The sequence below is a fragment of the Notolepis coatsorum genome, assembly GCF_963971535.1.
Source record: "Notolepis coatsorum genome assembly, chromosome: 5".
Lineage (NCBI taxonomy): Eukaryota > Metazoa > Chordata > Actinopteri > Aulopiformes > Paralepididae > Notolepis > Notolepis coatsorum.
This window is the reverse complement of record NC_140169.1, coordinates 152,597,339-152,741,517: the sequence shown is the minus strand read 5'-3', so window position 1 is coordinate 152,741,517 and position 144,179 is coordinate 152,597,339. Positions and strand designations below refer to the sequence as shown.

General features: G+C 44.3%; 2 protein-coding genes across 3 annotated transcripts; both read left to right on the top strand.

Annotated features, from left to right (window-relative positions):
• Positions 1-8,451: 8,451 nt before the first annotated feature.
• On the top strand, positions 8,452-18,898 carry atp5mc3a (ATP synthase membrane subunit c locus 3a). Of its 2 annotated transcripts, none has more exons than XM_084315406.1 (5): positions 8,452-8,492; positions 8,709-8,818; positions 9,711-9,782; positions 15,322-15,512; positions 18,300-18,898. In XM_084315406.1, the coding sequence occupies exons 2-5, from the start codon at positions 8,780-8,782 to the stop codon at positions 18,412-18,414; spliced, it is 417 nt and encodes a 138-aa protein (XP_084171532.1). In that variant the 5' UTR covers positions 8,452-8,492; positions 8,709-8,779; the 3' UTR covers positions 18,415-18,898. The 2 variants fall into 2 exon arrangements, with proteins under 2 accessions (XP_084171532.1, XP_084171531.1); XM_084315405.1 differs by having other exon boundaries at positions 8,469-8,585.
• A 4,059-nt stretch (positions 18,899-22,957) lies between these two features.
• atf2 (activating transcription factor 2) lies at positions 22,958-122,961 on the top strand (the record flags this gene model as incomplete). Its single annotated transcript, XM_084315418.1, has 11 exons — positions 22,958-23,005; positions 34,896-34,992; positions 36,211-36,329; positions 38,188-38,319; positions 45,507-45,685; positions 61,661-61,775; positions 79,474-79,554; positions 102,185-102,421; positions 103,132-103,329; positions 112,656-112,764; positions 122,726-122,961. 11 exons carry the CDS (start codon positions 22,958-22,960, stop codon positions 122,959-122,961), a joined length of 1,551 nt encoding a protein of 516 aa, XP_084171544.1.
• Positions 122,962-144,179: the final 21,218 nt, after the last annotated feature.

The window sequence follows — 144,179 nt, the reverse complement described above, 5'->3', positions numbered from 1 at the left end:
TCATCATACAGCACAAGTACAGTACAACGAAAATATGTTTGGCATCCAACCAGAGTGCAACAGTAAAGTACAATAGTAATATACAATGTGCAGGTGATTAAACTGGGTATGAGAATATACATTTGTACTAGTGAGTAATAGTGATAATCATATGTATGTAGTAGTCCATTTACCATTCACCATATGTACAGAGTTGTAGTATGAATATGTACAGTGATACAGGTATAAAGACACTATGGTAGTAGGTCGTACTGGCCATCAGCGTAACTAGTAAGAGTTGTACTGTACATGTACTATTGTACATGCTATCGTACAGAGTTATATGGGTAGATTATAGTATGAGGTAGGTAGTTGTGATTATGACTAAAGTGTAGGGCAGTTGTAGACAGTGATGTAGGTAGGTATAAATTGAGTATAGGCAACAGAGTTCAAAGTTCATACAGTATGGGTAACAGAGCCTATAGGCAACGTAATCCTGGTCATAGGCAATGGAGTCAGAGTTCTCCCTGTAGAGGGAGAGCTTCTCTGTACTTCGCTGACATCTGAGTTGCGTGTGTGATGTCATTAATATTAATATGTAGGTCAAACCTTTCCATGCCAAAGCTAGATATGTAAAAGGTGAAAGACTCACACTCACACGACACAGCCATGCTGATTTGGCTAAATGACATCCAGCCGTTTTCTTTGGAAACAACTTTTAGTCAGGGAAGTGTCATGGTTTCTCCATAGAGCCCCGTTGTACTGCTTTTAGGCAGCAGCTTGCGCAGGTCCGGGGCAACTTAGTCACGTGACCCAGTTGGTATTGCTGATATATATAGGCAATAGAATGAACTCTGGTCTTTGGTCATTTGAGGGCAACCATAATGCTGATGTGGCCCTCTGTGAAAATGAGTTTGACACCCCTGCCCTATGGTAACACCACGGTCACTGGATGAATAATGAATAAAAAACGAAAAAAGGAAAAACGATCAAATAACGTATATATACGTGGTTGGCGTTCAACGATTGCCGGACAAACGCGTATATAATCGTTGTTGGCAGAGAATCAGTTAAGTCACGCACTGACTACAAAGTATTACTACTCACTTTCAAGGCCCTCCATAACCTAGCCCCTCCTTATCTCACAGAACTTCTCCAGTCCTACACTCCCCCTCGGTCACTCAGATCCTCCTCTTCCTTCCAACTTGTCACTCCCCCTTCCTGTCTGACTACCGTGGGATCCAGAGCCTTCTCCCGCTGTGCCGTTTACTGTGTGTAATTGTATTTGTTTTTAACCCTGTGCGGCGACCTTGGGTGCTCAGAAAGGCGCCTTTAAATAAAATGCATTATTATTATTATTAGAAGTCGTTCAAATGTAGCTAATTTGCATGTGCTTGAAAACAGTTAATTAAGATTTATTTCATCTTGAGTTATTATGGGATGAGTAACATCCCAGTGGCCCAGTGGTTAGGAAAGTGGGACTGCGATCAAAAGGTTGCTGGTTCAATCGCTGGACCAGCCGGGAAATCTGGACAGGAAGAAGTGAATGAATAACACTCTCATCTCTCTCTCTCTTGAGCAAGGCACTGGAACCACAACAGCTCCAGCGTTAGAAGGCTGTGGTTTTGTGTGTTTCTGCGCGGCTCCCAGGTGTGAGTGAATGTGAAGTAGGGATGCACGGCAATTATGACGTCATCCCGATAAACCCGATAACGTTATTGATAGCTCCGATAACATATAATACATTTTTTGGTTAAAAGAAATCCGGTGTGGGTGGATTTGGATGAAGGGCGCTTGTTTTTATTATAGCCTCCTCCCGTTTTGCCAGTACTGTGGTAAAACTGATAGCGTGTGGTTTAGGAACAGGGAGTTTTTCACAAATCCAGCGCTCCCTTTCTTGGCTGTGACGTAGTCACGTTACATTCGGAGACAGACAGTCGATCTGCCAATTACGTCCCACCGCTTGCACCCACCTCTTCTTCTTACCACCAATCAGAAGCTCTCGTTCGTTTATTTACCTCCGGATTGTCAGCCATTACTCTACTCGGAGCTGACGTTATCTCCCCGCCAGCCACATTGACAAGTACCAGCGCTTATACATTACTGGCAAATGTCTTGTTGCACTTGTGGCAACGAGCGTTGTCAGCATCGACTTTAGTAAAATAGACCCAGACTTTTGAACGTTTCGTTCTGTCCGCCATTATGAGAGCAGAGCTGTCTGTACTCGGCAGCGCAGCACCCGTGTGTGTGTTTGTGTGTGAGTGAGTGTGTGTGTGTGTGTGTGTGGGAGGGGAAGAGAGGAGAGAGCACAGCACAGCCCGCTCCGCGCAGGCAGAGACAGAGGCAGGAGAGATATAGACAACGGCCAACAAGATTAGTTTGCGACGTTTAAATTCCTCAAAAAAAACTCCATAATTTCTCGAGTACCGATAGCAGTACTGATGACGTCGGTTGGATGATAAATAAGTGCAAAACAGGACAGAACAGTGAGACAACAATAAGACAGTAAAGTGCAGTGGTAGGGGACATGGAAACAGTGCAGCACAGTTCAAGTCCAGAGGTCCAGCCCTAGCAGCTCGCCATAGAGGGGGGGAGGGGGGGGAGCAGGGGGACACCTGACTCATTTACCAGGCGAGTTGCTGAGGGGAAGAAGCTGAGTCTATGGCGGGACTTTAATGTCTTGGGCAGCCGTAGCCGCCTGCCGTGGGGGAGCATGATGAAGAGGCCGTGACCCGGGTGGGCGGGGTCTGCCATGATCTTCCTCGCCCTCCTCAAGGCCCTGGTGGAATGTAGGGACTCGAGGGAGGGAAGGGGGCAGCCGATCACCCTCTCCGCCGAGCGTATCACCCGCTGCAGCTTGGCCTTGTCCCTGACCGTGGCTGCAGGGAACCAGGTGATGATGGAGAGGGTGAGAATGGACTGGATGATGGCAGTGTAGAACTGGAGACAGCCTGAACTTCCTCAGCTGACGTAGGAAGAGCATCCTCTTCCGGGCCTTTTTATTGAGAGCGATGGTGTTCAGCTCCCATTTCAGGTCCCGGGAGAGTGTCATGCCGAGGAAGCGGCAGGACTCCACAGAGGCCACCGGGGTGCCTCCCAGAATGATCGGGGTGGGGGGGCTGTTTTCCACCTGAAGTCCACTACCATCTCCACTGTTTTCTGGGCGTTGAGGTCCAGGTTGTTGCAGCTGCACCAGCTCAGCAGCCTCTCGATCTCCCTCCTGTAGGCGGACTCGTCCCCCCTGGATATGAGACCCACGAGGGTGGTGTCGTCCGCAAACTTCAGGAGTTTGACCGAGGGGTGCAGAGAGACGCAGCTGTTGGTGTACAGGGAGAATAGTAGTGGGGACAGAACGCAGCCCTGTGGGGAGCCAGTGCTGATGGACTTGGGATCGGAGATGTTAATTCCCAACTTCACCCGCTGTGACCTGTTAGTCAGGAAGTCCGTGATCCACCTGCAGGTAGAGTCCGGCACCTGCAGCAGGGACATCTGATGCTCCAGGATGTGCGGGAGGATGGTGTTAAAGGCCGAGCTGAAGTCCACCAACAGAATCCTGGCGTAGGTCCCTGCAGTGTTCAGGTGTTCCAGGACATAATGCAGAGCCATGTTCACAGCAGAATAGATTCTCGGCTATTGTAACAATTCTGCCTCATGAACATGGGAAAGCTTTCCATTTTTGCACAAAATGAGTTCCCTTCTATCACTAACATTATTGGTTAAGCATTTTTGGTTGAAATAAAATTCGGCGTTTTCTTTTTACGATTAATTGCGAATATTTTCATGTTGAGCTATAGATTGTGGATGAATACGCACAGAAAGGTACACCATGCAAATGTTCATGCTTTATTCTTTTCTTTAAACGAGACGATTTAGAAATGGGCAATGGGCAAATACATTGCGTTTTCAAAATGGTGGACCGACCGGAAACAGCAATCACGTAACCACTACACCTCCCTATAGACCAGGAAGTAACCACTACACCTCCCGCGTCTATACTTTCCGTAGCCGCATTTCTGCAGGACGCTCTCTGATTGGCCACTGACTGACGGTCTTTGATTGGCCACTGACATGTTTGCCCAATCGCGTGACGAGCTGTGTCTTTGCCCATTTCCGCGTCGAACAGCCTGCAAACTACCTGGCGTTCTATCACCATGCTCTAAGACAAACTCTAACCTTAACCAACTTCGAAAGAGTGCCTAAGCTTAACCGTCGAAAGAACTTGCCGTCACGCTCTAAGACAAACTCTAACCTTAACCTACTTCGAAAGAGTGCCTAAGCCTAACCAGTGTAGAAACTGACGTCGGCCAATCAGAGAGCGTCCTGCAGAAATGCGGCTACGGAAAGTATAGACGCACACCTCCCTATAGACCAGGAAGTAACCACTACACCTCCCTATATACCAGGAAGTAACCACTACACCTACCTATAGACCAGGAAGTAACCACTACACCTCCCTATAGACCAGGAAGTAACCACTACGCCTCCCGCGTCTCTACTTTTCGTAGCTCCATTTCTGCAGACCCCTCTCTGATTGGTTGAGCCCATTTGAGCGAAGCCCCTCTCTGATTGGTTGAGCGAAGCCCCTCTCTGATTGGTTTAGCTCGTCACGCGGTAAAAGGCGGATGTAATGTTATCATATCAAGAAGATAAAAAGAAATGTACTACCAGATTTGCGTATAACGTTATTTCGTGTGACTTCGCGGTTTATTCATAACGTTATGCACATTTCACAACACAGCCAGCTGTCAGAAACTGTACATTGTAACGTTATATAACATTATATTATTATAACACGTTATGTTATTTCGCGGTTTATTCACATAACGTTATTTCACGTGACAAGTTCAACACAGCCCAGCTGTCAGAAACTGTTTAGATCACTGTTTAGTGTTTACACTCCCCACTTACTGTAACTGTACCATGACGCACTCCCCACTTACTGTAACTGTACCATGTTCTACATATAACCTCATCTCATGCACCTTGTTGTGTATCCTGTTTATTTTTCCTCATTATTATATTCAGAGTTAATTATATTGTTTACACTGTCTTTCTTCTATTATAACCCTGCCCATTTGATGTTCCCAAATCATATTCAGAAAGTATCACAGAGACTTCTATTGACCAAGGAATTAGTTAATAAGACACAACATTTCCGTAGCAATCCGAGGTGACATTGACCACCAGACTCTTACTCTTAAGGCATTAACTGGGTTAATTAATATAAATGTTATATTGTAACTGTCTAGTTACACATTGGTTCCGAAACATGTATGTTCCAGGCTGCAATTAAAACTTTGAATCTGAGAGAGCTCTGTTCAGCGAAGCCGGCGATGCGAGCGATTATTATTGGTTTTTAATGACAAACCAATTACATAATCCAACATATGTGTAAAGGCACACACAACATATTCCAGTTAACGGTATATTTTTTTAATGATTCGTTATGGCGTAATCAATACTTCCATGCGTATAAATTGCGTCCGCGACCTCCATGTTTTAGGGTATTCATCAGAAAACTCGGATCCGGGATTCGGCTCCCATCCGTCGGCCAAGAACTGTGGGTTTTCAGCCTCTCTCTCTGGAGCTTAACGGAGTTTCGAAGCTAGAGGAGCTTGTCGCGGCTCATGCGCATGCGCGCACTCGGCCAATCAGAGAGGGGTCTGCATAAATGGGCTCAACCAATCAGAGAGGGGTCTGCAGAAATGGGCTCAACCAATCAGAGAGGGGTCTGCAGAAATGGAGCTACGAAAAGTAGAGACGCACACCTCCCTATAGACCAGGAAGTAACCACTACACCTCCCTATAGACCAGGAAGTAACACTACACCTCCCTATATGTATATGTTCTACCAAGAATGTGTTAAAACACTGTTGCTCCCAGTGGTGGAAGACATAGTTCCTTTACTTAAAAGAACACGCCAACATTTTGGGAAATTAGCTTATTAAGAAGATAAGATACCAGTTTCCTCCCTGTGCGTTCAGCAGAAAGCTATCTGGCTGCACATTACTGTAGCATAGCTTAGCACAATGAATGGGAGCGGACAGTGACGGGTAGCCTAGGCACTGTCCAACTAAGGCTACGTTTAGACGAGCGTTTTGTGATGGAAGTCTGAACAGAAACCGCAAAAGTCGTCTTAAGATAAGATAAGATATTCCTTTATTGATCCCCTTGGGGAAATTCAGGCATCATAGCAGCATGGGGGGGAGGGGTACAGGTAGTAAAACAACACAGTATACAGGTAGTAAAAAAACAACACAGGCAGTGTAAACAATTTGATCAATATGGTCAATATAATTTACTATCTGACTAGCTTGCGGATTCACTTTTAATTTTGCGTTTAGATGAGCGTTTTGGGGTGGAATTCTCCGTGCAGACGACGCTGTAACAACTCGAGACAACGGAGCCCCGCTGTCACACGATTGGCGCATATGTCACATGACGTGCTGTGAAGACCCGCCCTACTCTGCCTCTGATTCGCAGAGTGTGGGTGGGGATTGAATGTGATTGGACCAAAGCAGAGTCACTCACAGACAGTGGGTCCAGTCATAATAGTTGTGATAGCCGCGGGACAGATTCTTGTGTATTTAAAAGTACTGCCAATGTAGCCTTCAGGTGATCGCCATGGATAGAATCAGACATGCTTTGTTTACGCTTCTAGGCTACTGGCGCATGCCTGTGATGTAAGCAGTAGGCGCGACGAGAGCCTTGACGACCCTTTCGTCATCGTTTTATGCGGTTTGACAGTTTAGACGAGAGCGCAAAGGTTTACCGTTTCTAGGAATTCCACCCTGGAAGGTGGTCTCACTTTTTTATGGTTTCACCCCGTAAAAACGCCGTTTCCGTATAAACGAAAGGCACATCTGAAAAAATATTTTTGCGGATTCACCTGCTAGCGTTTCCGTCTAAACGGGGCCTAACACCTCTCCCAAAGGCTATACCCGTCACTGTCCGCTTCCATTCATTGTGCTAAGCTAAGCTAACGTGCAGCCAGATAGCTTTCTACTGAACGCACAGGGAGGAAACTGGTATCTATCTTCTTGTCTCTTTCTGGAGAAGACCATAGGTACAGTAACCACTCCCCAACATTCTATGCAAGGCAAAGATACACAGCACATTCAAACCTACAACATTGAAAGGATCTGCTTTTATTTTTCAAATGTAATACATCTGTTGTATCAAGACACATCAAATGCCAAAACAAATGCGTACCTTTGACTCGGAATTGTCTGTTTTATTGAAATATTCAGAACAATAGTTTGTTTATACTTCAGAAGTATGCTATTTAGACTATAGGTCCCCACAATGAATGGAAGTGAATGAGGAGCCTGACACCTGCTTGTAGATGACCTTAGATAGAGGTTGATCTTTTTTTGACAAGTTCTACTAAAGTGAAATATCCCTTTAAGTATCAAAGGTAAAAGTACACATGTTTGTGTATTTCATTGCTTGGGAGCATTCAATTCTCAATCCATTGACCTTTAAAGGTTATGTTAAAGTGGTATGCAGTCCAGTTATGCTGCTGCTCTGATTACGTCCTCTCATACAATTGCAAAGTAAAACTGATGGGTTCAGATAAATATGAGTGAAAAGTACAATATTTCCTTTGAAACATAGTGGAGTAAAAGTACAACGTTATCTAAGATTTAGATATTCAAGTAAAGTACAAGTACAAACTTGAGTACATCTACTTTTGGTTGCTCCAGTGTAGGGCTGGACGCTGAAAACATAAGCAATTGCAGTATTTCTCCTTAGCATGCCTTATGTAGGCTAGTCCCTCAGCAAATGTGGTTATTGCCTATTTCAAGAACAGTCAAGCAAACCAGCCAAGCCTATCTGATATATCAGGCTAGAATGAATAACAAATGCAATATTCTTATATTATATATATATATATATATATATAAGTAGTAGATAGATAAATAGGTCATACATGTAGGTATGCATTTGGTTATGTGGGTGGGTAGGTTTGTAGGCAGGTGGGTGGGTTGTTATATATTATTATGTACGCAGTATACAGTATATGCATGTATGTACTGTGTATGTTTGTATTAACACGTATCTTTTGAATGTATTCTGGTATTTTATAATATGTATATTTTTGTATGTTTGGTTTTATAAAACAGGGGAAGTTCTCGATAAGCCTCTAGGCTTCTAACTTCTCCTTCACAATGGTTATAACTTATTATTATGTATTGTTTTTACTTTTGTTTAACTGTGTTAATAAATAAAAAAAAATAAAATAAAAAAAAATACAAATGCAATATTCAAATATGGAAAGCTTCTGGTAATTTCATACATACATGTTTCCGTTTACATTTGGCTTGCAACGACCAGAGCCGTAGGGCTCTGGCAACGACGAACGAACGAATGGCCCAACAACGATACAGTTTAATAAAGTTATTGTAAAAAAAAAAAAAATGACCTTCCATTGTCGTCACGCATCCGGGTGCCTATATACGTCACTACACGCATGCGCACTCGTTCACTGTGGTTCGACCTCTGCGCAGTCGGTGAGTGTGTAATGGCAGTTTGAATGAAACAGCCTTCCCTTCTTTACTAATCCTTATTCATCCTCATTCTAAACTGCATCTCGCACCGCACAAGTAAGGCTCGCATGCAGGACGGATGCCAATGTGCCATTAGGGTGTCTTCATTTCACGCGTGGAGCATTTTTTATATCCATTTGACCTTACTTCTGTGTTTGGTATATTCCTTCCTTCCTACAGAGAGAGAGAGACCCGGAGCTTCAATCACATTAAGACCAGAACCGGTTAAAAACTACCACCACAATTAGAAGATGTACGCCTGTGCAAAGTTCGTTTCCACGCCGGCTCTGGTGAGTTTTTATTTTAAATATCTTGACTTGTTATTTTTGCATTTGATAACTCCATATCTATATGTTGGGCCTCTGCTTGAACTTGAGAGGGTATCTGCAGACTAGGCCAGCTAGCTAGCTAGTGGCTAACTTAGCTAACCTGCTAATATAATAACAGAATGGCAGAAATGCATATCCTGTACGTTTGGCATTATTGTACAATTCAGAATTGGCACACATGACTCATAGCTTATTATATATCTGCAATAAAACCAATGCTTTGGTGCAACGTTAGCTCAGCTGTCATCTTTAGCTAACAAGTCAACTGACTAGCATTAGCTAAGGTCAACCCTGTTAGCTAGCTACTAATGCAAAGTTCACCTGTTTACATGCATATTAACTTGAAACACTTTCTATTAAACGTGTTTTGTTAGTCATCGTAAGTCTCTCTCACAAGGTTCATTATTACGAGAGCCCTCTTCTCCACCAAGGTCATGTTTCTGTTCTAGTACTAGCAGTGTAAATGGATCATGTTGTGTTACAAGGGGACTAGGTGCAAAGCTCTGCGTGGCTTAGCCTCTGCTGTCAAGTTCACGATACAATAGTAACTTTCTAAGTTGTTGTTTTTCGCTATTTTGAAGTGTCTTGAGTTACTATGGCTTTGACAGCACACACGGTCATGGGTGGATTGTGACTGAGTGTGACAGGTGGGTGGAAGGGTTGGCTCATGTTAACATTTCAATGACTGTGACTTTCAAGGTGTCTCCCACCTCTACTAACAGGGCTGCAGCAATGTAAACGACAACGGTTGAATGCTTTATCATCCTTTTGTCTCCATAGCTAATATGAGTCTTTTTTATAGGAGTAAAAATAATGGTATTTGGTCTCACTTTGCGTTTTCCCTCGGCTGCAGGTCCGTGCTGGCTCCCGGGCTCTCCTCAGACCCCTCTCCGCCTCCGTGCTGTCCAGGCCCGAGGCGACAGAGGTGAGAAGAACTTGTACTTAGGAAGTCGGAAACGCTCACGTTTTCTAAGTGCAATAAATGATGTTACAGGAATTTGTCTTTGCAACATTGGTGCAGTGTCCTACCAACAGCTGAGTTCCGTAGTACATAACATGCAAGGACAACTGGGCCTCTTAAGTGTAGGTCAAGTGACAAATGTGAGAGACTTGACTTAACGTCCCAAGATATTTTGCTTATCTTATATGAGCAAGGCTTATCCAACCAATGTCGAAAGCTGTGTAAACTTCTGCATGTTGGTCGCTGGCTGAAAAATTCAACATGTTCTTGAGTGGATCGGTGCTACAAAATTATTCCTTCAGGACTATGGTGCTTGTCAATAGGTGCTCGTCAATAGTCTCTGCACATTACCTGATTAGACTCAAGGTTTTGATATGGATTTCAATTAGGCTTTAGTGGTGCTTGTTTCTTTGGGCCAGCCCCTGCTGTTCTTAAAAGATGTCATTTTGCACTTTACTGTTAATTTGCACTTGGAAGTTTTTTTTATTTTTATTTTAATCTTCTCTTTCTCCTATTTTCTCTGATTTTCTCCCCGTCCCAATTGAGTCATTGTGCCAATTCCCCCCCTCCCCTACCTGGTTGTTGCACGCATGTTCTCCTACGAGTCGGTACAAGGGTGTCCTGATGTCGAACGCACGCTTCCTCCGAGACGTGCGCCGTCAAGTCGGTGACGCTTTTTTCACTTGGCAGCGAGGACTCATTGGTCGAGTAACGCGTGGGAGGGCACGCTATCTCCACCAAGTCCTCCCCCCGCTTAGCAAGCGCCGAGACCTGACCTGGCGTCGCTGTCCACAACGCCAGATTCCCACCCACCAGCTTTCCCACCCCTAATACTGCCAATTGTATTAGTATGAACGGCCAGCCAAGCTGGTGTCAACGCCGAGAGCTGGGCTCGAACCAGGGTTAGAAAAAGACAGACCAGTGGGAGGCATGGTCTAACAACGTTCGAGACAGGGGAGGGTAGAATTGGATAATACAAAATTGGGATGGGAGAAAAATAGAAAATGGGGAGAAAAAGTAGATGCAAAAAAAATTATAAAAAAATCAAAAAAAAAAATGTATTAACAAACTATTTATTACATGCATATTATACTGTTATACTGTGCGTGTTTTTTTTTTTTTTTACATATTTGTTCACATGTATGTGTAAGATTATAACGGTTTGTTGGTTTCCTTAAACATATACGTGAATGAACAAAAATAAATAAGTAAAAAAATCAAAATCAAATTAAATCTAATTTTTTTTTTTTTTTAATAATTTTTTCCCCTTTTCGAGTAATACATGATCAATCGAGTATAGATCACTCGAGTATAGCATGCGATCAATCTTATCTGGATTTCTTTAAAATGCCCATCCCTAGTGCATCATCATCATTAGGTGGCTTCTTCGTTCCGAAGGTTGCCTATCACTCTCCAACCCATTCTGTCCCCACTTCTTCTCTCCAACTCCGTGACTCCGCCTCTCACTCCACTCCAATCACAGACATCGTCTACCCAGCCTCTTCTTGGTCTTCCACTTCCTCTCTTTCCATCCACCTTCCCCATCACCACCTTCTTGAACATCTCCCCGCTGGATCCTCTCAGAACATGCCCGCACAACTCCATCTTTCTCTTTTTCAACCTCTCCAGCAGCTGTCCTCCTTGCATATCCGCTCTTCTCAGTACCTCCTCATTCTTGATCTTATCCTTCCATGTTATCTTCAGCATCTTCCTCAGTGTCCACATTTCAAAAGAGTCTATCATCCTCTTTGCCTCTTCATTCAGCGTCCATGCTTCTGCTCCGTATGAAAAGACTGACATAACATACGTTTCCAAAATCCTGGTCTTCGTTTTCCAACTTATGTTTCTTCTCAATAATTCTTTATGGTTCCAGAATGCGCCCTTTGCAATTCCGGTTCTTCTCTTAATGTCCATGTTAGCTCTTCCACCTTCACTGATTCAGCTTCCAAGGTACATGTACTCCTTCACTTGTTCAAGTTTTTCTCCATCCACCTGTATTTTACAAACAGTTCCTGGTGTTTTTTCAATGATCATTACTTTAGTTTTCTTTGTGTTTAGTGACATTCCATAGTTTTTGCATTCGACATTCAGCTTATTCATCATGTCCTGTAGATCTTCTTGACAGTTACAGACTATAGCAGTGTCATCCGCGTATCTTATATTGGTGATGTTCTCTTCGCCAAGTTTTACTCCTTTCCCTCCTCTCAGACCTTTTTTCATCAGTGATTCACTGTACATATTAAAGAGTACAGGGGACAAGATGCATCCTTGTCTTACGCCCTTCTCCACCGGGAAGTCTCTTGATTTCTCCTTTCCTATTCTAACATTAGCCTTCTGCCTCCAGTATAAGTTGGCAATTATTCTTCGGTCAGAAACTGGTATTTTGAATTCTTCCATACTAAGGGCTAAACATCTGTGCAAAGTGTCGGGGGGGCTTTTCTTGCCCCCCTTAACTGATTTTCGAGGGCATTTGGTCAATTTTCAAGGGCATTTTGCCCCAAGCCCCCCTTAATTTCGAACCCTGGCTCGAACCCAGCGTCTCCTGCGTTGGTGACGAGCGCAATCTCCGCTACGCCATCTGACCGCCCCTGCACTTGGAAGTTTGAAGATGGCAAACCTCTTTTCATTGTGCTGTGTAATGACGATACATTTGAATCTAATCTAAAAGATCAGTCTTTCTTGAGACTTTAAGATGCAATTCAAATTAAACTATTCAAGTTTTTCATTTTTTTCCAAATGTGACTCAAGAGAATACAATAATCACGGGGACGTAAACTCTTAAAGAATCAACCTTGGGGCGGCTAGGTGGTGTAGTGGGCAAGGCACTCGCCATCAACGCTGGAGACGCTGGGTTCGAATCCAGCGCTCTGCATTGCTATCAGCTTGGCTGGTCGTTCACACTAACACAATTGGCAGTGTTAGGGGTGGGAAAGCTGATGGGTGGGTCCTGGGCGTTGTGGACAGCGACCCCTACAGTTCGGTCGGGGCGCCTGCACAGCGAGGGTAGGATCTGGAGGGAGGTAGTGTGACCTTCCACACGTTACACTCCCGGTGAGAATCTGCGCTGGCTGCACATGCGTCTGAGGAAAGCATGCGACAGTCTCCGGCCTCCCCGACCAACAGTAGGGGGAGTGCGCAACAACCAGGAAGGGGGTTGGGAATTGGCATAACGACTAACAGTGGGATGGGAGAAAAATCGGAAAAAGGAGGGGAAAAAAAATCAACCTCAACCTTAGTTTCATGCTCTTTAGTGACGTCTTCTAAATGTTGTTGTTTCAGAATCAACCTCAGCCTTCAGTTCATGCTGTTTATTGACGTGTTCTAAATGTTGTTTCAGAGCTCTGTAGCCCTTATTGACGTGTTCTAAATGTTGTTTCAGAGCTCTGTAGCCCTTATTGACGTGTTCTAAATGTTGGTTCAGAGCTCTGTAGCCCTTATTGACGTGTTCTAAATGTTGTTTCAGAGCTCTGTAGCCCTTATTGACGTGTTCTAAATGTTGTTTCAGAGCTCTGTCGCCCTTATTGACGTGTTCTAAATGTTGTAGAGCTCTGTAGCCCTTATTGACGTGTTCTAAATGTTTCAGAGCTCTGTAGCCCTTGTTGACGTGTTCTAAATGTTGCTTCAGAGCTCTAGCCCTTATTGACGTGTTCTAAATGTTGTAGAGCTCTGTATCCCTTATTGACGTGTTCTAAATGTTGCTTCAGAGCTCTGTATCCCTTATTGACGTGTTCTAAATGTTGTTTCAGAGCTCTGTAGCCCTTATTGACATGTTCTAAATGTTTCAGAGCTCTGTCGCCCTTATTGACGTGTTCTAAATGTTGTTTCAGAGCTCTGTCGCCCTTATTGACGTGTTCTAAATGTTGTTTCAGAGCTCTGTCGCCCTTATTGACGTGTTCTAAATGTTTCAGAGCTCTGTAGCCCTTGTTGACGTGTTCTAAATGTTGCTTCAGAGCTCTAGCCCTTATTGACGTGTTCTAAATGTTGTAGAGCTCTGTATCCCTTATTGACGTGTTCTAAATGTTGCTTCAGAGCTCTGTATCCCTTATTGACGTGTTCTAAATGTTGTTTCAGAGCTCTGTAGCCCTTATTGACATGTTCTAAATGTTTCAGAGCTCTGTCGCCCTTATTGACGTGTTCTAAATGTTGTTTCAGAGCTCTGTCGCCCTTATTGACGTGTTCTAAATGTTGTTTCAGAACTCTGTCGCCCTTATTGACGTGTTCTAAATGTTGTTTCAGAGCTCTGTCGCCCTTATTGACGTGTTCTAAATGTTGTTTCAGAGCTCTGTAGCGCTTATTTACGTGTTCTAAATGTAGTAGAGCTCTGTAGCCCTTATTGACATGTTCTAAATGTTTCAGAGCTCTGTAGCCCTTATTGACGTGTTCTAAATGTAGTAGAGCTCTGTAGCCCTTATTGACATGTTCTAAATGTTTCAGAGCTCTGTAGCCCTTGTTGACGTGTTCTAAATGTTGCTTCAGAGCTCTAGCCCTTATTGACGTGTTCTAAATGTTGTAGAGCTCTGTATCCCTTATTGACGTGTTCTAAATGTTGCTTCAGAGCTCTGTAGCCCTTATTGACGTGTTCTAAATGTTGTTTCAGAGCTCTGTAGCCCTTATTGACATGTTCTAAATGTTTCAGAGCTCTGTCGCCCTTATTGACGTGTTCTAAATGTTGTTTCAGAGCTCTGTCGCCCTTATTGACGTGTTCTAAATGTTGTTTCAGAGCTCTGTCGCCCTTATTGACGTGTTCTAAATGTAGTAGAACTCTGTAGCCCTTATTGACATGTTCTAAATGTTTCAGAGCTCTGTAGCCCTTATTGACATGTTCTAAATGTTTCAGAGCTCTGTAGCCCTTGTTGACGTGTTCTAAATGTTTCTTCAGAGCTCTGTAGCCCTTATTGACGTGTTCTAAATGTTGTAGAGCTCTGTAGCCCTTATTGACGTGTTCTAAATGTTGCTTCAGAGCTCTGTAGCCCTTATTGATGTGTTCTAAATGTTGCTTCAGAGCTCTGTAGCCCTTATTGACGTGTTCTAAATGTTGTAGAGCTCTGTAGCCCTTATTGACGTGTTCTAAATGTTGTTTCAGAGCTCTGTAGCCCTTATTGACATGTTCTAAATGTTTCAGAGCTCTGTAGCCCTTATTGACGTGTTCTAAATGTTGTAGAGCTCTGTAACCCTTATTGACGTGTTCTAAATGTTTCAGAGCTCTGTAGCCCTTATTGATGTGTTCTAAATGTTGTGTCAGCTCTGTAGCCCTTATTGACGTATTCTAAATGTTGCTTCAGAGCTCTGTAGCCCATATTGACATGCTCTAAATGTTGCTTCAGAGCTCGTGTTCTAAATGTTGTTTCAGAGCTCTGTATTCTAAATGTTGTTTCAGAGCTCTGTAGCCCTTATTGACGTGTTCTAAATGTTGTTTCAGAGCTCTGTAGCCCTTATTGACGTGTTCTAAATGTTGCTTCAGAGCTCTGTAGCCCTTATTGACGTGTTCTAAATGTTGTTTCAGAGCTCTGTCGCCCTGCTCCCCCAGAGCCCCTTCTCCCAGGTGGCACTGAGGGGGTTCCAGACCAGCGCCGTCAGCCGGGACATCGACACCGCCGCCAAGTTCATTGGTGCCGGGGCCGCCACAGTGGGAGTGGCCGGGTCTGGTGCTGGAATCGGAACGGTGTTCGGCAGCCTAATCATCGGCTACGCCAGGTCGGTGTCGGTGTCTCCGTCACAAGTCGTTTAGATTAGGGATGCCCCGATCACGTTTTTTGCCACCGATACCGATCGTCGTGAGCCATATCGACCGATACCGATCCGATACCAATCGTTTTTAATTTCATTTAATAATTTAATAATTTTTTATTTTGTTTTTATATAAAATATATATATTATATAATTAGACTTGTACTTGTATTATCTGCGAGACATCGCCACCACGCAACAAGCTTTACTGTCTGTGTACTCTAGTAGCCTCCAGCTACGGCCAGGATTCTCCGGAGCTGCAGCTGGACCCTATACTCGAGTAGCCTCGAGCTACGGCCAGGATTCTCCTGCGCTGCAGCTGGACCCTATTGGTATAACGTTACTGTGCTCAGCAAGCCCTCAGCTCGAATACGCGTCGAATCAGTGTTATAAGACATTGATATCAGGAGCTATCTGTAGCTACTGCTAGCCGGATATATAACGTTAATACAGCGCCTCAGTGAACTATTTAGTTCAATGGGACATTTAGTTTTGAACAGTGAACTAACTTGCGCTAACGTGAGCTAACAGAGGTATCATACACGTCTCTACTAGACTATTGCTGGAGCATTTGTTGATATCAGGAGCTATCAGTAGTAACGGTAGCGAACGTTAGCTCAGGGAGACGCCCTCCTCCCGTCCCACTAGACTAGACCCGTGTTTACATGCGTGCGGGAGGGGCTGGAGTGAGGAGCAGACGCCACACCACCCGGTGTCTGAGACAGAACTCAGCGAGTGAGATCGGTGTTGACGATCGGCGAAAATAAAGCATTATCACCGATCACCGATCGCATATTTATACTGATTATCGGCCGATAACGATCGGTGGCCGATCGATCGGGGCATCCCTAGTTTAGATCAGTTGTGTTACTTTTATTTTTATTTTGATGAGAGTACGACACGCGCTTTTCTCTTTTGCCTTTTTTATATTTTCAGCCATTTTTGTTTTTTTTGTTGTCCTTTGCATCCGTGGACAAGTTTTATGAAGTCTCATTGAGATCTCTTTCAGTGTCATGCTATTTAAGATAAGATATTCCTTTATTGATCTCCTTGGGGTAATTCGGGCTTCATAGCAGCACAGGTATGGGCAGGGTAATGGTAGAAAGACATAAATATAGCAAATATTAGATCTGAATAAAAATTTGAAAACAATATTTACTAGCAAAGTCTTAACACATTGACTGCCAGCTATTAGCCTCATCCTGTAAACGATGGGAATCGCTCACCTTGTTTGCAGGGCTATAACTATATATATATATTATAGCTATGGATGCAACTATGGCCCATTTGACATCGAGTATCTATCGTTCAAGATGTGAAAAAGGAATATTTTTTTCCATCCATACATTCCCGTAGGGCTGGGCGATATGGCCTAAAAATTAAATCTCAGTTTATCAGATTTCAGATTTTAATCGATTTTTCTCTTAAACTAGAAACGCCTAGGAAATAATTCAAATAACCTTTGTTTTTATTTAACACAAAAAAATTATCAAACCAAGATGAATGTCAAGATGAATGTCCCTATTGGGATTGAAGTGCAAACCTAACTTTCACCAATCTTCACTTAAAACAAATTAAACATGCCTCTTGATCATCAAACAATCAATTGCCCTATTGGGATTAATAAAGTGCAAATCTAACTTTCACCAAACATCACTTTTTGTAAAATCGTCCTAGATCATTAATTCGGAAAAGCGATTAATCGCCCAGCCCTACATTCCCGTTTTATACCGTGGTGAATATAAGTGTGGTTTAGGGTAATTCCTGGGAGGCGGCTTGTAATAGGCATATTATACTAAACTATACTATATTATACTTAATCCATTGGCATTTCGCACCTATACACGCTACAATAAAAAATTCAAATGCATATGATCGGTATATTATGTTCCATCATGCATGCATGGAGGGGGGGGGGGGGGTGGGGGGGGGCGCCCGCCCGTCGTTTCTGATGAATTGATTGTCAATAACGGCATTCGTTAGTACAACAGCATACTATGAAAACAAGGCACAACCAAGCTGAAATTTACGTTAATTAAATTGCTCTTACCTGTGGCTGATGAGATTCCAAAAAGAATATTCCAATTATTTGATTGCCATCTGCTAGATCGTATGTTCATTTGGGTCATGACATAACACCCACCACAGCATAATGAATCGGGCGTCCTGAAAACTATTCAATGCGATCGGGTGAAGCTCTTTGATCCACGTTACTAGAAATGTCTGCGCGGAGGAATTTCAATGAGAGGTGGCAGTATTGGACCTTTGGTCTCGGACTCATTCCCTATGGTACCACAGCCTTCCTGGATGATTTATGAATGGAAATAGCGAATATAAGAAATAATGATCAAATAACGAGTTGGGCATCGTTTGGATTTGAACGATTCCGTTTCCGATTCTCTATTTCGATTCCTGTTCTTTTCCGATTCCTTGAGGTGCAGGTCAAAACGGGTCACAGCTTATTTTGCAGGAGATTTAATTTTTCTTTTTTTTTTTTTTTTTTTTTTTATCGTAATTTTTTTTCATGCTATTCACATTGTCAGTTGACTTGATACAGTTTTAATTTGGTTGCTGTACTGTAACTAGGGTATCAATTAACTAAGTATTTTTTTTTCTTTTTTTTTTCTGAAAAAAAAAATTAACGTTACTTCCGGTTCCAGAACCGGAATTTAGGAACCGGTTCTCGGTGCCCAACCCTAGCGGGGAATGGATTAATGTCGAGCAATAGCATAAATGTTTTTGTGTTTCCTGTAGGAACCCATCCCTGAAGCAGCAGCTCTTCTCTTACGCCATCCTGGGATTCGCCCTGTCTGAAGCCATGGGTCTCTTCTGTTTGATGGTCGCTTTCCTCATCCTGTTCGCCATGTAAAACTCCACTGTTGTAGACAAAAACACTTTAAATAATTACAGATGTGACTACATATTTTATTGTGGCTACCAAAATTGTTCCCTGTTGGGTGTCATGGAAATGTACATTTTCAAGTTTCGTCAGGCGCTAAATAAGCAAAACCATGTATTGTAAAAAAATATGTAAGAAATTACACATTAAAATGCATGTATTTGACTATTTATCAAATGGCAGTTCATTTGTTATGTGTGAAATATCATGTGACCACGGCTGCGGTCAGTCCGCTTTCCTGGATGTAATCTACTCTACAAAGCAGCTGTTTATAGACCTACTGTATCCAGTCTGATGCATTTTCGTTTTCTTAACGAGTCTCATGCAAGCTTTTTAGAAGGGTCCACATTGATGCATTCACTGGTTCAACTGCAGGTTAAGGGGCAGTACTGTAAGTCATCGGCAAGCAAAGCGCTTGCTTTTGTAAATTGCATTAAATAAACCTAGAGAACAATTTCGTGCTAAGTAGTTGTTTGTAGTCGATTCTGGATGTGTTTTGAGTGAATGGGATCGGGTTATGTGCGCAACTACAAGAGATTACAACTTGAGGGAGATGTCACTTCTGTCGCTGGAATATTTTTGAAATCTGGATTGCATGACCGTAATGTAAAGGGTTATTAAATTCCATGGCAAGGTGTGTTTTTTTTTTTTCGATATCTGAAGCAAGACTCGATGCCCTTGGGCTGTGGAGCAAAAAGGAACTAGTCTATCGACCCTTTCATCACAGCAAGAAGAAAGTTATGGAGCTACCTTCAATCAAGAATTCAAAGTAATCTTAAGTATCTTTAATGGGCTCAACATCACAACCTGCCGTTTTCACAGGATATAGAACAGCGAAATTTAATCATTTTACTGGCAATAGTTCAAACCGCAGTTTGCTTTACATTGGGCTGCAAAGGGTTACATTTTACAGTCGTTAAAAAAAACGCAGCCATCAGTCCTATGTCATGGTTTACGTCTTCCAAAGACATTTCGCTTGTCCTCTACGATTTATATGATGTGCACCCGAGAGAGTTACTGAAGTACATTTTGATATGAATTGAAAATGGGGGACCCTGATGTAAACAAGATGCTATACAAAGTACTGGTGATAATGATAACAGTATTGGGTGGCAGGATTCAATCAAACAGTACTGTATTTGTATCTGATATGTCATAAATGTATAGATGTAGCAGTACTGTATCTGTCATGTATGTTATGATGAATTAAAAATGGGGGACCCTGATGTAAACAAGACTAAAGTCTTTCTCTGGTCTGCATCCTCTTAACAATTGTGTGTATTGAGCTGTACTGTACTGTCCCCACGCAGTCTGTTAAAGTTTTCAATCAATTCAACCCCCAAATCTCAGCCAAATCACCCTAACATTGGTTTGCGTGACGTTTACGTAATAGCGCATGCTGAGCTCGCGAAATCTAGACACGGAAGTGGGACATCGCGAGATCTCGACACGGAAGTTGGCCGTTGTCACCGAGGGTAGTGGTGCCTGTGGGGTAAGTGTCCATGGAGCTGACGGCGTTTACGGACAAAGCTAATGTCAAAAACAAAATATTTGTTTAAGCTACGAGGGAGGGACGTATACATCGAAACAAGTTGACATGTTGTAAATGCTCACTCGACTCCTGTTTAGTGATATAATGGAGGTACGGCGACGGTGTCCTAGCAGTAAATGTAACAACTGTCATGTATACGTTATGATGAATTGATGAAGACGAAAGTCTTTCTCTGGTCTGCATTCCCTTAACAATTGTGTGTATTGAGCTGTACTGTATTGTACCCATTCTGCAATCTGTTAATACAATTTTCAATCAATCAATCCTAGCAGGCTCTAACCGCCTGAAACGGCTCATCGCTCCTTATTTACAAACAGCTGGCTAACTGTATCAATGCCGTTTTGCTATAATATTATGTTTGATATCAGACTAGCATCGGATATCGCTGTCGTTAGATGTGTCTTGATTATCGATACGTGCAGGGTGGCCTTTGTACGTTTATTGTATTTAGACAATCACCTGCTGTATAAAACAACTGGACGAGAATGGGCGTTCTGGTGTTATTACGACGAGTGTCAACAAACAACCACCAAAGCAACCGCCCATGTGTTTGATTGATTGATTGATTGAACACTTTATTAACAGATTGCAGAATGGGTACAATACAGTACGGCTCAATACACACAATTTGTTAAGGGGATGCAGACCAGAGAAAGACTTTCGTCTTGTTTACATGATCAGGGTCCCCCATTTTCAATTCATAGTGACATTTATGACATACACAACATACATGACATTCAAGTTTCAAGTTTCTTTAATAGTTGTCATACAGAAGTACAGAATACTTTCATACAAAATGCTTCTTACTGTTACGCTCCAGAGACTGTGCTAGACAAGATAGTATCAAATAACATAGTATAGCATGTAAATTAGAAGTAGAAAATGAGGTCACAGTGTTCAGTATAGACATATGTACAATGTTCGATGCATAATAGCCGTAACTGAGTTACCATATAATATACAATACTATGCAGTGTACTAATGTACAATACTATATAGTGCGAAGCAGAAATGGGATGAGGTACAATTTAGGTACAATTTACAGTAAGGTGTACATCATGACATTTATGGCATAGGGACATACATGAGGTACAGGTGCAGCTCAATAAATTAGAATATTGTGGAAAAGTCCATTTATTTCAGTAATTCAATAAAAAAAAGTGAAATTCTCTATGGGGTTCAGGTCAGGCAAGTTTGCTGGCCAATCAAGCACAGTAATACCACAGTCATTAAACCAGTTACTGGTACTTTTGGCACTGTGGGCAGGTGCCAAGTCTTGCTGGAAAATGAAATCAACATCTCCATAAAGCTTGTCATCAGAAGGAAGCATGAAGTGCTCTGTAACCTCCTGGTAGGCGGCTGCGTTGACTGGACGTGAGAAAACACAGTGGGCCAACCCCATCAGATGACATGGCACCCCAAATTATCACTGACTGTGGAAACTTCACACTGGACCTCAAGCAACGTGGAGGATGTGCCTCCACTCTTCCTTCAGACTCTGGGATCTTGATTTCCAAATGAAATGCAACATTTACTTTCATCTGAAAAGAGGACTTTGGACCACTGAGCAACAGTCCAGTTATTTCTCTCCTTAGCCCAGGTAAGACGCTTCTGACGACGTCTCTGGTTCAGGAGTGGCTTGACAGGAGGAATGTGACAGTTGTAGCCCATGTCCTGGACGCGTCTATTCTTTAACTAACGGATTTCCAGTTCTGCGATCTGATTGGCCACTGACGTTTCTGGTCATGTGACATGTGCGCCCAATCGCGTGACGCGCCCATTTCCGCCTCGAACAGCAGCAAACTACCTAACGCCTAGTTTATCACTGGTTAAGCTTAGGCAACTCTTTCAAAGTTGGTTAAGGTTAGAGTTTGGAATCAGGGCTGGTGTTCTATCGCCCTGCTCTAAGACAAACTAACCTTAACCAACTTCGAAAGAGTGCCTAAGCTTAACCGGTGGCAGAACTTGCCGTCACACGATTGGCGCGACCAGAAACGTCAGTGGCCAATCAGAGCGCAGAACGCGAATGCGGAACTGGAAATCCGTTAGTTAAATAATTCAGGCGTCCTGGACACGTCTGTGTGTGGTGGCTCTTGATGCTCTGACTCCAGCCTCAGTCCACTCCTTGTGAAGCTTCCCCAAATTCTTGAATGGGCTTTGCTTGACAATCCTCTCAAGGCTGCGGTTGTCCCTGTTGCTTGTGCACCTTTTCCTACCACAGTTTCTTCCTTCCACTCAACTTTCTATGGATATGCTTGGATACAGCACTCTGTGAACAGCCAGCTTCTTTAGCAATGACCTTTTGTGGCTTACCGTCCTTGTGGAGGGTGTCAATGACTCGGCAGTCGTCCCCATGATTGTGTAGCCCACTAAACCAGACTGAAACACTATTTAAAGGCTCAGGAAACCTTTGCAGGTGTTTTCAGTTAATTATCTGATTAGAGTGTGACAACGTGGGACCACAATATTGAACCATTCACAATATTCTAATTCTGTGAGATACTGAATTTGGGGTTTTCATGAGCTGTAAGCCATGATCTTCAAAATTAAAACAAATAAAGGCTTGAAATATTTCACTTTGTGTGTAATGAATCTATAATCTATAAGAGTTTCGCTTTTTAAAATTGAATTACTGAAATAAATGAACTTTTCCACAATATTCAAATTTATTGAGCTGCACCTGTATATAGTACTGTTACATTTGTGTACTGTTAAACAGAGATCCTAACAGAGAATATATACATATGATGGGGAGGAGACTGTACATTAGGAGGGGGTGGGTGGGCGGGAGAAAAAATATATACGGTGGGGAGCCTAATTTTAATTGTGATGCTAAATTTTTAAAGTTCTTCATAAGCAACACACACTATTGAGTTCTTGTGAGATTTGATTTAGCTGAAGTCCTGCTTCTTGTACTTTTATCTTCTTCATTTTAGGTTTAAACAACAGGAAATCCTTAATATGAGTGATGATAAACCGTTCCTATGTACTGCTCCTGGATGCGGTCAGGTATGCAACCTCCTACGATCCACTTTTTCTCCTTATTTTTCTATTTTTCTCCCGTCCCAATTTCGTGATTCCAATTCTCCCCTCCCCTGTCTTGAACGTTGCTAGACTATGCCTCCCACTGGTCGGCTGTAGTGAGGATAGAAGCCTTGCATCACGTGTCCCCTCCGGTACACGAGGAGGCAGCCTGTCGCATCTTTTCACCAGACAGCTCAAACTCTCAGTGGCGAGGAGTAACGCGTGGGAGGCTCACGCTGCCCCCGATACTTCCTGTTTCTGCTGTACAGGCGTCACCCAACCGACCTGTAGGAGTCGCTGTCCACAACGTCCAATCCCCACCCATCGACTTCCACCCTCTAACACTGCCAATTGTGTTAGTATGACGACCGGTAGCAACGCCGAGAGCTGGGCTCGATTCCAGCATATCCTGTGTTAGTGGCGAGCGCCTTGCCCACTGCGCCACTCAGCCGCCGAGGAGCTGCATGTTTTACCATCAACATCAATCATCGTTACAACTTACAACAAGTTGATATTAGTGCTGCCCCAGATGAAATTCACTTTGTTCAGTGATCATTCAATGACACAACTGTAAAATGCAAAAGCACCTCTTGTTGTGATTACAGTGTAACTAAGGCAGTAGGCAAGTATACATTGAATCATAGGCAACAACAGTAGTGTTCACAGTTTGTACAGTATGGGTAACAGAGCCTAGACGAGTAAAGTCGATGGGGTTCAGAGTTCATACGGTAAGGGGGGGGGGGGGGGGCTGTCACCATGGTACAGAGTTCATACGGTAAGGGGGGGGGGGCTGTCACCATGGTACAGAGTTCAGAGAGATGACAGCTGAGGGACAGAAGCTGTTCCTGAAGTCAAGTCAATTGTTCCTTTATTAATCCTCTTGGGGAAATTCATGTGTAGCAGAATATAGGTTGTAGCAGAACGTCTTAGACGGTTAGAGTAGGTAATAATAATAATGGAGCATACTAGGGGTGGGAATCACCAGAGGCCTCACGATACGATACTATCACGATACTTGAGTCACGATACGATAGTATTGCGATACTAAATATATTGCGATATGCTGAGTATTGCGATATTAATATTGCGATTTATTACCTTTTTTCAACTGCAAAGTAAAACTTTGTCAACATGTTTTATCTAATAAAATAAAGTTCAGTCTGTTCATCTCACTTCAATCATTTTTATTGCAGAACATGGTATTTTCTCAAGCAGACAGATGTCAACACTGTAATCTGTGTTGCATGTACCTGACAAACTGAACTGTTTGTATTACAGTCATATTCCAACTTAACACTTTGGGTGCCGGCCAAAAATCCGGAAAATGACTGTGGGTTGCCAGGATTCCTGGACGATTCTAGCATATCTCATGATCTTAGCGGAGCTATTTCTATATTTTATATTATAACTATGGGGAAATGGTTGGGCTCATTTGAAGACGACAAGTTGATGTACACAATGCAAAAAACCGTTTGTTTCTGCATGTCTTCGTTCGTTCACAATTACAAGTTAAAAAACGTCAACAAAAGATAAAAGTGGAGGTAAATTATTTAGAACAGAAGTTACAGGCACTTTTATGAAAGGTGTGCCGGCGGGGTGATAATAGGTACTGAACGTGTTATAAAGCAATTTAGACTGGGATGGATGGATGGATGGTTTGATTGATTGATTGTTTGACAGATTGTTTTATTGGTTTGATTGATAGAATGTTTTATTGTTTTGTTGATAGTTTGATTCATAGATTGATTTGTTTGATTGATTGATTACTTTGTTGGTCATTTGATTGATAGAATGTTTGATTGTTTTGTTGATAGTTTGCTTGATAGAATGTTTGATTGTTTTGTTGATAGTTTGCTTGATAGAATGTTTGATTGTTTTGTTGATAGTTTGATTCATAGATTGATTTGTTTGATTGATTGATTACTTTGTTGGTCATTTGATTGATAGAATGTTTGATTGTTTTGTTGATAGTTTGATTCATAGATTGATTGGTTTGATTGATTGATTACTTTGTTGGTCATTTGATTGATAGAATGTTTGATTGTTTTGTTGGTAATTTGCTTGATAGAATGTTTTATTGTTTTGTTGATAGTTTGATTCATAGATTGATTGGTTTGATTGATTGATTACTTTGTTGGTCATTTGATTGATAGAATGTTTGATTGTTTTGTTGATAGTTTGATTCATAGATTGATTTGTTTGATTGATTGATTACTTTGTTGGTCATTTGATTGATAGAATGTTTGATTGTTTTGTTGATAGTTTGCTTGATAGAATGTTTGATTGTTTTGTTGATAGTTTGATTCATAGATTGATTGGTTTGATTGATTGATTACTTTGTTGGTCATTTGATTGATAGAATGTTTGATTGTTTTGTTGATAGTTTGATTCATAGATTGATTGGTTTGATTGATTGATTACTTTGTTGGTCATTTGATTGATAGAATGTTTGATTGTTTTGTTGATAGTTTGATTCATAGATTGATTGGTTTGATTGATTGATTACTTTGTTGGTCATTTGATTGATAGAATGTTTGATTGTTTTGTTGATAGTTTGATTCATAGATTGATTTGTTTGATTGATTGATTACTTTGTTGGTCATTTGATTGATAGAATGTTTGATTGTTTTGTTGGTAATTTGCTTGATAGAATGTTTTATTGTTTTGTTGATAGTTTGATTCATAGATTGATTGGTTTGATTGATTGATTACTTTGTTGGTCATTTGATTGATAGAATGTTTGATTGTTTTGTTGATAGTTTGATTCATAGATTGATTTGTTTGATTGATTGATTACTTTGTTGGTCATTTGCTTGATAGAATGTTTGATTGTTTTGTTGATAGTTTGATTCATAGATTGATTTGTTTGATTGATTGATTACTTTGTTGGTCATTTGATTGATATGCCTGGCGCTAATGAACAAGTAAGTTTTATAACTACTGGTGTAGGTCCAGACAACATTATTATAAAATACAGAATACTTTACAATGCAAAAAACTTGAAACTTTGATGCCATGAACATTTTTATTGTAAAATATGTTCAATAAACTGGGTGACAAGTCATCAGTACCAACCATTGTTGCTGTGCATTATATGCTGGTAACATTCACAGTATAGGATTATGGTAATTTACCAAGACAATACCTTATAAAAAGTGAACACTGGAGGATAATCAACCATTGTTTCAGTGCATTTAGGAGTTTGTTGGTAACATTCACAGTATAGGATTATGGTAATTTACCAATACAATACCTTATAAAAAGTGAACACTGGAGGATAATCAACCATTGTTTCAGTGCATTTAGGAGTTTGTTGGTAACATTCACAGTATAGGATTATGGTAATTTACCAAGACAATACCTTATAAAAAGTGAACACTGTGATGATAACCAACCATTGTTTCAGTGCATTTAGGAGTTTGTTGGTAACATTTACAGTATAGGATTATGGTAATTTACCAAGACAATACCTTATAAAAAGTGAACACTGGAGGATAATCAACCATTGTTTCAGTGCATTTAGGAGTTTGTTGGTAACATTCACAGTATAGGATTATGGTAATTTACCAAGACAATACCTTATAAAAAGTGAACACTGGAGGATAATCAACCATTGTTTCAGTGCATTTAGGAGTTTGTTGGTAACATTCACAGTATAGGATTATGGTAATTTACCAATACAATACCTTATAAAAAGTGAACACTGGAGGATAATCAACCATTGTTTCAGTGCATTTAGGAGTTTGTTGGTAACATTCACAGTATAGGATTATGGTAATTTACCAAGACAATACCTTATAAAAAGTGAACACTGGCTGATGATAACCAACCATTGTGTCAGTGCATTTAGGAGTTTGTTGGTAACATTCACAGTATATGATTATGGTAATTTACCAAGACAATACCTTATAAAAAGTGAACACTGGAGGATAATCAACCATTGTTTCAGTGCATTTAGGAGTTTGTTGGTAACATTCACAGTATAGGATTATGGTAATTTACCAAGACAATACCTTATAAAAAGTGAACACTGGAGGATAATCAACCATTGTTTCAGTGCATTTAGGAGTTTGTTGGTAACATTCACAGTATAGGATTATGGTAATTTACCAAGACAATACCTTATAAAAAGTGAACACTGGAGGATAATCAACCATTGTTTCAGTGCATTTAGGAGTTTGTTGGTAACATTCACAGTATAGGATTATGGTAATTTACCAATACAATACTTTATAAAAAGTGAACACTGGAGGATAATCAACCATTGTTTCAGTGCATTTAGGAGTTTGTTGGTAACATTCACAGTATAGGATTATGGTAATTTACCAAGACAATACCTTATAAAAAGTGAACACTGGCTGATGATAACCAACCATTGTGTCAGTGCATTTAGGAGTTTGTTGGTAACATTCACAGTATAGGATTATGGTAATTTACAAAGACAATACCTTATAAAAAGTGAACACTGGAGGATAACCAACCATTGTTTCAGTGCATTTAGAAGTTTGCTGGTAACATTCACGTCACATGAACTACAGGGCATATCTTACTTGGTCTCTCGCATCGATGACTGCATTGTCCATTGATAAATGGATGAAGCGCCAGATGATCTGTGGACCAAAAAATATCCAATACATGCTTCCAAAGTATATAAATAATAGGCCAATGGACTGCATTAGAAAAGTGTGGTATGTTACCTACAGTATATACTTTTTTAAACTGGGTGACTGTCAGCAACCATTGGTTCTGTGCAAACGGTAAAAATGAGGGGGGAAAAAGATAAATAAAAAAAAACGATATACACACACAATGCAAATTATGAATGGAGTCGATACAGCTAGATCGCTAACATAACGTCTCATCTGCAAGTGGTCCAAACATGCCTATGCAATATCGACAACCGTGGCCCAAATACATGTGTTCAACGCATTTGTCTTGTACAGAAAACAGTGCAACTACCCATACACTATACTATACTATACTATACTACAATATACTATACTATACTATACTACACTATACTATACTACACTCAGCTAGCTATACTATGTACCGGTACACATGGTTCTGTCTGTATCACACAATGATGGATTATTTAGAAGTAATCTGTACTTCTGTGTGCCAGATTATTTAGAAGTAGTCTGTACTTCTGTATGACAACTAATAAAGAAACTATTTAGAGAAATCCCTCTTTGTGTGGTACAGAGCGAAGCATTTGTCACGATGCAGGGGGACTTTGCACGATGTGCAAAAATATCTGGTCTCACTCCTGATGCCACGCCTACTGCAGACACGACATTTCCTACACGGTAGCTTTTTCTTCGGGGTGGCTTTGTATGCAACCATTACATGCTTCACAAAGCCACCCACTAATCTGCTCTGCGGGTCCCCCAGTGGGGCCCTAGGGTCGACACGCCCCACCTGCTCAGCCCCTGCCTCCTCCTCATCCCCACCCCCTGCCTCCTCCCCTGCCTCCTCCCCTGCCTCCTCCCCTGCCTCCGCCTCCGCCTCCATCTCCGCTGTCACCCCAGGAATCTTCTTCTCCTTACCGTCTGTGTAGGTCCGCGCCACAGCCCTGGTGAACCGGAAGAGGTTGGAGTAATGCCCTTGTGGGTGCTTTTTTTTGTACAAGACAAACGCGTTGAAGATACATATTTGGATCAGATACATCACAAACTTTTTGGTCCACTTTCCAGTCTTACGTGTAACCGGATAGTACGATATATTCTGATCCAGCTGATCGACGCCGTTCATGAATTTATTGTACTCCAGGATTGATGATGGCTTGAGCATCTCCACCCTCAGCGCTTTGCCCTTCTTCTGCTTCTTCCACACCATCGCCTTTTCCATGGTGTCCTCGTGGAAGCTGCTGATGGTCTTCACGATTCTCTTATCGCGCCATGCCACGATCAGGACCTCCTTGTTGTTGACCGCAATGCGCTCCCCCACACCGATGTCACGTTTGGTAATGTTCTTGATGATGGCTGGCTCGCCCCGGTGCTTCCTGAGGGTACCACAGACGTCGGTCCTCAACTGTCGGAGCCTGGCGGACATACGTACCGAGTTGTAGAAGTTGTCCATGAAGAGCGTATAGCCGGCCCCAGACAGACGTCCAAGCAGACCGACGACCGTGTCCCCCAGGAGCGAGCCTTCCCGACAATATGGCTTAAATGAAAAGCAATATCCTGTGCGTGATTCGCACAGGAAGTAGGACTTGATGCCATAGCGGGTGGGCTTGTTGGGGTTGTAGACCCGGAAGGTCAGGCGGCCTCGCCATGCCATCACCCCCTCGTCAATGGCGAGCTCGCGTTCAGGCTGGTACAGCTCCTTGCACCTCGCGTTTACATGGTCGACTACAGGGCGTACTTTGCACAATTTGTCTCTAACCTCCAGGGAAGTATTGTCCGCAAAGTGGAGGAATCGCCAGATCAATTGGAACCTGTTGCGTGGCATGGTATCAGAGTAGTACGGTGTGTACATCATGTCGTCAGTGGTCCACATCTGGTCCACGCGAGGCTTCCGCAGGACACTGCTAAGGAAATGGAGTCCGAGGAACTTCTTCAGCTCCTTCAATGTGAGGGGCTTCCAAAGCAGTGCCCTGCTACTGGTTAGCGTGGGGTCCAGCCGGGCAATGGACTGCTCAGCGTAGAGGTTGGACTGGGCAACAATAGAGTTCAGAAAAGCATCTGTCAGGAACAGATCCATCCATTTCGCAGGCCGGTAAGATCTGAGTGCCTTGGCGTCCTGGAGCAACCCCGGTTGGGCTGTGAAGGGGATCCTTTGAGGCACCCAGCCCTCATGAGACCAGGCATTCTCCTCTTCCTGGCGGATCGCAGCCCTGCTCTTCGCTCCTCCACGACCTGTCAATTATACAAATATACTATAACACCCCTACTGTAGACATTCATATGCCACGTAGTTACAAACTGTGTGAGTGAATGAGTGAGTGTGTGTGGGGTTCAGATGTCAGAGCTGGACGTGGTGTGGGGGTCAGAGGTCAGAGCTGGAAGTGGTGTGCAGAGTGAGGCCAACTTACCGCTCTTAGATGTGCGTTTCCGCCCTGCAACGGGTTCCGGCATGTCCAGACTAGCATCCAGTTCTAGAATCACATGATGTAATACATTACACTAGGGCAACGCATTGTCATTGTATTTACCACCATCACCACCAGACCAGGCCCTGCAGCAGCCAGTCACCACCAGGCCCAGGCCCTGCAGCAGCCAGTCACCACCAGGCCCAGGCCCTGCAGCAGCCAGTCACCACCAGGCCCAGGCTCTAGCAGCAGCCAGTCACCACCAGGCCCAGGCTCTAGCAGCAGCCAGCTACCACCAGGCCCAGGCTCTAGCAGCAGCCAGTCACCACCATGTACAATTACCTGCAGGAGTAGAATGTGATCCTATGTCGTTGCCAGTCTCAGCATCACTATCTGCAGGGTCTGCGCCAGAATCTGAATTGGATTAAATTCATTCAGTAAGTAAGTCTCACAAAACACAATAGTAATACATTTACACATACATAAATGTAGTTAGTACATACCCAAGCATGTTGGTGTATTGGCCCCGGATTCGGTTTCGGAGTGTTCTGCTGTGTGAACACAAAATAAATCAGCGGCCATCAAAGCATGTACATGTGTGTGTGTTGTAATCAATGGAATTTTACATATGCTACACAACCATGCATTTAAATATAGGCCTCGCCATGTGCCCATGCCATTGTGTATGTGTGTGCTGTAATCAATGGAATTTGCATATAGAGGCCTCACCATGTACTGCGAAGTTCAAAGGTGTTGGAGAGGATGCATGTCTTTTGATCTTGTGTGTGTGTGTGTGTACACACACTGCACACACACACACACACATACACACACACATCAAATGGCATGGGGTGAGGCATCTACACACACACACACACACACACATCCATGTAACTAAATGTAGTGGCCTGTACATGCCTACTATATCCTATATCATTCAACTATCGATTTGAACATGCACAAAACAATATTCACATTGCAACATACCAATTACCACGTCGACCACCACCACCACGTCGTATCATGCCCAGCATGCAACTATTATCACTTACATGATAGCTACACACTTCAAAGAGCCACTTCAAAGGGCGTGCACATGCACACACACACACACGCACACAAGACAACCTAACTGTAGCACATGGTAGCGTGGCCTGTACTACATGCCTACTATATCCTATATCATTCAACTATCGATTTGAACATGCACAAAACAATATTCACATTGCAACATACCAATTACCACGTCGACCACCACCACCACGTCGTATCATGCCCAGCATGCAACTATTATCACTTACATGATAGCTACACACTTCAAAGAGCCACTTCAAAGGGCGTGCACATGCACACACACACACACACACGCACACAAGACAACCTAACTGTAGCACATGGTAGCGTGGCCTGTACTACATGCCTACTATATCCTATATCATTCAACTATCGATTTGAACATGCACAAAACAATATTCACATTGCAACATACCAATTACCACGTCGACCACCACCACCACGTCGTATCATGCCCAGCATGCAACTATTATCACTTACATGATAGCTACACACTTCAAAGAGCCACTTCAAAGGGCGTGCACATGCACACACACACACACGCACACAAGACAACCTAACTGTAGCACATGGTAGCGTGGCCTGTACTACATGCCTACTATATCCTATATCATTCAACTATCGATTTGAACATGCACAAAACAATATTCACATTGCATTAGTAAACATGACGTACCGTTGCCCCGTCGACCACCACCGTGTCCAACTCCCACGTCTGAATCGTGCGATGAATCAGACTCATACCTCCGACCCAAGCCGAGATCATCGTCAGATGATTCCGGAGCTAGAATATAATAAATGCATATCAGCGTTAGGTTTGGCAAACTAACGTTACATAGTCACAGAATAAGCGGTAGGTAAATCATCAAATACACGTTTCACACACACACAATCACATGCATATCGCCGGCGTTGGTTTGTCGAACTAACGTTACATAGTCACAGTATGTAAATCATCAAATACACGTTTCACACACACACACAATCACATGCATATCGCCGTTGGTTTGTCGAACTAACGTTACATAGTCACAGTATGTAAATCATCAAATACACGTTTCACACACACACATATATATATATATATATATAAGACCGTGTAATTACCTGGTGGTTCCCAATCGGCGCTCCCATCAGATTCGTGGGCGGTCGAATCGCTGTCCCCTGACTCGCATGAAGAAGCTATGACCACAGCGGCAGCCTTCCTCTTCCTCGAACTGCGTCGGGTAGAGCCGCTCCCGGTCCCGGGGCGAGACGCGTTACTGGGCCCAGCAACGGTCTCACGGCTCTCTCCGATCGGAGCTACCAAAGACGTTGGTGCTGTTGGTGCTGCTGCTGCTTGAACAACCGCGGGTCCAAACGCCAGCTTCGTCTGAACAAAGCGACCCGCCGCCGGATTGTCCCCTCGCTTTCCTACACTACGTCTCTTCATACTGATCTAATAATCTAAATGAAACTACTAACTGATCAAACTACTATTACTACTACTGAAATATACTACCTAGACTACACACTAATCCCTCGAATAGTACTACTACTTAGCACGACTAAGTACTTTCTAAAGCACAGCTGAAACCTTACAATTAGTCTGATACTACCACTATACTGTATAACACTATAAATATAGACTATAGGCTGATCTCAATTCAAATCTCTCTCTCAATCTCTCTCTCTCTCTCTATCGCTCTATCTATCTCTCTCTCTCTCTCTCCTCCAAAACCTCGTAGATTCTGGGATCGCGCTAACGTTTTATACCTGTGGTTACATTGGCCAGGTATGCTGGCCAATCAAATGCCAGATTCATTGTGGGGTACAATATTCCCCCTATTGTGATAGTGTTAGAAAATAGGGGGACACTGCCACCTAGTGAAATTTGAGAGGAAATGCAGTTTCCGGTTAAAATTTTCTTCCAAAAGCTCCGCGGTGAAGTTCAGACGGGGAAAATCGAAAAAAGATGTAAACAGATCAAAGACGCTGTACAGCGTCCTCGGCACCTTGAGCATGGCCGGGAAAGACGTTGTAAATCGTTTCTAGGCACCCAAAGTGTTAACTGAATGCACATGTGTGCATGTGTGTGGACTACTGTAATATTACAGGTATTGAAATGAACAATGCAACTTCCTTATACAAAAAGAATATATATAATTTTTTTTAATAAAAAATCAAATATCGATACAGTATCGCCACGCAAAGTATCGCGATACTACTACGTATCGATTTCCCCCCCACCCCACCCCTAGAGCAGTGGTTCCCAAAGTCGGGGTCGCGACCCAAAGGTGGGCCGCGAGCAGCCACGGATGGGCCGCGAGATGATTTAAAAAAAAAAAAAAAAAAAAAAAAAAAAAATTTAATTTTTAATTTTTTTATTTTAATTTTGTTTGTCAGGTCACTGAACTTAGAAGCAGGCCAGGACAGTGTTTCTAGTTGTATTCTAAAATTCTATTCTATTGTATTCTAAAATGTGACTATATGGTTTTATATTAACTTAATAAATAAACAAAAACGAAAAATCTACTTATTTCAACGAACATTTCAAACTAAATAACAGATTATGCACATAAAACGCTGAAAACAACCGAAGCAACAATAGTATTTTAATGAGGCTATTATTATTATCATTATTATTTTGCAACAAGTTAGCCCTCTCATAAATAGCACATATAAATGAATAACTAACTTGAACTAACTTAATAGGATTGAAGTGATATTTGGCTTAAAAAATCGGTCGCCTGGCAAAAAAAAAAAAAAAAAGGCCAGACGATGTGCATTGGGCCGCGGCTCTCTGACGCCTTATTTTCTGGGCCCCGGCCTGAAAAGTTTGGGAACCCCTGCCCTAGAGCATACAGAGCTATACAAAGTACTGGTGATAATAATGATAACAGTATTGGGTGGCAGGATTCAATCAAACAGAAAGTCTTTCTCTGGTCTGCATCCCCTTAACAATTGTATGTATTGAGCTGTACTGTACTGTACCCATTCTGCAATCTGTTAATAAACGTTTCAATCAATCAATCAATCAATAGTGATGATGGTAATACACATGTTCCAAACCGTAACAACACACTGCACCAGAGTCTGTGATTAAGAGTCAGACAGTCCTAACAGTTCTCAAGTTCACCAGCCGTTAGTTAGTTCTCCAGCAATTGGCAGAAGTCTGTGCCCACGGTTGTGGAGCCTGATGGCACACTGGCATGAAGGGCTGGCCGGGGAGGTTAGTGGTGTGTCGTGGGGGGGGGGGGGGGGGGGGGGGTAAGTATATGGCTGAATGTGCTCCTCATCTTGGCTAGCTCCTCATAGGGGGGGTGAGAGGAGTTGGAAGAACAGCCATCAGTATTAGGGACGCACCGATCCGACTTTTTCAGTCCCGATACCGAATACCTGGGCTTTGGGTATCGGCCGATGCCGAGTACCGATCCGATACCCATTGTTCAATTAATAAACTGTATGCCACACTGTGTGGAAGAGACTGGGATCATTCTTTTGTGCAAGGCAACATCAGGCTTGACTTAAAAACATTACTTTTCTAACTTTTCCTAACAAATGAACACATAGATATAAATGTACTCAATTATTATTTATTATTTAATTTATTATTATATATATAAAAAAAAAATATAATAATCAGATTTCTTTTTTTGATACCCGATCCAGCTATTTTAGTCATATCGGATCCGATATCAATATCGGATCGGTGCATCCCTAATCAGTATGTGTCTTTGTTGTGTACAGTATGCTTTGTAAAGAGTTATTATCATACCTTTTTCCCAGCGATTTACAAACGAAGACCACCTGGCCGTCCACAAACATAAACATGAGATGACACTGAAGTTTGGTCCGGCGAGGAGTGACAGCGTCATCGTCGCCGGTAAGTAGGGCTGCAGCACGATTCTTGCTCAAATATGAATATGAAATATGAAGAGGGAGGAGCTGGAGCCGGAATCGAACCGGGAACCTTTCAGATTGCCAGATGACCGGTCGACCTCCTGAGCCACTGTCTCCCCCGTATCTGTCATATCACATTGTAATTTGTATGGGAAATGTATACCGTCAAATACCTTTATACCGTCAAATACCTTTATACCGTCAAATACCTTTATACCCCTAGGATGCTTGATATTGGCTTTTTTACCGATACCGATATACTTATATTGTCCAACTCTTAATTTCCGATACCGATATCAACCGATACCGATATATGCAGGGTTTCCCCCCCAAAAAAACGGAATAATTTCAGGTAATTAACATTACATATCTCTTGTTGTGGAATTAACACAACATTATGCATACTTTTTGGTCGGCTACGTGGCGCAGTGGGCAAGGCACTCGCAACGAATGCTGGAGACTGGGCTCGAACAGGATGCCTCGCTTTCAGTTTAGCTGGTCGTCCACAGTAATACACATTGGCCGTATTACGGGGAGGGAAACTGAAGGGTGGGGATCGGGCGTTGTGGACAGCGACTCCTACAGGTCGGTTGGTGCGCCTGCGCAGTAGAATCAAGAAGCGACGGGGGCGGGGCCCCTCCAAAGCCCAGACCCCTGACGCTGAAAGATTGAGCTGCGCAGGTGAAAAGATGCGACGGCTGTTACCTCGAGTAACGGAGGGGACTCGTGCTATGTATGACTTAGTCCACATTGCAGTCGGCTTGTGGGAGGCAAGAAACAACGTTCGAAGACAGGGGAGGGTTGAATTGGACGATATGAAAATTGGGATGGGAGAAAAAATAGAAAATGGGAGAAAAAGTGGATCAAAAAACCAAAAAAACATTATGCATACTTTTGACAATGAATAAAATCTGAATTAGTTCTTACTTGCTTGCCTGGGTAAATAAAGGTTATAGAAATGTATTTTTTTTTTTTTTTTTTTTTTTTTTTTTGAAAACCGATACAGATATTTTCCGATATCACATTTTAATGCCAATATCGGCCGATAATATCGGTAGGCCGATAATATCGGACATCCCTAGATACCCTCAAATCCCTTTACCACATTTATTTTTTAAACAACAATTTCCCCAGACTTCTTTGGCGGGAGCCAGAGATATGACCGGCAGCAAGGTTATCAAAAGATCTTCTTCCATTTCAGACCAAACGCCCACGCCGACCCGCTTCCTGAAGAACTGTGAGGAGGTCGGCCTGTTCAACGAACTCACGAGTCCCTTTGAGCACGACTTCAAAAAGGCGTCTGAAGATGACATCAAGAAGGTCGTTCCCACCGCTTTACTCCTGGTCAGTCCATCTCTCCGCTTTCATTTCTGTTGACCCTTTCACTACCACACTACAGCAGGTTAACCCTTGGTTCTGTAGTGTGATAGTAAAGGGTTAACCGTCTGTAGTGTGATAGTGAAAGGGTCAACCTGCTGTTGAGTGGCAGTGAAAGGGTTAACCTTCCGTATTGTGACAGTGAAAGGGTTAAGCGTTTGGTAGTGCAGCAGTGAAAGGGTTAAGTTAAGTTGAACCTTTATTAACCATTTCGCTACCACACTACAGATGGTTACCCTTTCACTGTCACAATTAGGGATGGGTACCGTTCACATTTGAACCGGTACCTGTGAATCGATACCGGTACCCAACGGTACCTTTTTTCTGTACTTTAGTCTCTAAAAATTGTATCTACCTACCTCAGTTGTAAAAAAAAAATCAAAACGTAATATTTAATAAATAAATAATGTATTATTATTACTTTATTATTATTTACATCTTACTCATGTAAAGTATTTTTACAACTGATTAAACAAACAAACAATCTAGCAGCAATGAACTACTCTGCTGCTGATTGAGTATTCTAGCAGTCATTTTCGCTCCACACTCACTGTGTGCTTCTCCCCCGCTTTGGAGAAGACCCGCTCTGCGGTGTGTGTGTGTGTGTGGCTTGTTTACAGACGTCACATCCTCTACCCTTCTGTCCCGAGTTGTGCCGGCTTGCACTGTAGCCCTAGGAGCTAACGTTATGTCCCACAGTTAGCTAACGTCAGCTTAAGAACGTTAAACGGGTTACAAATATAAATATGTGAAACTATGGAAGGAGTAAGCCGACCGCTAAAAAGAGAACCCACCACGGCAGAGAGAGCACATAACAAAAGAACGTTTCGAGAGGAGTGGAAGTTTGGAGATAGACAGTAGTGTTTCAAGAGACTGGCTACAGTAATATGATGCTGGGCTGTAGTGATCAGTTGTTCCGTGTGGCGCAAGTATGTAAAAAAGAAAAACAGAAACAACACGTTTGTCATCTGTAGTAAATAAATGAAGCTGGAATCCATTCGTGACCATGAACAGAGCCAGTGTCCCATTGTGGCCCGGATTCAATCTCCTCCTCTCCTCTAAAGATGCTCGTGGCTAGGCTAACAGCCATGTCAGACAGAGCAGATGTGGAAACTGAGCTACACTTTCTAACAACCTGCCCACAACCAAGATATCAGAGACATATACTCCCCAGTCCCCAATATGAATTGCAAACACCCAAAGAGAGAGGCTCATTAGGCTTGCATTTCTTTGCATCAAAGATGCTACAATCTTCAGCTTTCAAAAAGATGCTGTGTTTGACCAAGTGTTTGTATTACCCTTCCCTGCTTTGCACGTCGCGTTACAAATGTTGCAGAGAGCGTTGTCAGCATCTATTTTCATAAAGTGTAACCACACTTGCGACCGTTTTTGACTTGCCATATTGCCCCGACTGCTTTACCTATAGTCAAATGTATTGTGCGCAACTGCGTTTGTGCGGTTTCGTTTAGCGATAAACGAAACCTTGACATCATCGGACTTAACATATATATACATTTTACGAATAATAATCATAATTTTTTTTTATTTAAATTTTTTTATACCGACAACGGTATCTCACGTGAATCGATACTCGGTAGTACCGACGTGTTTCGATAAGTACCTTTTAAAAGTACCGAATTCGGTACCCATCCCTAGTCACAATACGGAAGGTTGACCCAGTACCTTGGTCAAGGGCAACGGCAGGAAAACTAACTAATGTCTTTTGGCATGTTGGTTAGCAGGTTTTGTTCCACAACGTACAGCCTTTGATCTTTTGACGTTCACGTTTTCCGTCACATAGTTACCGCTGGACTTGTCACCTCTGGTGACACCTATTATGAGAAACAAAATGGAGGAATACGCAGTCGCAGCCATGGAGGCACAGCGGGACAGCCCGCTGCCTTACCCAGAATCCACCACGAGCGATGACAAGGTAAAGGCCTTGCTTACACACGCTACTTCCTGTAACCTAACCAATCACAGAGAGGTCACAGAGCTGTCATGTTGTAGCCAGTGGTTCCCAACCTAGTCCAGAGAACTTTAGGCAAAGTAATCATATTTGAGAGAGATCAATCATTTTATATGCGTGTCCTGGAAGGAAAAAAAAGGTTGGGAACCACTGTCAGAATGTCCTATTTTATTTTGTATTTGTCTCACATGATTCTGATTCCGCAAAAAGAAATGCTTTGTAATGTCGGTCCTGACTTTACTGAGATTCTAATGTCTTCTAAATTATTTGTCATGTTTTTCAGTGCAAATATAGACCATTTTACTGTTTGTAAACATTGACAACGTTTTTGGGCCGTGCGTGAACATTCGCTTTTGTCAGTCTCGAGGGACATTCTCCGGATGAAACCTCACGGCGTGCAATGACCTTCTTTCATCCAGGACGTCTCCCAAAAAGACTCACGTGCAGTTTGGGTTTTCCAAGAAAAGGGTCTATTAACACTTTGGTTGCCACTGGTTAACATGGTAAAACATGGTTGAATGCCAGCACCCACTTCAATGATAGCGCTGTGAACGCATAATCTATGTCTTAAATTATGGCTGTGTCTAATCTGCCCGTCGCTTATCAATGACTTGTTTGCAGTCAACATTGTCAACATTTTTAATCGGTTCATTTCCGTTTTATAGCATTTTGAAAAGCCCTTGTTTTCTTGAAAGTTTCAGGAAAATATAAAGATTCCGTGATAAACGGCATTTACTGGAATATTCTGGAATACACAAAAAACGTTGTCATTTCTCTGCCTATTTATTAATCGTTTTCAAATAAACGCTAGATTATCGATAGTATATGTGTACTTATACACGCTAGAGAACCAATCTGAAAAATCTATTCTCTTATTTCCTGATCAGCGCGCACACACACACACAGTCCACACACACACACACACACACACACACACACACACACACACACACACATGGGGCAAACGCTGATATATAGGTGAAAACAGATCAGATTACCCCAAGACTGGTCAAATAGATTCCTTACCTCATATCATTCCAATTCCTGATCACCATTCCAAATATCGATCGCGTTTATTGATTCAGCGCTGGGTACTGTACATATGTATGTACAAGCGTCCGTGGCACTCAAAGTGTTAAAGGAACACGCCAACCTTTTGGGAAATTTGCTTATTTGCCATCTACCCTGGACTGGAGTTAGACAAGCAGATACATATGGAACAATCACTGGGCGCAGTGATTTCATCACCTCAAAAGCCCCCGTTTTACAAAAAGCAACAGGGCTTTTGAGGTGATGAAATCACTGCGCCCAGGCAGCAGTGGTTCGGCAAAAAATTGTTCAGAGTAGGGGTGGACGGTATAAACGGTATACGGTATAAACGGTATGAATTTGCTCTACGGTATGGATTTTGACTATACCTTGTAACCGGTAGAGCAGCTCTAAAATAGCAATGACGTCATGTAACCACAGCGCGACTATTTCACTCGCATTTGCCCCTAAAAATAGATAGAATTAGTCATAGATAATAGATATGTGCAAACTGGAAAAAGTTATTTAGGAGGCTTCGCGCAGTGGGCGTGTCAACACACAATTGTCATTTCATAATAAACACATATCACCACGGCGCACAGCAAGTTTCAATTTCAGTTCCTGGCATTTTTAACCAGTGGAGAAAGGTAAGATATTTCCCTATCGTTTTTCTTATATGAATTATTCTACGTTAATAAAACATACCTGGTGATCAACTACAGTTTGCTGTGAACATTATGATGTGTAGTGTTCTGACGGCTGGGCAGCGCGAGCTGGATGTTGGATTTTGCGAGAAGCATTATGCAGCTGCAGAGCCGCAGAATCCACCATAACCCACCCATCTGTACCGGCACCGTGCAGTACTCCAATTCAGCCATTGGCAATTCAGCTGTTGGGTGGGGGGCGCTGTTGAGCGGTCCCCAGATAGAGCCTTAAAACAGCTGAATCTGCTGCTCTGCAGCGACATACTCTTTGCAAATAAGTCGTTGCGAGGTGGAGAGAGTCATCACGCAAACCCACGAAAATGTTGCCGGTCTCTCTCTGCCAAATTTCTCAGTTCTTCGCTTGATATAATTAATACAAATGTCCAATATAACGGAATTCGTTAGCTCATAAAAATGTGATTATAACAGACTGCTGTTTATTAACACTTTAATCGCCATGGGTTAAATTCATAATTTACCATCCCTCGCCAGCTCTATTTGTCTATGGAGAAGTTCCCCTTCTTTGCAGGGCTATAACTTTTTAAATTCTATTGCTAAATTGCCATTATTATGGCCCATTCAATGTCCTATATGTATTGTTCAGGGTGTAGCAACGTTAAACTTTTTCATTTACATATTCATACTAAAATATGGTCTAAAGTATAAGTATGTTTTTATCGTTTTCTGCAGCTTTCTTCAGAACGTGATTTATAGCCCTAAATGCATTATATTGATGATCAAATACAGTTTGGTAGGAATCTGTGCGAGATAAAAAAATTCAACTGGACGTGGTTCTAGAAGTTTCTATGCATCATCTGATGATGACCGGATGGGCGGGGGATCGTTTATAATTCCGTGGGCAGCGTTAGATGATTCATCCAGAGTGGGTCATATGTTCATCATAGCAGTTTATATGGAACACGTTAGAATAACGCTGAATATTACCGTGGCTTCCTCGCGCCGCTGGCAGATGAGCGTGGCACAGAATCTTTTCTATTATGGGATGGAGAAATGCCCGATCCATTTCCAGGTTGTATAATAGTATATACGTCCAAATCATGTTGTTTTTTCGAGTTATTTGCACCGATCGATGTTCACTGTGTCAATACGGAGTCTCGATAGCGATAGCGAGTGCCCGGACCACATATGGATGAGCACTACCGGTTCAAAGGTTAATTTCCGGTTGGCGATCTGCCGATCGGCCACCAGATGGTGCTCTTGAACCGCTAGAGAGTTGAGTGGAGCTTTGCAGTGTGTCTCAGGGCTCCGGAAAGGAAATAATGATTTCGATGACAGATTTTTGAAATATTGACATCAAAGACGAGTTACGGCGTCTTCGGCAGAATGAGCATGGCTAGGAATGACGTGTAAACTCGTCCATGGCGATCATAGTGTTAATGTCGGGCGACTGCCCACAGACACCCATTTGATTTAAAGTCGGCAGCAGCACGGAGTCTCGGGACTTATTTTATTTGGAATATAATGACTGTATGCAAAAGTAGCCTAGTTTTAAGTTAAAATATTATAAATCTACATGCCTTGAGGATGTCATTATTTATATAGCCTGCCTATCAGGCAAAAAAAATTATTCGAACGGAAACACTGATACCGTGATATATACCGTTACCGTCTATGCTTCAAATTATACCGTGATATAAATTTTAGACCATACCGTCCACCCCTAGTTCAGAGTATATATCTGCTTAGAAAACGAAAATATCTAATTATTATAAAAAACTATTCTCCACGTGGTAAATACACAGGTCACAACATGTTTACAGGAACATTTTGGTGTGTATTTCGTGACTGTTGGGAACTAGGCTACACTGGCACACCTACTTTCAGTGACTGGCGCTAAGCTAGGCTAACGGTGCGGCTGTTCCCTAAGCCTAATGCATGCACAGAGAAGAAAAGGGTATGTATCTGCCTGTCTGACTCCAGGGTAGATGGCAAATAAGCTAATTTCCCAGAAAGTTGGAGTGTTCCTTTAAGTGACTTTCTATGTTGTTGCTTAATCAGGCCTTTAACCTTGAACTGGAGAGCCTGGACTGGTCAGATGAACTCAATGGTACACTGGTTGAAGAAACATGGCTTGGTTTCAAAACCAAATTCTCAACAATACTAAACGACATGGCCCCCCTAAGAACCACCAGGGTAAAAAATCGCGCTGAGCCGTGGATGCACTCCGAAATACTGGCCGCTATGAAAACCAGAGACAAAAAATGCTCTGAGTTTCGTAAAAGTCAGTCAAAGCTTACTAAAAGCACGAGCAGTGAACTCCAAGCCCACGTGACTGAACTCAAACTAGAAAGAAACAGACTAAGAAACGACGTAAACTCCATGATCAAAACTGCAAAAAAGAATTTCATCAATGACAAAACTGAGGAAAACAAAAACAAACCACGTGAACTTTGGAAATTACTCAATAATCAACTAGGATGCAGTAAAAAACTTAAAACCAGATTCTCAAACATAAACATAAAAACGGACAACACGCTCATCACAGACAAGCTGGATGTAGCCAATTACTTAAACATTTTCTTCACAAACATAGCCACAACACTGGTAAACAAACTACCCTCCCACTCAGGGCTTTATGGGGTAGAACACATAGTAGCTTACTACAAAAACCTAGGGGTCCGCAAGGACGACTTCAAGCTGGAAATGGTAACAACAGATGAGGTACTCAATAAACTGAGCGCCCTCCAACCTAACAAGGCCACTGGCCATGACAACATCCCCTCCAAATTCCTCAGAGACTCAGCAGCCGCCATCACCCCAATCATCACACACATAATAAACCTCTCCATAAAACAGGGACACGTCCCCAAGGACTTCAAAATTGCGAGGGTGACCCCTCTGCACAAAAAGGGCAGCAAATTAGACCCAGGCAACTACCGCCCTGTTTCTATTCTCACCTCCATCTCGAAAGTCATGGAAAAAATAGTCTACGAACAGGTCGAAAAGTACCTGGCGGAAAAAAATCTAATCTACGAATTCCAATCTGGCTTCAGAACATCCCACTCCACTGACACATGCCTTCTCTATTTGAATGACCACATCAAACAAGAGGTGGACGCAGGCAAATACTGCGGCATGGTCATGCTGGACCTACAAAAGGCCTTTGACACGGTCAATCACTCCATTCTGATTGACAAGCTAAAAGCAATTGGTTTTGATAGTCTATCAGTGAGCTGGATGCAATCCTACCTTGAGGGGAGGGAACAGATGGTGGAGGTAAACGGTACCCTATCCCCCCCTCTCACAGTGAGCTGTGGTGTTCCACAAGGAAGCATACTAGGACCGCTACTGTTCCTAATTTATGCAAATGACATGTCGTCAGCTTGTGACTGCAACTTGTTCCTGTTTGCGGACGACTCAGCCCTGCTGGTCTCTGACAAGAACAAGTTACAGGTTGAAAAAACCCTCAGCTCGGAACTAGGCAGAATCTGCATATGGCTCGCTGATAACAAACTATCATTACACATGGGCAAAACAGAGTCCATTCTCTTCGGTTCAAATAACAAACTCAGCAAGACCGACGGCTTCTCAGTTACAGTGGGTGACAATATTGTCACAAGGAAAGATGAAATGACCTACCTGGGTTCCATCCTAGAGGCTAATCTCTCCTGTGACAAAATGGCATCCAATGTAATAAAAAAAGTCAACCAACGAACTCGATTCTTGTACCGGATCTCCTCTCTGGTAAACAAGAATACCCTGAAGACTCTGGCAGGAGCACTCATTCAGGGGTACTACGACTATGCTTGCACCTCATGGTACCAAAGCACCTCAAAGGCGCTAAAAACAAAATTACAAACATCTCAAAACAAACTGGTCAGACTACTGCTTGACCTTACTCCTAGAACCCACCTCACCCCTGCCCACTTTGACAACCTAGGATGGCTTAGAGTAGATGATAGAGTACAGCAACTTGCAATGGGCCTGGTCTACAAGATACACTACACGACCAAGGTACCCATGTACATGGCAAAATACTTCCCAAAGGTCAGTGAATACCACGATCACAACACCAGAGGGAGCTCCACAAATCATGTTAAACCCAGATTCGGCTCAAATAAGGGACTAAACACGTTTCGCAATTATGCCACATCAATGTGGAACGCCCTACCCAAAGCTGTAAAGGAATGTGGATCACTACCCACTTTCAAAACCTCTCTCAAGAGACACCTACGGGAGACTGCAATTCAACACTGGCCCCTGTAAATATCCTAACCCAACCCCCTCCAATGTACAGTCATTTACCTAGTATGGTTTTGTCAATAGTCCAATGTACAATTTTGTTTGTTTGTACAGAGTCTCCCCCCCCTCAATGTACAGTTTTGCTTGTTTATACAGTGTGCCCCCCCCCCCCCCCCCAACCACCTCCAATGTAAATTACCCAGTATGGTTGTCAATATCCCAGTGTACCCAACCCCCCCCACCCAACCTCCTCCAATGTACAGTTTCTACGTCAAATGTATATACTCCCTTTTCTTGACTCCTTCTGTATCACAAACAGTACTGTATTTGCAAATCTGGTATGTCATAAATGTATAGATGTAGCAGTACTGACTATCTGTATGTCATGTATGTCATATATGTCCTGATGAATTGAAAATGGGGGACCCTGGTGTAAACAAGACGAAAGTCTTTCTCTGGTCTGCATCCCCTTAACAATTGTGTGTATTGAGCTGTACTGTATTGTACCCATTCTGCAATCTGTTAATAAAGTTTTCAATCAATCAATCAATCAATCAGCTCAGTTGCCTGAAATATAACACAATACTAACACTGCTGCACAGAATGATTATTAAATCAAATATCCTGAAGGCTATTGTTTAATTTCTTTTACCACCGGTTCCATTAAATACATATTTATTTTCATTCTGTTAGCACATTGTTATCTACGGGAATAAATCAGGCAACATGTAGATTATTATTTGATCATGAAAATTTGTTTTTAAAGGGATTCTTTGAGCCTTGTTTTTCTACCAAACAATCTCCACATTGTGGGGAAAAGGTTTCTGTGTTACTGGTTCAGTTAGCGTCATTAGCATTCCTCATTCAAGGCAATGGGCACCATTAGCCACAAGCTAACAACAATATCGCTACTAATAATTATTTTCCCCCTCAAAGGGTAAGTTCAGAAGTTTGTACCCCTAGCTATATTTCCTACTTTCTAATTGAGTATAAATTAAGCATTAGCCACAAAACGAATGCAAAATCAATTACTAACACCAGTGGGAAACACCTCTGAACTTTACCCTTTAACCGAGGTGCAGACACAGAAACCTTTTCTCCGGGTAAAGAAAGATAAGACTACGATTCGAAAAAGGAAATTACAGGGGATTTATTTATTTTTATTTTTAAGAGAATTGTTTTGAATTCAGCTAAGGTGTCATATGGTGTTTTCAGGACTTATCTCTGCAGCCAAGCTCACTGTCAACCTCCACTATAGTCCGTCCAGCCTCCTTCCAAGTTCCCAAAGTACTGCTAGCCACCTCAGAGGCGGCCACTGTTGTAATTCAGCAAGCTCTCCCATCGCCAACTAGCTCTGTTATTACCCAAGTCCCGCTCACTCATAGGCCTCTAGTGTAAGTAACAACTCAAAATGTTACTTCTTCTTCTTTTTTTTTTTTTTTTTTTTTTTTACATTATAGAGCATTTCTCGTTCATATTTTCTTTTTATATTCACTGGGTTTCCTTTGTCCTTTTGTGCCGTTTGGTTTTTGGTTTCAGACTTTGCATTTGATAAGGTGTGTCATTTGTCATTAGTTTATTTTCATTCCATGGTCATTTATTTATTTATTTGTTCACAAGCTGGGTTTTTGTTTGTTTGTTTGTTTGTTAATGTGAGAGACGATAGAGTGCGCCGGTCACGTGGTACTGATCGCCGTAATCACCACGCGGTTCCGACAGAATATCGTTCAGTTTCGACGACTCAATCCTTCTCCTCCTTTACGTGGTCCAGAATACTCCAAGCAACATGGTTAAACAGGGTATCTCTGCTGGGTATTTAAAAATCTATTTAAGGCCTTAAAAGGTATTAAAAAGTCATGACAACTCGTCTGGCGAGAGCTTGTATGGAACGCAAGAATTTAAAGTGCAGCCGCCAGTTCAGTTCAGTAGTAGTAGTATATAACTAAGGACATAGTTTACCAATAAGAAGGAAACATTTGATTAGATTAGATTAAAATGTGTTGTCACTAGCAAGAACAGTACAACCAAAATAAGTTTGGCATCCAACCAAAGTAATATACAATGTACATATATATATTTGTAAATATATTTACAATGTAAATATATTTACAATGTGGCCATTCAAGTGAAATTTTCACCAGACTTTGGTATTGACTCAGGGAATCCAGACAAAAAATCTAAACATTAAAGTCCATACATAAATAAAGTTAAGTGTAATAAAGTGGAATGGCATAGGAAAAAAGTATTGAACACACTAACTGAAATGTATTCAATATTTAGTGGAGAAGCCTTTGTTTGTAATGACAGCTTCAAGGACGCTTTCTGTATGATGTAACTAATCACCCGCAGTATTCAGGTGTGATTTTGGCCCATTCCTCTACACAGATTGTCTTTAAATCTTGAAGATTGCGGAGGGGCCTCTTGTGAATCTGGATCTTCAGATGCTTCCACAAATGTTCAATTGGGTTTAAGTCAGGTGATTGACTGGGCCATTCCAACAAGTTGATTTTCTTTCTCTGAAACCAACTGTGAGTTTCCTTTGCTGTTTGCTTTGGATCGTTGTCCTGCTGGAAGGTCCACCCACGTGTCATCCTCAGCATCCTGGTGGATGGCAGCAGGTTCCTCTCAAGAATCTCTCTGTACATGGCTCCATTCATTGTTCTTTCAATGATATGAAGTCTGCCAGTACCAGGAGAGGAGAAGCAGCCCCACACCATGATACTTCTACCTCCAAACTTCACTGTTGGTATAGTGTTATTCGGGTAATGTGCAGTGCCATTTCTCCTCCAAACATGGTGTGTTGTGTGACATTTTGGTCTCATCTGACCATCTGACATTTTGGTCTCATCTGACCAGAGTACATGCTCCCAGTAGTTCACTGGCTTGTCCAAATGTTCTTTGGCAAACTTTAAACAAGCTTCAACATGTCTTTTCTTCAGTATTGGAGTCTTGCGGGCTGAGCGCGCACAGAGGCCATGGCGGTGGAGTGCATTGCCTATGGTCCTTTCTGTCACAGTTGTTGTACGTGCTGCCTCCAAGACTTTCTGAGGCTCTTTCCTAGTATCCTTCTGACTCCATGATCAGAATTTTTTTGCGAGGAGCACCTGTGCATGGCCGGTTGATGATGGAGTGATGTTGCTTCCACTTACGGATAATGCCCCCAATGGTGCTTACTGGAAGATTCTGAAGTTGTGAAATACGTCTTTTGCCAATTCTATTTTCATGATTTGCAACAATCTGTTTGTGAAGGTCTTGAGAGCTCTTTGCTTTTACCCATTATTTTATGTTTCTTGTGTGGCACCTTGGTATCAAAAAATACATTTTATAGCCCATCAATATATTCTAACCCAGTTGACATTGTTAGCACAGATAGGAGGTAGAGTCGCCTCCTAGTTTTCAGCTAGTTCCTTGCCTTTCCTTGCTGTGGTCGTGTACTGCTTTTTCTTAGTGTGTTCAATACCTTTTTCCTGTTTCATTCCACTTTATTACACATAACTTTATTTACATATGGACTTTAATGTTTAGATTTCTTGTCTGGATTTCTTGAGTTAATACCAAAGTCTGGTGCAAATTTCGCTTAAATACGCTCATTGGAAATACATTTACTGAACAAAATGTTGATGTGTTCAATACTTATTTCCCCCACTGTATATAAACTTATATGGGTTATATGCAGGTGTATAAGTGTATATAGAAGGATTACAGATATAGATATAGTATCTACAGATATGTAAAGATAATTATATGCAGGTACATTCAGAAAGATATGGGTATATATATATATGCTGTAAATATATAAATGTATACCGTAATTCCTCTAATAGTAACCGGGTCTCAAATACAAGCCGGGTCTCTATTAATGGCCGGGTGCGCTCTTGAGCTAAGCAATTATAAGCCGGCCTCCTAATACAAGCCGGGTTACTAATATACTGAGCTGCATACTGAGCTAGTTACTTGATTTCACTTTGAAAACGTTGAAATGACCAGTGACCACCTGTAATTGCACTGTTTACTATTTCATACAGTACTTGGTTTCAATAAATGAACCCAGTACATTTTACTGGGTTCAAACTGACACAAAATGTTGATTTATTCATTATGATCCGTTTGAAAATTTGAAATATAGGCCTCCCTCTTATACAGGCCTCCTCCTAATACAAGCCTGGTACCCGCTACAGTTGAAACAAATACAAGCCGGGGTTACTATTAGAGGAATTACGGTATATACAGCACTATTGTACATGCTATCATACAGATTTACATGGGTAGACTATAGTATGAGGTAGGTCGTTATGATTATTATGAATACTATGATTACAGTGTAGGGCAGTTGACTAGTCACCCAAACAACTGCCTCTTAGAACTGCTGCGGTCAGGGCGGTTAGGTGGCCGAGCGGAGATTGCGTTCGTCACCAGCCCCGGAGCTGTGAGCTCGATTCGCCTGTTCGAATCCAGCTCACAGCTCCGGGGTTGTCACCAGCTTGGCTGGCCGTCTGCACTGATACAATTGGCTGTATCAGAGGGTGGGAGAAGCTGGCGGGGTGGGTCCGGGTCGTTGTAAACAGCGACTCCTACAGTTCGGTCGGGGCGCCTGCTAAGCGCGGATTGGACGTGAGGGGGATAGTGTGGTCCTCCCACACGCTACGCCCTCTCAATGAGAATCCGCGCTGCCAGGTGAAAAGAAGCGGTGATTGGCTGGACGTGTGTCGGAGGAAGCACGTGGTAGCCTCCACTCTCCCAGATGATCTGACTGTGGGGGGTAAGTGCGCAGCTATCAGGAAGGGACTGGGAATTGGCATACGACTAACATTGGGATGGGAGAAAATCGGAGGAAAATGGAGGGGGAAAAAGAAAAAAAAAAAAAAAAAAAAAGAACTGCTGCGGTCAGGCAAGCGCTACCGGAGTCTCATGGCCAGTACAGAGAGAGTCAGAAGGAGCTTATATCCCCAGGCCATCAGGATGCTCAACGACAATGACACTATGTAACAACCCATCATCTACACACACGGCACACACATCCACATGTACACACTCACTTTAAACAAACACTTGAAGCATAGCGATAAACATAGTTTATAGCATCAAATTAGTATTTAGATAAACCACAGAAAAAAATCACGTTATAAAAATAAGGCGTTTCTAAGAAAAAACGATTTGTAATGTCCATTTATGTAGCATTTATGAACATGTGCGCCGCCATTTTGTTGCTGACGTCACGGTGTTGGTTTGGTGTATACACTGGGTTAGCTGCATAGTAAACATGGACTGTCGGGTCAGTCAAATGTTGCCTACCAAACAACGGGACCGCGGTGGTTCTTTTTGTATTGCTCCTGGCTGTTCAAACTAATTTTACCGTGTGAAAGAGAGAGGAAAGTTGGTTAATTTCCACAAGCTACCAGTGAAAAAAACAGTGTTGTTGGCACGTTGGCTCAGGCTGGCTGTACTCAGGCGGCGCGATCAGCCTGTTGGACAGGGAATGAAGATCTCCAGCGAACACTTCATTGCCTCAGATTATGTTGTTGTTGTTGTTGTTGTTGTTGTTGTTGTTGTTGTTGTTGTTGTTGTTGTTGTCCAGAAGACCACTAATCAGCTTCCCTCAAGTTTCAAGTTTTCAAGTTTCTTTAATAGTTGTCATACAGAAGTACAGAATACTTTTATACAAAATGCTTCTTACTGTTTCGCTCCAGAGACTGTGCAAGACAAGATAAGTATGAAATAAAATAACATAGTATAGCATGTAAATTAGAAGTAAAAAATGAGGTCACAGTGTTCAGTATAGACATATGTACAATGTTCGATGCATAATAGACGTAACTGAGTTACCATATAACAATATACTATGCAGTGTACTAATATACAATACTATATAGTGCAAAGCAGAAATGGGATGAGGTACAATTTAGGTACAATTTACAGTAGGTGTACGAGTTGTAGTGCAAATCCTTTACCAATAAATATAAAGTGTAAAGTGTGTTTAGGTGTTCTAAAGTGTGTAAAGTGGGTGCTGCAGTGAGTTGTTTGTTTAAAGTGAGTGTGTGCGTGTGGATGTGTGTGCTGTGCAGCGTTTCCGTTAGCCGGTAATTACCGGTATTTGACCGGCAAAATCTGTTGAAGTCCGACATATTTAATCTCTCCGGTCTTAATGTCCGGTGAAAATAATTCCCTGAGTCTAAGCACAATTTGATTATTTGAATTGTATTAAAATAGGCTAAAATTAAATAGCCTATGCGATGAACGAAACAATCATTACATTTGTTTCATCGTTGCTTCTAATAATGACAACGACGTTGTCAGCGAGAGCTTAGTGCTGGGTGTGCGAACTTTTGTGAAGCTGCAGAGCCGGAGCAGCAGCAGCAGCACAATAAGATAAGATAAGATAAGATATTCCTTTATTGATCCCCTTGGGGAAATTCAGGCATCATAGCAGCATGGGGGGGAGGGGGGGAGGGGTACAGGTAGTAAAACAACACAGTATACAGGTAGTAAAAGACAACACAGGCAGTGTAAACAATTTGATCAATATGGTCAATATAATTTACTATCTGACTAAATGCAGTACTCCAGCAGTACTCCAATTCAGCCATTTTGAATTCAATGTTGGGTGGGGGGCGCTGCTGTGCGGTCCCCAGAAAAGAGCCAATAACGGGTCCTACTAATCACCCCAAAGTACCAGAAAATACCAGAAAATACCAGAAAATACCAGAAACTACCCCAAAATACCCCAAAGTATACCCCAAAATACCAGAAACTACCCCAAAATACCCCAAAGTATACCCCAAAATACCAGAAACTACCCCAAAATACCAGAAAATACCAGAAAATACCAGAAAATACCAGAAACTACCCCAAAATACCCCAAAGTATACCCCAAAATACCAGAAACTACCCCAAAATACCAGAAAATACCAGAAACTACCCCAAAATACCCCAAAGTATACCCCAAAATACCAGAAACTACCCCAAAATACCCCAAAATACCAGAAAATACCAGAAAATACCAGAAAATACCAGAAACTACCCCAAAATACCCCAAAGTATACCCCAAAATACCAGAAACTACCCCAAAATACCAGAAACTACCAGAAACTACCCCAAAATACCAGAAAATACCAGAAACTACCAGAAACTACCCCAAAATACCCCAAAGTATACCCCAAAATACCAGAAACGACCCCAAAATACCAGAAAATACCAGAAAATACCAGAAACTACCCCAAAATACCCTAAAATACCCCAAAGTATACCCCAAAGTACCAGAAAATACCCCAAAATACCCCAAAGTACCCCAAAGTATACCCCAAAGTACCCGAAAATACCCGAAAATACCCGAAAATACCCCAAAGTACCCCAAATAGTGTGTAATAGTGTAATAGTGTAATAGTAGTAATAGTGTAATAGTGTGTAATAGTGTAATAGTGTAATAGTGTGATAGTGTATAATAGTGTAATAGTGTGTAATAGTGTAATAGTGTAATAGTGTGTAATAGTGTAATAGTGTAATAGTGTGTAATAGTGTAATAGTGTAATAGTGTAATAGTGTGTAATAGTGTAATAGTGTGTAATAGTGTAATAGTGTGCTAGTGTAATAGTGTAATAGTGTGTAATAGTGTAATAGTGTGTAATAGTGTGTAATAGTGTGTAACAGTGTAATAGTGTGCTAGTGTAATAGTGTGTAATAGTGTGTAATAGTGTCTAATAGTGTAATAGTGTAATAGTGTGTAATAGTGTAATAGTGTAATAGTGTGTAATAGTGTAATAGTGTGTAATAGTGTAATAGTGTGTAATAGTGTAATAGTGTGTAATAGTGTGTAATAGTGTGTAATAGTGTAATAGTGTAATTTTGTGTAATAGTGTGTAATAGTGTGTAATAGTGTAATAGTGTTCAAATATGTCAATGGAAAAGATGGTGTATATTGTTAGACGTAAACAAAACATTTTTGATAATGCCTGGGGACCATTTGTGTACTTCTTAAAGCATAATACGAATGTTGGGAACTTGCTTCAACAAGAACAGGATTAGGGGGAGTACTGTGGGACAACTCTTATTATTGTGTAAAAACGACAAGAAACACCCTTTACTTAATGTGTAAAACATTTTGGTTGTATTATTATTTATTTATGTTTATTTTTTATTTAAATCTGTATCCTTCCTATGTGAACCTGTTTTTGAAGTTAATTATTATTTTGTGTGGGGTGGGGTTAGGTAAGTAAGTAAGTAAGTAAGTAAGTAAGTAAGTAAGTAAGTAAGTAAGTAAGTAAGTAAGTAAGTAAGTAAGTAAGTAAGTAAGTAAGTAAGTAAGTAAGTAAGTATTTATAAAGCACCTTTCATACATGTCATGTAGCTCAAAGTGCTGTACACACAAAATAACGTAAAAATGAAAACATGAAAACAGTCATTTGCTTACCAGTTTGGGAGAACAGGTCCGCACAAACATGTCCGCTCAGTAGCAACCGGAAGTAGGAAATGCACTAAACCAATGCACTTGTACGGTAGGTAGCAATGTTAGCTCTTATAACGCTAGTGTAGTTACGTTTTTATTAGTGGTCAGAGTTGGGTCCATAAGACTTATCCAAGCCCCATGGATCCATCAGTGGTCGCGTATTGTGTGCGTATGTACCCGTTCCCTCATCTAAAGAGTTGGGTCCATAAGGCTTATCCAAGCCTTACGGATCCATCAGTGGTCGTGTATTGTGTGCGTATGTACCCGTTCCCTCATCTAAAAGAGTTGGGTCCACAAGGCTTATCCTAGCCTCATGGATCCATCAGGTTTTTCCAAGCCATAACTATTTGTAAGCTAGATTGTATAGGTACGTTTTAAATTTTCCTTTAAAAATGTGTATGGAGCTGGCGTTTCTGATGTATGTTGGTAGTGTGTTCCATGGTTTTGGGGCATAGTTGGCAAATGCCATACTTCCTATCCTCTTTTGGTTTCTGGGTGTGTCTAGTAAACCTGTAGTGGATGACCGTAGCGTTCTTGAGGGCAGATAACTAACTAGGGAATTTGCTATGTATTTTGGGCCTTGCTCATTAAGAGCTTTATATGTTAGGAAAAGGACCTTAAAATCTAATCTATGAGTTATTGGAAGCCAGTGCAGAGTGGCTAGGACTGGAGTGATATGTTCTCTTCTCCTTGTATGAGTTAGTAATCGAGCTGCAGAGTTTTGGATAAGCTGAAGCTTCCCAATGGTTGCTTTGGGAAGACCAGTGAACAGTGCATTACAATAGTCAAGCCGACTTGATACAAAAGCATGAATCAGTGTCTCTGCATCCTTTTTATTTACGAAAGGTCTTACTTTCGCTATGTTTCTTAGGTGGAAGAATGATGTTTTCATGGCCTTATTTATATGAGACTTAAAGGTCAGGTCTGAGTCCAAGATGACACCTAGGCTTGTAACCTCAGTCTTTACATAGGATGACAGACTCCCCAGGTTTTCACACAGCACTTCCATTTTCGTTAGGGGAGGGGAGAACGGGGTGAAAATGTTTGCTGAATACTGCTCTGCTGATATACATGTTGTAATTTGCAAACTAAAACCCAATAAATATATTGTTTAAAAAAAAAATTGTGTAATAGTGTGTAATAGTGTAATAGTGTGTAATAGTGTAATAGTGTAATAGTGTGTAATAGTGTAATAGTGTAATAGTGTGTAATAGTGTAATAGTGTGTAATAGTGTGTAATAGTGTAATAGTGTGCTAGTGTAATAGTGTAATAGTGTGTAATAGTGTAATAGTGTGATAGTGTAATAGTGTGTAATAGTGTGTAATAGTGTAATAGTGTGCTAGTGTAATAGTGTGTAATAGTGTAATAGTGTGATAGTGTAATAGTGTGTTATAGTGTGTTATAGTGTGTAATAGTGTAATAGTGTGTAATAGTGTAATAGTGTGTAATAGTGTGTGTGTGTGTGTGTGTGTGTGGGTGCGCGTGTGCGTGTGTGTGTGTGTGTGTGTGTCTCCACATTATGGCTGTAGTGACTGAGGCACTCTGTACTCTGGCTGCATCCAGGAAGGGATTAACGCAGTAAAGGTTTAGTGAGACAAAGAGTGAGACATAAAAAACGTAGAGGGCTCAGGAGGTAGAGCCGAGCGCTCGTCTGGTTAATCAGAAGATTCCCGGTTCGATTCCGGCTCCTCCCGGCGGCGTGTCCGAGTGTCCTTGAGCAAGACACTTAAGCCCTGCTCCTCCCGGTGAGCAGATTGGCACTTGGCATGGTGTGTCAGTGTGTGAGTGAATGTGAGGCATAAATTGTAAAGCGCTTTGGATAAAAGAGCTATATAAATAGCTCCTTCTCCCCCTCTTCTCCCTCTCTCTCTCTCTCTATCCATCTTTCTCTCTCCCTCCCTCCCGCTCTCTCCCTTCTTCTCTCTCTTCCTCTCTCTCCCCCTTCTCTCTCTCCATCTCCCTCTATCCCCCTTCTCTCTCTCCATCTCCCTCTCTCCCCCTTCTCTCTCTCTCCATCTCCCCCCTCTCTCTCTCTCTCTCTCTCTATCCATCTTTCTCTCTCCCTCCCTCCCTCTCTCTCCATTCTTCTCTCTCTCTCTCCCCGTTCTCTCTCTCCCCCTTCTCTCTCTCCATCTCCCTCTATCCCCCTTCTCTCTCTCCATCTCCCTCTATCCCCCTTCTCTCTCTCTCCATCCCCCCCCCTCTCTCTCTCTCCATCTCCCTCTATCCCCCTTCTCTCTCTCCATCTCCCCCCTCTCTCTCTCTCTCTCTCTCTCTCTCTCTCTCTCTCTCTCTCTCTCTCTCTCTCTCTCTCTCTCTCTCTCTCTCTCTCTCTCTCTCTCTCTCTCTCTCTCTCCCCCTCTCTCTCCCCCCCTGGTTGGTTTCCCTTGTTCCACAGCTCCTCCATCAAGATGCCATACAAGTTGGAATCCATCTTGAGTGCTAGAGACCCAGACACACACACACACACGTACACACACACACACACGCGCGCGCGCGCACACACACACACACACACACACACGCACACACACACACGCACACTATTACACACTATTACACTATTACACACTATTACACTATTACACACTATTACACTATTACACTATTACACACTATTACACTATTACACACTATTACACTATCACACTATTACACTATTACACACTATTACACTATTACACTAGCACACGATTACACTATTACACACTATTACACTATTACACACTATTACACTATTACACACTATTACACTATTACACTATTACACACTATTACACAAAATTACACTATTACACTATTACACACTATTACACACTATTACACTATTACACACTATTACACTATTACACTATTACACACTATTACACACTATTACACTATTACACTATTACACTATTACACACTATTACACTATTACACTATTACACACTATCACACTATTACACTATTACACACTATTACACTATTACACACTATTACTACTATTACACTATTACACTATTACACACTATTTGGGGTACTTTGGGGGTATTTTCTGGTACTTTGGGGTATACTTTGGGGTATTTTCTGGTACTTTGGGGTATATTTTGGGGTATTTTAGGGTATTTTGGGGTAGTTTCTGGTATTTTGGGGTATACTTTGGGGTATATTGGGGTAGTTTCTGGTATTTTCTGGTATTTTCTGGTATTTTGGGGTAGTTTCTGGTATTTTGGGGTATACTTTGGGGTATTTTGGGGTAGTTTCTGGTATTTTCTGGTATTTTGGGGTAGTTTCTGTTATTTTGGGGTATACTTTGGGGTATTTTGGGGTAGTTTCTGGTATCTTCTGGTATTTTCTGGTATTTTGGGGTATTTTGGGGTCGTTTCTGGTATTTTGGGGTATACTTTGGGGTATTTTGGGGTAGTTTCTGGTATTTTCTGGTATTTTCTGGTATTTTGGGGTCGTTTCTGGTATTTTGGGGTATACTTTGGGGTATTTTGGGGTAGTTTCTGGTATTTTCTGGTATTTTCTGGTATTTTGGGGTAGTTTCTGGTATTTTGGGGTATACTTTGGGGTATTTTGGGGTAGTTTCTGGTATTTTCTGGTATTTTGGGGTAGTTTCTGGTATTTTGGGGTATACTTTGGGGTATTTTGGGGTAGTTTCTGGTATCTTCTGGTATTTTCTGGTATTTTGGGGTATTTTGGGGTCGTTTCTGGTATTTTGGGGTATACTTTGGGGTATTTTGGGGTAGTTTCTGGTATTTTGGGGTAGTTTCTGGTATTTTGGGGTATACTTTGGGGTATTTTGGGGTAGTTTCTGGTATTTTCTGGTATTTTGGGGTAGTTTCTGGTATTTTGGGGTATACTTTGGGGTATTTTGGGGTAGTTTCTGGTATTTTGGGGTATACTTTGGGGTATTTTGGGGTAGTTTCTGGTATTTTCTGGTATTTTCTGGTACTTTGGGGTGATTAGTAGGACCCCCAATAACAGCTGAATCTGCTGCTCTGCATCGACATACTCTCGCAAATAAGTCATTGGGAGGTGGAGAGAGAGAGAGTCGTCACGCAAACCCACGATAATGTTGCCGTCTCTCTCTGCCAAATTTCTCAGTTCTTCGCTTGATATAATTAATACAAATGTCCAATATAACAGAATTCGTTAGCTCATAAAAATGTGATTATAACAGACTGTTGTTTATTAATGTCGGGCGACTGCCCACAGACACCTATTTGATTTAAAGTCGGCAGCAGCACGAGTCTCGGGACTTATTTTATTTGGAATATAATGACTTTATACGCAAAAGTAGCCTAGTTTTAAGTAAAAATATTATAAATCTACATGTCTTGATGATGTCATTCTTTTGTTTTGTTGTCATTCTTTTGCCTATCAATTGTTTTTAAGCTCAATAAACTCTGACCGGAATTTCTCTCATTTGACCGGTAGATTGAAATCTACCGGACACTGAGGCCGGCAACAATTTTTTCTAACGGAAACCCTGGTGCTGTGTGCATTTGATGGTTGTTGCATAGTGTTTATTGTTCGTTGAGCAGCCTGATGGCCTGGGGATAGAAGCTTCTTCTGAGTCTTTCTGTGCTCGCCTTAAGACTCCGGTATCGCTTGCCTGACCGCAGCAGTTCAAAGAGGCAGTTGTTCGGGTGACTGGAGTCCTTGATGATTCTCTTCGCCTTCCGCCTGCACCGCTTGTTGTAAATGTTCTGGAGGGTGGGAAGCCCCCCTCCAATTGTGCGTTCGGCTGAACGTGTCACTCTTTGTAGTCTGCTACGGTCTTGTGCAGTGCTATTCCCAAACCAGGAGGTGATGTTGCCAGTCAGGATGCTCTCTATTGTACATGAGTAGAAGTTCCTAAGGATCTTATGACTGACTTGGAACTTCCTTAGGCGCCTGAGGAAGTAGAGGCGTTGTCGTGCCTTCTTCACAACACTGTCAATGTGTGTGGTCCATGTCAAGTCCTCGGATATGTGGGCTCCGAGGTACTTGAAACTGTTCACTCTCTCAACCGGTGCCCCGTCGATGCTGAGGGGGCTGTAGTCCTTGACCCCCGACCTCCTGAAGTCCACAATCATCTCTTTTGTTTTGCTGACGTTCAGGGAGAGGCAGTTCTCCTGACACCACTGTGACAGATTCTCTACCTCTTCCAGGTAGGCCCTCTCGTCGTTGGCAGAGATCAGGCCCACCACTACTGTGTCATCAGCAAATTTGATGATTGTGTTGTTGTTCCGCTGTGCCACGCAGTCATGTGTGTACAGGGAGTAGAGGAGGGGGCTCAGAACACAGCCCTGGGGGGCCCCTATGTTGAGCGTGATGGATGAGGAGGTGCAGTTGCCTGCTCTTACCACCTGGGGTCTGCCCGTCAGGAAGTCCAAGACCCACTGGCAGAGGTCATAGTTCAAGCCCAGGTCCCTGAGCTTGGCTATGAGTTTGGAGGGGACTATGGTATTGAATGCTGAGCTGTAGTCGATGAACAGCATTCTCACATAGTTCCCCTGCCTCTTGTCCAGGTGTGATGCTGCTGTGTGCAGCACATGGGCTATGGCGTCCTCCGTGGACCTGTTGGGGCGATATGCAAATTGCAGGGGGTCCAGGTTGATGGGGAGGGAGGAACAGATGTAGCCCTTCACTAGCTTCTCAAAGCACTTCATGGCTATGGAGGTGAGGGCTACAGGGCGGTAGTCGTTGAGGCAAGCGGGCGTCGATTTTTTGGGTACAGGGATGATGGTGGACTTCTTCAGACAGGTGGGGATGACAGCCTGTTCCAAGGACAGGTTAAAGATGTCAGTGAATACCTCGGTCTTCGACAGACAGACCGGCGCAGGCAGTTCAGCGTCGGGACCATTTAGCCTGCTGGCTACATAGCTCCACTTCTACCAGCGTCGGGACCATTTAGTTTGTGGAAATTAACCAACTTTCCTCTCTCTTTCACACGGTAAATTAGTTTGAACAGCCAGGAGCAATACAAAAATAACCACAGCGGTCCCGTTGTTTGGTAGGCAACATTTGACTGACCCGACAGTCCATGTTTACTATGCAGCTAACCCACAGTGTATACACCAAACCAACACCGTGACGTCAGCAACAAAATGGCGCCGCCCATGGCGAAAACAGAGAAATTATATTTGATTTTTCAGACAAATAAGCAGGATTTCACATTTTATTATAGGACCCTGTCTTACACAAGGTACACAACAAACAAACTAGGATCACATTGTTCACTGCTTCATCTCCACTTTAACACCCACTTTATTCACTTTAGACACTTTAACACTAAATTAATCTATTATTAAAGAGATTTGCACTACATTCATACCTCATTTGCACCTTAGTTTTGTACCGCATTTCTGCATTGTACCTCACTGTTACCCATTTTACTCTGTATTGTATATTGTATATATGTATATTGAACATTCCTTTACTTACTTTTTACCTACTTCTTAATAACCTTTTTACTAGGGCTGTAAAAATTAATGCTTTAAGGGCGGTCGGGTGGCATAGCGGAGATTGCGCTCGTCACCAATGCAAGAGGCTGCGGTCTCGACTCCCGGAGTCAGCATTGCCCTGCGGCTTGGGCCGCTCGTCATACTAACTCGTTTGGCTGGGTTAGCGGGAGGGAAGTCATGGGTGGTAATCTGGCGTTGTGGACAGCGACACCTACAGGTCAGGTCTGGGCGCCTGCTCAGCGAAAGGCAGGAAGTGGTGAAGGCAGCGTGACCTCCCACGCGTTACGCTTCACCAATGAGAGTCCTCGCTGTCAAGTGAAAAGAGAGCCACTGTGTCGGAGGAAGCATGTGGTGGACTTCAGGGTTCCCTTGTACCGACCAGTAGGGGGAACATGCGCACAACGACCAGGTAGGGGAGGGGGGGAATTGGCATAACGACTAAATTGGGAGGAAAAGCATAGAAAATCAGGTGGAGAAAAAGAGGATTAAAAAAAATTTATGCTTTAACTTTGGAGATTAATTTAAATAATTTAAAGCATTAAAATAAATTAATCTAGATTAATCTATGGAGTGAAAAATCTTCAATCTTAGCGCCGCAGATATAAGAAAGAGGTCTAGCTGAGTCAATGTTGATGGTTTTGTTGAACATTTGTATTTCACAGGAGATAAACTGTATTCAAAGAAAGCTATTAAAATAGTCTTTGAATCTAAATATACTTTCTTTGTGTTGATTTTACATTAATTCCATGATTTGATCTGTTACAAGCTTCGGTCTTAAATAGAAAAATGCTATTTTTAATCTAGATTAATCTAGATTAATTACAGAAAATTGTGAGATGAATTAGTTAATCTTTTTTAATCTATTGACAGCACGACTTTTTACTTACCTTTCTTTTCTTTTTACTGCAAGAAGCACACTCTTAGGGGCTCATACAGAAACAAGCATTTCACCGTAAAGTATTCTGTATTTTATTGTGACAAATAATAAACAAACTTGAAACTTGTTGACAGTGGAAGCAGTAGGTAGGTAGGTATAATAAACTGATGGCATCAGTAGGATGTCATGGTGAACATGTCCTCAGAAAGTGGGGGAAACCCGGCACTAGAGGACCACGTGACTGACGCACTCTACGACACAATCGCCGTGGTAACAATATCGCATGAGCATGTTCTGCACGGTGGTTCATTTGTCGTCCGTAGGGTGAACTTTTATTTTCTCGTTGATCGTCCGAATGTTAGAATCTCTGTTCCATCTCATGAAACGACTTTTGTAAAGTGTTCCATCCAAATATGTTCCATCCAATTCAGTGGCCCATTAATTCTTTCTTTTTCTTTTCTTACTCCATAATGTCTAGGGCTGTACCGAATAGTTCGAAGCTTCGAAGCTTCGTTCATAATGTTGACATTTGAATTCTAAATCAACATTTGAATATTCTTTTTTTAATAACAATGTTTTTATTATTATCTTTTTTTTGTATATATATCTTTTTTTTATGTGTCTATCCATTCTGTTTAAACCAATGGGTTTTTTCTTCACAGTTGCAGATAAAGATTAGGCTACGTATTATAGTATTATACTATTATATGGTAAATGGCTGCTTTTTTATATAGCGCTTTTATCCAAAGCGCTTTACAATTTGTTACTCACATTTTACCCACTTACTCACACATTCACTCACACAGACGGCGGAGGCGACCATGCAAGGTGCCAACCTGCTCATCGGGAGCAATTAGGGGTTAGGTGTCTTGCTCAAGGACACATCGACACGCTGCCCGGGAGGAGCAGGAATCGAACCGGGAACCTCTGGATTGCCAGACGACTGCTCTACCTCCTGAGCCACATATAGTATATGACATTTATCATAAATGATGTAGCCTATCTGCATCCGCTTGGCGCTCGACGCTCCATCAAGACGTCACGTTCACTTTCGTACCAACCGTGCCCTTATTGGATTATTCATGTTGACGAAACTGATGAGTTATATTCATTAAAGAAAGTTGATAAAATAAAAAAAAGGACTAATTTAATCAGATTAATCACTTAATTCAAATGGAGGATTTAGTTTGAGGATATTTATTAAAAAAGAAATTACAAATCATGAAATATGACGACGAATTCGAACGAAGCTTCGTTCGAATACTTCAATAGAAGCTTCGAATGTTAAAAAAATTACATTCGGTACAGCCCTATAAACCACCGTTCATTCATTGATGTTGTTACTTATTAATCTTTTTAACAATCTTTGCCATTGTTATCTTAACCCTTTCACTGTCACACGACAGAAGGTTAACCCTTTACTATCACACAACCCACGGAGCCAATGATGCTAATGATGGAGCATCGCCGTCGGTTGTGTGACGGTAAAGGGCTAACCTTCTGTATTGTCACAGTGAAAGGGTTAACCGGCTGTCGTGTGGCAGTGAAAGGGTTAATCAGGCGTTTGACCGTGTTCCCTTCTAACCAGCGGCTGCTCTCTTTAACCCCTCGCAGCCCGGCGTCTGGCACCTTCCCGGTGCTGTTTCAGTTGCCTAATGGCCAAACCGTGCCGGTCGCTATCGCCGCCTCCAACACCAGCTCCAGTGTCCATATCCCCGCTGCAGTCCCTGTAAGTACCGTGCCGTTAACCATTCACTCTGTCCGTTTTGAGTGCACTCATCATAGGCGTAGTATTTTCAGGTGGAATGCATTATATACTTTGCATTAGGGATGTCCGATATTATCGGCCGATATTGGCATTCAAATGTAATATCGGAAAGTATTGGTATCTGTTTAAAAAAAAGAAAAAAAATATTAATTCTTTACATTTTTTTAACCTTTATTTACCCAGGCAAGCAAGTTCTCAACACATTCTTATTTTATTTATTGTCAAAAGTATGCATAATGTTGTGTTAATTCCACGACAAGAGACATGTAATGTTAATTACCTGAAATTATTCCGTTTTTTCGGGGGGGGGGGGGGGACCCTGCATATATCTGTATCGGTTGATATCGGTATCGGAAATTAAGAGTTGGACAATATCGGTATATCGGATATCAGTAAAAAAGCCAATATCGAACATCCCTACTTTGCATACCTTTTTATATCTGCTACACTTGTGCAGTGTATTTGTGTGATGCATTTGTACAAGGCGAGCTCCCGGGTATGAATGTGTGTGAGACAGTGTGTGTGTGTGTGTGGTAGTTTTCAACAATGCCTATACTTTAAAAATAATTAGTAAACATCACGCTTCAGAAAATGACTTCAGAACACAGTCAAACCTGCTGGAGGAGGTTTTATTCATCGATTGCAATCGACCATCTTGATGATCCAGGTCCAGGTCCCAAAAATCCCAAATTCCCCAAATCCAATTCCCTATTCCAAAAATCCTCCTGAGTGTTATAGGCCTAGCTCTTTTGTGATAATTTTTTTTTAATTATTATTCCACATGAAACAAGACACAACAATACAGTAACAATAAAAATAATAACGAAGAATATAATAAACAGAATAAGACATGACAATTACATTTAATCAATCAATTTGTAGTAATAAATTCTTAAAATATATTAAAATATATATTCAGGTGCCGAAACCACCATCCCAGAGAACCAGAACATCACGCCTCAATGACCCCGAATCCAGGGCCCCACCAGCCCAAAGCCAGGGCCATCAAAACCACAACACATGTTATTGGCCTAGCTCTTTATAGTCAAATGTACGTCACTTGTCTCCGCATGGGAGGATAACTTTGCTATTTGTGTGTGTGTGTGCGTATATGTGTGTGTCTGTGTTTGCCAACTCTACCAGATGTTCTGTTATTTTCCTATCTCAGTGGTACGTTTTTGCAAGATATGTTTTTGCCAAATTTCCTCTCTATGAGCTGCTCTGGTTGTGAAAGAGCTTGTTATTGTGTTTTTCAATAACCTCTGTACATGTCTGTGTGTCTCGACCCACAGAGGTCTCTTTGGTTAAATGTAAATTATACAATACAACACTTGACATGTTTGATATATTGTGACGAGCCTGGTGGTGTTCAGACTCGTCACGGCACGGTTCAAAAACAAACAAATTAAATTGTCCACACAAGCACAATTTCAATCAATAAAATATATTTATTGAATTAGAGCAAATATAGTCTGATGGGCAATTAGAGTGGTCGTATAACAGTCCAAGGTCAAAAACACAAAACAGGCTCTTGTACAAAAAAGGGATTGTTCAATACTCAGGGTTTGTCTTCCGGTCCAGGGTCAGTACACAATGGGGTTTCTCAGCCAGTCTAGGGTCCAGTACACAACAAACACCTTCTCGCCTTCACCTCTCCTCTCTACTACCTCTCACCTCACAAAACTCTGGATCAATATCTCTCTCTCTGTACTCCTGCTCCTTCCTCACCTCACCCATACTCTGTCTGTCCTAGTGTTTTATGTTATGTGTGTCTGGTGTGTGTGTGTGTGTTGGATGTGGGTGATCTAATGGTGCACAGGTGTGTTCTATCAGTCCTAATCAGCTTCCTAATTGCTTCCACTCCTCCCGTGGCAGTAGTATCTCCCATCCTTCACGTAGCCATGGGACGGGGGATGATATCTGCCACAATATGTATGATGTATATGATATATACATATAGGATAAACATATAGGGATCCGCCACCACATGTGATGCGTTGCTGGAAAACGGGGCGTGTACGCTCGCTCAACCATCCCAGGATAAACAAGTACTCAGTGCTTTACAGGTCAGGCTTGCTAGGTGCTCAGTAGGGATGGGACGGAATATTCGAAAATTCGAATAGTCGTTTCTGTTATTAAGATCGATTTCATTTTTTTACAATCGAATATTCGTTTTGTAAATTTTAATTTTTTTTTTTTTTTTAAGCAAACATTCTTATTTAATTCCTTTTTATATTTAGAGGCAGCCTAATTTTCATAGCCTAATTGATCAAAAAGATGCACATGTTACTGTTTCTGTTTGTTTATTAAAGCCATTTTTATACGTATTTTTATTGCACATTACTTTACATTCCATAATGATGCACACAAGCAATCTTATTTTTCGTCTTGTTCAAAAACAAGTTTACAGTGGCATATAACAAAAAAAAAGATAAAAAAAAATAAACATTCTTTCATTTGGCGGATTTATACATACAAATAAACAGGATAGTTGAATAAGCTGAGTAGATTCTTACTGGAAAATAGGAAAGATACCAAACAATCAAAGCATTAGAAAAAGGCAAAAAGCCAAGACAAAACAGAGAATATACCTTCAGACATTAATATAATAAGAGTAACACTGTGAACTTATATATCATCTTCATCCTCCCTCAGACACTTTAAGTATTCCAACACCGGTCCCCATGTCTTATCAAACACCTTTCTCCGTCCTGTATTTTTAAATCTAAGCCTCTCTAAGTAGAGGGTCTCACCCAGCTCTCTCTAAGTAGAGGGTCTCACCCAGCTCTCTTATCCACATTTCAAATGAGGGTGCTGCATCAGACTTCCAGAGTCTCAAGATGAGCTTTTGAATATTCGATATTATGAAACACGAATTTTCGAATAGCACTTTTGCTAGAAAGTCCCATCCCTAGTGCTCAGAAGGGCAGAGTGTGTGCGATGACGAATGTGGTGTAAAGTGTATATTTATATATATTAAAGTGTATATATATACGTTTGTTTACTAATGATTTATCAAAATCTCTGCGCATTTAGACGCGAGGACATGACGCCGTCATGAAACCATTGTAGTCCTAAGAAAGAGGAGACCCAGGGCTTTCGATGGACGTAAAACTATACTACCCAGCTCACACCAGCCGCATACAAACGTAGTCCAACCATTTTATTGACGTGAAAATCGTGATTATATCTCATGGTTCGAACAAACCTCAACGTTATTGCCATAAAATACAACGTACATTGTTTCGCTACCTTTCTGTGAACTTCTAGAGAGAAAAAATATGCAATCCGGTAAAAAATGGCAGAGCTATGGACATTATACAAAAGTAACTGTATTTATAGTAGATTTCAACGGGTGCCTGGTGGTACTAAATCCAGATTTAACTCTGCCATTGGAAAGAGGAGATTTGGGCCGAGCCATAGATGTATGGCTTGGCCATAATAAGGTAATTTATAGGCCTGATATTCTATATTCATATTTCAAATGGCATGTGTCCGGATGGCAAAATTCAGTACTGTATCTACAAAAACTCATGTAAATCATCTGCCCTTTATTCATTTGCTTAGATTTTTAGTACACCTCAAGAAGGTGCTGAATGAATGCATTTTTCACTTTTGGTCAATGTTAGCCGTGTTAGCGGTGTTATTCACAGTCAAAGATGGAAAAAAAAGATAATAATAATAATTGAGATTCTCCTTTGGTTCATTACAATTTACTTGAGCATAGTAACAGACACAATATTTCTGACACTGGGAATACATTCCCTGAGGTCCATATATGTCCCTAGATGCCTAGAACATGCTAATTGCCTTGTAGAAGTGGAGCAATCCTCCATTTACTTGGGTATGTATTCTTAGGCAAATCTTCTGAAAATATGGCTAGGGCTTAAGCGGTTAATACATTGGGTGCCGTTCACATAGAACTACGTTTCTGTTGCCCGACGGTTGAGTGCCGGAAACGTAGAACTACGTTTTTCTCACGGTATTTCTTTTATTCGCTATTGCCATTCATAATTCAGCGGGGCACCTTGTGCATACTGTTCTGAATGTGTCTGAGCTGGCAGACGGTCTTATACCGCCCTCTAACGCCTTCGGCCGCTATTGCACTCCATTCGAAACGGTGTAGTTTCTTTTCTCTACCGACCTGCGGCGTGGGGGCGGGTCCTAACCACTCGGGCAAAACACACGCTTGTAGGGATGGCTTGGACAACTGACCCCGCCCGCCCGTTCATGTGCAATGCCCAATAACGTCGGAGACAGGATCGCTGTGGATAACTGGAATGGCGATCAGATAATTGGATTATCTTTTTTGCATTACATCAGAGACCAGGTAAGGACTCTATATATAAAATCTTGCGTTGATCTGATATTTTTTTCTACCGCAATTGAAGCTATCTGTGTTTTATGTGTGTGGCTTTTTACCATTGGCTGCAGGAGGCGAGGGGGGAGCGCCGCGCTCCAGGGCACATTTCATGTATGCACGAGGGGACATAATAATGATAATCTAGCGTTGATTTCAGGAAGATTCGATAATCAGGCGAAAACATGACAACGTGTTTATTGAATTACACAAAAACGCTGTTTTCGCTTACAGTAAGATACAGTAACTCCCTTCTTAAAATGGAAATAAGGTTCTCTGCAAGTAAGCAAGTATGGCTGGATAGTGTTAAACGCAGAGGACAAATCAATGAATAAAGGTCTGGGCCTTAGGGCTCTCAAGACGTCTAAACAAGAGGTTTAACAAGGACAGGGTGGCGTCCTCTACGCCTCGACCAGCTCTACAGGCAGACTGCAGAGGGTCCAGACTATTCTCCGTCTGCCGTAAAAACCTCACTCTTAATTAGCTTCTCGAAGGTTTTCATGGCTAAGGAAGTGAGAGCGACTGGCCTGAAGTAGTTTAACACTTTAATCGCCATGGGTTAAATTCATAATTTATCATCCCTCGCCAGCTCTATTTGTCTATGGAGAAGTTCCCCTTCTTTGCAGGGCTATAACTTTTTAAATTCTATTGCTAAATTGCCATTATTATGGCCCATTCAATGTCCTATATGTATTGTTCAGGGTGTAGCAACGTTAAACTTTTTCATTCACATATTCATACAAAAATATGGTCTAAAGTATAAGTATGTTTTTATCGTTTTCTGCAGCTTTCTTCAGAACGTGATTTATAGCCCTAAATGCATTATATTGATGATCTAATACAGTTTGGTAGGAATCTGTGCGAGATAAAAAATTTCAACTGGACGTGGTTCTAGAAGTTTCTACGCATCATCTGATGATGACCGGATGGGCGGGGGATCGTTTATAATTCCGTGGGCAGCGTTAGATGATTCATCCAGAGTGGGTCATATGTTCATCAGATCAGTTAGTATAGAAGACGTTAGAAAATAACGTTGAAACTCACCGTGGCTTCCTCGCGCCGCTGGCAGATGAGCGTGGAACAGAATTTTTTCTATTATGGGATGGAGAAATGCCCGATCCATTTCCAGGTTGTATAATAGTATATACGTCCAAATCATGTTGTTTTTTCGAGTTATTTGCACCGATCGATGTTCACTGTATCAAGACGGAGTCTCTCTAACGATAGCGAGTGCCCGGACCACATATGGATGAGCACTTCCGGTTCAAAGGTTCATTTCCGGTTGGCGATCTGCCGATCGGCCACCAGATGGCGCTCTTGAACCGCTAGAGAGTTGAGAGGAGATCAGCAGTGTGTCTCAGGGCTCCGGAAAGGAAATATGACAGATTTTTGAAATAATTGACATCAAAGACGAGTTACGGCGTCTTCGGCAGAATGAGCATGGCTAGGAATGACGTGTAAACTCGTCCCCGGCGATCATAGTGTTAATACCTTTTGCGTTTTGACCTTAGCTACTGGGACTAGTATGGAGTGTTTTTCCAGATCGTGGGAACCTTTTGTAGTTTTAAGAGACAATATAAAGTGGAATTTGCCACTCGGCTTGATATTATCCGGGACTGGGCTCTTTCTTACAGTAATACTCTGAGCTGCAATACCCACAGATTGACAATTCCTGGTCCTTTGTTTTATATTGTTAACATCTGAAGTAAAATCATTATTGTCAAATCTTAAATAAAACGAATTTAGAGAGCAAACAAAACTCACCCCTAGGGAAAAGTTGCTGCACCTGCCAGTCAAAATTAATAGAAAATGTAAAAATTGCGAAGTGAAATTTGATATACTAGTCTATTAAACTATTTTGATAAAAACCACCTGTCAAATGTGTGACAATGGCTGTATATTTTGATTTGCGCTTTTCTCAAACGCTGCTCTTGAATGCATCCCCGGCTCCTTGCTGCCGGCTCTCATTCATTGTCAGATCTCACGGTACAGACCTCTGTTGGCTAACGTTAGTGTGCAGTAGGGCTGCACGATTAATCGAATAAAATTCGCGATCTCGATTCATAGACCTATGCCAGGGGTCGGCAACCTGCGGCTCTTTAGCCAATCAGCTGCGGCTCCCTGGCCCCAAAAAAATAAAGGATTTTCTTTGGAGATCGATGTCATACTGTGACACTGAAATTAAAAAATATTTCATCAACTAAAATATTTAGTCAACAAAAATATTTCATCAACTAAAATATACAGTACGTCACACCCCGCGCCTCTCCCTGCCGTCTGCAAGGGGCTAATCTTGAGTTTCCGACCCCCCAGTAAGGTAACCATGGATAAATCCAGAAAAAGGAAAGTCAGAGGAAAATAGAGGGTTTAATTCAGCGTGGACAGATTCATTTGCTTTCACGACTAACGATGCAGGCTTACCTGTATGCCTGATATGTGGTGCAAAAATGTGCTGCATTTCAGGGTTTTATTTCAAAGTAGGTCTACAGATGCCAGTGTTTTTTCTCCTTTTCTGTGTTTTATTTCAAAGTAGGTCTACACATGGTAGTCTTTTTTCAAAGTGGACTACTTTTTATTTTATAAATGTTCCACAAATAAGGGAAGGACTCAAATATACCTGAATAGTTCAGGGTTTTATTTCAAAGTCGGTCTACAGACACCAGTGTTTTGTCTCCTCTTCTGTGTTTTATTTAAAAATAGGTCTACACAGCCAGTATTCTTTCTCCTCTTCATAAGAGTTTGAGGTTTTCCTTTGTTATAACAGGTCAAAACAGCAATAAAAAGTCAAAACATTTCTTTTTGTTGCTTTATAATTCCATTAATGCAACAAACTGTGTGCTATATGTATAAAGTATAATAAATCGCAAATTACTTTGGGTATGCAATTGTCAGGCGTTTTATGCTAAATGTGGGGTATGCTTGGGGATATATAAAACGTTATATATACACTGTGTTATTTTTATTTTGTGGGAGGGGGGAAAAGTGGCTCTTTTGATAATAAAGGTTGCTGACCCCTGACCTATGCGATCTAATTTCTAAATTATGACGATTTCTTTGTTATAAACAAATAAAAATAATGTTTTTTTTTTTTTTTTTTTTTACTTTTTACTTAACTTTTTTAAATGATGACGATTCTGACTTGAGTTATTTTGCATGTTACAAGAGACTTTTAAGTTTAAGTCAAGCACTTTCATATATGTTATGTTTAAGTTTAAGTCAAGAACTTTGATATATGTTATGTATAAGTTTAAGAAAGAGTGCAATAAATGATTTTATTGATAAAATAAGAATCGTGTGAGAGAATCGTGATCTCAATTCTTAGAGAGAAAAATCGTGATTCACATTTGAGCAAGAATCGTGCAGCCCTAAGCACAACTGTTACTGTCCTCAACGTTAGTGTGGAAAATCTGCCTAAAAATACATACCTATGTAAATGGAAGATTGCTCCACTTCTACAAGGTCCACACACATCAAACAAACAACCATATACAATTACAAGGTGAATGAATTACAGTTAAAAGGCTGCGTTACAGTTGCAGGTGTGCGTAAACAACTCTGTGATAGAGTCCTTAAAAGTAATGAGGGAGATCAATTTGTCCATTTTAATTGGACTGTATTTGTCACAGAGAGTATTCTAACCACCTTATACTCAAGATACCGCTTGATTATCTTTTTTTTATCTACTTTTTCTCACCCTTTTTCTGTGACTTTTCTCCCATCCCAATTTCCTCTTGTGCCAATTCTCCCTCCCCTGTCCTGATCGTTGCTCGCATGTGCCCCCCCACTGGCCGGTCGTAGGGAGGATAGAAGCCTTGCATCACATGTCCCCTCCGATACATGTGGAGGCAGCCAGTCACATCTTTTCACCTGCCAGCGCGGACTCTCATTGGCGAGGTGTAACGTGTGGGAGGCTCACACTGCCCCCGCCATTTTCCTGTCTTTGCTGTGCAGGCGCCCTGACTGACCTGTAGGAGTCGCTGTTTACAACGACCAGACTACCACCCATCGACTCCCCTCTCGCTGACTCTGCCAATTGAGTCAGTATGACGGCCGGCCCAAGCCGGAGGCAACGCCGACAGCCGGGATTCGAGACCGGTGTCTCTTGTGTTGGTGACGACCGCAATGTCCGCTGCGCCACCCAGCCGCCCACCACTTGATTCTCTGAAGATTGGCTGAAAAGCTGCTTCATAACCTGATTTTCACTCAGATCCTACAGACTGTAATGGAGGCTATTGGTGGGAGATGGTTCTCCTGGACCCTCAGAACACTCACATGATCCACCCTCCTCTCATCCACCCTCCTCTCATCCACCCTCCTCTCCTCCACCTCTCCTCTCATCCACCCTCCTCTCATCCACCCTCCTCTCATCCACCCTCCTCTCATCCACACCTCCTCTCATCCACTCCACCCCTCCTCATCCACCCTCCTCTCCTCCACCTCTCCTCTCATACACCCTCCTCTCATCCACCCTCCTCTCATCCACCCTCCTCTCATCCACCCCTCCTCTCATCCACCCTCCTCTCATCCACACCTCCTCTCATCCACTCCACCCCTCCTCTCATCCACCCTCCTCTCATCCACCCATCCTCTCATCCACCCCCCTCTCCCTTCTCTCCTCTCCCCTCTCCCCCTCCCTCTCCTCTCTCCCCCTCTCCCTCTCCTCAAACCCCCTCCCTCTCCTCTCTCCCCCTCTCCCCTCTCTCCTCTCCCTCTCTCCCTCTCCCCCTCCCTCTCCCCTCTCTCCCTCTCCTCTCTCCCCCATCCCTCTCCCCTCTCCCCCTCTCCCCTCTCTCCTCTCTCCCCCCTCCCTCTCCCCTCTCCCTCTCCTCTCGCCTCGCCTCTCCTCTCTCCCCCCTCCCTCTCCCCTCTCCCCCTCTCTCCTCTCCTCTCTCCCTCCTCTCTCCCTCTCCTCTCTCCCCTCTCTCCCCCTCTCCCCCTGCCTCTTGTCTCTCCAGCTCTTGTCTCTCCATCCTATGTCTCCTGCAGGTCTTTATGACAGCAGACTCGGTTGCCAGTTTAAAAAAAAAACAGCTCAAAACGTACCTTTTTAAACTAGCTTTTAAATGAATTATTATCTTTATTTTATAGTCTCATTTTTCTTTATTTCTATCATTGTTACTTAAATATTTTATCGTTTTGATCATTTTATTTGTAATTTTCTTACGTCTTACTTTACTATTATTAAATTCTTTTCTTATTGTTTACTGTCTAATTTTGCTATTATTATTATTATTATTATTATTATTATTATTATTATTATTATTATTATTATTATTATTATACTTTTTTTTCATTTTTGTATTATCATTTTGTTTCATTTTTTTGTGTAAAGCACTTTGAGCTGCAATCTGTATGAATGGTGCTATATAAATAAAGTTATTATTGTCCTCAGCTCCTCTGTCCATATGCTCTCACCCAGGTAGTCAGAGGGCCATTAGCCTGGCAGGACTGTATCTCCGTGTGGCGCTAAGTAGCAAGCCTTCCCACCTAATGAGGCTGAGATATGCAGGAAACAGACGGGTGTGTGTGTGTGCGTGTGCATGTGTGTGACTGTGTGTGACTGTGACCGTGTGTGTGACTGTGTGTGTACACCATATAGCTATACTTGTGAGGGCTGACTTTTGACAGCCCACTACACCCTTAAGATATAATAATAACTTTATTTGTATATAGATAAGATAAGATATTCCTTTATTGATCCCCGTGGGGAAATCCGTGCCTCATAGCAGCATGGGGGAGGGGAATAATCTTATCTTATCTTATCTAGGTAAGTGTAAGGGGTTTAGGATGAATACAATGTCCTCCTCAGCAGTATAGTAATAGCAACGTGTGTGTGCGTGTGTGTGCGTGTGTGTGTGTGTGTGTGTGTGTGTGTGTGTGTATGTGTGTATGTGTGTGTGTGTGTGTGTGTGCGCCCGCCTGCCTGCCTGTCTGTCCTTGTCCGTGTCTGGGGAGTGATGCCTGCCTCTCTCTGGGAGAGACTAATGTCTCCCTGTGTCTCTGTCTCCCTGTCAATTCAATTCAATTCAAATAGGCTTTATTGGCATGAAATATTAACATACTTATTGCCAAAGCAAGTTCAACATACAAACAATAACATATATATACACTTTGGGTGCCGGAAAACGCTTAAACACGTCATTCCCGGCCATGCTCAAGTTGCCGAAAACGCTTTACAGCGTCTTTGATATCAATATTTAAAAAATCTGGGATCGGATTCATATGTCCCCTCCGCTGGCCTGAGATCCACCAGGAGGACCCACTGAGCTCTCTGGCGGTTCAGGAGCGCCATCTGGTGGCCGATCAGCGCAATCGCTTAACAGGAAGTGCCGTAGAGGTTGTGCTGGACGGCCGTATTACTTCCGGGCACTCGCTAATAGGTCCCGGGACTCGATCTCGACACACGACATAGCGATCAATTGCCAATAACTCGATAAACAACATGATTTGGACGTATATACCATTATACAAGCTGGAGATGGACCGGGTAAATCTACATCCCATAATGATAAAATTTTTACTCTACGATGATCGCCCAACGGCGCGCGGAGACTGGGGTGAGTTTTAGCGTGTAAAGTTACCGTCTTCGATACTAACTGCTATTATCAACATTTGACCCACATTAGATGATTGGTATAACGCTGCCCACGGAATTATAAACGCCCCCTAGCCCATCCGGTCAACATCAGATGACGTGTAGTAACTTCTAGAAGTACGTCTAGTTGGAATTTTTTATATCGCGCTGATTGCCATAAAACTGTATTGCATCATCAATATAATGTATTTGGGGCTATAGATCACGTTCTGGAGAAAGCTGCAGAAAGAGATGAAAACATACTTATACATTAGACCATACTTTACTATGAATATGTGAATGAAAAAGTTTAACGTTGCTACACAATGAACAATACATATAGGACTTTGAATGGGCCCTAATAATGGCAATGTAGCAATAGAATTTAAAAAGTTATAGCCCTGCAAAGAAGGGGACTTTCTCTATAGACAAATAGAGCCGGCAACCTACGGTTGATAATGAATTTAACCCATGGCAGCCAAAGTGTTAAGCAATAAAATATCATAATATTAGTAATAACAGTAAGGACAATCAACAAGAAACATATTAATTTACAAAATAGTCACTCAATCGGGTAGTCATTTTTCAAGTGTGGCCACTCAGATACATTTACAGAGCTTGTTCTCTTATTGTGTGACAACCGTCTACATATTTTGCAGCTAATGTTGTACACTGACTTTTCTCCCCACACATGTATAGCAGCTTTTGGTGATCAGGGAGATGGATAAACTGTGCATCAATTTTATTTATTTTATCAAAGAAGACTTCTCTTAGATCCTTGTATTTCTCACAGTATAGCAGGAAGTGAGGTTCGGTCTCAACGTCCCCCTGATGGCAAAGTGAACACAGCCTGGCCTCTCTGGGCAGCCAGTTTTGCCTGTGACGGCCTGTTTCTATCACTAGACTATGTCCACTCAGTTTGTACCGTGTCAATGTTTTTCTTAATTTTATCTCATTCACAGTGGTCAGGTATTCTGCCACGTGTACTCTCTGTTTAGGGTCAAATAGAATTCTAATTTACTTTGAGATTTGGTTGATTTGTTCCAATATTCTATTTAATTTTCTTTTTGTTTTGAGATTATTTGGTTGGGCCAGATTTCTTGGTGTCTGTCCTGAAGCGTTTGTGGGCAGAGATTTCTGACTAGCTGGCAGAGGGGACTCTTATCTGGGTTCATCTCTTGGCTCTGAAGGGCTTTGTAGTGGTAGGAGTGGGGGTCACTTGATTGGAGGTGTGTGTAAAATTTGATGGCTCGCTTTTGAATTTGAATGATTAGGGGGTATTGGCCAAGTTCTGCCCTGCATGCATTATTGGCAGTGTGTCTGTGGACCCTAAGTAGGTTTTTGCACAATTCTGCATGCAGCACTTCTAATGGGTGTTTTTCCCATTTTGGGAACTCTTGGTTAGTTAATGGACCCCACACTTCACTGCCATATAATATTATTGGATTTATTACAGAATTTAGAATTTTGAGCCAGGTCCTAATTGGGATGTCAATTGGAATTTTCCTTTTGATGGCATAAAAAGCCCTTCTTCCCTTCTCCTTCAGTTCATTCACAGCCATATTGAAGTTACCATTATGATTTATTTTCAATCCCAAATATGTGGGATTTTTTGTGTTTTCTTGTGTTTTCTAATATGTGTGTGCCTAATTTAAATGTATTATGTGAACTCTGAGACTCGTGTCTCCTTTGAAAGATCATGACTTTAGTCTTCTTCATGTTTACGTTCAGAGACCATGTCTGGCAGAACTGTTGGAGGATGTCTAGGTTCTGTTGTAGACCCTCTTTAGTGGCTGACAGCAGAACCAGATCATCTGCATACATCAGTAATTTTACATTGGTATCGTGCAGAGTCAGACCGGGTGCAGTAGAAAGTTCTAATAACTTTGCTAATTCATTTATATATATATTAAACAATGTTGGGCTTAAATTGCACCCCTGGCGGACTCCGCGACCCTGGGTGAAGAAATGTGTTCTTTTATTGCCAATTCTAACAGCACATCTGTTTTTTGTGTACATGGATTTGATCAAGTCATATGTATTTCCTCCAACACCACTTTCTAGAATTTTGAAGAAAAGACCTTTGAATTGAATCAAAAGCTTTTTCAAAATCGACAAAGCAGGAATATATTTAGTTTTTGTTCTGTTTTACGTGAATGTCAATTAGGGTTTTAAGAGTGTATATATGGTCAGAGGTACGATAATTTGGTAAGAATCCGATTTGGCTTTTACTTAGAACACTGTGTTCCGTAAGGAATTCTATGAGTCTGGTGTTGATGATACTACATAGAAGTTTGCCCAAATTACTTGTCACACAGATACCCCTATAGTTTTTTGGTTCATGTTTATCTCCACTCTTGAATATTGGGGTTATGAGTCCTTCATTCCAGACATCAGGAAAATAGCCTAAATTTAGTGTCAAATTGAATAATTTTAAAATAGCCAATTGGAATTTTTGAGAGCTGTGTTTAATCATTTCATTTAATATGCCATCTGTACCACAGGCCTTTCTAGCTTTAAGGCACTGGAGTTTTGATTTCAGCTCTTGTTCTGTGATTGGGAAGTCTAGAGGGTTTTGATTATCCTTTATGATATCTTCCCATTTTTGTAATTTTTCACATATCTGGCTGGTTTCCGTTTTTGTATTCAGGGGTACAGTTGTAAAGAGTGATGTGAAGTGGTTTGTCCAAACATCCCCATCTTGAATAGCCATTTCTTCCAGCTTATCTTTATTCAATGAGTTCCAGTGGTCCCAGAAGGAGTTAGAGCTTAGAGAGTCCTCTATTTTGCATAATTGTTTATTTACGTGATTGTTCCTTTTAATTCTGATGGTCTTTTTGTAGTGTTTCAGTGATTCACAGTATTAGAGGCGTAAGGTGTCATTGTGTGGGTTTATGTGTTTCTGGTTTGATATTCTTCTTAACTGTGTTCTAAGAACTTTACATTCTTTGTCAAACCAGTGGTCCTTTTTAGTTTTTCTCTGTTTGTTACCTGATAATTTTTATTTGGACTTTATTGCAGTTCTTTCAAATATATAATTTATGTGTTCTACAGCTAGGTTGACTCCTTCAACACTGTTAGAGTATGGCGTGGCTAGGAACGTATCTAACAGTGATTGTATCCCATCACTGGCGATGGCTCTCTGGTAGTCCTGCATGCTGTTCTGGGACCATCTGTAGTATTTGGGGATGTTGTGTAGTTTACTGGGCTGTGTAGGGGGATTTTTGAGAGACTCAGTTCTTTTCATGTATGCAGTGATCTGACTGTGGTCGGAAAGTGGGGTCAGAGGTTTGACTGTGAATGAACTGAAAGATACTGGATCCAGATCTGTTATCATGTAATCTACTGTGCTGCTGCCAAGGGATGAGCAGTAAGTGTACCTTCCTTGTGAGTCCCCTCTCACACGCCCATTGACAAGGTAGAGACTCAGTCCTCTACACAGCTGTAATAAGTCCTTCCCATTTTTGTTTATGGAGGTGTCATGGTTATTTCTAGGGGACGGGTTTACATGGTTGCATATGGTGTGGTCAGATATAAATCAGGGTGGGTTCCCGTTCGGGCATTAAAGTCACCGCAAACAAGCACATGACCTTGACTTTGATAAAGACATATTTCTGACTCAAGGTTGGAGAAGATGTCGTCTGAGTAATATGGAGACCTAGTAGGTGGTACGTATATTCCACAGATAAATAGGTCTCTTTGAGAGGGGATTACTTCTTTATTTAGTTTTAACCAAATATGATTGTTCCCGGTTTTTAGAATCTGTATTGACTGGTGGAGTTGTGATTTGTACCAAATTATCAATCCCCCTGAGTTTCTGCCCTGACTAATATGTTTTATTTGATGGCAAAATGACCTCTCTATAGTGTGGAGGACAGTGTGTGTCTATATCTTCTCTGCACCATGTCTCAGTTAGGATTAAGAGGTCATTGTTTGTTATAGCCTGTAAAAAATCAGAGTCTCTACTCTTCAGGCCGAATGTTGAAGAGCAAAGACCCTGTATGTTCCAACAACTGATAGCAAATGATTGCATTTTTGTACAAAAAAAATATATAAAGGTGTTCAAAGGGTATAAAGGTTATAAGGTATAAGGGTATTCAATCAATGAAAAATATATATAAAGGTGTTCAAAAGGTATAAAGGTTATAGGGTATAAAGGTATTCAATCAATGAACAAACATCACAGAACAAATTTAACAACAACAAAGGCAACAGCAGGCAATTGGCCTGCTTTTTTTTTTTTTTTTTTTGGTCGACTGCTAGCTTGTTGTTGCTAGAAGTTTACTGCATAGCGTGTATAACATTTGTTTGATCTCATTCAGCTCTGATGTGGGTGGGGGTGGGGGGGGCCTGGTCAGGGCGGATGCATAGGTCATCTCCTGCGGCGGACGGTAAGGGGGTCGGCTGGGGGGACGTCTCCTCTCACTGGGTGGGTTGGAAGGGTGGGGTGTGGGTGGGGCGGGTGCATAGGTAATCTGCTGCTGGGGGCGGTTGAGGGGTCGGCTGGGGGGATGTCTCCTCTCACTGGGTGGGGTGGAAAGGTGTGGTATAGGTGGGGCATGGGGTGCTGCAGGGGTTTGTGGGGTGACTCCTGTCTCTGTCTCTCTGTCTCTCTGTCTCCTTGTCTCCCTGTGTCTCTGTCTCCCTGTCTCTCTGTGTCTCTGTTTCTCTGTCTCCCTGTGTCTCTGTCTCCCTGTGTCTGTCTCCCTGTGTCTCTGTCTCCCTGTCTCTCTGTCTCTGTCTCCCTGTCTCTCTGTGTCTCTGTCTCTCTGTGTCTCTGTCTCCTTGTCTCCCTGTCTCCCTGTGTCTCTGTCTCCCTGTATCTCTGTGTCTCTGTCTCTCTGTCTCCCTGTGTCTCTGTCTCCCTGTCTCCCTGTGTCTCTGTCTCCCTGTCTCTCTGTCTCCCTGTGTCTCTGTCTCCCTGTGTCTCTGTCTCCCTGTGTCTCTGTCTCCCTGTCTCTCTGTCTCCCTGTCTCTCTGTGTCTCTGTCTCCCTGTCTCTATGTCTCCCTGTCTCTCTGTCTCCCTGTGTCTCTGTCTCCCTGTCTCTCTGTCTCCCTGTCTCTCTGTGTCTCTGTCTCCCTGTCTCTCTGTGTCCCTGTCTCCCTGTGTCTCTGTCTCTCTGTCTCCCTGTGTCTCTGTCTCCCTGTGTCTCTGTCTCCCTGTCTCCCTGTGTATCTGTCTCCCTGTGTCTCTGTTTCCCTGTCTCCCTGTGTCTCTGTCTCCCTGTGTCTCTGTCTCCCTGTCTCCCTGTGTCTCTGTCTCCCTGTGTCTCTGTCTCCCTGTCTCTCTGTGTCTCTGTCTCTTTGTCTCTCTGTCTCCCTGTCTCTCTGTCTCTCTCTCTCTCTCTCTCTCTCTCTCTCTGTGTCTCTGTCTCTCTGTCTCCCTGTCTCTCTGTTTCCCTGTCTCCCTGTGTCTCTGTCTCTCTGTGTCTCTGTGTCTCTGTGTCTCTGTCTCCCTGTCTCTCTGTGTCTCTGTCTCTCTCTCTCTGTGTCTCTGTCTCTCTGTCTCCCTTTCTCTCTGTTTCCCCGTCTCCCTGTGTCTCTGTCTCTCTGTCTCCATGTGTCTCTGTTTCCCTGTCTCCCTGTGTCTCTGTCTCCCTGTCTCCCTGTGTCTCTGTCTCCTTGTGTCTCTGTCTCCCTGTCTCTCTGTGTCTCTGTCTCCCTGTCTCTCTGTGTCTCTGTCTCCCTGTCTCTCTGTCTCCATGTGTCTCTGTCTCCCTGTCTCTCTGTCTCCTTGTCTCTCTGTCTCCCTGTCTCTCTGTCTCCCTGTCTCTCTGTCTCCCTGTGTCTCTGTCTCTCTGTGTCTGTCTCCCTGTCTCTCTGTGTCTCTGTCTCCCTGTCTCTCTGTCTCCCTGTCTCTCTGTCTCCCTGTCTCTCTGTCTCCCTGTCTCTCTGTGTCACTGTGTCTCTGTCTCCCTGTCTCTCTGTCTCCCTGTCTCTCTGTCTCTCTGTCTCCCTGTGTCTCTGTCTCCCTGTCTCTCTGTCTCTGTCTCCCTGTCTCTCTGTCTCCCTGTCTCTTTGTCTCCCTGTGTCTCTGTCTCTCTGTCCCCCTGTGTCTCTGTCTCTCTCTGTCTCCCTGTGTCTCTGTGTCTCTGTCTCCCTGTGTCAATTCAATTCAAATAGGCTTTATTGGCATGAAATATTAACATACTTATTGCCAAAGCAAGTTCAACATACAAACAATAACACATATATTAAGCAATAAAATATCATAATATTAGTAATAACAGTAAGGACAATCAACAAGAAACATATTAATTTACAAAATAGTCACTCGATCGGGTAGTCATTTTTCAAGTGTGGCCACTCAGATACATTTACAGGGCTTGTTCTCGTATTTTGTGACAACCGTCTACATATTTTGCAGCTAATGCTGTACACTGACTTTTCTGTGTCTCTGTCTCCCTGTCTCTGTGTCTCTGTCTCCCTGTGTCTCTGTCTCCCTGTCTCTCTGTCTCTCTCTCTCTGTCTCCCTCTCCCTGTCTCTCTGTCTCCCTGTCTCTCTGTCTCTCTGTCTCCCTGTCTCTCTGTCTCTCTCTCTGTCCCCCTCTCCCTGTCTGCCTGTCCCCCTCTCCCTGTCTGCCTGTCCCCCTCTCTCTGTCTCCCTGTCTCTCTCTGTCTCGCTCTCTGTCTCTCTGTCTCCCTGTCTCTGTCTCCCTGTCCCCCTCTCCCTGTCCCCCTCTCTCTGTCTCCCCGTCCCCCTCTCTCTCTCTGTCTCTGTCAGCTCGTCAGACTCGTCACTGTGGTGCCTAACGTCCCTGGAATCCCCGGTCCCCCCTCGCCACAGCCCGTCCAAGCCAAGCTGGTAATTATTTTTACATGATGTAAATTACATGATAAACATTTATCATTTGAATAATTTGAATCGAATTGAATCCACAATCCTATAAATGTAGTATGGGCAACAGAGTGTGCAGTGTGCAGTGTTAGAATTCAGCTAACATGGAAAGAAGAAGACTCTTGAAAGGCTTAACTTGCTATCCTCCCAACGAACGGCGCCACAACAACCAGAATAATAGGAAAGCATGATAATAATAATAAAAAAAATAATAAAAAATTTAAGCAGTTGCTTGTTTTGACCAGATGAGGGCGCTACCTGGGGGCTTGTTTCATAGTATTCCAAAAGCTGCTGTGTTGTTATTGTTGTTGATTTATTTACATACATTTGTAAATTTTTCACGACAACGTTTTCCCCACAAACTCTCTCTCTCTCTCATTCTGCCAAAGACGCCGTACCACGTCTTTGATATCAATATTTCAAAAATCTGTGATCGCAATCATATTTCTCCCCCGGAGACTTGAGATCTACTGTTGATCCCCTCTCAACTCTCCAACGGTTCAAGAGCGCCATCTGGTGGCCGATCGGTGGATCGCCCAAACCGGAAACAGGAAACGGAAGCTGGTGCTCATTCCAATTCGGTCCGATCACTCGCTAATAGTCCCAGGACTCGAGCTAGACACAATGGATAGCAATCCGTTACCAATAACTCGATAAACAACATGATTTGGACGTATACAACCTGGAGATGGATCGCATATTTCTACATGCCATAATAGGAATATTTCTGCTCCACGCTCATCGCCCAACGCTACGAGGAAGCTACGGTAAGTTTCAGCGTTATTTTTTAACGTGTTCGATACAAACTGCTCTAATGATCATATCACCCACACTAGATGAATCATCTAACGTTGGCCACGGAATTATAAATGACCCCCCCCCCCCCATCCGGTCAACATCAGATGATAAGTAGTAACTTCTAGAAGCACGTCCATTTGAAATTTTTTATCTCACGCAGATTGCTATCAAACTGTATTTGATCATCAATATAATGCATTTAGGGCTATAAATCACGTTCTGGAGAATGCTGCAGAAAACGATAAAAACATACTTATACTTTAGACCGTATTTTAGTATGAATATGTGAATGAAAAACTATAACGTTGCTACACCCTGAACAATAGATACTTGACGTTGAATGGGCCATAGTGTGAGGTTTGGTCCGCTCCCCGCCACACGCTCCGTTCCTTTAAGGTACTTTGTTGATTAATTGCATTCCCCGCCACACGCTCCGTTCCTGTAAGGTGCCGTGTTGATTGGTGCTCTCCCCGCCCGGCGCCACACGCTTCTGGAGCAAGTATCAATTTCATCCCGCAGCTGTCACAGCTTGTAATCAGCGCCCTGTGGCTTTATATACCCTGATCCCCCTACTATCGATGTTGGATCGTTCTGAATACTCCTGCATTTGCCTGCCTTCCCCGTCGCTGTTTGCTGTCTTTTGCTCTCCAGGACTTTCGTGGAGAATCCCTGTGGAGAACCTGGTTTCCCGTTCTGAGCTGCGCCTCGTTATCTGCCTGCTTTACGTATTGCGCTCTGGTGAGTTTTTGGAAACAGTTCTTTTGGATCATCAGTTTTTTGTGTGTTTGTGAAACACCGAAGAGATCCCGTTTTTGTTTGTACTGTTCTCACCTATTTTTGTGTTGGATTTACACTTTGGATTACCGTATTGTTTTTTCTCTGGACTCTGCTAACTGTGTGTGGTACACCGAAGATCAAGTCACTTGGATATATACTGGATCAGTCACCTCTCTGTTTCTGTTGTGCGCTGGGCTAACTCAGATTTCTCTCTCTCTCCGTTTCCACCGGGAGTGAAAGCTGGGAGGATCTGCAGAGCCGCTTCAGACGTCACAAGCCAATTCCTCACCACCACCTACTGGGAGTATCTGCAGAGCCGCAACAACCTTCACATGCCAGATTCCCCGTTTGTTCGGTTGCTCAACTTCGTTCCATCTTGTAACTCTGAAAATAAATACGCCCTTGCTTTGGCTAACTCTGAACAACTCTCTCTGTGCCGTTGCGTTTGAGGTCGGTTACAAACCCTAACATTACGATCCAACCATGACGACCACAGCCGACACAGAGAGAGTCAGAACAGCGTTGGCAGTCCAGATAGAGTTAACCAACGACCACAGCCTACAGCTAGATGCGGCTGCGGCTGCTATACAGGAACTCAGAGAGCAGGTCCTGCCTATTCAGGGGTCCCTGGGCTCTCTGGCTAGCCAGCAGTCTAATATTCTCCTCCACTTACAAGCGCTGAGTGAAACCGTTAACACCTTGCTTGTAACCCCACTTACTTCAGGAGCCTCGGCCGGAGCATCACCCGCAGCCCTGGCAGGCCCCGCGCCTCCCGATCCCGCACCTCGGGAGCCCCGTCTCTCCGAACCACGGTTGTTCGACGGTAACTTCGAGGATTGTGCCACATTCATCATGCAATGTGAGTTGGTTTTTCGTCATCAACCCAGTCGATTCACTTCAAGGGGAGCCCAAGTGGCTTACATGACTAACTTGCTCTCAGGCCGGGCAGCCCAGTGGGTCACTGCCTCCTGGGCAATGGGGGCAGATTTCTGTTTTTCCTACCCTGACTTCGTGGCTGAGCTCCGCAGGGTTTTCCACCACCCAGCCCGTGGCCAGGACCTTGGAGCCCGGTTTGGTACCTTCCGGCAGGGCAGTGGCGGGGTCACCGACTACGTGCTGGAGTTCAGACTGGCGGCAACGGAGAGCGGTTGGAACGATCAAGCACTTCGTCTCACCTTCATGAGGGGGCTCAACGACGCAGTCAGGGACCAGCTCGCGACCCGTGAGGAACCTGAGTCCCTCGAGGACCTGTTCAGCCTCGCCATTCGCATCTACGGACGCCTCCAGGAGAGAAGACGTGAGAGAACCCGACAGGGACCTCCAGAGGTACTCCGGACCCCCCGTACTCGTGACGGTACTGCTGGTCGCCCTGCTCCCAACACGACTGGTGGCTCTTTTGCCTCCCGTTCGGTGCCCGAGGAGGAACCCATGCAGCTGGGACGTTCTCATCTTAGCCAAGCTGAACGGGAGGCGAGGTTCAGGTCCGGCCTTTGCCTCTACTGCGGTCGGGATGGACACCGTATCGCCAACTGCCCCACCCGGCCAAAAGACCAGGCTCGCCGGGACCCCGGGAGATCCTGGTGAGCCGTTTTTCTCGTTCCCAGAGCCGTGCACCACCTAGCCGTCTGATGAGCGTCACCCTGGCCTGGGTGGACCAACGGGCCACGGTGGAGGCACTCATTGACTCGGGGGCTGATGAGAGTTTCCTAGACTTCGAGTTTGCTACCCGGGCCAACATTCCACTTGAGGACCTAGTGAGGCCATTGGAAGTATTCGCATTGGACCAACACCGCCTGGCTGACATCACTCAACGCACCTGCCCTGTCCTGCTCACCATTGCTGGTAACCACGTTGAGAGACTCCAGTTTTTTATCACCAGATCCCCTCTTGTCCCAGTAGTCCTGGGCCGGCCCTGGCTCACGCTGCACGAGCCCCACATCGCCTGGTCCTCCGGTACCATCAAGGGTTGGAGCTCCTCCTGTCATGCCCAGTGTCTTCAGGCGGCGTCCTGTCCCTCGCCCCGGAGATCCGTTGGTGAGCCGCCTCCGGACCTCTCGACCATACCCCCCGAGTACCACGACCTCATGGAGGTTTTCAGTAAGTCCAGGGCTCAGGCCCTTCCGCCTCACCGGCCTTACGACTGTGCCATCGATCTCCGCTCAGGGGCTCCCCTTCCCGGCAGCCGCCTCTACAGTCTGACCGTCCCGGAGAAGGCAGCGATGGATCAATACATCTCTGAGTCCTTGGAAGCAGGACTCATTCGGCCTTCCTCCTCTCCTGTGGCGGCCGGTTTCTTCTTTGTTGGGAAGAAGGACGGAGACCTTCGACCCTGCATCGACTATCGCCAGCTCAACGAGATCACCATTAAGAACAAGTATCCTCTACCTCTCATGAACTCCACCTTCGAGCCTCTCACCCAGGCTACCGTCTTTACCAAGCTGGACCTCCGGAGTGCCTACCATCTAGTCCGTATCCGAGAGGGCGATGAATGGAAGACCGCCTTCAAGACTCCCAGGGGCCACTACGAGTACCTGGTGATGCCGTTCGGCCACACCAACGCTCCGGCGGTATTCCAGGCGCTCATGAACGACGTCCTTCGTGACATGCTGGAGGAGTTTGTGGTAGTATACCTAGACGACATCCTCATCTTCTCCAAGACCCTCGAGGAACACATCCAGCATGTCCGCCGTGTGCTGGAGCGCCTCCTCCACAATCGGCTCTTCGTCAAGGCGGAGAAGTGCCAATTCCACTCCGACTCCGTCGATTACCTGGGCTTCATCGTGGAGAGAGGCTTGACCCGAGCTGATCCTCGCAAGATCCAGGCCGTGGAGGAGTGGCCGGAACCCACCTCTCGGAAGGAGTTACAGAGCTTCCTCGGGTTCGCCAACTTCTACCGAAGGTTCATCCGGAACTACAGTCAAGTGGCGGAACCGCTTACCAGACTGACCTCTCCCGCCCTGCCGTTCGACTGGTCCCCAGCGGCGTGTGCTGCGTTCCGCTCCCTCAAGAAGAGGTTCACTTCCGCCCCGATCTTGCTCCATCCAGACCCCAAGAGACAGTTCATCGTTGAGGTGGACGCCTCGGATACTGGACTGGGAGCTATCTTATCCCAGCGGTCGGCAACAGACCAGAAGGTACATCCGTGCGCCTTCTACTCGCGTCGGTTCCTCCCTGCCGAGAGGAACTATGACATCGGCAATCGGGAGCTGCTGGCGGTTGTGGCTGCCTTGGAGGAGTGGCGTCATTGGCTAGAGGGGGCCGAGGAGCCGTTTACCATTTGGACGGACCACAAGAACCTGACGTACATCCGTGCTTCCAAGCGCCTCAATGGCCGGCAGGCAAGATGGGCTAGCTTCCTCAGTCGGTTCGACTTCTCGCTGACGTTTCGCCCTGGTTCCCGCAACACGAAGGCCGACTCCCTGTCCCGGTTACACTCCAAGGGGGCTCCAACCACTGAGGACCCAACTCCCATCCTCCCAGAGGCCAGGGTGGTAGGAGTCGTCACCTTGGGCATCGAGGGGGTGGTAAGGCGTGCCCTACGCTTCCATCGCGCTCCAGGCAATGTACCGGTTCATCGTCTCTTCGTCCCCGACTCGGTCCGGTCCCGGGTCCTCCAGTGGGGCCATACCAGCCGGTTCGCCTGCCACCCGGGCGTTCATCGCACGTTCTCCTTCCTGGCTCGTCGATTCTGGTGGCCCACCATGAGGAACGACGTCAAGGAGTTCGTACTGGCCTGCGCAGTCTGCGCCCGCAGCAAGGCCTCCCACCAGGCACCCTCCGGGCTATTACAGCCGCTTCCCATTCCGAGCCGTCCTTGGTCACATGTGGCGCTGGACTTCGTCACAGGTCTTCCCTCCTCCCAGGGGAACACGTGCCTACTGACCGTGGTGGATCGGTTCAGCAAGGGGGTTCACCTCGTGGCCCTTCCCAAGCTTCCCTCGGCGGCCGAGACGGCGGACCTCCTGACACGCCACGTGTTTCGCCTCCATGGTTTTCCCCAGGACGTCGTCTCGGACCGGGGGCCCCAGTTCACTTCCCAGGTATGGCGGGCTTTTTGCAAGGGATTGGGGGCAACGGTCAGTCTTTCCTCTGGTTATCATCCCCAGACTAACGGACAAACGGAGAGGATGAACCAGAGTGTGGAGTCTGCTCTTCGGTGTTTGGCTGCCGAGAGACCAGCTTCTTGGAGCTGTTTCCTTCCCTGGGTCGAGTACTCCATCAACTCCATGGTCAGTTCCGCCACCGGCCTCTCACCCTTTGCGGTATCCCTGGGCTACCAACCCCCTCTTTTCCCTGCACAGGAGACGGAGGTGGCAGTTCCCTCCGTACAGGACCACCTCGACCGGTGCCGTCGGGTCTGGGAGATCACCAGGACCGCGCTGCTCCGGTCATCAGAGCGTGCCTGTCGTGGGGCTGACCGGCGCCGGGCTCCTGCGCCGACGTACCACCCTGGGCAGAGGGTGTGGCTTTCCGCAAGGGACCTTCCACTTCGGTCCTCGGCCAAGAAGCTTAAACCCCGGTTCGTCAGACCTTTTGAGGTTCTGAAGGTACTCAGTCCGGCGGCGGTGAGTCTTAAGCTTCCTGCGTCCATGCACATTCACCCCGTTTTCCATGTGTCCCGGGTTAAGCCTGTCTCTCTCAGTCCCCTGATGCCTCCTGCTCCGGAACCACCTCCTCCCGAGATGGTGGACGGTCACCCCCAGTGGCAGGTCCGCCGGTTGATGGGCGTTCGACGGCGGGGTCGGGGGTTCCAGTACCTGGTGGACTGGGAGGGGTACGGTCCGGAACAACGGAGCTGGGTCTCCCGCCAGCTCATTGTGGATCCCGGCCTGATCACCAACTTCCATCGTGCCCATCCGGGCGAGCCGGGTCGGCCTGGTCGCCGGGTGGCTCCCGTGGAGGGGGGGGTACTGTGAGGTTTGGTCCGCTCCCCGCCACACGCTCCGTTCCTTTAAGGTACTTTGTTGATTAATTGCATTCCCCGCCACACGCTCCGTTCCTGTAAGGTGCCATGTTGATTGGTGCTCTCCCCGCCACACGCTTCTGGAGCAAGTATCAATTTCATCCCGCAGCTGTCACAGCTTGTAATCAGCGCCCTGTGGCTTTATATACCCTGATCCCCCTACTATCGATGTTGGATCGTTCTGAATACTCCTGCATTTGCCTGCCTTCCCCGTCGCTGTTTGCTGTCTTTTGCTCTCCAGGACTTTCGTGGAGAATCCCTGTGGAGAACCTGGTTTCCCGTTCTGAGCTGCGCCTCGTTATCTGCCCGCTTTACGCGTTGCGCTCTGGTGAGTTTTTGGAAACAGTTCTTTTGGATCATCAGTTTTTTGTGTGTTTGTGAAACACCGAAGAGATCCCGTTTTTGTTTGTACTGTTCTCACCTATTTTTGTGTTGGATTTACACTTTGGATTACCGTATTGTTTTTTCTCTGGACTCTGCTAACTGTGTGTGGTACACCGAAGATCAAGTCACTTGGATATATACTGGATCAGTCACCTCTCTGTTTCTGTTGTGCGCTGGGCTAACTCAGATTTCTCTCTCTCTCCGTTTCCACTGGGAGTGAAAGCTGGGAGGATCTGCAGAGCCGCTTCAGACATCACAAGCCAATTCCTCACCACCACCTACTGGGAGTATCTGCAGAGCCGCAACAACCTTCACATGCCAGATTCCCCGTTTGTTCGGTTGCTCAACTTCGTTCCATCTTGTAACTCTGAAAATAAATACGCCCTTGCTTTGGCTAACTCTGAACAACTCTCTCTGTGCCGTTGCGTTTGAGGTCGGTTACAAACCCTAACACATAGTAATGTCAATTTAGCAATACAATTTAAAAAGTTATAGCCCTGCAAAGAAGGGGAACTTCTCCATAGACAAATAGAGCTGGCGTGGGATGGTTTATTATGAATATAAGCCTGGCGACCAAAGTGTTATAACCTAATGGTTTCTTTTAATCAGAATCAGAATCAGAAAGATCCTCCAAGTAGTTTTCACATACAAGGAATTTGATTTGGTTGTATTTGATTGACGGACAATTGCGGGAAGAATACAAATGTTAAAGGTGGTATCAAATTAAATTGAATATAAACTAAATGAACATAGAAGCACAATAGAATAGAATATAATTATACAATAGAAATAGGCCAGGGCTGTATACAACTGTCTACGATGTGGTCCAGTATATACACACTAATTAGAATAACAATAACAGTGGGATGGATTATTGAGCAGTCATGTGCAAAAAGTATGAACAGTGAAGTAGGAAGATACCAACGGCATAAACACCATCTTAAAAAAATAACATATATTATTGTAGCGACTATCCTGATGTCCTGGGGGTAGGGCTGTCCCCGACTAAGGATTTGGATGGTCGACTATGATTGGCCAAAATTTGCCGTTAGTAGACTATTGGTTGACAATTATTATTATTTATTTTTTTAAATTTTTAATATTTGCTTTAAATTTTAATTAAAGAAAATAATTATCATTCCATTTGGGCTGTGGGGGTGCTTAATGTCTGAAGGAGTCGACTGAAGGCTTGTTGTCCTCTGCAAAAGCATGCAATTGGTCCACTGATGGATACATCTTGATATTTGTCTAGTCTAGTGTGTTCATTAGATGGGTGAAATCCTCTTTCAGTGCCTCTGTGCCTGTTTTCTTAGGCAGTTAGCCTCTGGTATGCGTGCCATTAGCGTTAGCCACGTGTCTAGGCCTCTTTTCTTTTGGAAAGAATGATAAAAAAATATAAAAATAAAAATAAATTATAAATATATATATATATTTTGTTTGTATTCGACTAAGAGGTTGGCTAGTCGACTATGGCTCCTTTCGACCGATTAGTCGACTAATAGGCGTCAGCCCTACCTGGTGGTATGCGCTCGGCTGGGCGCGGGAAATCCTCGTCTTTGACACGCAATTATAATAAACGTAATGTCCAGTCGGTGTCACTTGCCTTTTGGGTGAAGTTCCCATTTAAGTTCAAGTTCAAGTTACATACATGGTGGCTGAGCCAAACGATAGTATATTTATATATATATTTATAGTCCATATGGGGTTGGGCAGTTTGGGCCCCTGTTGTGGTGGGGTTTGGTGGTCGCGTTCTCGGACTGGGGGCCCCTGGTTCGAGGTCTCGGTGAGTCGGAGTGTTATAGAGGCATGATGCTCTGATTCGCTGGGGCGCCGGATTCGGGGTCCTCATGGGGTGGGGGCCTTGGTTGTCGATACTGGGGATGATGGGTGCTCAGGTAGTCTCACCTTATAGTATATATATATAATATAATAATAATAATATATATAATTTATATTGTAACTATTTTATTTTCATTATTCTGATTTAATTGATTATCTTGTCATTATCGTTATTATTATTATTATTATTATTATTATTATTATTATTATTATTATTATTATTATTATTATTATTATTATTATTATTATTATTATTATTATTATTATTATTATTATTATTATTATTATTATTATTATTATTATTATTATTATTATTATTATTATTATTATTATTATTGCTGTTATTGTCCTGTGATGTCTTGTTCATTATTATTGTTACTGTACTGTTACTGTGTTGTCTTGTTTCGTGTTGAAAAGGGAAAATAAAGAAAAATTTGATAAAAAATAAATGATATTAATAATAATAAAAACGAGCGAGGATGCGTGCGTGCGGTAAAAATCGTGAGACCTCTCCTGTCACCCTTACCTGATAGCTGCGCAATAGCCTACACCTGTGCCTCTATCCAAAAACCCATGCGCTCCGTGCTGCCACCCAGTGGTGAACTTAACCAACTACAGCCATAACACAAAAACAATCAAATAGCTCCTACATTATATAAAAAAAGAAAAACGGTGCCAATATTCCCCCGCGTTACCGGTGCCGTGTGTCCGCCCCCCCCCCGTCCAGAAGAAGAAGAAGAGTCCTCCCGGCCGCTCCGGCTAAAGGTGGCTCCTCTACGAGCGCTGATGTCTGAAGGGCGGCAGGATGTGGGGCGTTGTTAGGCAGATCAGTGGCACGGTGATGATGAAGCACGGATCACAGAACCTGTAAGTGTTCACAGCAAGGCGCCCCTCTGGAAATTAACAGGTAAAGCATATGGAGGAGGGCGGGGGGGGGGGGGGGGGGGGCGGGTGTTGTCTGTCTGGTCTGTCTGGTGGAGGGGGGGGGGGGGGGGTTGTCAGGGATCGAGGGCTAACGCGGAGATGACAAACGCGGAGACAGCGTTCTGCCCAGCACGCCGTCGCCGGGGCCAACCGCATGGGGGGGGAAGGGGGGGGGGGGGTACGGCAGCCAGCTGGGGGCATCTTGGCACGCGCTCAGCGAGGAGGAGGGGGCACATTAAGTCGGCCTCGCCCTGCATGAAATCTTTTGTTCGGTACAATCCTCCCTGACCTGTAAACCCCCCCCTTCCCCAACCACCCATGGTACCCCCCCCCCCCCGCTCCCCCTCCCACCACCACCATCGCACTTTGCTCATCAGCAAACACCTAATGAGCCCACGTCAAGAAAAACAGACCCCTGCCTCAAACCCCCCCCCACCCCCCACACACACACACACACAACACCCTCTCTGGGGGCTGAGTGAGAGGCACTTTAAAAGGACTGATGATGCTGCAAAGACCACAATAATGATAATTAACTCGCTGAATTTAGAAGATTATGCTGTTAATTAGTTGCAAAATAAAGATAAGTAATATAGTAGCAGATGGTTGAATAAGACCCATGAGATGGAGGGTTATTACACTGATGAGGCTTTTCCATGGCAGAGATGAAATATGAATCCGACTGGCTTCTCTCCCCGCCTCCCCCTCCTCCTCCCGCTACTACGCCGGGCTGTGGCTCCGGGAGAATAATAATATCGCGCTTCTGCCAGAAGAGTCTCTTGGAAGGGTATTATACCGTAAACTAATTTGGTAGATAGATTGGTCTGGCAAGAGGTAGTTGTTAGAATAATGTGCCCCTCTGTTTCCCTCTCATGTAAATGTATTCCCTCTCACTCTGTTATGGGGCGGCGCGCAGGCTCCCGTCCAGCTTGTTTACTCGCTCTCCGACCGATGCTGTGTGTAAATTATAGGGCCGTTATCTGCATTAACACAGGGAGGGGATGTTGTTGTTGTTGTTGTTGTTGTTGTTGTGTTGTTGTCGCTCCGTGTAGTTCGCGTTCACGTTCCAGTTCAAGGATAATTTTTGCCGGGGAATATAATCGGGGGATTGTATTTTTTTCTTTTTGGATTTGTATGCAATATTGTTTTATTTTTACTTTTTTATTATTAATAAAATTTGCATACTTATTGATTTTCTTTTGGGGGGGGGTTTGTCTGGGGCGGGGGGGTGGTCTGGGGGGTGTTTTGTTTGGGGGGGGGGGGTGTTTGTTTGGGGGGTGTTTTGTATGGGGTTCCCAATGTATACTTGTGATCTAATGTAATAAAATGAATGACCAAATTGCGTGTTATTGTTATTAAGATTAACACATTGGGCCCCAGACCCCAGATTTCTCGGGTTATCTTGCCAGCGGTTGAGCGCCAAAACCCGAGATTTCTCGGGTTTTCATCGTTTTTTCTTTTATTCGATTTCTTTTATTCTATGCATTGTCACGGACCTCGGTGTTCAGAAAAAATAAATAACGCACATCCTCCGTTTCTTGGTGCTGAGCCAAACTGTAGAAACAGTAGTACATAAAACAAAGCGGGGCTCGCAACTCACTTGATGCTCCAAGGTGTTTTAATTGACAAAATAATAGCAGTAGATACGACGTTTCGACCGACCCTTCCGGTCTTTTTCAAGTATGACCTCGGTGTTACCATAGGAAATCATTCTGAGATCCCTAGAGTGCAATACCAGCCGCATCCTGCTAGGTGAATTTAGACCAAGCCAAGTCTAGTGGTTTATCCGATCACTTCGGTAGATAGATTGGTCTGGCAAGAGGTAGTTGTTAGAATAATGTGCCCCTCTGTTTCCCTCTCATGTAAATGTATTCCCTCTCACTCTGTTATGGGGCGGCGCGCAGGCTCCCGTCCAGCTTGTTTACTCGCTCTCCGACCGATGCTGTGTGTAAATTATAGGGCCGTTATCTGCATTAACACAGGGAGGGGATGTTGTTGTTGTTGTTGTTGTTGTTGTGTTGTTGTCGCTCCGTGTAGTTCGCGTTCACGTTCCAGTTCAAGGATAATTTTTGCCGGGGAATATAATCGGGGGATTGTATTTTTTTCTTTTTGGATTTGTATGCAATATTGTTTTATTTTAACTTTTTTATTATTAATAAAATTGGCATACTTATTGATTTTATTTTGGGGGGGGGGGTTTGTCTGGGGCGGGGGGGTGGTCTGGGGGGTGTTTTGTTTGGGGGGGGGGGGGGTGTTTGTTTGGGGGGTGTTTTGTATGGGGTTCCCAATGTATACTTGTGATCTAATGTAATAAAATGAATGACCAAATTGCGTGTTATTGTTATTAAGATTAACACATTGGGCCCCAGACCCCAGATTTCTCGGGTTATCTTGCCAGCGGTTGAGCGCCAAAACCCGAGATTTCTCGGGTTTTCATCGTTTTTTCTTTTATTCGATTTCTTTTATTCTATGCATTGTCACGGACCTCGGTGTTCAGAAAAAATAAATAACGCACATCCTCCGTTTCTTGGTGCTGAGCCAAACTGTAGAAACAGTAGTACATAAAACAAAGCGGGGCTCGCAACTCACTTGATGCTCCAAGGTGTTTTAATTGACAAAATAATAGCAGTAGATACGACGTTTCGACCGACCCTTCCGGTCTTTTTCAAGTATGACCTCGGTGTTACCATAGGAAATCATTCTGAGATCCCTAGAGTGCAATACCAGCCGCATCCTGCTAGGTGAATTAAGACCAAGCCAAGTCTAGTGGTTTATCCGATCACTTCGAAACGCGTTCAGTGTTACGATTCTGGTTCTTGACTACGGTCGGGAACCACCCACCTTCTCTGTCATCTGTCACCTGATTGCTGTCACTTGTTTTTCCCTGTCATTTAGTGCTGTCACTTAGGGGTTGGCTTCTGATTGGCTGTCACGGGGGTGTGTGTGGAATGTTGGTATTTGGTGGCTATGTAACATTCCTTTCCTCTGCTTGTCATTCGTCAGGTCTTCACTATAGGCGTTCGGAGATAACGCGGCCGGTTCCAGTTCTGGACCACCACTAAGCTCCATTATCTATTCTCTCGTTCCCTTGCCTTGGCATAGTATCCTAGTATTACTCTTTGTGTTCTTTACTATTAAAGTCGAGCCTGTTCAAGAGTATATCTTCTCCGTCTCTGTGATTGCCTACAACAATTGGAACTCACCTACCTCCATCCTGACAGAAGACCTGACCATCAGAGTTCCATGGAGGCAATCATGGAGATGCTCCGGGCACAGAAGAGTGCACAGGAGCGCATGGAGGAACACCAACATCTGGTCAGCGCCGAGTTGGTTCGGCTGGGCGGGATCGTCAGCGCGTCGCAGGAGACGGCGCAGTTGGCGCTCCTCACAGCCCAGCAGGCACAAATCGAGGTGGCGGGGGTAAGGACGACGGTGGGAGAGACGGCGGCAGGAGAGGCGGCGTTTAACACCGAGGAGAGTCGGGGAGCTCTTGGGCACCAGGATCGGAACCAGGAGCCACGGCTACCCGTACCAGGCCGCTACGCGGGAGCACCGGAGGGATGCAGGGAGTTCATCACCCAGTGCTCACTCGTGTTCCAGCTGCAGCCACGCTCATTTCCCTCTTCCAGAGCACAAGTCGCATATATTATCACCCTCCTCACCGGTCAAGCACTCTCCTGGGCTACGGCCGAATTAGAGAGCGGTTCGTCTATCTGCGACTGTGTGGACGACTTCACCGGGGAGTTGAGAAGGGTATTCGACACTTCCTGAGTACTCTCGATCTTCGAGGCCGTTGGGCGGCTTATCGCCTGCCGGCAGGGCCTCCGCACGGTCTCAGAATACGCCATCGAATTTCGGATTGTGGCTCGGGAGGCAGCTTGGCCGGAGATTCCTTGTGTGGTCCTGTTCCTCAAGGGACTCTCCGCACGGATGAGGGACGAGTTCTCCGTGCGTGAGATCCCTGAGCAGATGGAAACGCTCATCAACACCGCCATACGGATTGACAACCGACATCGGGAGAGAGAGAGGGAGCGTGAAGATACTACCCAGGTACGTGTCCTTTCTCCTCCCGTTGTTGATATCTTCCCGCATTACACGAGTGGGCCACTGGGTGATGAATCCATGCAGCTTGGGGCGCTGTCGCTCTCAGACGACGAGCGGCGGCGCTTCATCGAGGAGCGACGCTGCTTCCGGTGCGGCCGCGCCGGTCATCGTTTCGGCAGCTGTCGGGAACAGGCTGGCTCAACCTGGCGCCAGTCGGGAAGAGGAGTTGCTCCACCGGGCCTCGAGAGGGCACCAGCAGGTGGGCTCACCCCAGCACTACCATCTGACTCACGTACATTTCTGGAGGTGGCGGTTAACTGTGGGGGTAACGTTAGGGGAACGAAGGCTCTCATTGACTCAGGGGCAGCGGGCAATTTCATTCACTTGGGGTTGGTGAGAGAATGGGGAATCCTGGTAGAAGAGTTGGGGGTTCCCATTCCGGTCTACGCCCTGGACGGTCAGCCCCTGGGCAGTGGGAGCGTCACTCAACGCACTGTTCCTATACACATCCGGGTGGCGGGTGGGGGGTGGGAGTGGGTTCAATTATTTGTCATTGTCTCCCCCTATTCTGTAATGGTGTTGGGTCATCCCTGGTTGTCTTCATGTGTACGGAATATTAATTGGAGCACGGGCAAGCTCTCAACGGAGGTCGACGTGAAGTCGGTCGTCGGCGAGAGTTTGTCCACTCCCTTGTCTCCCTTCCCCTCTTCTCTTTTTTCTCCTTCTTCTCTCTCCAGGATGGTGGGGAGCGTCGCAGATTCTGTTCCACCCTCTAATCCCGATTTGATAGGGGTTCCTGAGATCTATTGGGACCTGGCGGACGTTTTTAGCAAGACGCGTGCTAAAGCACTACCGCCTCATAGATCATACGACTGTCCCATTAATCTCCTACCCGGTACCTCCCGCCTCGCGGGCGAATGTTCTCTCTCTCACGCCCCGAGACCTTGGCCATGAACACCTACATTGAGGAGGCATTGCTTGCGGGGCACATACGTCCCTCCACATCCCCGGCCGGCGCTGGTTTCTTCTTTGTTGATAAAAAAGATGGGGATCAGCGTCCGTGCATTGATTATAGGGGATTGAATGACGTTTCCATCAAGAACCGATATCCTTTACCTCTCGGCCTTTGAGTGCTTTGAGTGCTTACAGGGGGCGCAGGTCTTTTCTAAACTTGACTTACGTAATGCATACAATCTGGTCAGGATTAGAGAAGGAGACGAGTGGAAGACTGCATTTAATACGCCCAATGGTCACTATGAGTATTTGGTCATGCCCTTTGGTTTGGCTAATGCTCCGGCAGTCTTCCAAGCCCTGGTTAACGACGTGCTGCGAGACTTGATTGGGGTGTCGGTGTTTGTTTACCTAGATGATATCCTAATTTTTTCTCGCGATATGGTGCAACACCAACTGCATGTTCGGGAGGTGCTAGACCGTCTCCTCAAGCATCAACTATTCGTTAAGGCCGAGAAGTGTGTGTTTCACACTGATACCGTTTCCTTCCTGGGCTTTGTGTTGACAAAGGGTGATCTACGCATGGATTCGGCCAAGGTGTTCAGTGCCTCAGTTCGCTTCCAGGTTCCCGCCGGTCTCGGCACCTCCGTCAGCCTTCTGTCTGGGTTTCATCCGCAGTCGAACGGGCTGACGGAGCGCGTCAACCAGGACCTGGAGGGGGTCTTGAGATGTCTTGAGATGCCCGGCAACGTGGAGTAGGAGGTTGGCATGGGCTGAGTACGCGCATAATACCCTCCTCTCCTCCTCTACCGGTATGTCTCCCTTTCAGTGTCAGTATGGTTTTCAACCTCCTCTGTTTCCCGAGCAGGAGGCGGAGGTGCCCTCGGCCCAGGCACATGTGGCTCGCTGCCGCAGGACGTGGAAGCGGGTCCGGGCGGCGCTGCAGAAGGTTGAATCCCGAGGCCCCCAGGTGAACATCTGGTGCCGTTCGTCGGGGGAGGGTACTGTTACGATTCTGGTTCTTGACTACGGTCGGGAACCACCCACCTTCTCTGTCATCTGTCACCTGATTGCTGTCACTTGTTTTTCCCTGTCATTTAGTGCTGTCACTTAGGGGTTGGCTTCTGATTGGCTGTCACGGGGGTGTGTGTGGAATGTTGGTATTTGGTGGCTAACATTCCTTTCCTCTGCTTGTCATTCGTCAGGTCTTCACTATAGGCGTTCGGAGATAACGCGGCCGGTTCCAGTTCTGGACCACCACTAAGCTCCATTATCTATTCTCTCGTTCCCTTGCTTTGGCATAGTATCCTAGTATTACTCTTTGTGTTCTTTACTATTAAAGTCGAACCTGTTCAAGAGTATATCTTCTCCGTCTCTGTGATTGCCTACAACAATTGGAACTCACCTACCTCCATCCTGACAGTTCAGCACATTTGAGGCATATCTTGTGCCACTTCATGTCAGGGACCCGATCGACGTCAATACTGGAAATCGCGATCAGACAATTGGAATATTATTTTTGGAATAACCCCGATCAAAGGTAAGGACTATCTGATGTTAATTCCACCTTAGATCCTACAATGATTTCATATCGATCCGGCCGATCAACGTATGTAAGTATTCAAAACGAATGCCGTTACTGCCGAACAAAGCATAAAAAATTACCCCCCCCCCCTTTCATGCATTCATGATGAAACATAATACCTATTATATACCTTTGATTTGGAAATAGTAGCATGTCCAGGCGAGCAACACGAACGCTCTTAGCAAAATGCACATATCGCTCTGTAACACAGTTACCAGGAATTAGCCAGGATCACTCTGAAACTATACAATATTCACCACGGTATAACACGCAAACGTATACATGAAAAAAATTATTCTTTTTCACATGTTGAACGAGGGATAGTTACTGTCAAATGAGCCATAGTATTGTCTCCATAGCTATAATATAGAATATAGATATAGCCCTGCAAACACCGCGACGCACAGTGAAAATCCCTATATTTTACAGCAGTGGCACACTGAGTACAAGGATGGCTAACACGGCTGGCGTTCAAAGTGTTAAGATGCGTGGCAATGGACAGGGTGCTGCTATGCTACGTGAATAGCTCTCTTTGACCAGTGGTAATTGCGTCAGCTATTTTTTATTTTAGTTTTAGTCATGTGTCAAATGCTTTTTTTTCGTTTTCATCCTATTTAGTCACCTTCATTTATTTTTCGTTTAGTCAGTTTTAGTCTTTTTTGTTTAGTCTCGCCACTCAGTTACAGCCTCATAAATTGGCGTGAGCAAAAAAAGCTAACGTTAGTGCTAGCTGGTTAGACTTATGTAAGCTATTTAATGTGTTCTATTGTGGTGGATCAACATAATGTAGCCATCCGTCATGCAGTAATGTAGGGAAGAAAGAGGAGTTTCCTTTTCTGTATGGTGCTTTATTTCCAGCTCAATATGGGTTTTTACAGGTTGATCATTTCCTTCTCATACACAACACAGCTGCCTACCTGCTAATACGCTAGCTTCACAACGACAACGTAACATGCAGTCCGTTTTCTCATATCTCCCGGGGGGAAACAACACCCCCAGCATAACAGTGGTGCCCCTAAGACCATACAACTAGAGCGACACACACCCACGGAACGATGTGGGATAAGAGTTCCGCACGGACGATTATGTTTGTTACTTTCCTGTCTGCAAACGAGTTCCTGTTAGCTAGCAAGTAGCAAGTACAATTAAAGTTGATGTTGAATACAGTTTTAGCAAGATTTTATTTTGCAAACTACATTTTGTGTCGTTGTTTTTAGTCAACGACATTGCATGAATCATTTCGTCACGTTAGTGTCACATGATCTCCATTAACTCAATGGGTGCCAGCCATTAGACGGGGCCCGCTGTAGTTAGGCCAGCTTTCCATTACAAACTTTCACTGTGCGTCACGTTGTTTGTAGAGCTAAATCTATATTTTATATTATAGCTATGGATCCAATATCATTGTCAAATGACAGTAAGAACCTTCCGTTCAAGATGCAAAGAAGAAATAATTTTCCATCCATATGTTCCCGTTTTATACCGTGGTGAATATGAGTGTTATATTGGAATGATCTGGGATCATTCCTGTGAGGCTATTTATAAGGCGTTTCGTCCCTACACACGATACAGTTAAAAATCCAAATGCATATGATCGGTATTATGTTCCATCATGAATGCATGAAGGGGGGGGGGGGGTAGTTTCTGATTAATTGATTGCCAATAACTGCATTCGTTATTACCACAACATACGCTGATCTGGGGGATGGCTATGAAATCCTTGCACGATCAAGCTGAAATTGACGTCAAATCGCTCTTACCTTTGGCCGGTGCGATTCCAAAAAGAATATTCCAATTATTTGATTGCCATCTGGTAGATCATATGTCCATTTGGCACACGCCATAACCCTCCACAGCATAATGAATCGGGCGTCCCAAAAACTATTCAATGCGATCGGGTGAAGCCCTCACTTCAGGCTAACAGAAAAGTATATCCGAAGCCCTTTCAGTGTGACACCCGGTCTGCAACAGGGGTTACTGCATTCTCGAGACAGCGGCACTACCAGGATCTGGCCGGTACTGCACCTTCGGAGTCCCAATGCCTTTTCCAGGCAATATACATCTCTGTGACATTGAATAGGATATTAAAATCTAAAAAAAAGAAAAAATAACCAAACATTTAATATTACGTGGTTGGCACGTCTCTTTTTCGTCGGGGGGAAAAGCTTAGTTGACGACCATATTTAGGCATCATTTTCATTGACTAAATTAACAGTCTTTGACAAATAGAATCATATAATTTGTTTACACATTCACACTGCAGGCCTTAGTGCTCAATTCTGATTTATTTCTCAGATCAGATTTTTTGTCTGTTCACATTATTATTATTATAAATGTTTCTTTTTTTTATGTGGCCAATATCTGATTCCAGTGTGAACTGGTCACTGCTCCTGAACTGACCCGCATGCGCAAACATGCAACACACTTCTTCAATCAATATCAATTAATATCTGAAATGGAAAAAAAAAAATAGATATGATATGATATTTGCATTTATAATGTGCCCCCCAGCCAATTTTTACATCAGTCCATCGTCAGGCAATCCGGAGGTTCCCGGTTCTATTCCCGCTCCTCCCAGGCAGCGTGTCGATGTGTCCTTGAGCAAGACACTTAACCCCTAATTGCTCCCGATGAGCAGGTTGGCACCTTGCATGGTCGCCTCCACCGTCGGTGTGTGAATGTGTGAGTGAATGTGTGAGTGAATGGGTAAAAATGTTAGTAACACATTGTAAAGCACTTTGGATAAAACAAAGCGCTATATAAAAAAGCAGCCAAAAAAAGCAGCTATACAGTAAAATAAAGACCAAACACTATACAAAGTATACAATATACAAAACTAAAGTACAAAATGCAAACATTTGGTAGAGATGTAGTGGGACGGTGGTGTAGTGGTTAACACTGTCGCCTCACAGCAAGAAGGTCCAGGGTTCGATTCCCGCTTGGGGACCAGGTTTCCATGATGCCAGGTACCCAGGTGGGGTATCTCCCAGGCCTTTCTGTGTGGAGTTTGCATGTTCTCCCCGTGCTCGCAAGGGTTTCCCCCCCGATAAGATAAACCCAATGAAAAAACATACACAAAAACAGATCGCTAACGCTGTGGCGTCCTTGACGAAGACGGACAGGAGCACTTGGATTGGTCCCCGGGGCGCGGCCCTCGCCGACGCCTGTATGCTCCCGGCTGCCCTTGGGGGGAAGGACGACGGGATGGGTTAATCGCAGAGACGAATCGCAACGGCGATCCTACAAAGACAATGCATGCGTGTGTGTTCCGGTGTGTGTGTTGAGGATAATTGCATGCCAATTAAAGACCTCTGAACAGGTCCTGCATTATTATTATTATAGTGCAATTCCTTTGTAATGAATAGATAAAATATGGTGTAGTGTTAAAAAGTCTCTCTTTAAAACTCAGTGCTACTGTAGAAGCAGAATGTCTGCGTGACCTTAACGTACAGTATCAGGGCTCAGGCCTGCGTGACCTTAACGTACAGTATATCAGGGTTCAGGTCTGCGTGACCTTAACGTACAGTATATCAGGGCTCAGGTCTGCGTAACCTTAACGTACAGTATCAGGGCTCAGGCCTGCGTGACCTTAACGTACAGTATATCAGGGCTCAGGTATGCGTAACCTTAACGTACAGTATCAGGGCTCAGGCCTGCGTGACCTTAATGTACAGTATATCAGGGTTCAGGTCTGCGTGACCTTAACGTACAGTATATCAGGGCTCAGGTCTGTGTGACCTTAACGTACAGTATATCAGGGTTCAGGTCTGTGTGACCTTAACGTACAGTATATCAGGGCTCAGGTCTGTGTGACCTTAACGTACAGTATATCAGGGCTCAGGTCTGCGTGACCTTAACGTACAGTATATCAGGGTTCAGGTCTGTATGACCTTAACGTACAGTATATCAGGGCTCAGGTCTGTGTGACCTTAACGTACAGTATATCAGGGCTCAGGTCTGTGTGACCTTAACGTACAGTATATCAGGGCTCAGGTCTGTGTGACCTTAACATACAGTATATCAGGGCTCAGGTCTGTGTGACCTTAACGTACAGTATATCAGGGCTCAGGCCTGTGTGACCTTAACGTACAGTATATCAGGGCTCAGGCCTGTGTGACCTTAACGTACAGTATATCAGGGCTCAGGTCTGCGTGACCTTAACGTACAGTATATCAGGGCTCAGGTCTGTGTGACCTTAACGTACAGTATATCAGGGCTCAGGTCTGTGTGACCTTAACGTACAGTATATCAGGGCTCAGGTCTGTGTGACCTTAACGTACAGTATATCAGGGCTCATGTCTGTGTGACCTTAACGTACAGTATATCAGGGCTCAGGTCTGTGTGACCTTAACGTACAGTATATCAGGGCTCAGGTCTGTGTGACCTTAACGTACAGTATATCAGGGCTCAGGTCTGCGTGACCTTAACGTACAGTATATCAGGGCTCAGGTCTGTGTGACCTTAACGTACAGTATATCAGGGCTCAGGTCTGTGTGACCTTAACGTACAGTATATCAGGGCTCAGGTCTGTGTGACCTTAACGTACAGTATATCAGGGCTCAGGTCTGCGTGACCTTAACGTACAGTATATCAGGGCTCAGGTCTGCGTGACCTTAACATACAGCTCCGCGCTGCGCCTGAGCCCTGAGGGATTCTGGACAGAAATACAGAAAAGGTTAAAGAGAGCTCCCAAGAATTAAAGGTGAGATTTTTGGGTCTGGAAATGTCTTTAGATACAAATACGGGGTTATTTTTATGAAACGGGTGAAAACTGACCCCAACACAGATCTGAATGGTATCATTAAAACGATAGTGCATGCATATCAGCACCAGGACAGATCTTGGATAATCTGGACCTTCTACAAACCGTTAGGGAGAGTAGAGGAAGCTCCACGCATTTTGTACTTTAGTTTTGTATATTGTATATTTTGTATAGTGTTTGGTCTTTATTCTTTTTACTTTTTTTTTTACTGTATGAAGCACAATCTCAGGGGGCTCATACAGAACCAGGCATTTCACTGTAATGTACCTATTAGGGATGTCCGATATTATCGGCCTACCGATATTGGCATTCAAATGTATCGGAAAATATCGGTATCGGTTTTCAAATTTTTAGTTTTTTAATTTTAATTTTACATTTCTATAACCTTTATAATATAGGGCTAGCAAGCAAGTAAGCAAGCAAGTAAGAACAAATTCTGATTTTATTTATTGTCAAAAGTATGCATAATGTTGTGTTAATTCCACAACAAGAGATATGTAATGTTAATTACCTGAAATTATTCCGTTTTTTGGGGGGTAAACCCTGCATATATCGGTATCGGTTGATATCGGTATCGGAAATTAAGAGTTGGACAATATCGGTATATCGGTATCGGTAAAAAAGCCAATATCGAGCATCCCTAGTACCTATATGTGACAAATAAAACTTGAAACTTGGGCTCCTCCTGACATCTCCAGGTCCATCATTTCGCACAACGAACTGGAAATGGCTGTACACGCCTTTATCGCTTCCAGACTAGATTATTGTAATTCACTCTTCATCTGTCTAAATAAAAAATCCATTGATCAACTTCAGTTTGTCCAAAACGCTGCCGCCAGGCTACTCACTTACGAGGTAAAAAAAAATCATGTCACATCAGCCCCATCCTTGCTTCCCTGCACTGGCTCCTGGTAAACACCTGGATCAATTTCAAGGTCCTGGTGTTCACCTACAGAGCCCTCCGTGGGCAAGCCCCCCCCCCCCCCCCCCCTACATCAATGAGCTCATTCACCCACTCTCCTCCAGCCGGTCACTGTGGTCTTCCCTTCAGGAGCTCCTGGTGGTGCCCAGGACCAGACTCGAGACAAAAGGGGGACAGATCCTTTGCGGTGACTGCAGCCCCAAGGCTCTGGAACGCTCTCCTCCCTTTAGCCCTGAACACCGCTCCCTCAGAGCTCACCTTTAAAAGGCAGCTAAAAACCCACTTCTACAGGCAGGCCTTTTAAACACCCATAGCCGTTTTCTCTCTGTTCATGTCTGTTTTGTTCCTGTTTTTGTTTTAGTTTTTGTTTGTCTTTTCTGGTGTTTTAGCAAATGTTTTATGTTTTTTTCTCTTCACATGTATTATTTCTTACTGATCTTTTAAAAATGCTGTGAAGCACTCTGTGCACTCGTGCTGAGAAGGGCGCTATACAAATAAAGTTTTACTTACTTACTTACTTACTTACTTACTTACTTACTTACTTACTTACTTACTTACTTACTTACTTACTTACTTACTTACTTACTTACTTACTTACTTACTTACTTACTTTACATCCTCCTCCTCTGTCTTCTCTCTCTCCTGCAGACGCTCAGCCAGCAGCAGCTTCCTCAGGTGACCAACGGAGAGGCCGGGGACGTCCAGAGCAGCGATGTGACCCATACTGCTGCTGCTGCGGCTTCCCCTCCTCCAGCTCCGACCCCACCCCCCACCCTGACCCCTGCCCCCGCCCTGACCCCGGCACCCCCGGCTCCACCCCCACCCGAGGAAGAGCCCTGCGCCCAGTCCCTCCAGCAACCTGCCACCTCCACCACAGAGACACCTGTGAGTATCGGCGATGAAGGAGAACCATATAACTCCGTTTTGAAGTGTATTCGGACACGGCCCGTGTATTTGCAGTTGTATACATTCAATCTGAGAAATGTTGACTTTGAGACCAACACCAATAGGGAGGTGTAGTGGTTACGTCATCGCCGTTTCCGGCCGGTCCACCTCGCAAAATTGCAACGTATTTCCCCCATTGCCCATTTCCAAAATCGTCTCGTTTAAAACAAATAAAGCATGAACATTTGCATGGTGTACCGAATTCTTTTTCAACCAAAAATGCTTAAACAATAATGTTAGTGATAGAAGGGAACTCATTTTGTGCAAAAATGGAAAGCTTTCCAATGTTCATGAGGCAGAATTGACCTGACCAGACACTCTATATCAGTGATGGCTGTTTACTGCAGAGTGGAGGGACTGGGAGACCCATGTTACTGACCAGACACTCTATATCAGTGATGGCTGTTTACTGCAGAGTGGAGGGACTGGGAGACCCATGTTACTGACCAGACACTCTATATCAGTGATGGCTGTTTACTGCAGAGCGGAGGGACTGGGAGACCCATGTTACTGACCAGACACTCTATATCAGTGATGGCTGTTTACTGCAGAGTGGAGGGACTGGGAGACCCATGTTACTGACCAGACACTATATCAGTGATGGCTGTTTACTTTTATTGATATCTGCGCGTCTCTAATGGTGTGTCCAGGCCTCCCCCGCGCCCCCCCCTCCCACCACCGGGGGGCGACGGCGCAGAGCCACGAGCGACGACCCGGACGAGAAGAGGCGCAAGTTCCTGGAGCGCAACCGGGCCGCGGCCACCCGCTGCAGGCAGAAGAGGAAGGTGTGGGTCACGGCCCTGGAGAAGAAGGCCGAGGCGCACAACTCCATGAACGGACAGCTGCAGGTACGTAGAGGTCAAAGGTCGTCTAGAGGTCAGAGAAGCAGGGCTTGTTGTGACCTGGAAGGTCACCCGATTCCATCCCCCCAGACCGCGTCTATTCTTTTACCAATGGATTTCCAGTTCCGCGTTCTGCGATCTGATTGGCCACTGACGTTTCTGGTCATGTGACATGTGCGCCCAATCGCGTGACGCGCCCATTTCCGCCTCGACCAGCAGCAAACTACCTAACGCCTAGTTTATCACTGGTTAAGCTTAGGCGACTCTTTCGAAGTTGGTTAAGGTTAGAGTTTGTAATCAGAGCTGGCGTTCTATCGCTGCTCTAAGACAAACTCTAACCTTAACCAACTTCGAAAGAGTGCCTAAGCTTAACCGGTGAAAGAAAGAGGCGTCACACGATTGGTGCGACCAGAAATGTCAGTGGCCAATCAGAGCGCAGAACACGAACGCGGAACTGGAAATCCGTTGGTAAAAGAATTCAGGCCCCCAGACCGGCAGCAAGATTTTTATTCAAATGTATTGTCATCACGCAGCACAAGTACAGTACAACTAAAATAACTTTGGCGTCCAACCAGAGTGCAAATGTAACAGTAAAGTGCAACAGTAATATACAATGTACAGGTGCTTAAACTGGGTATAAAATATATGAATGGTAAATGGACTGTATATATATATAGTGCTTTTATCCAAAGTGCCAACGGCGGAAGCGACCATGCAAGGCGCCAAACTGCTCAGTTAGAGGTTAAGCGTCTTGCTCAAGGACACTTCGACACGCTGCCCGGGAGGAGTGGGAATCGAAACGGGAACCTCCGGATTACCGGACGACTGCTCTACCTCCCCGAGCCACCGTCGATCCTGGTAGCCCCGCAAGAACAACGACTTGAATACAAAAACATTTCATATATTTCATATTTTCTAATCTCCCGACAGCCCCCCCCCAAAATTGTATACCTGTGCAAATTAAATGTAACACTTTTTAATACCTTTTAACTGGGGCAACAGTGGCTCAGGAGGTAGAGCAGTCATCTGGTAATCCAGAGGTTTCCGGTTCGATACGGTCAGCGTGTCGAAGTGTCCTTGAGCAAGACGCTTAACCCCTAACTGCTCCCGATGAGCAGGTCGGCACCTTGCATGGTCGCCTCTGCCGTCGGTGTGTGAATGTGTAAGTGAATGGGTAAAATGTGACAAACAAAAATTGTAAAGTGCTTTTGATAAAAGCGCTATATAAAAATATACCATTTTCTAAGGCCTTAAATTGAGAATTATGAATTGAATACTTTTTAAGACTTTTTAAGTGGTTAATTTTTTTTTGATGATTGCATACCCAAAGTAATTAGCTGTTTATTATACTTTATACGTATAGCACATCCATGAGTCAGGTCTCTTTTGAAACGTAACATTCTGAAGTTTCTTACACAATAAAGAATTTTTTTTTAGTGCTAATGAAATAGAGTAACAGTGGTTTGAACACACTGAAGTAAAAGTTTTGTGTACTCACATTTCACATACTTTACTGGTGGCCAGATGCCTGTTTTTAAGTTCCAGCTGAGAGGTAGGAGCAGGAAAACATAACGGTTACATACCCTGAAGTCCTATGCAGTACAGGTCCAAAGTTTATAAAAATCCCACAAACGATGAATGTTTTACAAAGGTTTTTGTAATGTGTGTGCTGGTAAAGATTCGGCGTGATTATCCAAAATGGCCGTCCACCTCCATTCATTCAGAGGCTCTCGTCAAAACAATGGACTTCTTCGTCTTCTTGTGTCACCTTCCCCCACTCTCAGCGCTCGTCTGGGATCGCTTTCGGAGCAGTCGCTCCTTGGCTACAAAGGCTACAAATAATCTTCACCGTCGGGGGTCATTGGTCCGCTCAGGACGGGCAAACAGGAAGTGGTCACTCGTCCGAACGGCTTGTCAAACGACGCTCGCCGGATGTTTCGTCTTGTAACTCGAGACTGGAATCACGCAATAGGTTTAGTGTGGTGACGATCGAAAGGCGAGAAATTCAACTTTCCAACAATGTATTGGTTGATCGGCGAAAACGCAGCCCGGAGCCGAGAGACGAGAGCAAAGTTTCCGTGACGTGCGCGCGAGTGCGTGACGGCCCGCCATCGGGTCATCCGATGCTTACCCTCCCACGCCCCCCCCCCCCCATCAACAGAGACAGAGCCACGCCCCCCCATCAACAGAGACAGAGCCACCCCCCCCCCCTCATCAACAGAGCCCCCACACCCTCCCCTCATCAACAGAGAGACAGCCGCTACATGACCTGTTTCGAACCTGTCATCGACGGATCCTAATTGCTCGCAGCGGAAAAAACGAAGGTTCAGAAAAGAGACGCCTTTCCCTGGGAGAGATTCTCCCCGCGCGGCCGCCGTGTAGAAAAACCGCTGAGACGGAAGCGAGAGGACCTTGCCGCCGCCGGGGGGACATCTGGAGGATACATCTTTATTGACGGGGAACGTATCATCGATGTGGAGGAGGCTCGCGAACGCTGCTGTCACACGCCGGCTCTTCTTAATCTGCTTTAATGACTTCATCACCGGAGGGGGGGGGGGGGGGGGGGGGGGGGACGGACGAGACGCGTGTACACACATGATCATGGAAAGATACACACACACACACACATGGTGATGGAAAGATACACACGCACACACATGGTGATGGAAAGATACACACACACACATGGTGATGGAAAGGTACACACACACACATGGTGATGGAAAGATACACACACACACACACACACAGTGATGGAAAGATACACACACACACATGGTGATGGAAAGATACACACGCACACACATGGTGATGGAAAGATACACACACACACACATGGTGATGGAAAGATACACACACACGCACACACACATGGTGATGGAAAGATACACACACACACACACACACACACACACACACACACAGTGATGGAAAGATACACACGCGCACACACAGTGATGGAAAGATACACACACACACACACACACACACACATGGTGATGTAAAGATACACACACACACACGCACACACACAGTGATGGAAAGATACACACGCACACACACAGTGATGGAAAGATACACACACACACACAGTGATGGAAAGATACACACGCACACACACAGTGATGGAAAGATACACACACACACAGTGATGGAAAGATACACACACACACGATGATGGAAAGATACACACACACACACACACACACACACAGTAATGAAAGATACACACGCACATACACAGTGATGGAAAGATACACACACAGAGTGATGGAAAGATACACACACACACACACACACACACACACACACACACACACACACACACACAGATGATGGAAAGATACACACGCACACACACACACATGGTGATGGAAACATACACACGTACACGGACAGGCATCAACCGGCGCTGCGGGAGTTCTTTTTATTTCTTTTCATTCCGTAATAAGTCCCCCGGCGGCGTGGCCCAGCTGACCAGGCAGAGCCGGCCTCTAACGACGCCCGATTAATTTAACATCATCCTTAAGTGGCTCCTTAACGAGGTGTCGGAGCGGGCGGCTCTCACCCGGGGCTCCTATACGCTCGCTTAATCTTTATTCACAAACTTAAAAACAAGTTTAACCAGTTCAGCCGTCTCCTCTTAACCCCCCGCGAGCGAACTCGTCGGCGTCGGAGGTTTTGTGTTTCGCCCCGTCGGGGAAATCGAGTCTTGAGAGTTTGGCTTTTGAATTGAGTTTATTTCATTTCTAATATGCTACTGTAATTTACTGTATTTTTTTATTTTCACCATAGTGCAACCATTTTGAAACTAATTCTAGATCTAATTGTTGCTTCATGCTAACAATAGGGAGGAGAAACTAACTGTGTTTCAATATTTGTCAAAAACGTTACCTTTTGTGGCTTATTATCCCGAATAATAAGAGTTATTGATATAATTCATTCAGAACGCTGAACTTTGAACCCCCACAGAATCTGCCAGAAAGTGTAGTTTGCAAAAATTCCAACACTGATCCACAGCTATGCATGCCCTCGACAAAATGGCCGCAAAAAAACTACAATTCCCATAGTTAAAATGGTCGCCGTCTTGCAATAGACTTTAGGGTAGTTGTAACGTTAGTTTAGGTTCGTGTTAACGTTAGATAATGTACAAAATAAACGTTTTCCGCTGCTATAAACGTCGCACTTTTATTTTGAAAACCCCAGAAAGGAAGTCATTATATATGCTTTACCATCCTGATCTGTGTTAGCTCCGGTTAGCTCAGAGCGTCCGGTATAACAATACCAGCCATTGGATTACTGTTTTCTAAATTGGGGAGGCTTTTAATCGTCAAGGTAAGAGGAGTTTAAGTCATGGTATCCATAATTCAATCGGTTCGGATCCTTTGAATGAATGAGAATGTCAACAATCACGACGACACGTTGAAATCACTGGCTGCGCTCAGAGAGGAGTGGTTAGGCAAAAAATAGTTCAGAGTATATTTGCTTATAAAACGTAATTGTCTAATTCAATTCTTTTTTTATTTCTCCACGTGGTGAATACACAGGTCACAACATGTTTACATTAACGTTTTGGAGTTGTATTTGGAGTGTATTTCGTGACTGTATACAGTGTAAGGGAACATCAGGCTCCTGATATCCCCCACTTCCAGTGATGAAGCTAAGCTACGCTAACGGAGCGACTGTTCCCAAAGCTAAATGCACGCACAGAGACAAAAAAGGTATGTATCTTCTTGTCTAACTCCAGGGAAGATGTTAAATAAGCTAATTTCCCAAAATGTTGGAGTTTTCCTTTAAGTGGCTCTTTAACGAGGTGTCAGAGGGGGCAGCTCTCACCCGGGGCTCTCTAGTAACACTCGCTTAATCTTTATTCACAAATTAAAAAAACAAGTTTAACCAGTTCAGCCGTCTCCTCTTAACCCCCGCGAGCGAACTCGTCGGTGTCGGAGATTTTGTGTTTCGCTCGACGGGGAAATCGAGTCTCGAGAGTTTGGCTTTTGAATTGAGTTTTCTTAATATGCTAAAATGTCCGCATTGGTCTAACTAAGTATGGTTACAGGCGGCCATGTTGGAAGAAGGAGAACTACGCAGAGTTAAATTAGGCCTTGGCACGCTGCCTGTAACCGTTGGTAACCACTTTCCAAAGAGCATGCCTAATTTCTGTGCAGCGATCGAACGGGTAAAACAACGTAATGACGTATATCGTGCCAGTTAGGGCACCTTGTCTATACTGCACCTTGTGTATACTGTTTACTTTGACTCTTACTCATAATATATATTCAGATTCAATTATTCTTTATTGCCTATATATATTGTAACGTGTAATATATATAACCAGCATACAGACCCTCATCTGCACCTGTACCTCTCCTCCCCCATACGTTGCCCAAAGGGGATCAATAAAGGAATATCTTATCTATCTTATCTTAAAATATTGGAAAAGCGCAATATTACTGTTCCACTGTGACTTGTTCACAAGATCCAGTAATCGGACATCAAATTATAAAAAATGTGTTGATATTAAGGCTGTCAATCGATTAAAATATTTAATCTGATTAATCGCATGATTGTCCATAGTTAACTCGCGATTAATTGCAAATTAATCGCATATTTTGTATCTGTTCTAAATCTACCTTAAACTGATCTTTTTCAAGTTTTAATACTCTTTGTAAGGGAAACCGAACAACAAAAAGATGCCAGTGAGGGAATAGGTAAGAAGCTCTTTCCAACGCGTGGTGCTTGTTGATAGTAAACCAGGACCTCTCCTTGAGTGCATTTAACAAGTTTTATTTTCTCTTGCAGGGTGGAAAAGCAGAGCATAACATAAACTCTGTGTTTAACTGTAACGTAAACAAATAACTAGTGCTCCAAAATAAACCTGAAAAATAACTCAAAACAACTGAAAACAAACAAAACACGCACTGTTGAAAAACTGTGTGGCTTCCCTGTGACGGTTCCCCAATTCCCTCCCGCTGCGCACCTGTGACACACATACAAATAGGCTGTGCCCGAGATCATCTGAGCCCCGCCTCCTATGCCACCTGCCCAGCTAATTAGTCAATAATCTCAAGACACCTTCAAAATAACACAGCACCTTCATACAATAAAGCAACCACGGTAAAATCATCTAATTGGCTACAACACTCTTATCAACATGAGAGTCAACAAATGCTGGCTTTATGCAGCCATTTAACACAAAAGGGTGACCCTCATGCATTGCAAATTTGCATCAAATTCAAAATGTTGAAGAAATTTCAAAACATTTAGTCAGAAAGAAACATAGTATCAATGAGAGTATCAATAATACACCTGAGTGAAGTCTAATAAAAAAAAAATATATATATATTTCAATTTTTTTATTTTGAAAAACGTTAATCTTGTGATAAAAAAAACAGTGGCGTTAAAAGAATTGTGCGATAGCGCGTTAATACGGCGTTAACTTTGACAGCCTTAGTTGATATATCTCTCTCATATATCATTAGCACATAGCAACCGTTGTCTCTTCCAACAGGGAGGACACCTGGGCGTCCTAAAGATCCCACGCAAGGCCTCTAATACCTCCTTTAGAATCAAAACGTGAATTGACTCTTAACCCGAACTAGTAAGCTTCTGAGGAGAGGTAGAGGGGGAGCCAAAAACATGATGGTGGTGGGCGGGCGTCCTTGGCAGAGGCTGCTCTGAATCCAGTTTAAAGTCACCTTCGGCGTAATGCGTCTTTTTACGACATGCAGAACCCCGGTCCCTGGGGGGGGGGGGGGGTGGGGGGGCATCTGTAATGACGGAGGACGTAAATCTCGTCGCATGTGGCCCCAACGTTGTGCTGACGATCGGAGCCGCTCACCTCTTGGCAGCCGGGCCGATATAAGACCCGTAATTATTACGCAGCAACAGTATAATTGAGGGGTAAAAAAAAGGAAAGTGCGTCGTACTTTTGATACCTCTGTGAGTTCTTTATTCTTCCGTTAACCTTTTCTTACGGCACGTCCCCAGGTGTGGTTGAGATGTGGTTGTGTGCAGTAATGTAGTGGTCATATGGGCTTCTTCTCATACTATAGTCTACCCATATAACTGTATGCTAGCATGTACAATAGTGCTGTATATACACTGTATATAATATATATATATATATATATATATATATATATATATATATATATATATATATATATATATATATATATATATATATATATATATATATATATATATATATATATATATATATATTGACTTTTATATATTTATATTTACCACATATATATCTATCTATCTACATCTATCTGTATATACCTGCATGTATCTGTAGATACTATATTATATCTATCTATCTATCTGTACATATCCCTGACCTACTCTTACTAGTTACACTGCTGGCCAGTATGACTTACTACCATAGTGTTGTCATTATACCTGTATACAGTATGACTTACTACCATAGTGTCTTCATACCTGTATACAGTATGACTTACTACCATAGTGTCTTTATACCTGTATACAGTATGACTTACTACCATAGTGTCTTTATACCTGTATACAGTATGACTTACTACCATAGTGTCTTTATACCTGTATACAGTATGACTTACTACCATAGTGTCTTTATACCTGTATACAGTATGACTTACTACCATAGTGTCTTTATACCTGTATACAGTATGACTTACTACCATAGTGTCTTTATACCTGTATCACTGTACAGTATTAATACTTCAACTATGTACAGTACATACATCTGATTAGTACTATTACTCAGTAGTACTCATTTATATATTTTATACCCAGTTTAATCACTTGTACGTTGTATATTCTTATCGCACTTTACCGTTACATTTGCACTCTGGTTGGATACCACTTATGTGGCTGTGCTGTACTTGTGTGTACAGTAAGAGCTCTAGAGAATTTAACCCTATGACCTTTTATAAACCTGGTTTTGAACTCCCAACCCATATTACAGTATGTGTCATATATGAGAGATATACAGAGAGGGACATCAGATGCTGGTCCTTCTTTGGTACATGTTGCCCCCGCTCTATCCCTGTCCTAACCCTGTCCTAACCCTGTCCTAACCCCATCCTAACCCTGTCCCAACCCTGTCCTAACCCCATCCTAACCCCGCTCTATCCCTGTCCTAACCCCATCCTAACCCCGCTCTATCCCTGTCCTAACCCCGCTCTATCCCTGTCTTAACCCCATCCTAACCCCGCTCTAACCCTGCCCTAACCCCATCCTAACCCCATCCTAACCCCGCTCTATCCCTGTCCTAACCCCATCCTATCCCTGTCCTAACCCCGCTCTATCCCTGTCCTAACCCCATCCTATCCCTGTCCTAACCCCGCCCTATCCCTGTCCTAACCCCATCCTAACCCCGCTCTAACCTTGTCCTAACCCCATCCTAACCCCATCCTAACCCCATCCTATCCCTGTCCTAACCCTGTCCTAACCATGTCCTAACCCCGCTCTATCCCTGTCCTAACCCCATCCTAACCCCGCTCTAACCCTGTTCTAACCCCATCCTATCCCTGTCCTAACCCCGCTCTATCCCTGTCCTAACCCCATCCTAACCCCGCTCTAACCCTGTCCTAACCCCATCCTAACCCCATCCCAACCCTGTCCTAACCCCGTCCTAACCCCGTCCTAACCCTGTCCTAACCCCATCCTAACCCTGTCCTAACCCCATCCGAACCCCATCCTAACCCTGTCCTAACCCCATCCTAACCCTGTCCTAACCCCATCCTAACCCCATCCTATCCCTGTCCTAACCCTGTCCTAACCATGTCCTAACCCCATCCTAACCCCGCTCTAACCTCGTCTTAACCCCGCTCTAACCCCTCTATAACCCCGCTCTAACCCCTCTATAATCTTGTCCTAACCCCGCTCTAACCTCGTCCTAACCCTGCTCTAACTCTCTATAACCCTGCTCTAACCCCTCTATAACCCCGCCCTAACCCCTCTATAACCCCACTCTAATCCCTCTATAACCCCGTTCTAACCCCTCTATAACCCCGCTCTAACCCCTCTATAACCCCGCTCTAACCCCTCTATAACCCCACTCTAACCCCTCTATAACCCCTCTCTAACCCCTCTATAACCTCGTCCTAACCCCGCTCTAACCTCGTCCTAACCCCGCTTTAACCCCTCTATAACCCCGCTCTAACCCCTCTATAACCCCGCTCTAACCCCTCTATAACCATGCTCTAACCCCGCTCTAACCCCTCTATAACCCTGCTCTAACCCCTCTATAGCCCCCCTATAACCCCGCTCGAACCCCGCCTCCTCCGTCTCTCCCGCTCTAACCCCGCTCTAACCCCGCCTCCTCCGTCCCTCCCTCTCAGAGTGAAGTCACCCTGCTGAAGAACGAGGTGGCCCAGCTGAAGCAGCTGCTTCTCGCTCACACAGATTGCCCCGTAACCACCGCCCTGCAGAAGAAGCCCGGCCATCACAGTGAGTAATGCTCCATTATCCCCGCAGGGACTCGCTCCCCGTGAGACACTTCCCTGAAACGAGCCCCAGATAACTGCCAGGAGGGACGACACGTCTCTTGCTCATCACCGTGTCTGAAAGAGCTATGGACGCGCTACACCACCGCTCCTGCTCCTTGTGTCTGTCGCAGAAGTTGAGATATTTATGGGCATTATTGTTTGTGACAGCTGTGCGTCAGTCTACTCGACAGTGTTTCTCCACAAACAAGCCATTGTTCTCTCCTTGGTTTTACCTCGTTGCAGAGAGCCTTGATGATGAAGGACGGTGGGTAGACACTAGGGTTGGGTACCGTTCACATTTGAACCGATACCGGTACCAGTACCTGTGAATTAGGGCTGCACGATTAATCGAAATAAAATCGCGATCGCGATTCATAGACCTATGCAATCTCATTTCTAAATTATTACGATTTTCTTTTAATAAAAAAATACTTTTTACTTAACTTTTTGACTTGAGTTATTTTGTATGTTACAAGAGACTATTAAGTTTAAGTCAAACACTTTCATATATGTTATGTTTAAGTTTAAGTCAAGCACTTTGATGTTATGTTGTCTGTTTAAGAAAGAGTGCAATAAATTATTTTATTGAAAAAATAAGAATCGTGTGAGAGAATCTTGATCTAAATTCTTAGAGAGAAAAATCGTGATTCACATTTGAGCAAGAATCGCCCAGCCCTACTGTGAATCGATACCGGTACCCAACGGTACCTTTTTTCTGTACTTTAGTCTGAAAAAATGGAATCTACCTACCTCAGTTGTAAAAAAAAAATCCAAACTTCTAATTATTTATTATCATTATTATTTATTTAGAACAATCTGTTAATATATATATATATAATATTGCAGCAAGCGTTGTCTGCATCTACCTTTGTAAAGTGTAACCACACTTGCGACCGTTTTCGGCTTGCCATCGCCCCGACTGCTTTGTTGTTGAATCAAGTCAAATCCTAGGTAAGCGTGTATTGTCCGCGTGAACGTGCGGCACACTTCATAGGTTTCGTTTCACGGTAAACTAAACGTTGACGTCATCAGACTTGAAAAAAGATATACCTAAGTTGTTTTTGTGCGATTCACGAACAATCTTACTGACCCTTAGCTGCCAGAGTTCTTCTCTTCCTGCTGACCTGTTGTACACAACTTGTAAGTGGCTTTGGATAAAAGCGTTCAGCTAAATGACTGAATGTAAATGTAAGAAATAAGACGACCAGGCGTTCACGTTCAGTGTCTACTAGGGATGGGTACCGAATCTGGTACTCTTAAAGGGATACTCCAACATTTTGGGAAATTCGCTTATTTGCCATCTACCCTGGAGTTAGACAAGAATATACATACCTTTTTCTTCTCTGTGCGTGCAGTAGGAGTAGGAAGACGCGCACCGTTAGCCTAGCTTAGCGTCAGTCACTGGAAGTAGGTTCCTCCATTAGCCTAGTTCCCAACGTCTTCCTACTCCTACTGCATGCACAGAGAAGAAAAAGGTATGTAGCCTATCTTCTTGTCTAACTCCAGGGTAGATGGCAAATAAGCTAATTTCCCAAAATGTTGGAGTTTTCCTCTAAGGGCATCGCCCGAATCACCTTGGTTTTTAAGTCCGATGACGTCAACGTTTCGTTTACCGCGTTTGCGGCGAAACGAAACCGCCAACGTTCACAATTGTTTGACTAAAGTACCTGAAAAAAGGTACAGTTTGGCACCGGTATCGATTCACAGGGATCGGTTCACATGTGAACGGTACCCACCCCTACCCTCCCCCTCTCCTCATCCCGACCGCGTGTGGTCATCAGAGTGAGGGAGTGGCAACAGAGACACGCCATGAGCCGCTCGCTCCTCAGGTGTTCAGCGCCGCATGCCCTAATGGCTCCCGGCGTCCTGCCAGTCACTCCTCCTACGCCCAGAGCGTTCTGTTAGACCGCCAGCTATACTTTTTTATAATTCCAGCGATATAGCTCCCTGCGCCCTCTCTCTCTCCGACGCTCGTCCCGCTCTCAGGCAGCGGCGAGGGTTTTTGTCAGCTCAGCTCGCCGCTGCTCATAACTCAGCCGCCCCTCCCTCCCTCCCGGACGGTGGGGGGGGGGGGGGACCCTGAGCCGCGTCTCTCACAGAAGGCGTCTCTCTCCAGACGGGCTCCTCTCTCCGATGACTTGTATTGACAATGATTGCCTCCGAAATGAGGGTCCATTAAAGAGCCGCGCGCTTTTGACAAGAACGCGTGAGGGTGTTCGTCGTTGTCGTCGGGCGCGGTGTGGAGCCCGACCGGCTGTTCATTATGCATCCCCCCCGCCCGCCCGCTAACCACCCCGCTGACACGCGTCACACCGGCCTGCCGGACGGACGGACGGACGGGGGGCTTGTTGTCTGTCACAGCCGGGGGGCCGCCTCATTTGCTCTCCTCGTCTGGCTGGTGTGTTTTCTCTCTTTTAAACAGGATCCAGATGAAGTGGGTCATCCTTCTTCATGTGTTTTGTCGAGGATCTCTCTCTCTCTCTCTCTCTCTATCTCTCTCTCTCTCGCTTCCTGGTTTTTATTTATTTTTAAGGATAGTATTTGGAGCCTCTGTACCGTGTGGCCGGCCGCGGTGGAAACGACAGCCTCGTCCAGATACCTCAGTGACTCCCGGGTTTGGCCGCGTTGTTGTTTCTGTCAGGCGAGGTTTATGTTTATGTTTATTAGGATCCCCATTAGTCATCATCATCGACGTGTTGACTATTCTGCCTGGGGTCCTCCTCACAGATATACACATACAAATATGAAACATTGAGTGTAAATCAGTCATAACTATATCATCACATACATAATCAATAGAAAATAAAACAAAAGGTAAAAAAAATAAAAATAAAAAAAACACAAAGTAAACAGAAGTAGTTTGGATAACATGGCTGCAGCTACACTCATGCATGACATATATTGATTTCCTTCCGGATTATGGCTCCTTTAAGTTTCTTTTTTAAACTGTCCTTGGTAGATCTCTCCAGTAGATCTCTCCAGTAGATCTCTCCAGTAGGGCCCTGGGCACGAGAAGCCTCCTTACTGGTAACGTATGTGCGGCGGCGTTCGAGTCCCGTCCGTTAGCGAGGTGGATGATCCAGGACCCCCCTGTGTCTCTCTGGCCTCATCCTCCCCCCTGTGTCTCTCTGGCCTCATCCTCCCCCCTGTGTCTCTCTGGCCTCATCCTCCCCCCTGTGTCTCTCTGGCCTCATCCTCCCCCCTGTGTCTCTCTGGCCTCATCCTCCCCCCTGTGTCTCTCTGGCCTCATCCTCCCCCCTGTGTCTCTCTGCCCTCATCCTCCCCCCTGTGTCTCTCTGGCCTCATCCTCCCCCCTGTGTCTCTCTGCCCTCATCCTCCCCCCTGTGTCTCTGGACTCATCCACCCCCCTGTGTCTCTCTGCCCTCATCCCCCCCCCCCCCCTGTGTCTCTCTGCCCTCATCGTCCCCCCTGTGTCTATCTGCCCTCATCCTCCCCCCCTGTGTCTCTCTGGCCTCATCCACCCCCCTGTGTCTCTCTGGCCTCATCCCCCCCCCCTGTGTCTCTCTGCCCTCATCCTCCCCCCCTGTGTCTCTCTGCCCTCATCCTCCCCCCCTGTGTCTCTCTGCCCTCATCCTCCCCCCTGTGTCTCTCTGCCCTCATCCACCCCCCTGTGTCTTTCTGCCCTCATCCACCCCCCTGTGTCTCTCTGCCCTCATCCACCCCCCTGTGTCTCTCTGCCCTCATCCTCCCCCCCTGTGTCTCTCTGCCCTCATCCTCCCCCCTGTGTCTATCTGCCCTCATCCACCCCCCTGTGTCTCTCTGCCCTCATCCTCCCCCCTGTGGCTCTCTGACCTCATCCACCCCCCTGTGGCTCTCTGGACTCATCCCCCCCCCTGTGGCTCTCTGGACTCATCCACCCCCCTGTGTCTCTCTGCCCTCATCATCCCCCCTGTGTGTCTCTGCCCTCATCCCCCCCCCCCTGTGTCTCTCTGCCCTCATCCTCCCCCCTGTGTCTCTCTGCCCTCATCCTCCCCCGTGTCTCTTTGCCCTCATCCACCCCCCTGTGTCTCTCTGCCCTCATCCACCCCCCTGTGTCTCTCTGCCCTCATCCACCCCCCTGTGTCTCTCTGCCCTCATCCACCCCCCTGTGTCGCTCTGGCCTCATTCACCCCCCTGTGTCTCTCTGCCCTCATCCACCCCCCTGTGTCTCTCTGCCCTCATCCACCCCCTGTGTGTCTCTGCCCTCATCCTCCCCCCTGTGTCTCTCTGGACTCATCCTCCCCCCTGTGTCTCTCTGAACTCATCCTCCCCCCTGTGTCTCTCTGGACTCATCCCCCCCCTGTGTCTCTCTGGACTCATCCTCCCCCCCTGTGTTCGTGGCGTCGGAGCTCCCAGATTCTCCGCTGCCCTCCAGCCCGGTCCGGTGCTACCCTTCATCCTCCCGCCCGGTGGTACCCTTCATCCTCCCGTCCGGTGGTACCCTTCATCCTCCCGCCCCCCGGTGGTACCCTTCATCCTCCCGTCCTCCCGGTGGTACCCTTCATCCTCCCGCCCGGTGGTACCCTTCATCCTCCCGTCCGGTGGTACCCTTCATCCTCCCGTCCGGTGGTACCCTTCATCCTCCCGTCCGGTGGTACCCTTCATCCTCCCGCCCGGTGGTACCCTTCATCCTCCCGTCCGGTGGTACCCTTCATCCTCCACCCAGGTGGTACCCTTCATCCTCCCGTCCGGTGGTACCCTTCATCCTCCCGTCCGGTGGTACCCTTCATCCTCCTCCAGGTGGTAACCGTCATCCTCCCGTCCGGTGGTACCCTTCATCTTCCCGTCCGGTGGTACCCTTCATCCTCCCGTCCGGTGGTACCCTTCATCCTCCCGTCCGGTGGTACCCTTCATCCTCCCGTCCGGTGGTACCCTTCATCCTCCCGTCCGGTGGTACCCTTCATCCTCCCGTCCGGTGGTACCATTCATCCTCCCGTCCGGTGGTACCCTTCATCCTCCTCCAGGTGGTACCCTTCATCCTCCCGTCCGGTGGTACCCTTCATCCTCCTCCAGGTGGTACCCTTCATCCTCCCATCCGGTGGTAACCTTCATCCTCCCGTCCGGTGGTACCCTTCATCCTCCACCCAGGTGGTACCCTTCATGCTCCCGTCCGGTGGTACCCTTCATCCTCCCGTCCTCCCGGTGGTACCCTTCATCCTCCCGTCCGGTGGTACCCTTCATCCTCCCGCCCAGTGGTACCCTTCATCCTCCACCCAGGTGGTACCCTTCATCCTCCCGTCCGGTGGTACCCTTCATCCTCCCGTCCGGTGGTACCCTTCATCCTCCCGTCCGGTGGTACCCTTCATCCTCCAGTCCGGTGGTACCCTTCATCCTCCCGTCCGGTGGTACCCTTCATCCTCCTGTCCGGTGCTACCCTTCATCATCCCGCCCGGTGGTACCCTTCATCCTCCCGTCCGGTGCTACCCTTCATCCTCCCGTCCGGTGCTACCCTTCATCATCCCGCCCGGTGGTAACCTTCATCCTCCCGCCCGGTGCTACCCTTCATCCTCCCGCCCGGTGGTACCCTTCATCCTCCCGCCCGGTGCTACCCTTCATCCTCCCGTCCGGTGCTACCCTTCATCCTCCCGTCCTCCCGGTGCTACCCTTCATCCTCCACCCAGGTGGTACCCTTCATCCTCCCGCCCGGTGCTACCCTTCATCCTCCCGTCCGGTGCTACCCTTCATCCTCCCGCCCGGTGGTACCCTTCATCCTCCACCCAGGTGGTACCCTTCATCCTCCCATCCGGTGCTACCCTTCACCCTCCCGTCCTCCCGGTGCTACCCTTCATCCTCCACCCAGGTGGTACCCTTTATCCTCCCGTCCGGTGGTACCCTTCATCCTCCCGTCCGGTGGTACCCTTCATCCTCCTCCAGGTGGTACCCTTCATCCTCCCGTCCGGTGGTACCCTTCATCCTCCCGTCCGGTGGTACCCTTCATCCTCCCGTCCGGTGGTACCCTTCATCCTCCCGCCCGGGGGTCAAGCGATGGCAGGTCGGGGGGAGATTACCCAGCCTGCCCCACAAACAAGCCAGGACACTCTCCTTCCACTTGGCAGGCCAAGCTGTCCATCTGCTTACGGTGGAGAGAGAGAGAGAACCCCAACATCCAGAGATGAGGAGAGCAGGGAGAGAGAGAGAGGGAGGGAAGGAGGGAGGGAGAGAGAGAGAGAGAGAGGGAGGAGAGATAGGGAGAGAGAGAGAGAGAGAGAGAGAGAGAGAGGGAGGAGAGGAGAGAGAGGGAGGAGAGAGAGAGGAGAGATAGAGAGCAGAGAGAGGGAGAGAGAGAGGGAGGAGAGGAGAGAGAGCAGAGAGAGAGGAGAGAGAGGAGAGAGATAGAGAGGAGAGAGGGAGAGAGGAGAGAGAAGGAGAGGAGAGAGAGCGAGGAGAGAGGGAGGAGAGGGAGAGAGAGATGAGAGAGAGAGGGAGAGAGAGATAGATGAGAGAGAGAGGGAGGAGAGAGAGCAGAGAGGGAGAGAGAGCAGCTTGGGTGGCTCGGGGAAAGCTGAAAGGCCTGCACTATTATGACGCATCAGCCAAGCCACTACCTAACGCCATTAGGAGCGATAATATGCACTTGAACATGAGCAACAAAAAGCCCAAGCTGTATGACCTTCTGCGGGGGAGAAACGGCATAGACTATTTATTACGCCGCGTTGACATTCAGTCGCACTAAATCACCCCATCAAAGTACAAGTCGGCGCCCGAAGGCCGAGAGAGAGGGTCTCTCCGCGCGATCGAGAGGGGAATTCTCAACACACAAAAAAACGCCTTTATCGCGACGCCGCGGAATTCCGGATCTCCTGCTCTCTCCAAATACCAAAGAAAACCCCTGGTCGTTAATTATCGAGCGCCATTTCGACTGACTCCGTATAATTGGCAATATTAATTATCTCACCGCTCCGTATTCCTTCATGAGACGGAGCGTGAGAGTTGTCTTCTCTTTCTTTTCTATTTTTCCTCTCTCTCTCTCTCTCTCTCTCTCTCTCTCTCTCTCTCTCTCTCTCTCTCTCTCTCTCTCTGCTCTCTCTCTCTCTCTCTCTCTGCTCTCTCTTTCTTTCTTTCTTTCTTTCTTTCTCCCTCTCTCCTCTCTCTCTCTGCTCTCTCTCCGCTCTCTGCTCTCTCTCTCTCTGTTCTCTCTCACTATCTCTCTCTCTGCTCTCTCTCTTTCTGCTCTCTCTCTGCCCTCTCTTTCTCTGCTCTCTATCTCTCTCTCTCTGCTCTCTCTCTGCTCTCTCTCTGCTCTCTCTCCCTCTCCCTCTGCTCTCTCTCTCTCTCTCCTCCTCGTCAGGATCCAATTAATTCAATGCAAACTGCCGAACAGCTGGTGGCATTTGGACTCCGAGTCTTGCCTACTCTCCAGCGTGAGCATCATTAAAATCAGGTGCTGTAATCATCTGTCGCAGCAGTAGTTGGCACGGTAACAGAAACGGCGAATGAGAACGCAGCTCGGGGAACAGGAACGCTGCCACATGCCCTAGAATGTAATGTACCCCTTATGATGTGGGTTTAAATTGACATTGGAACTTTAATTAAAGCGAGAGGAGGGAGGGAGGGGAGGAGGGGCGCACCATTAGGGGGATTAATGAAATGGTACGCACATATACACCAGACGTGAATGGCTGTTTTACGTCCAATTACACGAGGAACTTGGAAGAAGCCTCCCGAGGCTACAGTACCTGAGGAGACATCGTCTCTAAATAATATATAGAGTACACAGGTTCCCCGCGCCCAGACGGCGTGTCAGCCGAGCGGCGGTGCGCGCGCGTCGGGGGGTTTCCCGCCAGTTTTCAAAATGTCTTCAAGGCCCTCGACCTGGCATATCGTGCGGCGAAGGGAACCGCTCCCGCCTACCTCCGGTCAATGGTCTTCTAACTACACACCCTCAAGACCCCTACGCTCTGCATCTTCTGGCCGTCTCAGACCCACTCCTATCCGAGCTCCGGGAGGGTCATCAAAGAGAAGTCGCCTATTCTCGGTCCTTGCCCCACAATGGTGGAATGAACTGCCCACCACAGTTAGGACAGCCGAAACCCGTCCAATCTTTCACCGTCGACTAAAGACGCACTTCTTCAACCATTATCTGAAATTATAAAATTAAAAAAATAACTCTAACCCTCACTAACCTTACTGTCATGCGCTTGTCCTAATAATCTAACCTACACTGTAGCACTCAACACTTTGATGAACATTGTTACTTAGCTGATAGAGTTGTGCCCTTACTGCTGTCTTGTTGTAAACTTGTAAGTCGCTTTGGATAAAAGCGTTCAGCTAAATGACTAAATGTAAAATGTAAATGAGAGAAGACCTGCGGTCGACTGTGTTTGTTGAGCTTATCGTGATTAGCGTTACACCGTATCGCCGGCTCGTCCGTGAGGACGGTCACGGACACCGTTTGTAACATCACGTCTGTGTTTGTTGAGCTTATCGTGATTATAAATTTGTCAAACAAAAAACATCTCATAACAGGTCCACAAGATCTACCTAGAGACGGGACTGTACTGTGCCGTTTAGGTCCAGCTCCTTCAGTCAGTCCTGTTTTGTAGTCAGAGCCACTCAGTTCTGGAACACCCTACCAACTGAAATAAGACACTGTGCTACCGACCACACCTTTACAAAAAAACTCAAGACCTGGTTATTAACCAATCAAACATGTGATCACTTTTAATCAGTTCATTGTGTATTTTATTATTGCTTTTACTATTATGTTGGATTGTGTTGTAAATACTCTGTTGTACTTTTAATGCTTCTGTTCTAGGTGTATGGTCGGTCTTATAACATCTTGCCAAAAGGACTACAGTTGCGAATTAGCCCGCTGGCTAAACTGACACATTTACACAAATGTTTATTAATAATGTGTACTGTCCTTTTTAAAATAAACTGAAACGGAAACTGTTTGTTGAGCTTATCGTGATTAGCGTTACACCGTATCGCCGGCTCGTCAGTGAGAACAGTCACGGACACCGTTTGTAACATCGCCTCGGGCGCCTCCTGGTGGCTCGCCACGATATGACACGGACCACGTATAGGAGGGGACACTTTGTTGCCCACCTTCTCTCTACCTGGTTTCCTGTCACACACGGTCCTGTCCCCAATAAAGCAGAAATCATTACATTATGTATTTATTTTAGGGCTGTCAAAATGTATGCTTTAATTTAGGAGATTAATTTAAATGATTTAAAGCATTAAAATGAATTAATCTAGATTAATCTATGGAGTGAAAAATCTTCAATCTTAGCGCCGCGGATATAAGAAAGCGGTCTAGCTGAGTCAATGTTGATGGTTTTGTTGAACATTTGTATTTCACAGGAGAGAAACTGTATTCAAAGAAAGCTATTAAAATAGTCTTTGAATCTAAATATACTTTCTTTGTGTTGATTTTACATTAATTCCGTGATTTTACTCAAGTAAATATCTGTTACAAGCTTCGGTCTTAAGTAGACAAATGCTATTTTTAATCTAGATTAATCTAGATTAATTACAGAAAATTGTGAGATTAATTAGTAAAAAAAATGTTGTATCTATTGACAGCACTAATTTATTTATTTATTTATATTTGACTTCGGTGTAGTGCAGTTGAAAACATTACGGACATGTGACTCAACGGTTGTGTGTGTGTGTGTGTGTGTGTGTGTCTCTCTCTCTCTCTCTGTGTGTGTGTGTGTGTGTGTGTGTGTGTGTGTGTGTGTGTGTGTGTGTGCGTGTCTCTGTGTGTGTGTGTGTGTCTCTGTGTGTGTGTCTCTGTGTGCGTGTGTGTGCATGTCTCTGTGTGTGTGTGTGTGTGTCTCTCTCTGTGTGTGTGTGTGTGTGTGTGTGTCTCTGTGTGTGTGTCTCTGTGTGTGTGTGTGTGTGTGTGTGTGTGTGTGTGTGTGTGTGTGTGTGTGTGTCTCTGTGTGTGTCTCTGTGTGTGCCTCTCCCCTCTGAAGCCACAGAGAAGCAGGACAGCTGTGAGGACATGATGTCGGCCCCCGGCAGCCCCCTGAACGAGGCCATCCAGCACAGCTCCGTCAGCACCTCCAACGGCGTCAGCTCCTCCTCCTCCTCCTCCGTGACGCCTGCCGCCTCCTCCCAGGCCAGCGCCTCCATCGCCACCTCAGACCAGAGCACAGAGGAGGCCCCGCCACAGGGGGGCGCTGCCCAGGCACAGCCCTCAGCCAGCTGATCACCTCCAATCCACCTCCACCACCACCTCCACCACCTAAACAGTACTTAAGTATTGTAACGAAGTGCTGCATACCAGGGCCGCGGGAACTCAGTCAGCATTGGGCGTGCTGAGATAAGTGATATAATTAATAACGTCATAGGCGGCGGGTTGCGCTGAAGGGGAGGCAATGACCACATTTTTTCCTCTTTTAATATATAGTGCAAATTAAGTGTTCAAATGAAGGCATCCAATAATAGATTAACCATCATTGTCTTACCTTAATGCAGCAAAATGCAACGTTTCGTCTTGGCATCAATAATCTTTTCTGCCCGGTGCAGCCCGGTCGCGTAAAGATTTTCCCTAACCCACTTTCAGTTCCGCGTTCAGGATCCCTTTGTTTATATGCCTAAAACACCGGTCTGTATAACAGGGAACACTGCATTATCGAGACAGCGCCCCTATGAGGATCTTTTCCGAATTCTAAGAGTAGGGTAAATCTGTAGTGCTGCTGCAGTGACATTGAGTAGGATACGGTATTACAATGTAATAAAAGCCAAAACAACCTTGCAGTTTCAACTCCCCGCCAGCAGGGGGTGCTGGAGCCCCCTCAGCACCTGTACTTCCCGCATCCCTGCTGCATACGCTCCTCTACATCTAAATTAAATGAACGCAGCCACGCTGCTAAACCTGCCAACCAAACCATACTGTAATCATATACCAACCAAACCATACTGCAGTCATATACCAACCAAACCATACTGTAATCATATACCAACCAAACCATACTGTAATCATATACCAACCAACCATACTGCAGTCATATACCAACTAAACCATACTGTAATCATATACCAACCAAACTATACTGCAGTCATATACCAACCAAACCATACTGTAATCATACCAAACCATGTGTGAGGACAAAAAAAGCTGCCAACCATGACCGTACTGTTGCTGTGTTCTGTTTTGGTTATTTATTTTGGTCATGTCCTTTGAAAAAGGCAATGCTCTCAAAAATAAAACCGTTTTCTCCGGAATGGAAGAAGACAAAATAAGAGGCACTTTAAGTTCACATGGTTCCGGAGATTTCGTAATTTGTTTTTCTTCATGTGATTTTTCACTTTTTTTTTTTTTTTTTTTTTAATGTATTGTTTTTATTTGGCTTCTATGAACATTAGGAAGATTGAATCAGTGCATTTATTTTAACGAGTGTGTTGTGGTCACTCATTTTGAATTAGTTTGCTTGTTATTATTATTATTATTATTATTATTATTATTATTATTATTATTATTATTATTATTATTATTATTATTATTATTATTATTATTATTATTATTATTATTATTATTATTATTATTATTATTATTATTATTTAAAAGCACTATATTTTATGATGAAAATACATAAAGAGCAGTCACTTTTTAGCATTTAGCTTTTTTCCATTTTGTACATTTTTTAAACGGATTTATTTATTTATTTATTTAACTGTTGACATCGTTGTGCACTGGCCGCTTTTAGAAGTACATTTAAATACTGTTTTTACATAAAATAAAATAAAGTAAATGGCTGAATCAGATTCTAAGTGAACTAACAATATGTTTCTTGTGAACGAGTAGCTACATCTGCTGTAGTAGCATCGCGCGGTTTGAATGTATAAAAGATAGTCTGATAGAATTACATGTTGTCTTCATTAACATTCCATCTATAGCCTGATTGTCACAGAAGCAGTGATTGTAGGATTGCATTCCAGTACATTTTTCATTACATTCATGTTGACTTGAATATGTGCCATTAATGTTTTTGTATAACCGGCTTACATTTGACATGCAGATTAGTTTTGCGTTACGCCACCCTCTCGACTTAGGGGTCTCTGTACATAATGAGCTTAAAATAGAAAGGTTATCTTGCTTTTTCAATACTGTTTCAGCTTATTAAGTGACTGTTGCTTTAGCGTTTGACACAGAATTGCTGTTTTTTCTTGACTGCAGTTATAGGTATGGCATTTTTTGAAGACATTGTAAATAACATTAAAACGATGCATTATATGTGATCTTTCTAGGTGTTATGTAAATAATAATTTTTTTGTATAGGATAGTTCGGATTGTGTAGCTGAGCCGTGTTGATAAGATTTAATCTTTTAGAAATTTAAAGGTGCTATGCAGTGCTATTCCTAGCACTATTTGGGCAACTTTACACAATTCCTGTTGGTCTATTGAAGACATTTGTAAGTTTTTTTTCAAAAAAATGCATTGTTTTATATTTCTAATCAAGTACTCGAAACCATCATTTTTCAGCCTCTAGAAATCAGGCTGTTATGGCCTGGCTCCGCCCATAAGCACTTTGAGTGACAGTGCCACACAGTCTGCACTGGTAGAGGGAGGGAGGGAGGGGGGGGAAGAGAGAGAGAGAGAGAGAGAGAGAGAGAGAGTGAGAGAGCGAGAGAGGGAGGGGGTGGGAGAGAGAGAGAGAGAGAGAGAGAAAAAAAAGACAGTCCGCCGGCAGCTTGTTTTTTTTTCTTTCTTTCAATCTCCCGTTTGCGTGTGTGGCTCGCTGCAGGTCCCCCCCCCCAAGTGCTCTCTATCTCTCTCCCTTTCTCTCCCTCTCGAGTATGAGGAAATGTTTTTCTTTTTTTCTTTCTTTCAATCTCCCGTTTGCGTGTGTGGCTCGCTGCAGGTCCCCCCCCCCCCCCCCCCCAAGTGCTCTCTATCTCTCCCTTTCTCTCCCTCTCGAGTATGAGGAAATGTTTTTCTTTTTTTCTTTCTTTCAATCTCCCGTTTGCGTGTGTGGCTCGCTGCAGGTCCCCCCCCCCCCCCCCCCCCCCCCCCCAAGTGCTCTCTCTCCCTCTCTCTTCCTTTTCTCCCTCTCGAGTATGAGGAAATGGTTTCGCTGTGTACAGTCAGTCTAGGTAGAATGGGGGCGGGCATTAGCTCCAACCACAGAGCCAATCGCATCACTGTGTCTATCCACAGCGCCCAGTGACGTGCTCAGGGACTTCAAATCAAAATGACCCGATTTACTAGAGGCACAGAGGGGCTGGGCTGAAACGGAGGAATTCCCCAATATGGTATTTAGACCCTAAAACACATTGATACGAACTCCTATTACTATAATACAATGCTAGAGACTGAAAAATGACATTTATAATGCATGGGACCTTTAAAGAGCAACCTTAAAAGCAGTGACACACGCAGAGCGACTTTTTTGGCCAACTCTGAGCATCTATGTCCGAGGAGCTGCCTCAGCATTGTTGCTTTTGTCATGTAGGAATTAATTGTTTGCAGGAATCGTGTGAATCGGTTTTTAACCCTCACTTTGTTGCTTTGTTGAAGGAATTGCTTAGTGCCTGGTTTCTTAACCCTTTCACTGCTGCACTACCAAACGGTTTAACCCTTCCACTGCGACAATACAGAAGGTTAACCCTTTCACTGCCACACGACAGCAGGTTAACCCTGTCAATGCCACACTACAGAAGGTTAACCCTGTACTATCACACTGCCGACGGCCTTCTTCTGCTGGGCCCCTCCTGGTTTCGTAACCCTTTCACTGCCACACTACCAAAATGGTTAACCCTTTCACAGCCACACGACAAAGGGTAAACCCTTTCACTACCCACACTACAGAAGGTTAACCCTTTACTATCACACTACAGACGGTTAACCGTCTGTAGTGTGATAGTAAAGGGTTAACCTTCTGTAGTGTGGTAGTGAAAGGGTTATACCTGTTTGGGGCCACCAGCCTTCTTCTGTCGGGGCCCCTCATGACAAGTAGTATGTTTGTGATATGTTTCAGTGAGCCTGGGGCCCTATTGACGAGGGGGAAGCTTAATGTGGGTCCCTGGCATGAAAGGTGTAAGAAACTAGGTAGGGATGCTCGATATAGGCTTTTTTTACCGATACCGATATTGTCCAACTCTTCATTTCCGATACCGATATCAACCGATAGCCTACCGATATATGCAGGGTGTCACTCACAACATTATGCATACTTTTGACAATAAAAAAAATCAGAATGTGTTCTTACTTGCTTGCCTGGGTAAATAAAGGTTAAAGAAATTAAAAAAAAATATATATATATATATTTGAAAACCGATACCAATAATTTTCGATATCACATTTTAATGCCAATATCGGACATCCCTAAAACCAGGGCTTAGTAGTGTATCAATCAGGGTTCCTACGGCATTCGAATGGGCTAATGAACGAGGAAATGTTACACTCGAACATAAACGCTGACACATATTGGTAATAGAAATTGCACTATTTGTCATTGGATTGAATCAGTCAAAATATGTAGGAACCCTGATCCAATACCACATTGCCCGCCGGGCAGTATGCCCATCTCATACCCCTCTCTGCCAGGATGTGGGAACGTTATACTTTTTCATTCATACATTGTTGTGTTAATACCTTCTAGAATATAAGTATGTTTTTAATCTTTTCTGCTGTAATTCCAACGCTAGTTATAGGCCCAAACGCATATATAGATTATCGATTGCCGTTTCTTTCCCATACACTCTATATTAAAAAAATCTAAATGTATATGATCGGTATACAATATGCTTCATCATGCATGAAGGAAAGGGGGGGGTCTTTATAATTCATTGATCATCAGTAACGGCTTTATGTAGTATGGGTGGATATATTGATCAGATGGTTTGCAAACAAGGAAATGCACAATCGGGTTGAAAATAACGTTATATCACCTCCAATGAGACTGGCGGTGAAAGATCCCAATTATACGACGCCGATCGCCTAGGTCCATTTCCGGTTTGTATGGCGCAATAAACGCCGAAATCATATCGATTATTAAGTTTAGAAAGCGATCCATATGTACATAGTGTCTGTCGGGAGTCCCGTAACGAGATGTGACTGCCAGAGGACTTTCCTCGATGCACCGATGGCACTTCCTGTTTTGCGAGTGTAACTCGCCCGACCATCCACCAGGCGGCGGTATTGAGCCGTCGTTGCAGTCACATCTAGGGTCCAGCTGCAGCACCGGGGGTGGGTGGATGAATTATGAATGCCATGGCGAAAAAATGGAATATTGATCTAAAAAACGCTGTACAGCGATCTTGGCAGACAATGCATGGCGGGCAATAACGCTGGACAGCGTTTTTGGCGCTGGATGTGTTAAGAATCATTCACTTAACCCTTTCACTGCCGCACTACCAAACGGGTAACCCTTTCACTGCCACACAACAGCAGGTTAACCCTTTCACTGCCACACTACAGAAGGTTAACCCTTTACTATCACACTACCGGCGGTAACCGTCGGTAGTGTGATAGTAAAGGATTAACCTTCTGTAGTGTGGCAGTGAAAGGGTTAAGACGGGGCTCTCCCAAGCGTAACGCCATGGTCACGTGATACCTGTTAGAGCATTCAAATGTGAACAGGATTAATTCACTCCTCCGCCATTCTGTGAGTAGAAGAAGAAGTAGAATCTATTCTATTCTATGAGTGACTTAACCCTTTCACTACCACACTACAGAAGGTTAACCCTTTCACTACCACACTACATAAGGTTAACCCTTTCACTACCACACTACAGAAGGTTAACCTTTCACTACCACACTACAGAGTGAAAGGGTTAACCGTCTTTAGTGTGGTAGTGAAAGTGTTAACCCTCTGGTAGTGTGGCAGTGAAATGGTTAACCCTGAATGAATGAATGACCTTTATTTATATAGCACCCTTCACAGCACGAATGCACAGGGTGCTTTACACTACAGCTTAATATAAAAACACAATAAAACAAAATCAGAAATAAATGACAACAACAACAAACAGCAGTTAAAAACAGTGAAACCCTCTGGTAGTGTGGCAGTGAAAGGGTTAACCATTTGTCGCGTGGCAGTGAAATGGTTAACGAAGGGTTATGTATATAACCCAGTTCTATGAGTTATGGTGCGCTCAGCACCTGTCTGCATATATCTCGCTTCAGCGTATATACACTAGGGCTGACCCCTATTAATCGATTAGTCGACTAATCGGTCGAAAGGGGCCGTAGTCGACTGGCCAACCTCTTAGTCGAATATAATAAAAAATATATATATATATTAATTTTTTTTTTTTAATTTTTTTTTTTAACATTTTTTTCAAAAGAAAAGAGGCATAGAAGCGTGGCTAACGCTAATGGCACGCATACCAGAGGCTAACTGCCTACGAAAACAGGCACAGAGGCACTGAAAGAGGATTTCACCCATCTAATGAACACACTATACTAGACAAATATCAAGATGTATCCATCAGTGGACCAATTGCATGCTTTTGCAGAGGACAAGAAGCCTTCAGTCGACTCCTTCAGACATTAAGCACCCCCACAGCCCAAATGGAATGATAAAAAAATATATATATATATTATATATATATATATTTTTTTTAGTCGACCTAATATACACTGAATAAAAAATGCCACCATGTACCTTTACATGCCAGCATTCATCTGGCCACACCCCCATCCGCTTACCTACATAAGCAGGGGTGGGGCCACATACTCATCTCCTTCCCAACAAATTTCACCACAATGAAAAATCAAGGGCCGCAGCGGCGTCCAGGTGCTGAGCGCACCATAACTCATAGAACTGGGTTATATACATAACCCTTCGTTCTATGTCGTTATGGCTTGCTCAGCACCTGTCTGCATAACAGGGGCTGAGCGGAGCCATAGCCCGACGAATGTACCCCGCTGAGGCCCCCCACAACCATCAGACCGGGGAGGACCGAGCCCCCCCGACCCTCCATAATGGAGGAACACGGGGGCCCGGAGAGGTCAATGACGCCAAGCATCAAGACCCCACCAGGTGGTCTCTTAGTGACACCGCCCTCCACATCGCCAGTGTATTCGGATAAGGCCCCTCCAAGAGCGGGCCCTTTCCCCCCAATAGCACACCGCCTGGCACACTGACCCTGCAGAACAGGCAGTCAGCGTGGCCGTAAGCACACAAAAAAGGTTAACCAACGGAAGCAGGCAGCGCACCGGGGAAACCAGGCAACAGGCTGTAACCTGAGTCTGGAGCACTGCGGACGAGACAGGCGCCAAAGGAGTCAGCTGAAAACAGCCCCCCCCCGGCGGAAGGGGCGTATGCTGGCGTTGTTGCATGACAAAGCCTCCATAAAAAAAAAACCACCCAGAGGGGTCGAGGCAGAGAAGGCTGACATGATTGGCAGACGTCATGAACGTGCAGGGGCACACTCAACCGCGTAACCCGGGAGTTGACACTGCTCCAACACACCAGGGAATCAACCACCCTCTTGGTACCGACGGTGGTTGTTCCTATAACCCCTCAAGAAAAAACTCCAAAACACACCTGCGGGCATACACTGGCTATACCGCAGTACAAGTGTTTCAGTTTTCAAAAAAGGGTTATCACAGGCCTACGGTATCAACGAAACTTTACTTCGGACCGGGCCCGGCGGCACGGGAAGCACAGGGTTACCAGAGGAGGTCCAAGACCACCCCAACAGCCCCCTCTTCGCCACGCGTGAGAGAGGAGCGAAAAGAATGGAGAACCAGCCCTAAGCACACCGCACTTGGTATTCCCAGGCGGTCTCCCAACCAAGTACTAACTAGGACCGAACCTGCGTAGCGTCCGAGATCGGGCGTGTACAGGTTGGCATGGCCGTAAGCCATTACGCTAGTGCAGAGCAGGCATGCGTTGTTCATGGGACGGGGTAGCACGGTGTGTAACCTCACTCGCTATTTGCATATCAATAGCTCCGGTCGTCAGGTGTGTTAAATACGTTCTCAGACACATTCACACCTAACCTTGTTGTGAAGACGTGTTACATTCCATTCGTAGAGGCAATTAGGCACTGTCTTTAGTCTGTGCCCAAGCGAGGGGACATTAAATGCGCATTCGCGGGAGCGCGCGCACGCGCCGGGAGCGCGCGTGCACGTGGTGCGTGTCACCCCAGATGATTTCAATAACGCACCACTGGTGCAGAGTACAATATGTACCCAACAAAGGGTCTCCATAGCGCCTAACCCTGTGACACCCGGACCGACCCGGCATTTTCCCCCCCGAAAAAAGCACAAGTCCCTCAGGGTACCAGAACAGCAGATCTGCATCCCCGGCGGACAACGGGTTAACTGACCTGGACCAGCGTGACCAGACCAGTCCCGTGTCCTAACCACACCGACATGCCCACTCCAGAAGAGGGGGTAGGTATGCGTGTCGATCTAAAACATGAAAAGAGGGCGCCACCCAGACGGTCCCATTTGGACCGTGCTCAGTGGCCCACCCCAAGGGCGTGAGACCCCTCTACCTATGTTCAGATCTATTCCGTTAACATCCCCCAGATATGAATGAGAATTCATCGAGACAACCTAGTAAACTGGCGCTCCGAAGAGACAAAACTCCATCCCAGTTGCCCTATAAAAACGCTGTTTTAACAAGCAACCAAGGCGCACTTAGCCCCTGTGTGATTCTTTAACAGAAACACACCGAGCCAGCACTATGTATGCGTCGAGACCCAAACACATCAATGGATAGTCTAGCAAGACACCAAACATTGTTCCTCCAAGTCGCCTGGGAGAACGACACGGAGCCATCGTGCTTCATGTACCTTTCTCTTTTTATTCAAAAAAGAAAGAACACAGACTGACATGAATCCCTCACGACGCAGCTGAGGGTAATTTTTTTTTACATTTTTACATCCCACCACCCTCCCATAGGGAGGAGACGGAAATCCCCAGAGAGACTTCCCACGCGAGCTGTATAGATTGAAAAGAATATATTGCAATTATTATTATTATTATTATTATTATTATTATTATTATTATTATTATTATTATTATTATTATTATTATTATTATTATTATTATTATTATTATTATTATTATTATTATTATTATTATTATTATTATTATTATTATTATTATTATTATTATTATTATTATTATTATTATTATAATTATAATAATAATAATAATAATAATAATAATTATTATTATTATTATTATTATTATTATTATTATTATTATTATTATTATTATTATTATTATTATTATTATTATTATTATTATCATTATCATTATCATTATCATTATTATTATTATTATTATTATTATTATTATTATTATTATTATTATTATTATTATTATTATTATTATTATTATTATTATTATTATTATTATTATTATTATTATTATTATTATTTTATTTATTTTTTGTCAATGGTGGTTGGTGCAGGGGTTAGGGGGTAGGAGTTTTTTTATTTTAAATGAGGCAAGGGGCAAGCCAATCCATGTAATTGGCAAATAATTTAAATGTATGTTTTATGTGCATTGTATGTGCATTGTATGTGCATTGTATGTCCTGCCTTTTCTTCCAAAAAATGAAATAAAAAAATATATATATAAAAAAAAAAAAAAAGATTGTCATTCAATCAATCACCGCGCAGATTGATTGATTGAATGAAAATGTTATTAACAGATTGCAGAATGGGTACAATACAGTACGGCTCAATACACACAATTGTTAAGGGGATGCAGACCAGAGAAATACTTTAGTCTTGTTTACATCAGGGTCCCCCATTTTCAATTCATAATGAATTGTAAGTAAGGGTGCAACCTGCACCGTGCAATCCATTCTTTGTGGATCTAGCCCACAGTATTTCTGACACTGGGAATATATTCCCTGAGATTCATAGATGTCCCTAGAATCAGATACCAAGAACATGCTAAAAAAGTCTGTAAATGTGTATTCTACATTCTTATGAAATGAATGAGATACAAAAAAATATATATATATATATTGCAACATTGAGCTATGTAATATTTGGGTTAGGGCTCTCCGAGGAGGAGGCACTGAACCAATACACACTCAATACTTGAATTGAATCGAATACACACACAATAGAGCAGAACTCCTCTTCGAAGTTCTACTCACCTTGACAATCTGAGGAGGAGGCTCTGAACTCTGAGGAGGCTCCCTCACAGGGAAGGAGAGTCCTAACTCACAGAAGGCCAGAGGAGGAGCTTCGTGAGGAGGAGCTCTGACAACTCCCTGAAACAGATCCATCACATGGACCTGAACAACTCACGGAAGTCTTACCAACAGAGACGCGCACAGTGACGTACTCTATGGCGGGGGAATTTCTGCGGTGCACAGGCCCAATCTTCCAGGGCGTGGGACCAGGAAACTCCCCCCAGCCCCCCCCCCCCCCCCCCCCCTCTTACCCTGTAACGTGCCGAACAGCAACGTGACAGGAACCTTGAAGGACAGGAGGTTTTAACCCCTGACCAATCAGAAAAGGGGAGGTAAGGATTACCAGTTCACCCCTTTACGACCACACACCCATGATACGATGTAATGACAAAAAAGAACATGACACAGTCATAGTCAGCTAGATGAAGTGTCTAACAGCTTCACACAGCTCATGTGCTAACCTGCTATCTGATTTTTACTAAGGACTTACACATGTGCTTCTGTGGCCAACCTAACCCAGTTGTAGATCACAAGACACATACAACCAGGGCACGAAATAAACTTTTTGACTCACTGGCCAGTGGCGGGTAGATGGGACAAATCTACCCGCCAAGCATATTTCTTACCAGCCAATTTTTTTTTTATTTTTTTTTATAAAATATATATATTATATAATCATACTTGTAGTTGTATTATCTGCGAGACATCGCCACCACGCAACAAGTCAAAATGCTCGCTATCTGCAAACAGCTCCACTGTCTGTGTGTATACTCGAGTAGCCTCCAGCTCCAGCAAGGATTCTCCGGCGCTGCAGCTGGACCCTATACTTTACATTCAGCATGCAAGGATTCTCCGGCGCTGCAGCTGGACCCTATTCAGCATGTCCTCATGCGATGGAAGCCAGGGGCTCGAATACGCATGTTATAAGACATTGATATCAGGAGCTATCTGTAGCTACTGCTAGATGACGTTAAGACAACGCCTTAGTGAACTATTTCGTTTACTGGGACATTTTGTAGTGACTAGTGAGCTAGCGTGAGCTAACGTGAGCTACCTAGCCAATGGAGGTATTATGCACTAGACTATTGCTGGAGCATTTGTTGATATCAGGAGCTATCAGTAGCTAGCCGGCTGGATAACGTTACACAATGCCTCATGTATTAAACTAAAAGTGAATAGTTGACTGGGTCATTTTGTAACGGTAGCTAACGTTAGCTCACGGAGGTCCCACTGACTAGACTAACGTCACGGTGACTGTCCGAGGCAATAGCCTCTGTTTACATGCAGCATACAGAAACAGGTGCGGGAGGGGCAGGAGGAGTAGGAGGAGCAGTGCGCTGCATGTCTGTGCTGAGACAGCGAGTCAGAACTGCGCTAAGAATTGGATCATGTTTTTGATTGGTTTTCACATGACTATTTGATTGCCCGCCACATGGCGGACAGACCTCTCAGTCTCACTCGCCAAACGTAAAATCTGCCCGCCAATGGCGCTTGGCGGGCTCTAGTTTCGTGCCCTGCATACAACCCTTTATCACAACAAAAAAATGGCAAATACACTCTTGCTACAGAGGAACGCCGTTTTTCATAACGAGAGAATACAGAATCCTCTATTATGTATCGGCCACAGGCCTTGCTAAGCACACACGATAAGCGACCAAACAATCTTTTCTTTAGGAAAATATAGTTCCTCAAGCGGTTAGCACAACCCCAGCAATTAAGCTAAGGGTTACATCGTATCCCCACAAACAGTGACACAATATATTGTAAACAACATGTCTGAGAGGAGGGTGGGGAAGCCCCAGGGAACCGGGGGGATCACCCCTCCTACCTTACCCTTGATACGGCCCAGTTGAACAGGTAACCCTGTTAATATGTGAACACACTGTTCATTGTCATTACAGGCTGAGAAAAGAATTCATTCTTCACTCATATGTCACTAAGCATAGCTTTATAGGTTAATTAACCCCCTTAGTTGTGAGTTCACGGTACCTGAACACACATGATGTTCTCAACACAACTAACCAGATCATTTTTACACATGTAAAACAACAACCCGATTTGTATGGAGAGAGAAGCTATACCAGTGACAAGACAATTCACACACAACACGCGTCGTATCCTAAATGTATTGCAGCAACACCCGTTTTGGAAAACATCGTTATTACAAAACATTTAGAAGGGAAGGAAGAAGAAGTGTTTAAGGTCCGGTCGGGACCTTCCTACCGTGAGCGCAGGCCAAGCGAACTGCAATCTGGCTAACGGGGCACCGACGTTAAACACAGCATTCCTGTGTTGACGACGAGGGCAGCGTCGCTGCGCCACCCAGCCGCTACGGTTCTCCATGTTGACGCAGTCCTCGCCGGCCGGGCTCCCGGTAGGTTCGACTAACATCCTCTGTCAAAGATGACGTCGTAGAAGGAGTGTTTAAGGCATGTTATAGTCACAGAAAACGTTCAACAGTGTAGCATTAAGCTAACAGCCGTTCGGCTGATAGCAACAAGCTAACGTATACCAGCCTGGTAAACACAGCGAGCTAACGCCGCAGCTAACAGCTGCGCAGCTAACAGCTGACTGGCTAACACAGTAGTCCACAACTAGCACGCAAGCCAAGCAGCTATCACCTGAACTGTATACAATGACATAACAAGCCACACTTCAGACAGGCCGCTGTCCCAATCCCTCCCCTAATAGGGAAAAGAAAAAGAAATGTCTCAGAACACAGTTGTCAACGGTGATCCAGACATACACGCGGCCCTTTGAGCATGGAACTTCCGATAAAGAAGATCCTATGCCCACATTTCCTCGTTAGGGTATACTTTCATTTGTATATGAAAGATGGGGCCTGCACGGGACAGAGAAGCATCCGCTCTAGAATCCTGGGATCACCAGGACCTAGCGCGGCCCACTAGAGTAGCCATCATGGGCGTCAGACCAAGATCCCCGACCGCCGTTTAAGCCGAGCAGAGGACCCTAGCCTGGATTCGGCGTTTCGTAAATTGTTAGCCAACCCCCACAGCATCAACAACAATCAGAGCTCGCAAGCAAAACAGTACGTACCCAACCTGGAAACAACCGCTTCTCACAATAGTCGGTGCGTCCTACAGTCCAGCTGTGTTGCTGGAGGGTAACCCCATCCAGCCGCAGCAAGGAGGATTGTAGTTGGGAAGCATGTTAGCGGCGTGAGCTCCTAATACGAAAAAAACGTTGAAGGTCGGAATGATCCAGACACTCCAGTAACGAAGACAATATCGCCGTATTTTCTCGAAAATAGTGAGAGAGAAAATAAAGATATGATGTCAACGTATCTTCTTGTTCTTCTGTTTTCCTTTCCTCAGACTAAATATTTTTCTTCACGTCAAGTGGGCATGTGAGCAGCACTAAGCTTGTGATGAAATTTGAGAAGGAGATGAGTATGTGGCCCCACCCCTGCTTATGTAGGTAAGCGGATGGGGGTGTGGCCAGATGAATGCTGGCATGTAAAGGTACATGGTGGCATTTTTTATTCAGTGTATATACGCTGAAGCGAGATATATGCAGACAGGTGCTGAGCAAGCCATAACGACATAGAACCCTTTGGTAGTGTGGCAGTGAAAGGGTTAACCATCTCGTAGTGTGGCAGTGAAAGGGTTAACCCTCTGGTAGTGTGGCAGTGAAAGGGTTAACCCTCTGGCAGTGTGGCAGTGAAATGGTTAACCCTTTGGTAGTGTGGCAGTGAAATGGTTAACCCTCTGGCAGTGTGGCAGTGAAAGGGTTAACCCTCTGGCAGTGTGGCAGTGAAAGGGTTAACCCTTTGGTAGTGTGGAAGTGAAAGGGTTAACCCTCTGGCAGTGTGGCAGTGAAAGTGGACGTATATTGAAGTGCCACTGCGACTGCTTGAAAGCATTGTGAACATTTTGACCATTGAAAATAATTCTAGGATGCAAATCCTGACCTGGGATCAGTTTGCCTTTTCTCTTAGACTGTACTGGCTTACTACTATGTAGTTTTACGAGACGCTAATGCATAACTTCCTTGGAATATCGTCTTTTATTTACATTTATTTCTTATTCTATCCCTGTTGTGTGCTATCTGCATGAGATAATAATTTCAAGTTCAAGTTTCTTTAATAGTTGTCATACAGAAGTACAGAATACTTTTATACAAAATGCTTCTTACTGTTTCTCCGTGAGAATATTTTTTTTTATCCACTTTTTCTCCTTTTTCTATTTTTCTCCCATCCCAATTTCACCTCGCCAATTCTCCCTTCAATTCTCCCCTCCCCTGTCTCGAACTAGACTATGCCTCCCACTGGTTGGCTGCAGTGAGGACCAAGCCTTGCGTCACGTGTCCCCTCCGGTACACGAGGAGGCAGCTGTCGCTTCTTTTCACCTGTACAGCGTGATCTCTCAGTGGCGAGGAGTAACGCGTGGGAGGCTCACGCTGCCCCCGATGCTTCCTGATTCTGCTGTACAGGTGCACCAACCGCCCTGTAGGAGTCGCTGTCCACAACGTCCAATCCCCACCCACCAGCTTTCCCACCCCTAACACTGCCAATTGTGTTAGTATGAACGACCAGCAAAGCTGGTAGCAACGCAGAGAGCTGGGCTCGAACCCAACATCTCCTGCGTTAGTGGCGAGCGCCTTGCCCACTGCGCCACTTAGCCGCCCTCTCCACGAGAATTTCAATGTTTATCCGATAATGTCTCAGTCAGATAAGTAACATTGAATGAGTTGTTTCAACTTGGCTTTTAAGTTTATTACGAAAGCTTTTCTTCTTTTTTTTTAACCTCGGATTAGCCGTTTTCAAAGGGGTGTGATACTGTGTTGGCAGTGAAGTTGTAACTTGTGAGAGTTGTGTATAAAATATGAATTGATAAAAATGTTGTAATAAACCTTTTAATATCTCTTTATGTTGAGCATTGATTATTTCCCTTTGTTCCGTCCGTTTGATTCTGTCAGAATCAATGTTGTAAAGCACAGAATTAAGTTGAAAAACGCAGCACTATTTGGTACATTTTAACCTATTTAATCCTAATGGTCACATTTGTGATACTTTTCTTTTTTTACTTCTAGAAGCTCTAGAAGCATGGTAGTTTGCTCTGGATAAAAGAATTAACTTTCACAAGAAACAACATGTTGTCTACTTTCAAATTGTATAAAGGTCATGTGACTAGCTTGAATCATCACATGACCAGGCCAGTCTACTTCCTGTTTGTCCATGCAGCACAAAAAGGCTGCCAGAACACCCCACAAAAAGAAGTAAGTACAACATCTTACTTTACAGATTAAACTATAGTATGTTGTGTATATACTAATTAAAGGGTCTTCTACTGATATGTAATGACAATGATATGCTTGCATGCATATTTTAACCTCAAGAGGTGGAAATGTAACCATGGTCACAAAAGTGACCATTGGGATAAAACATAGTCAGAAATGGGAGATTTTGACGATTTCTCTTATTCAACCATGTTTTTTGATGACATGATGACCACCCAGACTACACATAATGACCACCCAGACTACACATAATGACCACCCAGACTACACATAATGACCACCCAGACTACACATGATGACCACCCAGACTACACATAATGACCACCCAGACTACACATAATAACCACCCAGACTACACACTATGACCACCCAGACTATACATAATGACCACCCAGACTACATAATGACCACCCAGACTACACATAATGACCACCCAGACTACACATAATCACCCAGACTACACATAATGACCACCCAGACTACACATAATGACCACCCAGACTACACATAATGACCACCGAGACTACATAATGACCACCCAGACTGCACATGATGACCACCCAGACTACATAATGACCACCCAGACTACACATAATGACCACCCAGACTACATAATGACCACCCAGACTACACATAATGACCACCCAGACCACATAATGACCACCCAGACTACATAATGACCACCCAGACTACATGATGACCACCCAGACTACATGATGACCACCCAGACTACACATAATGACCACCCAGACTACACATAATGACCACCCAGACCACATAATGACCACCCAGACCACATAATGACCACCCAGACTACATAATGACCACCCAGACAACACATAATGACCACCCAGACCACATAATGACCACCCAGACTACACATAATGACCACCCAGACCACATAATGACCACCCAGACTACACATAATGACCACCCAGACCACATAATGACCACCCAGACCACATAATGACCACCCAGACTACATAATGACCACCCAGACTACATAATGACCACCCTCACAACGCTTCTTCACTCTGCTGCCCTCCGGGAGGAGAATGAGGAGCCTCCGAGCTGCAGGACCAGCAGACTAAGAGACAGCTTCATGCACCAGGCTGTCAGGAAGCTGAACTCTCTCCCAGCCCCCCCCCCCCCCACACACACACACCCAGCTCCCCCCCACTCTCTTACCTGCCTCCACAGAACCTGGACTAACCCCCCCCCCCCCACACACACACACACACCCAGCCCCCCCCTCTCTTACCTGCCTCCACAGAACCTGGACTAACCCCCCCCCACACACACACACACCCAGACACACCCAGCTCCCCCCTCTCTTACCTGCCTCCACATAACCTGGACTAACCCCCCCCCCCCCCCACACACACACACCCAGCCCCCCCTCTCTCTTACCTGCCTCCACAGAACCTGGACTAACCCCCCCCCCCCACACACACACAGCTCCCCCCCCCTCTCTTACCTGCCTCCACAGAACCTGGACTAACCCCCCCCCCCCCCACACACACACAGCTCCCCCCCTCTCTTACCTGCCTCCACATAACCTGGACTAACCCCCCCCCCCCACTGACACACACACCCAGCTCCCCCCCCCCTCTCTTACCTGCCACCACAGAACCTGGACTAAACCCCCCCCCCCCCCCCACACACACACATAAATGTTCGGGCGGGGTGTGGACCTGCCCTGTGGGTCAGATTCTCTCCTAATTATGAGGGATTCTAAGTTGGCCCATGCCACATGCATCCACCAAGTTTTGTAAAAATTAGTTCAATAGTTTTTGTGTAATGCTGTTCTAAAAAATGAATGGAGGTGAATGGAGGTCAATGGACAGCTGTGTTTGGATGGCCCGTGGACCCGCCCTGTAAGTCGCGTGCACACTAAAATTTCACAGGTTCTACAATGGACCACGGTACACACTTCCACCAAGTGTAGTGCAAATCGGTCCAGTCTAACGCAAAATATATAACAATACATAGTCAAAATCTGCAAAATTGCTAATTTTGACTATGTTAGATCCCAATGGTCACTATTGTGACCAAGCATAAAACTAACATTTTCACCAACTTAACCATCATAAAATTAAAAAATAAATACAGATCATCTGTTAGGGAGGTCTAAGGAACAAAATGCAAGCACTTACATTGCAAGAAAAAATTTGGGATTAAATGGGTTAAAGGTACAAACCAGCAGGGCATCTGCGAGGTATTAAAAAGTCTTAAAGTCAGCATTTTCCATTTAAGGCCTTAACTCAATCAGCGCCAGAGGGCACTGTGTTCATCCACATACATTCCCGTTTTATACCGTGGTGAATATAAATATAGTTTTAGAGTGGTCTAGGGTAATTCCCAAAAGGCTGCGTAATAGCCATATGTGTGTATTCTACTAAAAGCATTGTCGTTTCTTGCCTGGACTAGCTACTATTCTCAAATCAAATCTATATTATAGGTATTATGCTTTGATTGTCACCAACGGAATACGTTACACAGTACATTACACACATACGCTCCGATCTCAATGAAGGAATTATTGGATCAACGCAAAATTGATACCATATAGCCCTTATCTTGACTAGGATGTACCCCAAAAAGAATATTCCAAATATCTGATCGCCATTCCAAGTATTGATGTCAATTGTGTCACCAACATAATCCACCAAAGAACATGAATCGGGAGTGTTTGATTCTTATCAATCCATGCGTTTTATAACCGCTCGTCATGCCCGACATATAATCGACGCACACCTGAATACACAGAGTTTTAAAGGATGTGCAATACCGGCTGCAACCTACCAGGTGGCGGTATTGGACTTTTGCGATATCAGACCCATTCCCAATGATAACACCAGGCTCCCTGGATGGGTTTGGCGCTCAAGCGTCGGCGAGTTAACCCGACGTTATTCGGGTCTGGCGTACATTGAGTTAAAGGGTATTAAAAAATATTAAATTCATAATGTTCTTAAAAGGTATTCAGGGTTTGCACAAGGTCCACAATACAGCATTTAAAAGTGCATTGTATCCTTTTAAAATGAAAACTAGTGCTTGGAAAAGTACTTGAAAGTCCTTGAATTTCAATTTTGCAATGTCTGTGGCAACCGTGGGTATTAGAAAGTATTAAATTCATAATTTTCTATTTAAGGCCTTAGAAAGTATTAGAATAGAATAGAATAGAAATACTTTAATCATCCAGAGGGAAATTTGAGACTACAAATCACTCACATGAAACATTTAGACAGAAGAACAAAGTCACGAATAAGAATAACAAAACAAATTGCCTAAGAATAGAATAAAATATACAGTAAAAAATATACAGTAGAAATATACAGAAGTGTACAGTAAGTGTAATATTGAACAAAGTTGTTTTAAAAATAAAAGTCCAGGAAGATGGTAACTGTCAGAATCTAATAGTCTTAAATCTATTTACACAGGCATTACATTTAGCAGCCCGGCTGTCGGAAGATTAAATAATAATAATTATATGAAATGTTTTTGTATTCAAGTCGTGGTTTCTTGCAGAGCTACCAGGAGCTTGGTGCGTCTGGTGAGAGAGCTTGTATGGAACAAGCAAATTGGCAGCCGCCAGGTCAGTGTTGCCAAGTGTTTTTCTTTTTAGCTATATAGTCGTGAAATTACTAGTATTAAAATGTGCTCTAAGTGGTATTAGAAAGGCCTTAAACATTTGTACATTTTACTTGTTGACACCTTTCCAGAAGTTATTTGTCACAACTCAAAATACGTGTCTGTTTTACTCCCAAGTTTAGCAAACATTACATATTATACACACACCTTTTAGAAGTCATGTAAAACCCAAAGAAGTCATACTAACCAAACCATACTGTAATCATAACCAACCAACCAAACCCATACTGCAGTCATCAGTGGAGGCTGCTGACCAAATTTTTAGGTGAAGCACAAATTATTATATTATATATTAAATTATATTTTTTAAACATCCCCAACGTTGCAACACCCCCATTTCTCCCAGGTGTCAGGCTCCTCATTCGCTTCCATTCATTTTGGGGACCATGTTTAAATATCATCCTTCTGAAGTATAAACAAACTATACTGCTGTGACGATTTCAATAAAACAGACCTTTCTGAGTCAATGGTATGCAGTGGTGTTGCGCAATATGTCGGGGCCCCCCCGCAGGGCAGACCACTCCCCTAAATCAAACCAAGCAGACCATGGCTCGGCGGCCCGATCAAACCAAGCAGACCATGGCTCGGCGGCCCGATCAAACCAAGCAGACCATGGCTCGGCGGCCCGATCAAACCAAGCAGACCATGTACAGTATACAGTGGCTAATATACTATCAATACTACTATTGAATATACATACACTATTCATTTCATTTACACTATACATTTCATCAAACCAGCATGTCATGTCTCCCTTAACTGTCGGTGAAAAGAGAGAGAACTACAATGACCAGAATGCCTGGCAATGTTTACTTCCTCCTCCACAGAGGCACTAGTCACTAGATCAGTGCAACGTACGCTAGCCTAGCCACAAGCTAGCGGCAAACATTCATTCATTTAGGCAGCACCACTAACACAGTGCACATGCAAATATTATCTGCAGGCTGCATTAGCAGCCAGCAGCCAACGTGATACATTACATTGTGTTTATATGTGACATAGCCAAGTTAACAACGTTTCATTCCCTTATTCAAGTCTCTAAACAATTAGACTAGCTAACGTTAGCCATTAGCAAATAACGCTAGCCTAGCCACAAGCTAGCGGCAACATTCATTCATTTACACTAACACAGTGCACATGCAAATATTATCTGCAGGCTGCATTAGCAGCCAGCAGCCAACATGATACATTACATTGTGTTTATATGTGACATAGCCAAGTTAACAACGTTGCAATCCCTTAATTAAGTCTCTAAATAATTAGGCTAGCTAACGTTAGCCATTAGCAAAGAACGCTAGCCTAGCCACAAGCTAGCGGCAACATTCATTCATTTACACTAACACAGTGCACATGCAAATATTATCTGCAGGCTGCATTAGCAGCCAGCAGCCAACGTGATACATTACATTGTGTTTATGTGTGACATAGCCAAGTTAACAACGTTGCAATCCCTTAATCAAGTCTACTACAAGTATGTATTGTTCTCTAAACAGTTAGCTAACGTTAGCATCCAGGCTAATCAGGCTTTCGTTTTACAAACACTACAACTTACTTTTTTCTGATCCAGGTGCATAAGTCCACTTCTTCATGTTGCTCAGTTGCTGGTTTATACTTCGGTCCTAATGTTGGCGCAAAGTTTAATTTAGCCTACTGTGTGTTGTTACAGCTGTACTGTAAACTACTAGCTACAAGTTAGCTTGCCTTCACTGTCCAAGATGGCACGTTCACGTCAACTACAACTACACTAGTCTTCAACTGAGATAAAAAAATATATATATCATCCAGTGCACAACAATAAGTGAACAAGTGAATAAAGATCTTAAAATATGAATGATTATATTAGGCAAATTAATGTTCTTCTTCAGGCAAAATGCACACATGAGATGATGGAACACAACTTTGACTAGAACACTGACGCCAGCCCAGCTGCAGTTCTGCATGTATTTTACCAGGCAGACTCTGATTCGATTTGCAAGGCTGCCAATCATTCAACCTCCATGTATTGGATGTCAAGGCCTGTCAATCATTAAATCCTCCATTCAATGGCAAGAGTTTAACTGCACAGTCCGTGCTTAGATGAAGTTAATAGCCTATTTTGATTGGCTGTTATTTATTATTTATTTAACAATGGGTCAACCTGTGCAGATATTCTGCACGAATAATTACTGCAGGCAATACTGCAGTGCAGGCCTGCTCAGAGCTGTCAATTTTGACCATTTTTGAAAAAAAAAAAAAAAAAAAAAATTAAAGAAACAAAATATATATAGGTATATGTAAATTAATAATAATTATGAATTATGAGTGAATTTGTGTTTCACGTGTTGTCATAGAGACACCTCCACTGGCAGTCATATACCAACCAAACCATACTGTAATCATACCAAACCAACCAAACCAT

Coding starts and splice junctions, on each gene's coding strand:
- atp5mc3a (XM_084315406.1), top strand. CDS start 8,780: ATGTACGCCTGTGCAAAGTTCGTTTCCACGCCGGCTCTG. Junction 9,783..15,321: donor CCAGGCCCGAGGCGACAGAG/GTGAGAAGAACT, acceptor ATGTTGTTTCAG/AGCTCTGTCGCCCTGCTCCC. Junction 15,513..18,299: donor CTAATCATCGGCTACGCCAG/GTCGGTGTCGGT, acceptor TGTTTCCTGTAG/GAACCCATCCCTGAAGCAGC.